This window comes from Bufo bufo, chromosome 8 (genome assembly GCF_905171765.1).
Source record: "Bufo bufo chromosome 8, aBufBuf1.1, whole genome shotgun sequence".
NCBI lineage: Eukaryota > Metazoa > Chordata > Amphibia > Anura > Bufonidae > Bufo > Bufo bufo.
Window position 1 is genome coordinate 96,775,756 of NC_053396.1, and position 144,179 is coordinate 96,919,934.

Consider the following 144,179-nt stretch of genomic DNA (forward strand, 5'->3'; position numbering starts at 1 on the left):
ATTATAGAGGGTGGTATAGTAGGTCGAGAATCGCTCCGCAACTTCCCTGGGGTCATAGTGAACCGTCTCATCTGCTCCCTTAACTGCCAAGTGGCCCGTTTGTTGGGGGCGATTCCTAAGTTGTCTGGCCAACAGCATGTGGGGCTTATTCCCCCATGCATAATACCGTTGTCGGGTGTATAAAATTAGTTTGTCAACCTTGCCCAGGGCTATCCTATGTAGGTGGGCTCTAACATCAACTATATGCTTTAGTGTGCGGAGGGTAGGATGGGCAGACATGATCTACTCCAGGTTACACAAACGGGATTTCAGGGACCGTACTGTAGCTATCAAATCCTTTATTAGTCTTGTGCCCAGGGCGATACAGTGCCCTCTCATTACCAACTTATGGGCCTCCCATAATGAACGTACACCACCCAACGATCCTTCATTAAGCTCAAAAAAGGTTTTTAGGTGACCTTGTAGTTCGTCCTGTAATAGTGGTCTCTTGAGGGTGTCATTAAGATGCCAATGACATTGGCGAGTGTGACAGGACCCGAGGTCTATTCCAACCATTACTGGGGCATGGTCGGACCATGTGATTTGACCCATATCAGCCCCCTTTAACACACGGAGAGTGGAGATGGTTCCAAAAAAGAAATCAATTTGTGTGTGGCTACCATGCGGGGCAGAGTAAAAGGAGAAGGACCTATCAGTAGGGTGATTAAGTCGTATAAGGAGTATCGCCGGATTAATTTGCGAAAGTCCCTAGTTAATCGCTGTTGTGTTGAGTGTAGGGGTCTGCCTGGAAAAGCCAGCCTGTCCATAGAGTCAGAGAAAATAGTGTTAAACTCCCCTCCCAGTAGGACCAATGAATCGGGAAATCCGAAAACCTTGTGGAAAATGATTCTGGGACGTGTTCGGGGCATACAAATTACAAAGCGTGATTGACTGACCTGCACGTTTCTCTCTCAGAATGATATAGCGCCCCTGTGGATCTAATATTGAAGATTCAATTCTGATGGGGAAGTGGGCTGATCTGAGAATGGAGACTACCGCCTTCCAGCAAGAATGGGTGGCCGAATATGCAGTGGAATATAGGTGAGATGCAAAGCGAAAGGAGGGGTTTTCATCAACGAACGTGGACCTTTATTTTTAAGCGCAGTAAAAAATCCAAAAAAAGATACATCATGAAACACACAGCATCTACAGTATGCGTTTCAGATGACAGAAATACGATCCTTAATCAAGACCACGCTTTGTTCATTCCTGCAGGCTTATGTAACAGTGTTTGTCCAATAGAATCGCTCTGAACAGGTCACATGCAGGAATGATGTATACATACAGAACACCTGTTTAAATGTTACACATCAGAAGAATAAAATCCATAGAAAACAGCTTTACATCAATATTACAATGGTAGATCGTATCTCCGGTTCAGGGCAAAAGGAGCGTAATTATCTGGCTGGAACATCCAAAAGGATTCCCAGCTGAGTACTTTTGTGCTGCAATCCGCTTCTCTATTTGGAGGACTAACCCGCTCCAGGCCTTTAACCAGTTTCTTGCGTTTTCATTTTTTCTTCCCTCTCTTCTCGGAGTCATATTTATTAATTCTTTTCTGTTCACATAGGCGTATGAGGGCTTGTTTTTGTCGGACAAGTTGTACTTTCTAATGCCAACATTTAATATTGCAAAGGATGTAGTGGTAAGCGGGAAAAAAAATTCCAAATGGAGTTTTTTTTAATAGTGTTCACTAAATCGGTAAAACAGACTTGTGCTGTTTATTCTCCAGGTCAGTACGAATCCAGGGATACCACATATGTATGGTTTTTCTTGTGTTTTAATAATGAAAAAAAAATTTTTTTATAGTTATGTCTACTGAGCTGTGTGGGGGCTAATTTTTTGCGGAACGATCTGTAGTTTTTATGGATACTATTTTGGAGTGTGTGTTACTTTTTGATCACATCATATTAAATTTTTGGAGGTAAGAAGCAATGAAAGTAGAATTTTTTTTTGTGACTTACCGGTAAAAATCCTTTTCTCGCTGAGTTAATTGGGGGACACAGAAGACCATGGGAATAGCTGCTGCCACTAGTAGGCGACACTAAGCTAAAGTGTTAGCTCCTCCTCTCAGCTATACCCCTCCTGGAGACACCGAGCTAATCCGTTTGTAAGAAAGCAGTAGGGCCAGCCAGGAGAAGCCAACAGAAAACAATAGGAAAAAAGAGAGAGCTGGAGATGGGTCAGAACCTAGAACAGGTGGGACCCATCAGGAAGATCCAGCAATGTACTTACTGGGTGGGAGCTGTGTCCCCCAATGAAGTCAGCAAGAAAAGGACAGGTGGATAGAGACAAAAAAAACCTTACCTAAAGTGTAAATAATCATGGCAGGAGAGGAGAGAAGCTGCCTGAAACTCCATGAACTACTGTCTGGACTGGCAGACCTAACAGGAAGCTGAAGAAAAAAAAAAAAAAAACATCTGAAAACATGAACACTGTGTAAACTTGTCAGAGACTACCTCCATAACGAAACAACTCTGGGTAAATGAAAAAATGTGATTATTAGAGGAATGCATAAAATGGTCACAGTAACCAGAAATGGTATAAATACTGCTCCAGGAAGGGATTATGGAGGCCAGGGGCGGATTGACCATAGACTTTACATGGAAATTTCTCATTGGGCCGATGCCCAGGGGGCCATCTGTGCCCTCCTCACGGCCGGCCAGTGGAAGTTTTTGGGGATATATTTTGTGATGGACTGTGGTATTTGGCTGTGTTGGGGTGGTGTAATGTACCACAATATGGTATTGCTGGCCCCACCTACTTCTGTTGGCCCCACCTTCCATGAATTTGGACCAGACTACAAAACGAGGTCCCTTTTAGTATTTTTTCCAGGGCCACTTTAAGTTCCCAGTCCACCCCTGGTGGAGGCCAATCGCCACGAAAGTCCCAGAAAGAAGCTGGTGATAGAAAAAATATATCACCAGCGCAGGCACAGGAAAAGGGGCAATATAAGAACCCAATGACTATGGAATCTAACAAAGCAGACAGAAACAGTATCTGGGGGAAGTGAAACTACTCGTCTTTTGGAAGGGGGCAAGTAGAGAGAGTGTTGCTCCTCAGTAGCAGTGAAAACGACAGTACAACTGCTCTACCTGTTGAGGGGAGCAACGTAGACGACTTACACAAGCGAACTGAGTACGCGAGTACCCAATCTCCCAAATGAGTTGACACTGATGCCGTTACTGCGGTAGTGGTAGCGGAAATGCCCCACTTGGGAAGGAAAAAAAGTGCCATGGAAATGGGTTGGTTATGCCAGGGAAAGAAAAACATACTAGGGCACCACAGAAGTGAGCAGCCCCATTATCTACAGCATGCCATGCTATTGGCAGATGACTAGTGCCATAAGGAATGAGTGTACCTGTCAGCTACAGCACCAAGTGCAGCAAAAATATGACACCTGTTGGATCTACCACACCCAATGCTAGCCCAACATGAGTACAGTACCACCTGTGGGAGAAAGAAAAAAGTAAAAACAATCACACCACCTAGGAACTGCAAGAAGGTTCCACCCAAAGAAGGGGGAATGCGCAGTATGTACCACATGAAATGCCAGGGCCGATATTCTACATGGAGGAAGGTGATGAGGTAGAAACCACAGATCCAGTGCCAATGCGTCATGTGTGTAAGGAAGAACGCGGTTACTGTAACCATCTGTAGGGTGAAAGCAAATACCCCACCCACGGAGGGGTCATACAGTAGTAGACACAGAACAGGAGTAGCCACAGAGTCTATGGCTAGTACAAATACTTCCTCAGAAAAGCAGGCCATACAATAACCACAGCCTCTAGGGCCAGTGTAGAGACTCCACCTGAGAAGAAGGCCAAACAGCATACAGCAGTAGCCACCATTAATAGTGCCAGCGCAATACTCCACCTCAGAAGGAAGAAAGCTGGTAACCAGTGCAGAGGGTCCAACCTATTCAAGGTGCCAATGACAATGAACAACATTGTAATGCTGTTTCCTCACAGGTTATGTTGTAGGGCGACATGAGGAAAGAGATGCAACAGTAGACAGTATCCAGTGGTAGTGCCTACATGCCACCTGTTAAGGGGGATAAGGCAATTGTAGTTACCATCTCTAGCAAATATTGCATCCATAGAACGGGAGGCAATGTGACAGGGAATAAGTGAGTAGTAGTCACAGTAGGCAATGTTAATGCAATTACTCCACCTGTAAAATGGAGGTAATGTGAGAGAATATACAAGTTTCCAGTGGTAGTGAAAATGTACTCCACCGGTTGAAGGGGAGTATGCAACAGAATGTACAGTATCCAGTGATTGCGCATTAACTCCACCTGAATGTACAGTATGCAGTGGTGGTGCAATTAGTCTGCCTATGGAAGGAGGGTAGTGCAACAGGATGTACAGTATCCAGTGGTGGTGCAATTACTCCGCCTATGGAATGGGGTTCAGCCAGTATGGTCCTTGTTAGGCTACTTTCACACTAGAGTTTTTTGCGGATCCGTTACAATAATACAACCGCATGCATCCGTCATGAACGGATCTGGTTGTATTATGTCTTCTATAGCCATGACGGATCCGTCTTGAACACCATTGAAAGTCAATGGTGGACGGATCAGTTTTCTATTGTGCCAGAGAAAACTGATCCATCCGTCCCCATTGACTTACATTGTGTGCCAGTTTGGCTCCGCATTCCAGGACGGACAGAAAAATGCTGCAGGCAGCGTTTTGGTGTCCGCCGGCAAAGCGGAATGGTGACTGATTGGAGGCAAACTGAGGCATTCTGAGCGGATCCTTTTCCATTCAGAATGCATCAGGGCAAATCTGATCCATTTTGGACCGCTTGTGAGAGCCCTGAATGGATCTCACAAATGGGAAGCCAAAGCGCTAGTCTGAAAGTAGCCTTAGCAGGCATGGTAATGATAGGGAATACGGGTGGTGGGAACTGTAATATTTTTTTTATTTTTATTAGTTACAAAATAATTCCAAAATTAATCCTGTCACCCCTAAGCCCCAATTCCATAATGAACTATGTCAAGCAATAATATGACCATATATGCAACCTCAAGCCCCAGCCATATTAAGTGGAGAAGCAATGAAAGACATGGGGTTGGGAGCGAAGCACAGCGGGCCACTGGAGGAGGAGAAAGTATGGGCGCAAAAAATCTAGCACTCAAAAGACACAGTTTCTACCCCCAAACAGTCCAGAAGGTGCGGCTTAGGAGGCCTTAAAGCCAGGGACTTACGTAGAAGCGGGCCGACTGGAACGGTCTTGCTGGGAAGGAGCGGGAGTTCCATCAGAGAACTGATGAGGGGCGTAACAATGCCCTGAAGAGAAAGGCAGCAGCTGCCCCAAGAGGTATGCAATCTCTGGAAACGCACCGACAGGTCCAGGACAAAGGTGATTTGGCGCCACAAGCTAGGAAGGAAAACTTTTTTTTAAAAAAACCTTTCTTCCTATGTACACTGGAGAACACAGGAGAAGGGGGCCAGGATACAAGGGGAAATTAATATACTTACCTGACGGTTTCTGCCCATGCTGACTGTCACCTTCATCAGTGCACTGCCCCTTGGGGAGGGCACCTACAGCGCTAACGGGGGAACTGCCCGAAGTGGCGGTTAAGGTGACACGATTGCTAGCAGGTAACTGCGGATTTGAGATCTGCCGTTTCTCCCTGCTTTCCACAGGTGGGGAACAAGCAGCAGGCTCATGTGTGGGAAAACAGGTGGTTAGAGAACGCCTGTGGCCCAAACCTGAAAAAAGATCTTTGGCAGACCTGCAGAAAAAGTGTCTGCCTTCTATAAATACTAAGCTAAAACCAATTAGCTCAGTGTATGCAGGATGGGTATAGCTAAGAGGAGAAGCTAACACTTTATCTTAGTCGCCTCCTAGCGGCAGCAGCTATACCAATGGTCTTCTGTGGCCCCCAATGAAACGATTGAGAAAAAAATGGCAAATCGGCCATTTTTATATTTTTTTCAGTTACTCCATTCACCACATGGGGTAAATATTTTATATTTTAATAGTAGGGGCATTTTTGGACACTGTGATGACCATCTGGTTTAGATTCTGAGGTGTTTATGTATTTATTTTTTTATTCTAGGGAAAGGGGGGTGTTTCACGGTACTTTCACATTTGCGTTAGAGGATTCCGGCAGGCAGTTCCGTCGCCGGAACTGCCTGCCGGATCCAGAAATCCGTTTGCAAACGGATAGCATTTGTTTCCGAATCCTTCTGACAAATGCATTAAAATACCGGACCAGTCTCTCCGGTGTCATCTGGAAAAACGGAGCCAGTATTTATTTTTTTCACAGATTTAAAGGTCTGCGCTTGTGCCAGCAAGTGTTCTGGAATTTTGGCTGGACTGAACTGAAGACATCCTGATGCATAAGGATCGGAATGCTTTCCATTCAGAATGCATTAGGATAAAACTGAAGTGTTTTTTTCCACTATTGAGCCCCTGTGACGGAACTCAATACCGGAAAACTTTAACGCTAGTGTGAAGGTACCCTTAATTTATATACATTTTAATATTTCTAGGCATTTAAAAAAAAATACTTTTTTGTAGTCCTACTAGGAGGCTACAATATGCAGATTTCTTACAGCTTAGGGTCCATTCACACGTCCGCAGAATGGGTGCGCATCCGTTACGCAAATTGCGGAACGGGTGCGGACCCATTTATTCTCTATGGGGCAGGAATGGATGCGGACAGACCACAGTGTGCTGTCTGCATCCGCATTTCCGGAGCGCGCCTCCGATCTTCCGATCTGCGGCTACAGAAAAAAATAGAACATGTCCTATTCTTGTCTGCAATTGCGGATAAGAATAGGCAGTTCTATGGGGGTGCCGGCCGGGTGTATTGCGGATCCGCAATACACTACAGACAAGTGAATGGACCCTTATACTGTATTTCCATAGAACTACAGTAAAAGCTCCAATTGCTGTTATCCTATGTTGGCCTGCCACCTGCTGACCAACTTAGAAACTGCAGTTCTAATACACTGAGACTCAGCATATTAGAATCATTGACCAGCTTTCAAGATCGCTAGCCGCGCGCTTCTGGGTTTTTAACCATTTAGATGCTGTGGTCCTTAAAGAGGACCTTTCATGTACTTATTTTATTTTTTCCCCCCAAGTACCTTTACTTGTGGGGTACACTTTGCTGATGCTGACATCATTGTTGTTTTTTTTCCCCAAATACCCCGCTGTAGTTTTCACGGCCAGTATGTAAATACTGAGCATCGGTACAGGGTGGTTGAAGTCACCAGGGTCTCTCAGTGGGCGTCTCCTACCTGGTTGTGCCGTGGTTCAATCGCAGCAGAGCGCGAAAAAAAACCCAGCTCATCTTCTCCATGGATGTGACGCGCCGCTGCAATTGGACCACGGCACAGCCAGGGAGAAGGAGATGACCACAGAAACCATAGTCTCTCCTCCTCCTTGTACCGATGCTCAGTATTATTATACTGGGCGCGAAAACTGCAGGGGGCACAGCGGGGCGTATTTGAAAAAAATAACAACAATGATGGCAGCATCAGTGACTCATACCACGCAAATAAAAGTACTTAAAGAGTAACAAAACTTTTACTCAAGTTTTTTTTTTTTTTAAATGTCCCAAAAGCCCTAAAAATATATTTTCTAATATACTTCATTCATTGATTTTGAATTTTTACTAGAGATAGTCCCCCTCTAAAGAGCAGATTTCCTTTGCGCTTTAAATACACTATTCTCCACATCGCTGACTTGTCAGCGGTGTACGGAGTACAGACTCTGTACTTTATTAATAGGGCCATAGAGAACGGAGTACGGGTAGGAGCATACATTGCTGCTCCTGCCTGTGCCCCATGAGGCTTACTAAATGCTGGAACAGGTACCCTGTAACAATGTGCTATGCCAGGATTAGCGGAGCGGGCTACTGTCTGTGCCTGCTTTGCTAATCTAAAAGTCACAAGCCGGAGTGCCGCTGGACAGTCGACACTTATCAGAAGCTGGATTTATCTCCTTGTTTTATGGATATCATTTTGCTGCATCCTAAGGCTGGGTTCACATCATGTTTTTGCCATCCGTTATACAAAAAAAACGTATACATTAACGTATGCCTCAGAAGGATGCCATACAGTGCTATCCATTCACCATAGACTTCTATTGTAAAAAAAAACTTATATGGTTTTTAACAGAATCTGCAGGATAGAAAAGTGTGATGTGCTACGCTTTTGTATCCCTTTATTTCCCCCCAACATAAACATTAAATGAATGGCAAAAACGTGATATGAACCCACCCTAAGCACTTCCATGCCCCTGTCAGTGTTTATACATAGGTGAGCGCTGCACTTTGTGCTTCCTTAGAATTTATAATGTATAATGACATTAAAATCTCCTACTGACCTAAAGGTGGCTAGACATCCGATAAACAAAAGTTGAAAAAGTCAAACTTTTACCCTTCATTATCAGAAATTAGTCATTCTTTTGTGCAAATTACATCATTTCTACAGAATGTGTTTTGTTAGATTTTTGTCCTGTAGCACTGTGCATATACTGAATATGCAGCTGAACAGGAAGACTCAGGACACATCCAGTTGGGAGTTCAGCGGAAGAGCCTGCAGCAATCTAAGGGCAGCAGCCTGACGGAGAGGTAAGTACCGAGGAAACAATATTTCATCCACAGGCGAGAACACTGGTATTTTCTAAAAAGGGCAGGAGAATTCCTATTAATCTTTACAATAGTGTGTGTGTGTGTGTGTGTGTGTGTGTGTGTGTGTGTGTGTGTGTGTGTGTGTGTGAATTTCTGTTTAATAAACTAATGCAAAGTCAATTAGTTACTGTTTTTTGTTGAATTGTATCATCTTTATATACTGTTTAAATGAAGCTCAGGATAAATTCACACGTTAAATTAAAAAAACAAATAAAACTTTATACTTTTTCACATGACTGTATAAAAAGGCATATGCACCACAAGGTCCATAAGCTTCTCAAGTTCAAGGAACAGCCAAGAATAGCTTTAACCAACGTATTTGGAGTATAATCTATTGATAATTTATTGGCTTGTGATTTTTTTTATTTTTTTTAGTTTGCGCATCGAAAAAAAACAAAATGGAAATCTGGTAATTAGGACAAAATCACTTGAATTATGTGTGTTTAGGTGGTGTTACAGCTGTTTGGAAGGTATTAAACTACTATGGTAGTAGTAGTATGTACAAAAAATCCCAATGGTATGTGCACATATACTTTAAGACAAAATACTGCATAGGGTGTCCAATTTCATCATCAAGGCTACTAAAATCCAAAACCGCAAGCACGCACCACCTGCTGGAAAAATCTATGTAGGCCAAATGAATACCACTCAATATTTTCTCTTATTAGCTACTTACAGTAACAGGGAAAGAGCAAGGAAGTATTTGTAACCATGTTCATACATGTGCCTGAGATCAGGTTGCCATATAAATAGGTTAGAAAATGACAATTTTTATCATTTCATTATCAAAATAATAAAAATTTGTTTGAAAGGTAAAAGGTCCACAAGACTTAAAAGCCCTTGCTCTCAACTTTAGGGGCACCATTTGACATTCTGGTTCCCCATGCCTTATTATACAAGAGTCCAGGTTTACTAAATTCATGTGCCATGACACCTAGTCATTGTCTTTCTTCTTCATGGCAGTCCAATAACACTTTATTCAGTTTCAGATGCCTGTCTTCTGTCTCAGGAGGGAACCAAAGCACAGCGATCACCCATAGGCTTGAGCCGTATATATCAGAAACGCCCAAACGGATTGGAAGCTTGCTGTGGTTGTGTGTCTGGAAAGAGAAGAAGAATATTAGCTACTCTGCTCCAGCGGGCGGCTGCACAGGGAGGAGAGCACAAAGTGCTGCACACATAATTCTGAGAGATTTTACTGTTGCAGAGTACCCAAGTAAGCATGAATTATTTATGAAACAGCAAGGTATACAGGGATAAGATGAGGTTAAATTTAACATGCACTCATACAGGGAATACTCACTGGATAACTGCTGTTGTAGTTGTCGTACAAGAGCTGCTGTCTGTTGCTGCTGCTGAGTTTGTTGCAGACCCTGTCGTTGAAACTAAAAGCAGAATATTTAAGATATACATGAAATCCAAATATAACAGGAAAACAAAAAAACTTGATGTGGAATATAGCAAGTGAAGAAATTTGTGTGGGACCCATGGGTGGATAGCAACACGTAGATGAGCCCCACTGAACAGGGCTAATCCGCTGTCAGATGCATGTAATCTCAAAATGCAGATTTCACAGCAAATCAAAATTTGATGTTTTTAGTCTTTTAAAAAAGTGAAAGAAAAAAAAAATTATACATGTGTCTATTGCAAATGAGAGTTGACCATTTTACCATAGGTTGCTGTGGTGCCAGTGTCTGCATGCCAAGTCCTGGGGGCTGTCCTTGTGCCTGGGCCTGTGGAACTGCTGCTACCTGCTGAGGTGGTGGCTGTGGCTGAGGTGGAGCTTGGGGCTGAGGAGGAGCCTGAGCCTGTTGTTGCTGTTGCTGTTGTTGTTGTTGTTGTTGCTGCTGCTGTTGTTGCTGTTGCTGCTGCTGTTGTTGCTGCTGCTGCTAATAAAAGTTATGAGAACCTGTAAGAAACCTGAACATACTGAATTCTTTGCACAACACACTTAGGCCTCATGCACACAGCCGTTGCGTGCATTGGGCACCGTAATTTGCAGTCCCCAATGCACAGGTACCATCCGTGCGGCTGCCGCAGATTGATCCTTGAATGGGTCCGTGATCCGTCTGCACCACAAAAAAAACCAAAACAGAACAAGTTCTATTTGCAGAGGCACGGAGAGAAACCCAATGGAAGAACTCTGTAATGCTTCCATTGGGTTCCGTGCCTCCGTTACGCATCGCATCTTCACTTTACTGTTTGCGGGCTGCAATACGGGCCGATCGTCTGCATGAGGCCTTAGACTGTTCCTCCTCCTCAATACTTTTTATGAACTTACTCTTAATATTTGTTGCTGCCTCAGATACTGCTGCTGTTGTTGCTGGTCTGGTAACATCTGAGTGGGCCGTATTGTACCTTGTACATTCTGTGCAGTCATATGACCCATTCCAGTCATCATGCCAGCCTGCTGCATTTGTTGGTGTGGGAATCTGATTAGAGATGAAAACATTTAAAACATCACAAAAAAAAAAAAAAAGCAAATTTTTTTTTTATATAAAATTATGTTTTAAGAAGTTTGTGTACCTCGGTCCTGTTTGGGGATTATGATTGTAACCAGTTGCCTGCTGATGGACATAACCACTTGGTCTCTGTGGCATCTGTCTCACAGAGTCAAGGAGTGTCCCACCAGAAGGTGGAAGAGTACTAGGATATGACTGTGTATTGTAGCCTGATGGCACCAAACCACCAGATTGTGATTGAGGATGCTGCTGCTGCATGGGCACATGGGTAGTGTATGTTGTATAACCCTAAAGAGAGAGGAAAAAAAAAAAAAAAAAAGAGGTGTAAAGTCATGCAGCCAACAGAAAACGGGTAATAAGATTTTTGTATAACTTACCAGTAAAATCTCTTTCTCGCTCTTCCTTGGGGGACACAGGAAACCTTGGGTAGGCTCTACTCCCTAGGAGGCGTGACACTAAGTGAAAACTGTTAAGCCCCTCGTCCAGCAGCTATACCCTCAGCCTGGAGAGAGAGACTACCAGTTGCATGTCCAAGTAGTGAAAAAAAGGCAATGACCAACCATGTAAAACCAAACAAGTCAACTACTCGACCGGGGCAACCAAACCGTAACAGTAAACCAGAACAATGGGTGGGTGCTGTGTCCCCCAAGGAAGAGCGAGAAAGAGATTTTACTGGTAAGTTATACAGAAATCTTGTTTTCTCGCCCAGTTCCTTGGGGGACACAGGAAATCTTGGGACGTTCGAGAGCAGTCGAAGAGGGGAGGGACTACAGCCAAAGGCGAAACCACCAGAGGTATCAAGAAACCGCCGCCTGCAAGACCAGGCGGCCCAAAGCAGCATCTGCCGATGCATAGGTGTTCACCCTGTAGAACTTGGTAAATGTGTGCAAGGAAGACCAGGTGGCCGCCTTGCACAGTTGTTCAGCCGAAGCCCGATGCCTCTGAGCCCAAGAGGCACCGACCGCTCTGGTAGAATGAGTGGTAACACCAAAAGGCGTCTCCTTGCCCTTGGCGAAGTAAGCCTCGGCAATAGCCATCTTGATGAAGCGGGCAATAGACACCCTGGACACCGCCAACCCCTTGCGCGGACCTTCCGGAACCACAAAGAGAGTCAGTGCGCCGAAAAGGTCCGGTGACCTCCAGGTAAATCTTCAGGGCCCTAACGACATCCAGGCGGTGAAGCTCCCGTTCTCGAGGGCGAGAAGGAGACGGACAAAGGGAAGGGAGGACGATGTCCTCATTGAGATGAAAGGCGGAGACCACCTTCGGGAGGAAGGAAGGGACCGGACGGAGAACAGCCTTATCCTGGTGGAAGACCAAAAGGGGCTCAGTACAAGAAAGCGCCGCCAATTCAGACACCCGTCGTAGAGACGTGATGGCCACAAGGAACATGACATTGCAGGACAAAAGGGGAAGAGAGACCTTCCGTAACGGCTCGAAGGGGGAGGATTGGAGCGCCGAGAGCACAACATTAAGGACCCAGGGTGGAATGGGTGAGCGATACGGAGGAACAGACAGGTTCGAGAGGGGGCAAAGGACGTTGGATGGAAAGCGCCGAGACCTGACCCTTTAACGAGCTGAGACCCAGACCCAGGTCCAGGCCAGACTGTAAAAAGGACAGGACCGTGGGGAGGGAAAAACGAACCGCCAAGTCCGGTAATAAATCCTGGACGAGGCCGGCTTCGGTGCGCGGATCATGGTGCGAACCACATACGCCGAAAAACCCAGTCGCGTCAAAACTGCGGTCTCAACAGCCACGCCGTTAAACGTAGCGACCTTAAATGCTGGTGGAAGATCGGCCCTTGAGAGAGAAGGTCTTCTCTTAGAGGCAGCGGCCAAGTCGTGTCTCCCAGAAGCAGCATCAGGTCGGCATACCGAGGCCAATCTGGGGCTATCAGGATCGTAGGCATGCCCTCTGTCTCGATTTTTCGGAGAACTCGAGGCAGAAGGGGGAGGGGCGGAAACACATACAGGAGGGAAAATTCCGTCCAAGGAAGAACGAGAGCGTCGGCGCCGTACGCCCTCGGGTCCTTGGACCTGGACAGGAAGGTGGGGAGCTTGTGGTTGAACCTGGAGGCCATGAGATCCACATCCGGATGACCCCAACGAAGGCAAATGGACTCGAACACGTCGGGGTGCAGAGACCACTCACCCGGGTTGATCGTGGTTCGGCTGAGGAAGTCGGCCGCCCAGTTTTCCACCCCCGGGATGTAAATTGCCGACAGGGCCAGAACATGAGTTTCCGCCCAGCGGAGGATGTGAGACACTTCCCGCATAGCCGCTGCACTGCGAGTGCCCCCTTGATGATTTATGTACGCCACGGCTGTGGCGTTGTCCGATTGGACACGGACGGGATGGCCCCTTAGCAGGGGAGTCCAGTGCTGGAGCGATAGGAGAATCGCCCTCAGCTCCAGGATGTTTATTGGCAGCTTGGACTCCGATGGGAACCAAGTGCCCTGGACGGACCGGGGAGGAAACACCCCTCCCCAACCCTGCAGACTGGCGTCGGTGGCGACCACCTACCAGATCATCGGCAAAAAGGAATTTCTCTTGGAGAGGGGTCCGTAACCACCAGAGGGAGGAGGTCCGAACATGGGGAGGTAGGGGGAAGGGCCGGTCCAGACTCTCTGGGGACTTGTCCCAGGCAGACAGGATTGCCGTCTGGAAGATGCGGGAGTGATAATGCGCGAACGGAATCGCTTCGAAGCAGGACACCATCTGTCCCAATACCCGCATGCTGGACCGGAAGGACGAACTGCGGTGGAGAAGGAGGGTCCAAACCGAACGGTGAAGGGTCAGACGCTTTTCTGGCGGGAGACGAACCTCCGCCACTTCTGTATCCAACAGCATCCCCAGGAAGACTTGGGAAGGTTGATAATCCAACCGAACCGCTCCAGGGTTTGCAGCGTGAGGTCCACGCTGGTGGACGTCTGGGAAAAGGAGGGTGCCTTGATGAGCAGGTCGTCCAAGTAAGGAAGCAGAAAAACACCCCTGAGGCGGAGCAAGGCCAGGACAGGGGCTAGGATCTTGGTGAACACCCGTGGAGCCGTCGCCAGGCCAAAGGGGAGGGTAGAGGTCGTTCCCCACCGCAAAGCGAAGGAAACGCTGGTGACACCGAGCGATCGGGACGTGGAGGTAAGCATCCTGGATGTCGATAGATGACATAAACTCCCCTTTCTCCAGAGAAGCCACCACGGATCGGAGGGACTCCATCCTGAACCGGCGAATACGGAGAAACCGGTCTAACCGTTTGAGGTCCAAGATCGGTCTCACCGAGCCTTCCTTTTTGGGGACCACAAAAAGGTTCGAGTAGAACCCCTTGAATCTGTCCCTTGGAGGAAGGAAGCAGGGCTGTGGAGTCGGTAGATAAATGTTCCGACTCAGACTCCTCAGTTTTATGTACTTCCGACTCCGAGACTCCGACTCCTCTGTATTAATATGCGAATGTATTTTATACATTCCTTGAGGGAAAGAAACGCAACCTACCACAGGACTACTGGCTGGGAAGCTGCTTTCTCCTTTGTGTGCTTATCTGCTGCTGAAGATAGGGCAGTGGGAGGATCGAGGAAGGGGCATTTATTCTAAAACATGATTTTCCTAGGAGAATCCCATAGTCATGTTTAAAGTTTAAGCTAACAATCGGAGTTTACAAGTTTTTATAGCCTTAGCTAAATGACAGCAGTTTTTCCAATGGTTTACAGCTTCAGTCTTGAACTATTGGCTATCCATTCCCTTCACTTATACAAGTGTCTCACTCTCTAGTCCTGCAAAAAACATATTTATTTAATCCCTTATCAGTGAGAGGCTAGGTTACACATGGACGCTGCGTTCCCTGTAAAAGCAGAACACAACACTATGGAAAGTATAAGTATTGCAGCTCCTAATTGTGCGTTGCGTGCCATATAGTGAAGCACATGAAAAGCATGCTTCTTCACGGTCACTTAACGTGTTCGTTTTGCGGTTACGTGAGGCACTGCATGCATTGGTCTTTATTCTTACAGTAGAGAAGTCATTAATTATAACTTTTTGTGAATTGGGACATTTAAACTTGCTTTTTTTTTATATTCCAATCTAAATTTAGTAGGAGTCGGTGCATTGTTTGCCGACTCAGACTCCAGGTACCCAAAATTTCCCCCGACTCCGACTCCTTGACTCCGACTCCACAGCCCTGGAAGGAAGTAATCATTCCCTTGTCCAGAAGGGTGCGAATGGCTTCGGAAAAGGCGGCCGCACACTGGGGGTCCCTCGGGACACGGGACCGAAAGAAACGATTCGGAGGGAGGGACGCGAATTCGATTTTGTATCCGGATGACATAATCTTGAGTGCCCAGGCGTCAGAGACGTGTGCCTGCCAGATGTCCCTGAAAAGGAGGAGGTGGCCCCCCACGCGGGTGGGTGGGGGCGCACCTTCAGGCGGAGGGCTGCTTGGCCGAGGAGGGACGAGCAGATTGGGACTTACGCCAGGAGGGTTGAGTCTGAAAAAAGGGCTTTTAACGTCTATCCTGGGAGGGATTAAAGGAAGGACGGGTCGCGGGTCGAGGGCCGGAGGACCTGCGGGAGGACCTAAAACGAGAGAAATCAGGACGGCCTCGAGTGGCGCCCTTGGTCCTGGGCTGGGGAAGATGGGTGCTCTTTCCCCCCGTGGCTTCAGAAATGATCTCGTCCAAGCGGGCCCCGAATAAACGGGAACCCGCGAAGGGAAGTCCAGCAAGAGACCGTTTGGAAGCGACATCCGCCGTCCAAACTTTTAGCCAAAGTTCTCTCCTGACTGAGACAGCCAGAGCAGAGGAACGGGCAATGAGGGCACCCGCATCAAGTGAGGCCTCACAAATGAATTTCCCTGCCTGAACAACGAGCTGGGCTAAAGAACGGAGGTCCTGAAGGGAGACGTCTGAATCAAGTTCCTGGTCGAGCTGGGAAGCCCATTCCGAGACCACCTTCCCGGCCCAGGCGGAAGCAAAGACCGGTCTGAGGGCTGAACTGGAGGCAGCAAATATGGCTTTTGTAAGGGATTCCATGCGACGGTCTTCAGTGCACTGAAGAGAGGAACCGTCCGCCACAGGAATAGCCGTGCTTTTAGACAGGCGGGCCACGGGAGGGTTGACCTTAGGTGGAGACCCCCAAGTGGAGATGCAATCCGCTGGGAAGGGATAACAGATATCCAACTTCTTAGGGGGGGGGGGGTAAAACGGGCATCGGGGCGAGTCCAAGCCTTAGAGACCACCGAAGAGTGGCGTGGAGGGGGAAAACCATGGACGCCTGTTTGGGGCGGAAAAAGGACACACCGGCCTTGTCAGTGCTGGGAGGGTCGTCGTGAATTTTAAAGGTGTCGCGAATATTGGTAATGAGATGGCCCACAGCAGAGGCTAGCTCGGACAGCAATGCCGAGTCCATGTCCCAATCCGAATCCACCAATTCTCCATCAGAGTGCATGTCCTGTGAGGAGGGACCCGACTGAGTCCGCACCCGCGGAGGAGATAGGGACGCATCCGAGGAAGACGCGCACTCCGCCCTGGAGCGCTTCTGGAGGTGTCGGGCCCTGGAGGCATCACTGGGAGCGAGGGACCCAGACGGGTCGGCAGAAGTAACGGACCCAGAGGATACGACAGGGGGTGTAGCAGACTGCGTGGCAGGCTGTGTGTCTACAAGGCGGCCCACAACATGAGTGAGGCTTTCCACGGCCTGGGACAGGGATCTTGCCCAATCAGGTGGATCCAAGGAAACAGGGGGCAGCACAGCCAGTGGCGGACCCTGTATGCAGGGGGCAGCAGCAGTGGCAATAGAGATCAAACAACGTCACGGCAACAGAGGAGCAGAGGCAGCAGCGGTGGCCAGGCTCTTGAGGTGAATTGGAAGGCGGGAATGAGAGGGGAGCTGGAAGCGAAGCCCCGCCCCCGCCGATGCTCCGTTCGCGCGCGCAATTCAAATATAGAGACGGTAAGAAGGGGGAGGGGCGGTCTGCGGCGCTGTAAATGAGAGGAAGCGACTCCATATCACACAGTTGAATGCCGAGCCACCCTCCACAATTAGTATACGGCCACCGCAGAGTAAGGGAGAACCTTTCCACCCCCGCAGGAGAGAGCGAACGCCGCGATTCCCTGCGTGCGGACGTCGCGATGCCGGCCGGCAGTGAAAGTGTGACGGCTGCTTGTTGCTGCGGCAGGCCTTGCCTGCCTGCGATCGTAGCCTGGATGCCCCTGCTGCGGCTGAATGAAGGCACTCAGCCTGTAGTAGGGTGCCTGATGTTGTCCCAGGGTCTGCTCTTGCGGTGAATTGGAGTAGGTTGTCCAAGTGACTGCCACAGCATAGGCTAGACAGGTGAGGAGGCCTTGGGGGGGGGGGGGGGGGGGGGGGGGGGGTGAACAGAGAGCAGAAGTGGGGGGGGGGGGGGGGGAGGCTGGAACAGCCACTCTCACCATCCTGAAGTCTTCACCCTCTGTCCATTCCAGCAGGGTCGTCCCTTCAGCTACTGGCACCGCAGTGGCAGGAAGCTGGAGAGGGGCTTGACGTGTGGGTGACCCTTACACTGGTGGGATGCAGGGGAGCTGGGCTGCCCTGGTCCTCCTTGTCTTCTGTGGGGGAGGCAGCAGTGCGGATGACTGGCACTGGCGCAGCTCGACCCCGGGAGAAACAGAGAGGTCCAGGCGTCTCTGTTGTCCCTGTGAATAGTAAAATAAAAAATAAAAAATGAAGGGAAAAAACAGCCCTACGAAGCAGGGAGTGTCTCTTGCCTCCTTGGACACTAAGCAAAAACTGGCAGTCTCTCTCTCCAGGCTGAGGGTATAGCTGTGGAGGAGGGGCTTAACAGTTTTCACTTAGTGTCACGCCTCCTAGGGAGTAGAGCTATACCCAAGGTCTTCTGTGTCCCCCAAGGAAGAGCGAGAAATCTATATTAGGGCTTCTCATAACATGTTAATTGGCACATTCTTTCTTGTAGGATGTTTTTTTCCACAAAGAGTAATGATAACAAAGATAACGAAGCAATTTTCAAGAGATTAAAAAAAAAAAATCCTATTCCTCTATAACAGAAAAAGTATATACAGCGTGCAGTCCTACAGGCAACATTTTCTGAGCATGATCAGCTGTACCAGTAGGACCATCATGATCCTGAGAACGGATGTGTGCTGAACACATACTTACTGTCTTCTCTATGTGTGTTTTTTGTACAGTTCAATAAACTGTTAAGAAAAAAATCTCTTGAATATCAATTATTTCATCTCAAAAGTATCTATACTGTTTAATACTGCGATATGACTTGGGAAGAGAAGGACAGAAAAAGAGCCCAGTCTTGCTGCTTCCTTTGAATGGGCTGCCTCAAGTCTGGCCTCCTGCTCTTTTGTAGCCACTCTCACAATTGTAAAGGGTATTAAATAAAATTATGGATGGCAGAATTCTACATTATGAACCATGTATACCTGGGAGGATTGCATAGATCCATATGGGGGAGTTGGTGTCATTTGTCGAACAGGTTGAGTCATCATACCCTGCGTCTGCTGAGGGAGAGAACACCAAGATATAAATACAGTGGCAGACTTTTTTAAATTTTACACACCCTGAAAAATCACTCACCAATTTTGCCTGAAGGTGTTGCCTTAGTAATTGACCCTGGGGAATAGGAGGCTGCTGTCTGTACATGATAGGCTTGTATGGATCCATCATTCCTCCTACAACTGGTGGAACACCACCTCCATAAGGAGGTCGAGCCTGAACTACCTTTACCATATTCATGCGAGGTGGACGGTATGTGTCCAGACGTGGACCACCTGTTTCAAGAGGTCAGAACATTGGAGAGAAATTGATGAAAGCAGACTGTATGCCAGCTACAATCTTAAAAAGGCATCTGTCAGCAAATTTGTACCTATGAAACTGGCTGACCTGTGCGCTTGGCAGCGGAAGGCATCTGTGTTGGTCTCATATTCCTATGTGCCCGCATTGCCGAGAAAAATTATGTTTTAGCACATGCAAGTGAGCGTCTAGGAGCAACGGGGGTGTTGCCTTTAGACCTAGAGACTCTGTCTGCACTTTGGTTGAGAGGGCCAGGCAGTGTAAACGTGATCGCGTCTGGCCCTGTCAAAGTGGAGAGGATATGGCAGTTGCTGAGAGAGCAGAGCCTCTAGGAGTAAAGGCAATGCTCCTGTTGCACATTTGCATATATAAAAACTTCATTTTTCCTCAGTAATGCGAGCATGTATGAACAAAGGAACAACACAGATGTCTGCAGCTGCCAAGTGCACAGGCCATAGTTCAGCCAGTTTCATAGGTACAAATCTGCTAAAAGATGACCTTTAAAGGCTATGTACACCTTTGGAGTCATTTTTTTTTTATGATTGCACGTTATTGATTTTTGGCTAATAATCATTTTTTCAATTGGCCTTTATTAAAACTATTGAGCTGTTCTGCCACAAAGGGTTAACTGTTTTTCTAGCTGTGTGACTGGTACTTTCACTTTGTGCCAGTCATCTACAGGGAGTGCAGAATTATTAGGCAAGTTGTATTTTTGAGGATTAAATTTTATTATTGAACAACAACCATGTTCTCAATGAACCCAAAAAACTCATTAATATCAAAGCTGAATATTTTTGGAAGTAGTTTTTAGATTGTTTTTAGTTTTAGCTATTTTAGGGGGATATCTGTGTGTGCAGGTGACTATTACTGTGCATAATTATTAGGCAACTTAACAAAAAACTAATATATACCCATTTCAATTATTTATTTTTACTAGTGAAACCAATATAACATCTCAACATTCAGAAATATACATTTCTGACATTCAAAAACAAAACAAAAACAAATCAGTGACCAATATAGCCACCTTTCTTTGCAAGGACACTCAAAAGCCTGCTATCCATGGATTCAGTCAGTGTTTTGATCTGTTCACCATCAACATTGCGTGCAGCAGCAACCACAGCCTCCCAGACACTGTTCAGAGAGGTGTACTGTTTTCCCTCCTTGTAAATCTCACATTTGATGATGGACCACAGGTTCTCAATGGGGTTCAGATCAGGTGAACAAGGAGGCCATGTCATTAGATTTTCTTCTTTTATACCTTTTCTTGCCAGCCACACTGTGGAGTACTTGGACGCGTGTGATGGAGCATTGTCCTGCATGAAAATCATGTTTTTCTTGAAGGATGCAGACTTCTTCCTGTACCACTGCTTGAAGAAGGTGTCTTCCAGAAACTGGCAGTAGGACTGGGAGTTGAGCTTGACTCCATCCTCAACCCGAAAAGGCCCCACAAGCTCATCTTTGATGATACCAGCCCAAACCAGTACTCCACCTCCACCTTGCTGGCGTCCGAGTCGGACTGGAGCTCTCTGCCCTTTACCAATCCAGCCACGGGCCCATCCATCTGGCCCATCAAGACTCACTCTCATTTCATCAGTCCATAAAACCTTAGAAAAATCAGTCTTGAGATATTTCTTGGCCCAGTCTTGACGTTTCAGCTTGTGTGTCTTGTTCAGTGGTGGTCGTCTTTCAGCCTTTCTTACCTTGGCCATGTCTCTGAGTATTGCACACCTTGTGCTTTTGGGCACTCCAGTGATGTTGCAGCTCTGAAATATGGCCAAACTGGTGGCAAGTGGCATCTTGGCAGCTGCACGCTTGACTTTTCTCAGTTCATGGGCAGTTATTTTGCGCCTTGGTTTTTCCACACGCTTCTTGCGACCCTGTTGACTATTTTGAATGAAACGCTTGATTGTTCGATGATCACGCTTCAGAAGCTTTGCAATTTTAAGAGTGCTGCATCCCTCTGCAAGATATCTCACTATTTTTGACTTTTCTGAGCCTGTCAAGTCCTTCTTTTGACCCATTTTGCCAAAGGAAAGGAAGTTGCCTAATAATTATGCACACCTAATATAGGGTGTTGATGTCATTAGACCACACCCCTTCTCATTACAGAGATGCACATCACCTAATATGCTTAATTGGTAGTAGGCTTTCGAGCCTATACAGCTTGGAGTAAGACAACATGCATAAAGAGGATGATGTGGTCAAAATACTCATTTGCCTAATAATTCTGCACGCAGTGTAATAAACCTGATCTCTAAACTACAGAGAGGTCATAAACACTTATTTAAGGCTACTTTCACACTTGCGGCAGAGTGATCCTGCAAGCAGTTCCATCGCCGGAACTGCCTGCCAGATCCGGCAAAACGTATGCCAACTAACGGAATGCTCTCCATTCAGTATGCATGGGGATAAAACTGATCAGTTCTTTTCTGGTATAGATCCCCTAGGACGGAACTATGCCGGAACAGAAAAACGCTAGTGTGAAAGTACCCCAAGCCACATTCTTATCAGTAAGATAAAAACTGAGCTATAATGAGTGTTTATAATGTCAGAGAGCAGGGTTAAGGAGCCTGTCTGTTCCTGGTCTGACGGAAAAGACAGAAAATCCAAAGGGTGCTACAAGAGCATGTCAGCTTCTGTACAGAAAAAAGGACACCATACTTTTAATAAAGACCAATTTCATATAAATTTTTAGCTCTAAATCGGTACAAATGCGATTATAAATAAAATTGTCCCCAAAGGTGTACATAGCCTTTAAACTGTGCCAATACTGTGCTAAGAGGACTAGTTTTAGAAAATGTTTTTTTGGAACTTGTGTATCATTGCACCTATATAAAACCACATATATACTTAGTCATGGTACAGTGAGTGTTCCAGCGCAACCATTGACTGTACCCCACAACAGTGTAGGCACTGTAAAATTATGGAATGAATAGGGCTAATCTTTAAAACTCACCAGGAGGTAAGGGTTGATTCTGAGCGTACACTGTCTGCGCTCCATAAGGCAATCGAGACATGGACCCCCCTCCTTGGGAGTGCAGAAGGTCAGTCGAAACTCCCATTGGATAAGGCATTGAGCGTCCTCCACCAATCCCATATTCCTGAATAAAACACACAAATAATTATTTTATTCTGCAAATATTTACAGGGCGTTTCAACTCCATTTCAAACATACAAGAATCTGATACCTACTGCTCGTCTGTAATAAGAAATACAGTATGATAGTTGCATATTTTCAATGACATATGGTCTATACCTCTCCTTTGTTTGCTGGTTGACGAGTCTTCTTGTTTTTCTTGCCTGGTTTCTTTCTCTCATCACCGGTACCTGGGCAAGTTCCTCCACTCTTATCTACTTTGAGTGGCTCACTCAGCTTCTTATCGGGCTCACTACTTGTTGGGGTTGGTGGCTCCTCATCTTCAGGAGGAAGAGACAATGGCTCCAAATAGTAAGTGCGTGGCTTAGGCTTTAAGTGTGTGTGGTACAGAAGTAATCTCTGTTGCTCCTCCAACCTTGAGACTCGTCTGTCTACACGCACAGTACCAAACCATCCCCAGGAAAGAGGAGCAGATTGTTTCAGACCTTCAAAAAGATCCCAAGGGGAAATTTTCTGCTTAGTAGAGACTTGAAGTCCCTGTGAATGGAGTTCAAAAAGAAAAAGTTACAGTAAAGAATTATGTACAGAAAATAATTGAAAATGAAATTAGTCGATTTCACTTTTTTACAGCTCTGTGCAAGTTTACAGATGAAATGTTTGAAACTCTGCAGGTATATGGCATATGTAGGTTTCAAGTCTTTGCAAACTTTTCATATAGGTTAAATAAAGGTCTTCCATGTCTTTAGGTTGCTGTGTACTTCTAAAAGCACCTAAGAAACCATTTGTGATTATAAGGCAATCCTTATCATAATGATCTTTTGACCTAAATCACTGCTGTTATTTTTAATATTTACAGTAGTCCTAGTGGTAGTTCTGCCTCTCTTTCCCAAATTCTTAGCTAATTAACATAATACATATTTATAGTGGCAGCTGCAGGCAGCCAGCATTTTATCATCTGACCTTTAAAGCTATGCAGAAAAAAATAAGTAATTTGATGCCCTTTAACAAATGGCTCTGACGTTTTTAATATATGCTAGGAAATTAAACAGCACAGAATTTTTAGTATAAAGAATGTACACTTTATATCATTACATAAAGTATAACGTAGAGTCACTGGTTTTGTTTTACTGTCATGTAAACCTGTGCGCCTAGGTCTTACATTCCAAAGAAAACATTCACCTACAGAAAAGTCTTCCCTACTAAGATAACTGACGTTGTAAGGAATGACAAAGACTTCATATGTTACCTCCTCCAGGCTTTAAAGGGGTTATCCAATATCATAAACTGCCCCCCCATGTGCCGAGCCCCTCAAAGGGAATCTACTTACCCCGCTCCCCTCCTGGTCCCCGCACCGCTGCGTCTCCCTGTACACAGATGAAAACATCCGGTGTGTGTGGGAGGGGGGCGCCAATGGAAGGAGGGGAAGAGCCTCCCTAGATACGTGGGTGAGGCTAGGGAGGCTCTGCCATTAGCTGCTCCCCACCCCTCGACACCGAATGTTTTAATTGAAAAACAAACTGAAATCTTTTAGGTGGAGGGAAGAAAACAAAATAAACTAAAATAATGTGGTTTCATAAGTGTGCACACCCTCTTATAACGGGATGTAGCTGTGTTCAGAATTAAGCAATCACATTAAAAATCATGTTAAATAGGAGTCAGCATACACCTGCCATCATTTAAAGTGCCTCTGATTAACCCCAAAAAGTTCAGCTGCTCTAGTTGGTCTTTCCTGAAATTTTCCTTTTAGTCACATCCCACAGCAAAAGCCATGGTCCACAGAGAGCTTCCAAAACATCAGAGGGATCTCATTTTCAAAGGTATCAGTCAGGAGAAGGGTACAAAAGAATTTCCAAAGCATTAGATATACCATGGAACACAGTGAAGACAGTCATCATCAAGTGGAGAAAATATGGCACAACAGTGACATTACCAAGAACTGGACGTCCCTCCAAAATTGATGAAAAGACGAGAAGAAAACTGGTCTGGGAGGCTACCAAGAGGCCTACAGCAACATTAAAGGAGCTGCAGGAATATCTGGCAAGTACTGGCTGTGTGGTACATGTGACAACAATCTCCCGTATTCTTCATATATCTGGGCTATGGGGTAGAGTGGCAAGACGAAAGCCTTTTCTTATGAAGAAAAACATCCAAGCCAGGCTACATTTTGCAAAAACACATCTGAAGTCTCCCAAAAGCATGTGGGATAAGGTGTTATGGTCTGATGAAACCAAGGTTGAACTTTTTGGCCATAATTCCAAAAGATATGTTTGGCGAAAAAACAACACTGCACATCATTAAAAGAACACCATACCCACAGTGAAGCATGGTGGTGGCAGCATCATGCTTCGGGGCTGTTTTTCTTCAGCTGGAACTGGGGCCTTAGTTAAGCTAGAGGGAATTATGAACAGTTCCAAATACCAGTCAATATTGGCACAAAACCTTCAGGCTTCTGCTAGAAAGCACAGAACATGAAGAGGAGCTTCATCTTTCAGCATGACAACAACCCAAAGCATACATCCAAATCAACAAAGGATTAGCTTCACCAGAAGAAGATTAACGTTTTGGAATGGCCAAGACCTGAATCCGATTGAAAATCTTTGGTGTGATCTGAAGAGGGCTGTGCACGGGAGATGCCCTTGCAATCTGACCGATTTGGAGTGTTTTTGCCAAGAAGAGTGGGCAAATCTTGCCAAGTCAAAATGTGCCATGCTAAAACGCTCATACCCAAAAAGACTGAGTGCTGTAATCAAATCAAAAGGTGCTTCAACAAAGTATTAGTTTAAGGATGTGCACACTTATGCAACAATATTATTTTATTTTTATATTGTTTCTTCCCTCTACCTAAAAGATTTCAGTTTGTTTTTCAATTGTGTTGTACAGTTTATAGGTCACATTAAAGGTGGAAAAAGTTCTGAAATGATTTATCTTTGTCTCATTTATTTACATCACAAAACCTGACATTTTAACAGGGGTGTGTAGACTTTTTATATCCACTTTATATCCATGCCTCTCTCTCAAAACCATGTAGCTGTAGCCAGCTTAGATCTACAGTTGCACAAAAAATGTGAACCATTTTAGATTTCTGTATTGATTACTAAGGAAATGTGATCTGATTGTCTATAATTGTGATTTATGTGTGATAACACACACAATTGTCCTGATCATGTCTTTTTGAGCACATTGGGTAAAGATCCACAGTGCAAAGAGGAAAAGTACGTGAACATTTGCAGGTTAATGACTTCTCCAAGAGCTAATTAGCAAAAGGTTTTTCAATAAAGAAGATGAGATTAAGTTTCACAGATGCTTTGCTTATTAAAGGCACACAAAGCCTGGTTACTCACAAATATTTTCTTCTCAAGAAAGATTAGTTAGTGTGTATTACGTTCACTCAATTTGCTAACTAAAAAACATGAACAGTACAACTGATTGTGTATTTTAGTTAGGCTACGTTCACATCACCGTTCAGCCTTTCCGTTCTCCTTCTTCGTCTAGGAGCAGGAGAACGGAAAGGACGGAAAAGGCACATAACTGACGCCAAACTGAGTCAAACGGAGCCCTTAGGACCCCATAGATTATAATGGGGTCCGTTATGTTTCCGCTCAGAAGATGATTTTTAAGCGGAGACAAAAGTCCTGCATGCTCCTAGACGGAGCAGGAGAACGGAAAGCCAGAACGGTGATGTGAACGTAGCCTTATACTGTTTTTGTCTAGAATTGTGACTTGGATAACAATCAAATCACATTTTATTAGTAAACAATGCAGAAATCCAAGTAATTCCAAAAGATCCCCTTTTTCTTGCAACCGTATTTGCTGTTCTGCTGTAAGGAAGGCCTATTTCACATGTCAGAGACTCAGACGTGTGCCGTTTTCTCCATGAACACCACATATTCCCTTTGATTTTAATGTGTTTATGGGTCAGTGGAAAAACCACAGTAACATGCACTATTTAGAACCAAATATGCCAACTGAAGTCTATGGGTCTGTGAAAACCACTGACAACACAGATGGCATCCATGTTCTGCCAGTAGTTTTCACGGGTCATTGGTAGGAGACGCTCTGGAAACTAATTTTCAGCTTAGCAGTTTTTGTGGAATACGGATGACACACAGAAGGCTAAAAACAGACACAAGGACCAAACACAGATCCTTCAAGGACATATTCATAAATGAAACACTGACCATCTTGACATCCATGACAGATGTCATGGATGTATGAAAGAGGCCCAGTAAGGAAAAATCTTGTTGAAAGTGTTTGCCCGCTGTATATTTTTCGTCAAATGGCAAGGAATGCTTTAATCCTCACAAGTCCAACTGCTGCAACCAAACACCATCCTCAGTATGTATGGAACTAGTCTTGAAGCTAGTGATTGGCTGCAGTGGTCACCTATTTAGATGGCATGCGATCAGCTGCATGAAAGTATACAGAGACCGAATAAGTGATAAATACTTTCTAGGGATAAGCCTTGCCAATCTATTCAACTCTGATTAAAGGAGGACAAAATCCATATGCATCCGGTGCCGGCTGTATAATACAGCAGACACCCAACTGCAATGACCTGGATATGAGAGAAAAGCGATCCCAGTCATTTAAAGGGGTTATCCCATCTTAGACAATGGGGGCATATCGCTAGGACAGCCACTACCTTGTCCTGAGGAAGGAACACTTGGCCAAGGCGAGTGTCGAGGACCATGCCTAGGAATTCCATCCCCACCAGCCAGCCGAACTGGGACAGCACGGACAGGGTGATGTGGAGGCTGGACAGGTTGTCCTCCCGGGATGGGGCCTTCACCAGAAGATCGTCCAGGTATGGTATTACTGCAACTACCCTGGCACGGAGAAGTGCGACGAGGGGAGCCAATAGCTTGGTAAAGACCCTCGGGGCAGACGCCAGGCCGAAGGGCAATGGCACGAATTGAAAATGAAGAGAACCTACCGTGAAGCGAAGGTACCTCTGATGAGACAGAGCTATTGGGACATGCAGATAAGCATCTCGGATGTTGATGGGCAACAGAAACTCGCCCACCTCGAGGGAAGAAATCACCGACCTGAGGGACTCCATGCGAAAGTGGCAGACATGGACGAAATAATAGAGCGCCTTCAGATCCAAAATGGGGCGAAGAGAACTGTCCTTCTTGGGAACAGTGAAGAAGTTTGAGTAAAACCCCTGAAAACGTTCCGAGGTCAGGACAGGAACAATCACTCCGTGCGTATGAAGGGAATGAATGGCCTGAAAAAAAGCAGCCACCCGGGAGGGGGACCTGGGCGGCAACGACTGGAAGACCCGACCTGAGGGAAGGGCGGCGAATTCTATCTTGTATCCGGAGGAAACTACCTCCAGAACCCAGGCATCGTCCATGCTCGCGCTCCATTGATCCTGAAAAGAGAGCAAACAACCCCCGACTCGAGCGGGGGAAACCAGTCATGCAGATAACAGCATTGCAAACTGGGGTTTGGAAGGTTTAGGGCGGGCGTGCCAGGAGGGTTTGGCCTTGAAGGAAGGACGGTTCTGGGGCAGGAGGGAACTTTTCCCACCTGTGGCCTCAGAAATCAGCTCCTCCAAACGTTTCCCAAAAAGCCTGCCACCCAGGAAGGGGAGAGATATAAGAGCCTTTTTGGGGGTGGCATCAGCTGCCCAGGCACAAAGCCAAACCGTGCAGCGGATGGCCACAGAGTGAGCGGCCGCCCTGTTAGAGCGGCGTGATGATTCCAGGGATACCGGGATGCCTGGAGAAGATGAGGGGCAATGAGATGGGGCTCCCCCTGAGTAGAATCCAGGGGTAAGAACCGGACAAGCTGTTTGGCCCATGCACATGCTTCTGTCACCCAAGATGCAGCAAAGGCGGGATGGATAGCGGAACCTGCTGCTACAAATGCAGACTTGGACAGGGAGTCTATCTTCTTGTCCAACAGATCGGCCAAAGGAAGGGTGGTAGCCTTAGCAAGTCGGGCCACCTGTGGATCTAACTGAGGAGGGACAGACCACATAGTAATAAACGTCCGAACTCTTGGCAGACTGAAGACGCCTATCCGTGTGAAGCCACTCCTTGGCCAGGAGTGCGTCCATGTCCGCATGGTTAGGCAAAACCAAAGCTGGGCGCCTACAACGGCGGAATGATACGGATTCCTGAGCCGAGGAGGAGGGGTCTTTCTGCACGTGGAGAGCTTCCCTAACTTCCCTGACGATATCCTGCAGACAGGGCTGTGCTCTGCTCAGATTCGGAATCAGAGTCAGAAGTGTCCCCCAAGGCGGCGGAATGTGCGGCAGGGGAGGATTCGTCACCAGCCTCAGACCTGTCCTGGGAGTGACCCGAGGGGCGGGACATGGTTATGACAACCTGAAGTTGCTTGCGGGACCTGGTGTCTGAACGTGAGCGTGCCCCTTCCGCGTAGGAGCCCCTGGGAGGGGCAGAGGCGGACACAATTTGGGCAGGCAAGCGGTCCCGCGACTCAACCATTGATTGGGAGAGTCGGGCAAGGTTCCCTATGGCTTGGGACAGGAAAGAAGCCCATTCAGGAGGAACCGACACAGAAGGGGTGGTCAAGGCATCCTGAGAGGGTCTGGCGGCAAGGCAATGCACAAACAGGTTCAGGCTGACCGCATGGCAACTTTTTATTACAATGGACGCGCATATAATAAGTGGCGACCCCGAGGGGATGGGAGTCTTCTCTGGAAGAGGACATGAGGGCTGAGTGGGAGCCTGAAAAAAAGAAAAGCAGCCAGACAGAGGCTGTCCTACCAGACCTCAGGTGCTGTGTCCCTAAAGAAGTGCTGCAGCAGCCGCAGAAGCATACAGGAAGGCTGCAGAAGAGATCCTGGCAAGATGAAGGCCCCTTTGTTTTTTGAAGCAGGAGATAAGTGCAAACTCTGCCCACAGTGCAAAAGCCCACGTTGGACAGGGATAGGAGGTGAGGAGACCCCTCCCAAGAGCCGAGAGAAGCAGGGAGAGGCCAAGAAAAAAGATCGGGAAGTGACCGGAAAAAAAGTGCGCCAACGGCGGGACCCCTTCGGAAAAGGAAAAACAGGTGTGGGGGGTCTCCTGAGGAGAAGCGACGCTCAGGGAGTGGAAAATATTGGGCAAAAGGGGCACCTGGGGCCCGAGGACAGGGCAGGAAAGATGCGACCTAGTCCCAGGCAGAAGCCGGGGGCTAAAGTAGAAGGGAAGGCCAGGGAGAGGCATAGGAGGCCAGGGAGGAAGGTAACCCAAGAGAGGAAAGAAAAAAGGGGCCCCCCCCACAAGTGTGGAGAATTCTCCCCCCCCTCCAAAGAACAGAACAGGTTTAAACAAGGGGAACCTCCTCAGGCCCCCCGATAAAGTACCCACCCCTTGGCCAAAAGAGGGGAACTAACCCTAAACCCCATGGGACAGGGATGCAGGGGAGAATACTCATCGTCCGGTGTCTTCAGGCACCGCAGGGTCACCCCTTCGGCAAACTCGCACACATGTGGGATTGCTGGCATGCCACTGCGGATGCAGTAATGGGGGACTGGGTGACCGGCGAGGTACTCAGAGTACGCATACGTAGGGGATGCAACTAAAGTGGATATCCACGATGGAGCCCCATCCTGCAGCAGGCAGAGACCTGCAGAAGAGAAAAATGAATAAAATAAAAAACAAAAAGCAGCAAAAAACAGAGCAGGTCATGTCTGCCTCCTACGGACACTAGACTAAAACTGGTTAGTTTAGGGTCTGTGCAGAGGGTATAGCGCATCTAGGTGGAGCCAACACTTTTTCTTTCTAGTGTCAGCCTCCTAGTGGCAGCTGGGCATATACCCATGGTGCTGTGTCCCCCAATGCCATTCACGAGAAAAAGTTCAATTTGCCATTTTTAGTCACCTTGCCCCTAAAAAATTGAATAAAAAGCAATCAAAAAGCTGTATGTACCCCAACATGGTACCAATAACTGCAGCTTGTCCTGCAAAAAAATAAGGATGTGTGAATGAAAATTTTTAAAAACTCTTATGGCTCTTGGAAGGTGAGGTGAGGAGGAAAAAAAAAAATACAACTGGATCGGTCATTAAGGGGTTAAGAATAGTTCCACATCAAAATAAAAATAAGGCAGTCAAAGTCTGTAAAAACATGAGACAATATGTAAGTTATACAACATCCACCTCATTTTTGTTTCCAGGTGTTTTTTTCACTGAATGTTTAGCAATATTATTCACCTCCTTCTTGAAGATAGAGTCAAAGCCAGCTATCTTGTTTCCTTTGGTGTCAATAAGAGATCCCTGAGGTTCACAAGTTATTACGTCCCGCGTCTGCTTTGGTAAAGGCAACAGCTGGCGTACTTTCTCCAAGCTCTCCGACTGACGGTCACCTAATTCTTTCTGCAGTAAGACAAAATAAAAAGTGAGATATGCGTAAGTTAGGGTACTTTCACATTAGCGGCAGGACGGATCCGACAGGCTGTTCACCCTGTCGGATCCGTCCTGCCGCTATTTCGTTGGACAGCCCCTCCGTCCCCATTGACTATAATGGGGACGGGGGCGGAGCTCCGGCTCAGCGCGGCAGTAGGCCGTCGGACTAAAAAGTCGGATACGCAGTACTTTTAGTCCGGCGGCCTCTCACCGCACACTGCCGTGCTGTGCCGGAGCTCCGCCCCCCTCCCCAATATAGTCAATGGGGACGGAACGGCGGTGCGACGAAATAGCGGCAGGACGGATCCGACAGGGTGAACAGCCTGTTGGATCCGTCCTACTGCTAGTGTGAAAGTAGCCTTAACCAAAAAGAAACTTGCACAGCAGCAAGTCATTAAGAACCTGCAAAGGAAGCAAAAAAAATAAAAAACACACACTTACCCGGAGCTTTTTCACTAAATTCATATATGCCCTTTTGTTCTCCTCCATGCTGCCTTGTGAGATACTGGACATATCAGCAGCCAAAGTTCCATTAATCAGCACACTCAACATATCCAGAACAGTGGTGAAGAGCTCACTGAAAAGTAAAGAGTTGTCAGAGCTACACAGTTAAAGAATTTTTTCACAGAAAATGGCAGAACAACTTCGAACTTAAAATTTTACAGTTAGACATACATTTTCAGAAATTTTTTGGGTTTTTTAGATGTGCACATTTATGGGTAAAAGTGAGTCAGTAATGTCGTATTTATGGCATAAAATGTCGATATGGCAAATAATTTTAATACTCTTTGGAGTAAAAGGCCATGGACACCTTCGGGGTAATTGTTTATGGTTGGATTTTACTCATTTTGAGCTAAAAAAAAAATATTTTTTTCCAATTGGTCTTAAAAAAAATTGGCAGTTTTTGTGATACATGTGGTTAAAAGATCAGTCTGTTTGCAAACTATCCCTTCTGAGTTCTGTCAGCTGACTGCTCATGTGAAACCTTATCTTTGTGATCTCATGATCTTATAAACACCCATTACAGCTAAATTCTTATCAAACTAATAAGAGTATGGCTTAAAGGGATTCTGTCATGAGATTTGAGGCCTATAACCTAAACATATGGGCAGGTCCGTACTAATAACCTGAATCCGAAACGGTCCTCATTAAATCTGCCTGTGGCTCTATTAGCACATAAAACAGGTTTTTATAACCTGTCATTGACCTACCTAAGGTGCCCAAGGGGACGTCGCTTCATACAGGGTGCCCGGCTGCAGCCATCTCCGTCTGGTGCCCAGTGCCGCCTTCCCACTAGAAATCGCCGCCCTCCCTTTCTATAGCGCCGCCTTCCTCACCTCAGCGCCGCCTCCCTCACTTCAGCACCACCTCCGAAATCGTCCGCTCCCTCAGCCAGATCCCGCGCGTGCGCACTAGGTATAAACTGATGCACCGGTGCGGACTCCTGGCAGCGGCCTCGTTGAGCGAAGTGCGCATGCGCCGCCCAGCACACATTGCTCAAACCTGCCTTGACCGCCCTATTGCAGCCATCCTCTCACAACCACACGGGATCTGGCTGAGGGAGCGGACGATTTCGGAGGCGGCGCTGAGGTGAGGAAGGCGGCTCTGTAGAAAGGGAGGGAGGCGATTTCTAGTGGGAAGGCGGGGCTGGGCACCAGACGGAGATGGCTGCAGCCAGGCACCCTGTATGAAGCGACGTCCCCTTGGGCACCTTAGGTAGGTCAATGACAGGTTATAAAAACCTGTTTTATGTGCTAATAGAGCCACAGGCACATTTAATAAGGACAGTTTCGGATTCAGGTTATTAGTAGGGACCTGGCCATATGTTTACGTTATAGGCCTCAAATGTCATGACATAATCCCTTTAAAGAGGACCTGTCATCACAAAATACAATGCAATCTGAAAGCACCACGTTACAAAGCAGAAGAAGCTGAGCAGACTGATTTGTAGGAAAAGATTCAGTAAAACCTGTAATTTATACATTTATATCTTTGCTTTTTCCACCTCCTGTGAAGAGCTATCGGTACAGGCAGGTGTTATCAGTGACTGACAGCTAACACCTTCTGCCTATACGGATTGCTTTTTCCCCCCTCCTGTGAACAGCTAAGAGTAAATGTATAAATTACAGGTTTTACTGAATGTTTTCCTACAAAAATATAGACCTCAATCTGCTCAGCTTCTTCTGCTCTATAACACGGTGCTTTCAGATTGCATTTTGTGGTGACCGGTCCCCCATTTAAGGCTTATGGAATGTGTAGGTGGAATTCGAGTCCTGCAGAGTTATGGAGTCTTCAAGACCAGCACTTACTGACTGGGAGCATGGCTGAAACCTAATCTCTTTACTGCTTGGTAGGCAACATGGAAAGATTGCAGAGGAAACCTAATGATCCTAGCTGCAATGGACCTTTATGAATCAAAATCTACTGTGGAAGAATTTGCCAAGGAACTTGTGGCAACTCCAGAGTCACATTGTGTGTGTGTAAAGAAGTAGAGAGCAAGAATGAGTTGCAATTTCATTAGGCACACAAGGTAATTACTTATTAGACTGCATGTCCACGGTGCCACTGCTTATGATATCCAGGAGGAGTACTGCCCACTCTGTTGTCTGTAGAGTGCTGCGTTGAACAGTATCAAACATTCCACCAACCTGAGAAGAAGAAAAAATCATAACAGTTGTAGGTTACATAATCATATACTGGCCTGGACCCTAATAGGGAAGACTACCGACCTGGTGGCCTTTGATAAACAGACACCCGCCTCCCGCTTGCCCACACACAAATCATTGCAATCACAGCACTGACAGCACTAACTACCAGATCCTCCAGATAGGTCATCAATTTCTGATCGGTGAGGGTCCGACACCTGGCACCACCAGCAATTAGATGTTTGAAGAGGCCACATAACTCTGGTGAGCGCTATGGCCTCCTCACAGCAGACTAAACACAGTGTGGTACATTGTATAGTGGCTGTGCTCGGCATTGCAGCCCAGGCCCATTCTCTTGAATGAGAGTGAGCTGTGCTTAGGCCATGAGACCAATGAACATGATGTTGCTGGCCTAAGAAGAGTGCAGCTCTTACTGCAGTACTGTGGTCCCTTTAAAAAAAAAAAAAAAAAGGGATTGGCGGGGTTGCTGGGAGTCGGAGGACTCCATGCTGAGCTCAAGCCATTAATACTAAACTCTCAGAAAACCCCCTTTAAAATGTTATGACATATCACCTATATAAGCTATAACATTATAAGACGGAAATAAGTCTTAAGGTCCTACCTGAGGAGATGACCCTCTTACTACGCTCTGCTATTATTCAAGTTATGCATACTTTTAAATGGAAACACTATCCATGTTTCATCAAACCAACACATGGTCAAAGAGTTACTCACCAAGTTCAGCCTGAGCTTCAATACATCATGGAGAAGCTGAGGAGTTTTACAGTCATCTTGATACTGATCATCTCTCCAGTTACTAACAATCTGAAAAAGATATCATTTAAAAATAAGAAGAATTCTGTATACTAATCAACTGCTTAAAGGAGTTATCCCATGTTTAATGTAAAAAATAAAAATCAGACATCATTTGTACATCACAGGTTCTTTCTAACAAAGCTAGAACCAGCCCTGCACCTTAGATGGATCCAAAGCTTTACCCCATTCATTGCTCCAACTGCTCTGCTAGATTTATTTCAAGAGGGCAGCTTGAGGGTGTGTGTACTTTCTTTGGGGGGTCATGTCCTTTCTCAGGAGGTGTGCCCTTTCTGCTGCAGCTCTCTCCTTGTAAGGGCTTATTCACACTACTAAGCCTACAAACTGAGGAACTGCAAAAAAAAGGTTACTGGACATGTGCTTGCTGCATCAAAGTGCAGACCCATTGACTTCAATCTTTCCATGCTCTGCATGTTGTGGCAAAGTATAGGACATGCCCTATCTTTTGCGGCTCAGCCGCACGGATGCAGAAGCAAACAAATGCCCTTTTATGTGTGGCAGCACAAGATAGGACATATTCTGTTCTTTGCTGCTACATGTGGAGAATGGACCCATTGAAGTTAATTAGACTGCATTGTGATGTGGCGTGCAGATCAGTGGTTTGCGGACCACAAAACACTAAGTCATATGAATAAGCCCAGTCGCAACGTCTAACAGTAGATAAGGCTGGTGGCTGTTGAATGATGGAACTGAGCATGTGTGACCACCTCAGTGACTTTACTGAGGTGGAAGAAGAAATAGGCAAAATAACAAACAGCAGGTGGTGCTATACAGATACATTTTATCAAATGGGTGGCAATACTACATTCATTAAATGCAATCACAAAAGTTTTTAGATCCAGGATCTTGTTTGAAAACGTGGAATATATTTTGTCAGATGACTCGAGTAATATACAACATCCTAACGGTACGTCCACATGGGATATATTTCACTACAGAATACCTGGGATGAATCCGCATGAGGTGCATGCAGACTGATGCAGTTTTGCTGTGGATTTCAAAGGGTGAAGTACTCAGATAAAACTTTCTGCAGAGTGTGGATGAGATTTAAACAAAAAATAATTCACTTTGCTGCTACTATAAACAATAAAGATATTCTCCACAGAAATCCACTGTGAAAAATCTGTTATGTATATGCCACATGTGGCATTACCCTTAGGGCTCATGCACACAAACGTATTTTTGGCCCGCATCAGATCCACATTTTTTGCGGGTCGGATGTGGACCCATTCACTTCAATGGGGAAGGGGGGGGGGGGTGTGTGCTGTTCGCATCCGTATGTCCGTTCTGCGGCCCTGCAAAAAAAATAAATAAAAAAGGACATGTCCTATTCTGGTCCTTTTTATGGACAAGGATAGGACAGTTCTATAGAAGGCAGGGCGTTCGGTAAAATGCGGAACACACACGGCCAGTATCTCTGTTTTGTGGATCTGCAATTTGCAGACCGCAAAAACGGCAACGGTCGTGTGCATGAGCCCTTAGACTAGAAGTTCCATATATGTAGATCAATGTTTCACAAACTGGGATCCATGTGCTGTAATGAGCATTGCCACAATCCCGGGATCAGTATTCCCGTAATGTGAAAACAACCAAACAGCAAAGAAAGTAACAAGTGAACAAAAGTATTTATGGAGTTTGGGGGATAAAGCAAATACCATGCTCAGTATACTCACATGGATAAGCTGTACCCACCATAGCAATATCCCAACAAATTAGAACAACACAGAAAATTTGAAGATTGAACAGTATGGGTAGACAGTTTTAGGGTACTTTCACACTAGCAGCAGGACGGATCCGACAGGCTGTTCACCCTGTCTGATCCGTCCTGACACTATTTTGCCGTGCCACCGCTCCATCCCCAATGACTATAATGGGGACGGAGCTCCGGCGCAGCACGGCAGTGCACGGCGAGAGGCGGTCGGACAAAAAAGTCAGTCGGCCTTTCCCCGTGCCGCGTCGGAGCTCCGCCCCCGTCCCCATTATAGACAATGGGGACGGAGCAGCGGTCCGGCGGCATGGCAAAATAGTGGCAGGACGGATCCGACAGGGTGAACAGCCTGTCGGATCTGTCCTGCCGCTAGTGTGAAAGTACCCTTAAAGGGTGGCCTACTAAACTAGTTTTGCTCATCAATAAAACACATTTTCTACTGCATGGTACCAGCTCTACTCTACTCAACTATGGTTTTAGAACCAGGTAGTTTGTTTTCCAGTGCATACACGACCACTGCTCCATTCAAATAGGAGAACGCGGGAAACAAGGTTCAATCACCATCAAAATGTAGAAAAGACTGCTTTATCATGATCACTTACCTGCTGCACCTGACTGTACAAAGAAGTCAAAAGTCCCTCCCTCTGTTCATCCTGCCCCTTTAAGCAGGTTAACACCAATGATAAAAATGGCTGCTGACTGAGTAGAGACATACTGGCAAGAAAGAATGGGAAAATGCAATATTGTAAAACCCAAGTAATAAACAGCTATCCTTAGCATCCACAATTGGGAAAAATCTACTGTGGACACCAGTGAAATAAAACTGAAATTAAATTGTCTACCTAAATACATATACTGTAACTATTGTGGGGGAGATCTTGGTTTGCTGCCAGCTTCATGCTGTATTATTCCATTTTTCACACAAACATTTTCATTTGCACTGACCTTTTCTGCTTTTGTCGGTCACGCTCCTTACGAGAAGATGATCCAAGATGCTGCCCTTTCTCCAGCTCCTCCCCAGCTGCTTTAAGTACATGACCTTGCACAGATGTTGGCAGCTTGGCAATAAGGGGCGCTACGAGCCAGACACCAGACCTCTCCAAAGCACTGAAACGAGAGCAGGCAGAAGACAGCAGCCAACAGTTACTAAACCTGCCAGGACAAGTGCAGGTTAGAAATATCACCCATCTGCACGTACCTGAGCACAGGCTTGGATTTAGCAGTGGGAGCTGCATTGCTGCTTGGGGCACTGCTAGGGGGTGCATTGTTGGCAGCGGTGGAAGTCTCTGCAGATTGCTGGAACACTTCAATTGTAGCTTTAGCAATATTTTCCAGGAGTGAATTCATTTCCTATAAAATGGTGAAATACACTAAATTCAGCAATAACTAGATGTACAGCACTGCTAAAAAGGTCAAATGTTGGCAATCCCTTAGAATATACAGTATTCAAATTACATCTGTGAACTACATTACAAAATAAAAAAAAAGGAAGATTTTATTTGCCATTGCACTAACCTATACCCATATGTTTGTATTAGGCTTCAATAATAAAAATGTATATTATAACAGATATAACGTGCCCCCACACACCAGATTTTAAATCCCTGAACACGCTGGGCGTCTACCTGATGCATTAGGCAGCGTGTCAATTCCATACAAGCAACACTAACCCATTCCCCCTTGTTTATTATATATACTTTAACCCTTTGGCTACCGGAGGTTTTTTCATTTTAGCGTTTTCATTTTTGTTCCCCATTTTCCGCGAGCCGTAACTTTTTAATTTTTTCGGTCACATAGCTGTATGAGGGCTTATTTTTTTACGGGACAAGTTGTACTTTTTAATGCCACCATTAATTATGGCATAAAATGTTGTGGGAAGCGGTAAAAAAATTCCAAATGGGGTGGAATTGGAAAAAAAAAACGCAATCCCTCCACCGTCTTACGGGTTTTGTTCCCACTGCGTTTTGTTTACGGCAAAACTGACCCATGCCCTTCATTCTCTGCGTCAGTACGATTACAACGATACCCCATATGTATAGGTTCTTTATGTCTAAATAGTGTAAAAATAAATGTAAACTTTGAGAATGTTTTTTATTTATATATCACCATATTCTGACCCCCATAATTTTTTTATACTTATGTCTACTGAGCCGTTTAGGGGCTCATTTTTTGCGGAACAAATCTGTACTTTTAATTGATACCATTTTGGAGTATGCGTGACTTTTTTTTATCACATTTTATAACTTTTTGGGGGTAAGAGAAGCAATGAAAAAATGGCAAATCGGCCATGTTGACCCTTTTTTCTGTTTTGACTTTCGCCGTATTAGAATTATAATTTTTTTCTATTTTAATAGTATAGGCATTTTCTTTTTTTGTTTATTCGTTTTATTGAACGAATAAAGTACACAAGGTATACAAAAGTACACACAGAATAGTATGCACAGCTAAACAGAAACAAGCTGTACTATGTCATGTCATGTTCACATTACAAATAAACAATGTTTATACCAAATGTTTGTATTGCCTTATTAGACAAAATCACAGTCGCCGAGATGTGGTAGCCAGAGAATTAGACAACTCCTGATGAGAGAACATTGATTGCGGTGAAGAACACCATCTTCCCCATATTTTAGTGAATTTGGAAGTACAACCCCTGTTCTTATATACTATATTCTCATATGGTATGACAGTATTCACCAATGTTTTCCATTGATTTAATGTAGGGCCCCTCTCCCCCATCCATCTAATTGCCACTGCTTTGCGGGCCAAAAATAAGGCCTCTCTCAAAAATATTTTAATATAATGATCACATGTTTCTTCATCTATAATGCCAAAGAGACATAATTTAGGAGTCATAGGTACTGTATGTCCCAGTATGGGCATTTTCAGTTGCAGTGATACCCATGATGTTTATATTTATTGTTATTTAGGTATTTATTTTGTAATTATACGGAAAGGAGGGTTATTTAAACTTTAATATATTTATTTTTTATATACTCAACATTTTTGTAAAAAAAATTGTGATCATTATGTGCCTCATATAGGAGCTTATTCATTTTTTTTTTTTTTTTTCATTTTTAATTTTGGTTTATCAGGAATTTATTAGCTTATTTTGCTCATTTCTTATCCTGGCCTGCCATCTGGTGGCCAAAATAATAATTGCAGTTTGAATACTGTTAGCCTACTCAGTAAGCTTACAGTATTCAGCGCAACTACCTGTGCACAGATTGGATACAGTTGGCATAGGTAGGAAGCAAGGTTTTTGCGCATTTAGGTGCCGTGATCTCACTTGATCACAGCATCTAAAAGCATTTAATTACCGCGATCGGCATTATTAGCCGCAGGCCTCTGCTGTATGAAACAGGAGAGCTCTGCCGGCAATGACGTCGGCTGCACGTGCGAGCGGGCGTCATGTTTACACGTACGGCGCTGGTAGCCTAAGGGTTAAGAAAAAGAATGATAAACATCCTACAGAATAACTAGGCATTTTATAAATTCCCTGAATAAAGTATATAAGGTCAGAATGAAATAACCTTAAAAAATTCCAAAGAATTCTAGGCATTGTACACATTAGTTTCACACAACGCCGGTAACGTATGAAAGTAAAAAGGCCTTAGATTTGTGTTTCCATGCTTGTTCAGATCTTTACTGCTCCCCCACCATCATTCACATGAGTTAAATGATGTACATTACATTAAAGTGCTAGAAATGCAAATTTTTAACCAGACTTTGGTACACAGCTTCACTTACATTATTAGATGTCTGTTTGATCATCAGCTGCAGCTCCAGGGCTGACTGACGCATCGTCCACTGATCCAGGCTCTATTGGGTAGAAATCATAGGAGATCAATAAGCTACAGAGTGAGGCAGAGTTGTGATGAGACAAAACAGAAGCAGTGACAGAGCCTTGTCCCCAGTACTTCAAAGGTAGAACAAGAAAGACAGGCAGTTCTCTAGTTAAAGGGGTTCTCCAGGATTTTCATATTGATGGCTTATCCTCAAAATAGGTTATCAATATAAGATCCTCAAGAGGTCCGACTTCCAGCACTCCCACCTATTACCTGCTTGAAGGAGCTTCCGTGAGTGCCAAAGCCTACCAGACAGAGCGCCGTCTATTTGATAGCAGCTGTGCCTGGTATTACAGCTCAGCTGCATTACTCGGAATTGGTCCGAGCTGCGCCTGGGCATGTGACCAATGAGCGCGACGTCACATGGCCTAGGAAGAGGCCACAGCTTCCTCATATCTGATTGGCAGGGGTGCCAGGAGGCCGATCCTCACCGATCAGATATTGATCACCTATCCTGAGGATAGACCATTACTATCAAAATCTCTGAAACCCCTTTAAAAGATCCATTTTTTTAAGCACTGAGTGAATAAATGGATCTTTCACTGGAGGGCTGCCCGTTTCTCTTACTGGATAGAACTGAAATGGCAGGATGCTACAATGGCACATATAATAGAGGAAACCTCACAGCAAAGAGCAAAGTGGGCCCACGATTATTGTAGCACATTTTACCACCAATGATGGAAGTGTTTGTCCCTTTCTATGACTCTTGGGCTAGTTTTCCCCAGCCTCCCCGATGCAGTTCCTCTAGATAACTAGAGAAGGGTGATCTGCAAAGGTACTCACCATCCTGTAGCAAAGAGGATATAACAAACTAGAAAGGGGACCTCTCTCGCCAAGGACCACATAGCAGAAACACTGACTACTATAGCATGCACATCCTTGGGAACTTGAAGCAGATACTAATTAAGTGAACACCTGAGGCCTCTTTCACACGAGCGTGACGGATTAGGTCCGGATGCGTTCAGGGAAACTCTCACTATTTTGCAGGCAAGTTTAGTCAGTTTTCTCGGCGATTGCATTCAGTTTTTTCAATGCGTTTTGATGCGTTTTTCACGCGCGTGATAAAACAAACTGAAGGTTTACAAACAACATCTCTTAGCAACCATCGGTGAAAAATGCATTGGATCCACACCTGCATGGAGATGCAATGCGTTTTTCACTGAAGCCCCATTCACTTCTATGGGGCCAGGGCTGCGTGAAAAACGCAGAATATAGAACATGCTGCGTTTTTCACGCAATGCAGAACTGATGCGTGAAAAAAAAACAAAAAAAAACTCATGTACACAGGCCCATTGAAAAGAATGGGTCAGGATTCAGTTTGGGTGCTATGCGTTCATGTCACGCATTAAACCCACGCGGAAAACTCGCTTGTGTGAAAGTTGTGGTATTTTTTTAAATTCCAAAATCAAATTACAGACCAGATTAAGGATACAGGAGTCCGAGACATAGGCATCATATGCCAGTGTAGGTATCTGCAACTAAAGAGGAGATAGATAGATAGATTCCTGTAAAATGCTTTTTTTTGCTGAGGGTATAGCTGCTGCCACTATGAATCGACGCTAAGCAAAAAGGGTTAACTGCTCCCACCAGCTATACCTGATGAGTTTGTAGGTAAGCAGTAGCCGGGAGAAGCTACCTGCACACATTGGGAATTACATGTCGTTTTTCTGCGCAGATACTTGCATAATACAGTACCAGCATATTAAATCAGACTAGATAAGTATCAGGTACACTTTGCTCTACATCCGTGTGGAAGTGGACTTGCTCTGCAGATGAGGAAATCTGCAGCATGTCAATTCTTTGAGTGGTTCTTTTGTGCAGATTTCACCCTTTTCAATGTAAAGATAGAATCTCCAAAAAAAAAAATGCAAGTAACACATGCGGTTTGTGTTTTGGAAATGCACAGGTGAGTCACAAAAATCCTCTCACTTGTGTCATTGGGGGACACAGGAGACAACGAAAAGCATAACCGAGCATCAGAACCCTGCAACCTGGAAAATCATCTGAGAATGGCGGAGTGTAGTGGTCTTACAACCCTGCAGAGCGGACAGAGAGAAGAGGTGGAAAACCTGCCTTACAGGAAAAATCCATACAGGAACCAGCCTCCTACAGACAGTAAGCTGAAACTGAAGCTCAGTGTCTGAAGGAAGGGTATAACTGCTCTCCTGAACATCATGTATAGGGCATTACTGTCCTAAATCTTAGACTTGGGTTCATCTAGTGTAACATGGTGTCTGGAAAAGTACTGCAGGGGAAATATCTCACCCAAAATGCTCAGATGGATGAGGTAAAATGAATCCAGGAAAGCTGGGTTGTTTCAGCAAAGTGTAGTTTGCGGAGGCACTTGTCTTTAAAGTGTTTTATGGGCTGGATTTTTAAGGAATAGCAGGTAGGTGTTGGTTGTGGGACTGAAAATTCCCTCCTCACCTCAGTACAATACTTTCCCCAGGCCTAGCCCAACGCAAACCCAGGGGAGAATAAATATAAGCCTAAAAAGGCTGGAAGCAGCGTGCCCTGTGTACAGCCTGACCCCGTTTCTATTGAAGGACCTAGGTGAGGTCATCTTCTGTACAGTCAGCGCCCAGACAGGCAGGTGTTTTGTTTTTTTCAAAGTGACCCCGTGCTGTTATAATGTTTTGCACAAAATAAATAGCGATTTGGACTTTTTAACGATTGGAGCCTGTGACGTCATCACCGACCCCATTTACAAGTACAGATCCTGACACTAGTAACAGGAACTATTTCCAGTGAACCCCTGTTAAATGCGGACATGACTGATCTCATGAGAAGTGGTTGAGAGACTGCCATTTTGCCCTATTAACTAACCTTTTTTGACAGCCCTTTTGCTGACTAAAGGCCTTTGTTCTTTACCCAGCATTTTATATCTGTGATGGGATTACGGTTCCCTCTCTAGTGTTTCTCACCCAATGCCGTGATTACTTTAGTAAAAACGACCAGACATTAGATGCAACTGTTCTCAAATAATTTTAGTGACTAACCATGATTTGCAAGAGGAAAGGACTTAAACGACCATTTCACCTGAAATACTACATTTCTCAGGGTCACAGCAGAACCAAAGCCTCACCGTGTAAGGCCTCATGCACACGACCGTGGTGTATTTTGCGGTACACAATTCGCGGATCCGCAAAACACGGATGGCGTCCATGCGCGTTTCCGCAAACTGCGGAACGGCATGGACAGCCTTCAATATAAATGCCTATTCTTGTCCGCAAAGCGCAGACAAGAACAGGACAGATTATATTTTTTTGCGGGGCCACGGAACAGAGCAACGGATGCAGACAGCACACAGAGTGCTGTCCGCATGTTTTGCGGCCCCATTGAAGTGAATGGGTCCGCATCCGAGCCGCCAAAACGGCGGCTCGGATGCGGACCCAAACAACGGCCGTGTGCATGAGGCCTGAAGAGCACACAGGTGTATTTTTCATCCATGCTGCTGCATGCAGCTTAAAAAAATATATTTTTTTTTTTATATTTATGTGCAGCCCATATAAAAAGAAAAGGCTGCAAGATGCTCCATCAGGTTCCATATTTTTCAGTGCTTCATGTCTGGACTACAATGTGACATACCAACCTAAATGGAAACCTAATGACTGCAATAAGATGTCAAATGCTCCTGCATGAAAATCACGTACACGTTAGAAAAAAAAATTACTTGAAATGGCATTTTGGAAAGCAATCAATTTGCTGTATGCTTTCAATTTCTAACCTGCCATGGAACTATTCTTCATTTTTTGCTTGTATCTTCTTAATATCTGACCTTACCTGTAAGATATGTTTGATGCGCTGTCTTTGAGGATTGTCCCCTTGCTCTGCATCACCTAGTCTGTGTGGATAACATATCAGCTGCATCAGACGTTGTGCCTGAGCACTGCTGAGAACAGGGTCCTGCAGGTCAATCGAGTCTTCACACAGGGAGCGAACACACCTCTCTCCCACCCATTCCTGGAAAATGGAGGAAGCGATGTTGAAAACTCCAAGGATAAGTAAATTTTCGTTCACATATCCGTTTGAGGCACAGAGCGGCCTGCTGGATCCTCTACTTCACCGCCGGATTGACTGCAATATGGTAAGGCAGTGATCTGGACGATTTCTGGCAAAAGTGCAGGGTTTCGGCAGGAAGAAAACCGTTGCACGCGATGAGATCCGCAGCCCACCGACTCCACAAATGGAGATGTGAACAAGCCTTAAAAATACACTGCATAAATCAAAAACCTAGAGAACTACTTTGATAAAACACAAGGGCTATTGGCTTTATTTCTAACATACAGTACATTTGCTGTATATGCTATGCTAACAATCATTCACCTGTTGGCAGATGCTGCGTAAAACATATTTGGCATACACATCCAAACTTGCGGTCTCTATAGATACAGACCGCACACCTGCCCGGTTCGATGTCAAATCTTCATCAGTAATATCTTCAGTAGCTGCAGGTAATGAAAAGCCAGAACCTTGCAGCTCTGCATCACCTGCAAAACACAACATTCAGTAAGCTTCATTGACAGGCCTCTCACACCAGAGAGTTCTCCAAACTGCTGCGAGGGGTGTTGTGAACAGACCGCACCCAGACTGAATATGGACCCATTCACTTCAATGGGCCTCTGCACATGAGCGCTGTTCATCACTGATCATCTCTGAGTTCAGGAAAAACTGCAACTTGGGAGTCGGACCCTCGCCAATCTGATATTGATGACCTATCCTGAGGATAGGGAATCAATATAAAAAAAGCAGACAACCCCTTTAATGCAGATTTACAATACTGACTGAACAGGCAATTATCAGGAAGGAATCTGCTCAGCTCCTCCTGTTCTATAACATGCTGCCTGCGGAAGGCACTGTATTTTGTAGTTACAGATCCGCTTTAAGCCTAAATTGGGAAAAATACTTCAAGAATCTTGAACTGTCCAAATTCACACTTACTTCAAAGGATGCAATATTTTCAAATAATGATAGTATTAGGCCTCATGCACATGGAGAGGCATTTTTGGATCCACAAAACATGGATGCTGGCAGATCTACATGTCCTGCCCTTTTGGAGCTGCCTATTCTTGTCCGCAAAACAGACAAAAATAGGACATGTTTTTGCGGGGCCGCAGAATGGACATGTTGATGCGGACATCACACGGTGTTCTGTCCGATTCTTTTGTGGCCCCATTGAAATGAATGGGTCTGCATCCAATCCCCAAAAAAAATGAGGATCGGATGCGGACCAAAACCACGTGTGCATGAGGCCTTATGATCAAGAGCTGCATGAAAAGACAACACCCACGTGTTAACCCAACCTATAATGTGAATAATATATAATCCTTAGAAATTAATTCAGAGTTACTACCATCCCCACTTTTCAAGACCTACTACAACATACTACAATTTGCAAGAAACAGGAAAAGGTTCAGTTAGCTCACTATAGTATGCGCGTACTATAATTGTAATGTACATGCTAACATCACAATAACACTACCCAAAAGTGAAAAAAGAGAGACAACCCACCCAGCATAAATATTGCCTTTAGCACAGCAAAAAGGGCTCCCGGTACTATGCGATTCTGAGATGCAGCTAGAAGATGGCGGTCACAAGAAGAACGAATTCCAAATGTTGCTTTATCTGAAATAAGAAATAAAGTCATATTTTCGCGTGTACTAACTCCTGAACTAAATAACCATTTAAAACTCTAAACTTACTGCTGTCTGGTTCATATGGATTCAGCTGAGGAGTTCTAAACAGATGAAGCAAAATACGGCAAGTGAGACGGGCTCCAGATTCAGAATCCTGTTCACTACATGCTGCAAAGGAAACGAGATCAGATGTTACATTAGCAAACAGAATGGACGACAGATGCAGTGGAAAGAAAACACATCTTTATCCAGTATGCTCATGAAATAAACGGAGGGCCAATATTTCATGAACAGTGAACAGTGTGAGCCATATCAAGAAAGTACAACCAAAGGTAAAGTAATTAAGGGGATGTGTAATCACACACAACACCTTTCATCAATTTCTCAATCTGCTGCTCTTTACACGCCCCACTCAAAGCACAATCACAAGTGTCCACAGGCAGAGTTCCTGCAGAACTGCGCGAGAATTCTATTTAATGTTTTTTTACAATTAATCACATACGGACAGTGCTAATCCTTTAAGCGCTGATGAACCCATAATGCCTCATTCACACATCAGTGTTACTTCAGCGATTGCGAGTCAAAAAACAAGATTTTTGTGAACTCACCTGTAAAATATTTTTCTCGCTTAGTTCATTGGGGGAACACAGGACGGTGGGTAAAGCTGCTGCTGCCACTAGGAGGTGACACTAGGCTGAAAAGTGTTAGCTCCTCCTCTGCAGACTATACCCCCTCCAGCCTGGAGAGAGCATATCAGTTTGTGCCCAAGCAGTAGCAGTAGGAGTAGGAGAAAAACATACATGAAAGGAACCATAACCCAACCAATGTCAGTAGGACCGAACAAGAACTGAGGACCCTACCAGCAAACCAACTGCCATCACCACGGGGCGGGAAGAACACACCCCTATGGAAACTGCATCGCGGAAGCTCAAGACACCGCTGATGCAAAAGTATGCACCTGGTAAAACTTGGTGAACATGTGCAAGGATGTCCACGTCGCTGCCTTGAACAGCTGTGAAGCTGAAGCTTGGTGGAAGCGAGCCCAAGACGCGCCCACTGCCCTGGTCGAGTGGACCGCGATACCGAGGAGCGGCACCTTGCCCCGGGAGCAGAATGCCACAGCAATTGCCAAACAGATCCACCTGGCAATCATCATCTTGGAGGCCGCCAAACCTTTGCGCGAACCTTCCGGAAAACTGAACAGAGTCCATACGGCGGAAAGTTCTCGAGACAGATAAGTAAATCCTGAGAGCTCTAACCACATCCAGCTGATGGAGAGCACGCTCCGTAGGATGCGAAGGAGAGGGGCAGATTGACGGAAGAATGATGTCCTCATTGACATGGAAGGCAGAGACTACCTTTGGCTGAAAAGAAGGTATAGGTCGGAGCACTGCCTTGTCTTGGTGCAGAATAAGGAAGGGTTCCTTACCGGAAAGACAAGATTTTTGTGAACTCACCTGTAAAATCTCTCTCTCACGTGGTTCATTGGGGGACACAGGACTGTGGGTATAGCTTTCTGCTGCCACTAGGTAGCTGAAAAGACTTAGCTCCTCCCCTGCCGGCTATATTTCCTCCAGCCTGGAGAGAGCATGTCAGTTTGTGCTCAAGCAGTAGGAGCAGTAGAAACATGTTCAAAGTAAAAGAAAACGCAACAAACGCAGGCGGAAGTGAACCCGCTAAACACCCGACTGGCAACCAAACATCACCACCAACAATAATAAATACTGGGTACCTGGCCCTAACCCTGGAAGCAGAACCAAAATCCCAGGCCACAGGATCCACCTCTGCTAAAGAGAGACGCTCCACGGAAACGGTAAATTGGCAGGCCGATGCCCCCAGAGCCGTAGAGGCTTGCGGGCAGACTGAGAAGCTGGTTGACAAACCACAGAGAAAAACGCCTGAATCAGGCACGCCCAACCGCAGGCCAAAGAACAAATACATTTGAGATAGGTAGAAGTAAAACCGATGTAAGAATCACTGGTAGTGAGGAGCTTCATCAGCGACCATATATTGACAGTGTGGCAACACTGCTTGACGGAAATTTCGACCAGACCAAGATGAGTGAGACTCCTGCCGGATGGAGTGCGATGACTACGTCCAACGTCCCACCCGTACCTGAGAAAAAAAACTGGTCACATAGGGGAAAAAAAAATAGTGATGGGATTCCAGAGCAGTGGCAGGCCTGGCTACTGGCCAGGTAGACAGAAGGGAGAGACAAGCAACATTCAGCTGGAGGAGTACGAAGAAATAAAAAAGGTGCTCCGTTCCAGGAACTAAAAACGTCTTTCAGCGGTGGTAAGGCGTGACAGCACCCCCGCTCTGCCTGGCGTGGTGAGTCTCGTAGTCTACCCACAGAATAGGCAGTGAAAAAGTATGACCACCATCGGATTGACATGACAGTCATTACTCATGTCGTAAGAGAGTTAATTGTAGATACAGGTAGCACACCAAGGACCAATGGGAAGAATTTACCTGTAGAAAGAGGGATGTGGTAGGCGTCGCAGCCCACCAGCCGGGACCAGAACCAATATCCTGTGCCAATGCAGATGAGGGGAAAATAGTAACGTAGGAGCCACCAAGGCTTGCGGGGTTGCCTTGAACCCTGAGCCAGAGAAGGAAAAAGGATGGAAGGAGAAAAAAGCCCATTCCCCATCTGAGACTGGCACTATACAGAAGAAGCCACAGGATGATAGGAGGAGTTTGGCACCACCACTAAGGAGGAAACCATGCAAGGGGAGCCACAAGTCTATGGCTAGCACCATATTCCAGCTGAGGAGAGGGACAAACGGCAGAGGCCACCGAATGCGGCGCTAGAAGAATCTGCCACTGACGTAGGAGCTGTGGAGGAGGAACGATAGTATGTCGTGACAACGCAAAGACCCCTCGTACCGTAGTAGCCACAGCATGCCCCGTCAGGCAAAACTGAGGGGGAGGCCTGAGGACTTGCAGTAGAAGTCATAGAACCATACCGCCCCAGTTAAGTAGAGCTAACCTAAAACACTCCACCAGGCAAGGGCGCCGAACAAGAGCAACCGCCAAAGCTAACGTCAGGGAAGAACCCCTACCTGAGGGGAAGGACGCCCAACTGCAACAACTACGACCCCTAGCACCAGCGTAAAAGCTGCACCTGCTGAGGAGAACACACTGTAGTAGCTAAACCAGAGTGCCAGCATAACCATTTTCCCAGATTAGGGGGAGTGGAGCTAGAGAATACAGAGTCAGTGCAACCCTCGACTCGCTGGAGCAGAATCACAATATTATGTGCAATGGCATACGCACTCCATATTGTTGAGGACAAATACCATGACCGACTGGAACGGTGGAGGCCCATGGAGATGTGGGTCTCTAGGACACTTAAGTGTTGCCGGGTAACCCCCTGAGAGGACAGAGGGTGACATATTCATGCTCCAAACCAGCATCGGTAAGAAAAGAGGATACAACGGGGAAATAGCCATGGTATCCACTGGCGACACCCATATACCACTAGGTGAAGAGTACAGGGCACCAAAGAAGCTAAGGCATCTAGAGCCATGGCGTAGTTGATTTGCAGCATCCCAAGAAGCTTAGTTATCCCCCAGTTAGCGATCACTAACGAAAGGGTAATTTAACAGTAAGCATGGAGATGTCAATGTGACTGAAGAAATAACCTCCAGTGGTAGTGCAATACTCCGCTTAAGGAAGGGGGTAGCGCGACAGTCAGAACCGTATCCAATGGTATTGGAAGTACCCCACCAATGAAGTTTGGCAATTCCTACGTCGAGCACTGCCTCAGTGGTAGTGCAACCACTCCGCCACAAAGGGGGAAAAAATGCATACGGCAGGAACTGTATCCCGAGGAAGTGCAAGCACAGCACCTAAGGAAAGGGGTGATGCATTTGGCAGGAACTGAGTCCAATGGCAGATAAATTACATCGCTTATGGACGGGGATAATGCATATGGAGAGTCCTGTACCCGGTGAGAGTGCAATTACTCCACCTAAAGACCTGGCACATGCGTCTCCACCCAGCGCAGGATCTTGGCTGACTCCACCATCACTGCTTGACTGCCGTTTCCTCCTTGATGATTGATATAAGCCACTGCCGTGGCGCTGTCTGACTGCACCCGGATCGACCGACCCTTCAGGAGAGGGGCCCAATGTAGAAGGGACAGATGAATGGCCCGGAGTTCCAGTATGTTGATGGGCAGTTTGGACTCCGACTGAGACCATACACCTTGGACTGGTCGGGACAGGAAGGCACCACCACAACCTTGGAGAATGGCGACGTTGGTGATGACCGTCCATGAGATCGGGAGAAAAGATTAACCCGACTCCAAGGTTGGGCTCAAAAGAAGAGAGAAATTTACCTCGGTCCAGTGAAGCAATCACGGAGAGAAGGGATTCTATTCTGAAATGCTAAACCTGGAGGAACTGGTTAAGCAACTTGAGGTCCAGAACCGGGCGAACTGACCCTTCTTTATTGGGGACGACAAACAGGTTTAAATAAAACCCAGAGAATTGCTCCATCCGAGGAGATCCCCCTCCGTGCAAGGAGGAATTGAATTGCCTGGAAAAAGGCGACAGCCTGACCTGGATCCCTGGGTGGTTGGGAGAGAAAGAAACGTGTGGAGGATGGGACGCAAACTCGATCTTTTAACCAGAGGATACCATTTTGAGCGCCCACACTTCCTGAAAAAGGAGTAGGCGACCCCCCACCTGAAAGGGTGGAGGCGCGTCTTCATGCGGAGGACTGCTTGCCGGTCGAGGGACGGGAAGGCTGTGCCCGCAGGCGCCAGGCTGGTTGAGGCCTGAAGAATGGCTTCTTCCGCTGGTCCTGCGCGGAGGATCTGGGAGGGGCACCTGCTGCCGGACACGCACCAGAGAAGCGTCAAAACGAATGGGCCCGGGCACTTGTCTGCTTAGCATGAAACGTGCTCCTGGATTTGCCCTGTGGGAGGTGGGTACTTTTACCGCCGTAGCCTCGGCGATAATTCCATTTAGCCGGGCCCCAAATAAACGGGAGTCGGCAAAAGGAAGGCTGGTAAGGGAACGCTTTGACGAAGAGTCCGCTGCCCAAACCTTAAGCCAGAGTCGCGCCTCAAGGTTACCGCGAGAGCAGATGAGCGGGCAAGAAGTGCACCTGTGTCCAAAAAACCCTCACTGAGGTATTTTTCCCCCTGTGGTATCTGCAGAGCCAAGGACTGGAGCTCAGTTAGCGGGAGGTCCGCCGCCAAGTCTTGGTTTAACTGGAGTGCCCACTCCGAGACAGAGGCAGAAACTAAGCTGTCCACCATGGAAGCAACCTTGAAAAATTGTTCCGGATCCATATCCGAATCTGAGTCACCAATCTCCCCATCGGACAGAACTTCCCCTGGGAGGGAGGATGCGTTCGAGCGTGACCCATGTGGGGGAGGAGATGCTGAGGCGTCAGAGGAGGAATGACGTCCTGCTCTGGGCAGTTTGTGCGAAGGTCTGCCCCTAAGGCACTTTCCAGAAGAGGGCACGGACTGCACCGGTGGAGATTTATCAACCAATCCACCCATGAGAGTCACGGGCCCAGTCCAGTTCCACCCGGTCAGGGCAGTCATGCGGCTGTGTAGGCTCTGGGGGGGGGGGGGGGGGGGGGGGGGGCAGACGGAGTCCGGCTGGCCGCGAGGGAACTTAATTTTGCATTTCACACATGCATAATAAGTGCAGATGTTGGAATGCAGGGGTCACTAGTGGGTAGAACATGGCAGCCCACTACTGTTCTCAAGGCTGGAGAGGGAAGGGACTGTCCTACCAGCATGCAGGGGACCCCAGGCCCAGTGGTCCCTGAAGAATCGTGCTGCCGGCTGAAGCAGAGTCCACTCGGATAGCTGCGGTCCTGCTGGGTCCTCTGAGCCGTGGCGGGAAGCTTAGCCCCGCCCCCTTGTGTCACTGTGGGAGGCGCCCATTGCGGCCTACACTTCCCAGAAGCTGGAGGCCAAAATTTGTGGCACGCGGCCCGGAGGCCGAAATCCGGGTAGGCCCGAAATGAAGCCGGGGCCTAAAGCGAAAGGTAACAGGGGAAACAGACATGGTATCCCAGTGTCCCTACCCCAGAATTAACAAGTAGAAGCCGTCTACCCTAACCAGGTGGCCAAGAGAGAGGTGGGGGGGAATGCGGAGAATACTCACCCAATCCCGACTACTCACCCCATCTTCATCCTCTACTCTTCACCCCTCCTCAGAGTACCAGCAGGGTCACCTCTTCAGCAGCTGGCACCAGAAGTGGCAGGAGACTGGAATGGCGGGGGAGGGGGGGGGGGGGGGGGGGTCTCGCCAGATCCAGGTGACCCTTTGGCTGGCGGAAAGCAGGGGAGCTGGGCTGCCCTGGTCCACTTTTGCTTCTTGGGGGGAGGTCGAGCGGTGAGGGAATCAGACACCGGTCTAGCTCACGGGGTAGACAGAGGGGCTAGGCGCTTCTGTTTCCCCCTACCTAAAAAGGGAAAAAGATAAAACAAAAAAGAAAAAAAAAAAATAACAAAAAGGAAGCTGCCCTCCTACGAGACTAAGCTAAAAACTGATATGCTCTCTCCAGGCTGGAGGGGGTATAGCTAGAAGAGGAGGAGCTAACACTTTTCAGCCTAGTGTCGCCATCTAGTGGCAGCAGCAGCTATACCCACGGTCCTGTGTCCCCCAATGATGCGAGCGAGAAACAGGAGCGGCTCACAACACGGGATAGATGCAGATCTTTCCCTTATATCTTACCTCTGTGGAGGCTCCAATGCTAGGTTTGTCTCACAATCATGTGTGAATAAGGTTTAAGGCTGGCTTTCCCTGCAGCAGTCGTGATGCAATATCTGTGTGGGCCGCAGTGGTCCCGAGGATATGTCGTGATTGGGGTGCAGTTTGTGGCTGCTACATGGAAATCTAACCCGCTTACTTTACAGCAACATAAATATATGACAGCTTGAAGTTTTTATTGGTACTTTGGTACTCTTTTGGACCACATAATTTAACAAGTAACTAAACCTTTGAAAACATGATGGTGCAGAAGTACTGCTCAGAGCACTCTGAAACTTCAGCTTTGATCAGCCCTGCTCTGCTTTTCAAACATGGAGTACAGATCCCATATGCTTTCTATGGATCTATGAGAGTAAAAGGGGCAAAGTGCTCTGAAAAGAACTTCTGCACCTTCATGTTTTTGATAAAGGTGTATACACAAAAACGTGCTCTCATGGGCTGCACATGCTATAAAAAAAAAATATATATAACACTTATACTGCCCTCACAGACCCACGCCACTGCTGCTCCGATGCTGCTGGGTCCCTACTGTGCTCCACTTTCTGCTCCTGCCTCAACACAGCAGGAAATAGCTGTGCATGCCAGTCCGCTAATGACTGGCTGCAGTAATCACCCACCTCAGCCAATGATCAGTACAGCACAGTGGCAATCCAAGCCATTTCCTGCTGTGTCCAGACAGGAGAAGAAAGTGGAGCACATCAGGACCCCGATACAGTCAGAACAGCAGTGAGGTAAGGAGAAAATAAATTCTGGAAATTTTTACAAAATGAGCAGCCCATGGGAACCATTTTTTTTTGCGTACCACTTTCATTTTAATCCTTTTTTTTTTTTATGGGGGTGGGGGGGGGGGGGGGCAATAAAAAAAAAATAATATCTAAAAAAAAAGTTTTTTAATGTGCAGAAAAAAAAATCTTACATTTGGGTCGTTACAATTTTGACAGAACAATATGTATTTGTATTTGTCGACAGAAAAATTGACCATATTTTTTTGGACTACAAGACGCACTTTTTATTTTTTGCTAAAAAATAAAAATAAAATCTTGCTAAAAAGTGCCTTCATCTTACAGTCCAGCAGTGCCAGACCTCTCCGACTACTTACTTAATGATCCGGCAGAGAGCACGTATTGAGATTGGCTGGATCAGCGAGAGTGGTGTGTGTCTGCAAACTTCTCTCTTACTGTCGGACACTGGTCTGTGTGATCAGGACAGACACGAAAGGAGGCATAGCGATCATGAGGAGGACTGTGAGAAAGGTCGCTGGGCTGCAGGGAAGGAGATGAAAGCTCTAACTGCAGCTTAAGGACCTTTGATGATTTCATGAGTGGGAGGAGTCCTACCAAGAAACTATATAAATTGTGTACAGAATTGTGATTTTCTTAATTAGATATAGAAGAGTGTGAGAGCTGTGTATGAAGTAAAGCTGTACACATGTATACGTATATATGTCAGCTGTGCATGCAGTGTGTGTGTGTGTGTGTGTGTGTGTGTGTGTGTATAATGTGTGTGCTGCAGAGCTGTGTGTATAGTATGCTTATCTATACCGCAACTGACGGTGGCTCCGCTGACCCGAACTCACTGCATTATAGCTATGTGATGCAGTGAGATCCTATCTGACCGTGGGTCTATGGCACTGTACTCAAATTATCATGCGAGTACAGTACAACAGACCCATGGTAAGATAGGAACTCGCTGCATCATACATCACTATGACGCAGTGAGTGTGTGTCAGAGGAGCCACTATCAGTCTGGGAGGTGTGGCCGACACGCTGACTGTTTCTCGGATTGCACAAGGTCATGAGTGTGGCCTTACCGCGAGTGGTTTTGTCCAAACTATTAAAATATTAAACGTCGTAAAAGAAAAAATATATAATACCCGTGTAACCTCGTCCCCCCAAAAAGAAGGATAGGACTGTTCTATTATGGGGCGGACGTTCCATAAAATGGGAATGGTGTTTTTTGAGAAACCAAATCAAAATTTTGGTATCGTGACACCCCTAATATGTAATGATGGCTCATTACTGTGACCTGTCTCTCATTTTCTCCAAGTTTTTCTTTTAAATTATAAATTATATATATTTTCAATTTGGCGACTAAAAATGTAATTTGGCTCCTACATTTTTCAGTTCAGGAGCCAATGGCTCGTGTTTATTTTTTTAGTCTGGGGTACTGAGGAACAATAAAGGTAAAAGAAATACATTAAGAAATTACAGCGACCATCATAAATTATTATTTTAAAGGACATTGATGCAAACAAGAAAACCCATTTAAAGAGGACCGCAGCGGAGAGCGTCACAGCCAGGGAGAATGAGAGTTTTCTTTCTTCCCTGGCTGTGACGCTCTCCGCTGCAATTGGGCAGCTCACAGCCAGGGAGAAGGAGAAGCCCTGTGAGAAACACGCCCGTCCCACCTCCCTGTACAGATGGTATGGATTTAAATACCAGGCGGGAAACCAATACGGGGAGCACAGCGGGGGAACGGAGCGGCCCTCAGTAAAAAAAATAATAATAAATAATAAATGACATCTCATCAATATGCCCTACCCTGTCAGCTATTTATATGGTAATGTCAGGACCAGTGAAAGGTCCTCTTCTAACAGCTGGCCTCATATTTTTCTGTTCCAGTCTAAGTTACTTTACAGCCATAAACATACCTATGTTCTAGAAACTGCTAGGGCTTCCAGAGTTTAAATCTCCACCAATAATTCTGTAAGGGAATATCACTAGGGTATGCCATTGCATTAATTGAGTATTCCCATCAATTAACATGTTGAAAAACTGCAGTAATCGGGAGAAAACCATAGAACACGTCAATAAAAATATTTTTTTTAAAAGGCAAAAAAAAAATTGAAAGTATGTGCATAAATAAGTCCATTTTAAAATAATGTATAATTTGCATAAACAAAAGTATAATGCCAATATTGATAATTGGAGTGGCTTAGTAAAGGGTATATGGACACCTGGTTACGAGTGCACAGAAGATAGGGGAACCCAAGGTATCGCTTATGTATTGTCAAAACTAATGGCTCTCTAGTAACCAAGTAGTTACGTTAGAAATACTGATGTAAATGGTTCATGATAGACTGCTGTATGAGAGTTCTTCCTTACACACTGAATTGGACTGTATAGCTGCTTAGCGGTACTTCATCAGTGATATTGAGTCAACAGTAGTGTGACCACGAGGGCCCAGCGTCACATTTATTCGCAAATTCTTTTACTATTTGTATTGCATATGTTTTATAATCCCGACTGCATATTTTTTAAGGTGTATTTCAGAGTGTACAGGGGCCAAATGTCTTTAAAGAAAACCTTTCATGGGTCCAGACATTATGAAATAATTAGCAGGTTATGTAGGGCATAGAGCAGGGATCTGCTGTGCCCTCCTGATATGCCAACGAATACCATCGGTACAGGGAGGAGGAGACGGCCCTGTTTTTCAATAGGCGTCTCCTTCTCCATGGCTGTGAGCTGTCCAATCACAGCGGAGAGCGTCACAGCCAGGGAGAGAGAAAAAAAAATGTGAGACAGGTGAGGTCAGGAATGCAGACAAGACAGCACTCCACAGTTTATTACTTATGAAACCCGCCATTCCCTGGCCAAACAGTAGCCAGGGTTTGATCAGGAAAGCGTTAAAAAGGCAAGCCTCATAGGTAGTAAACTATGGAGTGCTGTCTTCCAGGTATGTGTGTAGTTTGTCCTGTCTGCATTCCTGACCTTGTCCCTCACATCCCTCATCTGCAGCCTCTGTAATGTGTACGAGTGCTGTATGGGAGGCGTTGCATAGAAGATGTATCACACTGTAAGCAGACACAGTGGGATACGTGGTAGCTTTCCGGTGAGGGTACGTGGGAGTTCTCGCAATATATACCTCGGACATGCAGTTCCAAACGTGATGTGAACAGCCCCTAATAAATCCTGTTGGTGTTGAGGACCGCTGTATCTGATTTCTACATTCTAGGCAACTCCATTATTTCCTGGACTAACCTCTATAAATGAGGCCCATAATGACAAGAACTACAAATCTTGACTCACCTGCTGTAAGAAGGGATGGGATGGCCGCACAACGGATGAGATCCTCAAGTGGAAAACACTGGCGAGCGACAAGAATTGCAACAAATGTCGCAAGCGAATCATGGAAAGACAAATCACTGACCTACAATCATTGGAAAGGAGACATTAAAAGGAAATGTTGAACTCTTGCGTTGTATAGGAAGGTAATTTTAAATCATGGTTATCACTTAATTTTGTTCACTTTAAACCCCCTTAAAGACTGGGCCTATCTTCATTTTTGCATTTTTACCCCTTACATTCCACTTGCCATAACTTTTGCAGGACAAGATGCATTTTTAAATGCTGCCATTTAATTTACCATGTCTTGTAAAAATGGTTTCTAGGGGTAAAATAGAAAAAAAAAAAAAATATAAAAACAATTCCACCACGGTTTTGGGGGATTTGACATCACAGCGTTCAATGTGCACCAAAAATGAGTTGACATCCTTAATTCTGCAGAAAAAGTTCAATGAGCAAAAATGGGATCACTTTTAACCTCTTAGTATAGTATACGATACAACGAGCTTCCTAATTCATACTCCTAAACCACAGGTAGTTCACCTTCATATTTCTTTTACCGAGTATTGCCAAACTGCTAAATGTTCAATAAACGTATACACCATGAGGGACACATCACTCCATCCTCCTCCTCTACATGCGAAGTTCCAGGAAACACACCCCCTTACTCAGGCATCATGCGGAGGGGTCCCTCATGGTGTATAAGTTTATTCAACATTTTGCAATTTGGCAATACTCAATAAAAGAAATATGAAGGTGAACTACCTGTGTTTCGGGAGTATGATTTAAGAAGCTCATTCTATCGTATGCTGTACCAAGAGGTTAAAAGTGATCCCATGTTTGCCTATTGAACTTTTTCTGTGGTTCCGGTGGGAGTGGTAAAGCTACCTATGCAGAGTGGGCGATTATACAGGTGGCAATTTTTGACTGAATTTGTCCTTATTCTGCAGCTCCATGAGATTACTGTGATACCAAACTTGTATCGTTTTTGTTTAATTACTTAAAAAAAAAAAAAAAAAAAACCTTTGGGGGGAAAAAAATTCTTAATTTTCTTTGCACTGCCATAACTTTTTTATATTTCAGTCTAGAGAGCTGGATGAGGGCTTGTTTTTTGCATAACAAACTGTAATTTTTAATGGCATCATTTTTGTGATATGTACTACTTTTGATTAGGGATCGACAGATTAATTTTTTAGAGCCAATACCGATACTCTGTGAACTTTCAGGCCGATAGCCGATAATTTATACCGATATTCTGTGCATTTTTATTTTTGAAAAAACAAAAATCCTACACAAATCTGCTGAAAAACATGTTTATTGTCAACGTGTAGCCTTTTTTTGTATATCTATTTTTCATTTATACTTAATATTTTGGTGTTTGTTTTTTAACTTTTTTTTTCCTTTTTTTTTTTTTACTAACTTTTAGCCCCCTTAGGGGCTTAGAGCCCTTGTCCTATTCACCCTGATAGAGCTCTATCAGGGTGAATAGGACTTCACACTCTCCCTGCTGCCCTGTGCTTTGTGCACACAACAGCAGGGAGCTGACCATGGTAGCCAGGGCTTTAGTAGCATCCTGGCTGCCATGGTAACCGATCGGAGCCCCAGGCTTACACGGCTGGGGCTTCGATCAGAAGCTGCCACTGCACCACCAATGAGGAGGGGAGAGGGGACCCTGTGGCCACTGCCACCAGTGACTAATACTGGGTGGCGCACTGCGCCACCAATGTCTTTAATACTGGGGTTGGGGGGGGGGCACACTGCGCCACCAATGAAGATAACTCTCTCATTAATTCATATATAGGAGGCAGGTGCTGGCTGCAGAATCATATAGCAGCACCCGACCTCCATGAGCGGTAGCTGCGATCCACGGCAGATAACCCCTCAGGTGTGGCACCTGAGGGGTTAACTACCGCAGATCGCAGCTACTTGTTATAGAGGTCGGATGAAGCCATGCGATTCTGCAGCCAGCTCCCGCCTCCTGTTGAATTTGAATGAATGAGTTAGTTAACATCATTAGCGGCGCAGTGACCACAGCCCCTCCCCTCCCCTCCCCTCCTCTTGTCCTCTCTCCTCTCACTGGCAGCAGCGGCAGCACAGGGGGGAGGAAGACACTGCTTCCTTCTCCCCTGTGCTGCTGGGGGAACACTGATCGCGCTGAGAGCAGCGCGATCTTTGATCCCAATTCGTTATCGGCATATCGGCAAAATAGATGCCGATACCAATAACTTTCAAAATCCTGAATATCGGCCGATAATATTGGTAAAACCGATATTCGGTCGATCCCTACTTTTGATCACTGTAATTAAAAAATTTTTGGGGTGACAAGGTGACTTTTGCGTCTCAGCCTGAAAGAACGTTAAAAGTGAAAATAATAAAGATTTCTTTAGAATCAATAGAACAAAGGGGGTATAGAGAATTGATATAAAATCAGGCATACAGAAGATCAGAGATGTGGAGAAGGATTGGTAATTGACCATCCACCACTGTGATAGCAAGCAACAGGCTATTATTCAGGCTAACACTCAGTATATTGTAGCACTGATATAGGTGTAGTCTATAGCAACCAGGCTAAAATACCGCTACACAAATGGCAGGGACTCACATGTGCAGACCTAGTCCTATGTGCGTCTATCCCTATGCTACTTGTATTGAGCCATAGAGTGGAATGTCCGCAGAGTCTGAACAGCTGATATGCGTCTGAGTGCACCCTTAGACGCTGCCCTGCCTAGTGAGCGATATGTAACACATCAGATATCAGCCGATAATATCGGTAAAACCGATAATCAGTCAATCCCTACTTTTGATCACTAATATTGGCAGAGACAAGGTGACAAAAAAAAAAATATATGGCGAATCGGGTGTTTTTCATTTTCTTCTGTTACGGAGTTCACCCCACAGAAAATGTAGAATATCTGAATAGTTCAGACATTTTTGGATGCAGCAATACCCAATATTAGGGATCGACCGATATTGATTTTTTAGGGCCGATACCGATAATTTGTCAACTTTCAGGCCGATAGCCGATAATTTATACCGATATTCTGGGTATTTTTATTTTTGAGGAAAAAAAAAAATTTCCTACACAAATCTGCTGAAAATTTATGTTTATTGTTAACGTGTATTATTTTATTTTTTTTGTAAATCTTTTTCATTTATACTTAATATTTTTGTGTTTTTTTATTTTACTAACTTTTAGCCCCCTTAGGGACTAGAACCCTTGTCCCATTCACCCTGATAGATCTCTATCAGAGTGAATAGGATCTCGCACTCTCCCTGCTGCCCTGTGCTCTGTGCACACAGCAGCATGGAGCTGACTATGGCAGCCAGGGCTTCAATAGCGTCCTGGCTGCCATGGTAACCGATCGGAGCCCCAGGCTTACACTGCTGGGGCTCCGATCGGAGGAGCAGGGGAGAGGGGATCCTGTGGCCACTGCCACCAATGATTAGAATTGGGGGGGGGGGGGGGGGCGCACTGCGCCACCAATGTTTTTACTAATGGGATGGGGGTGGGGGGCGCACTGCGCCACCAATGACTAATACTAGGGGGCTTGAGGGGGGGGGGCGCACTGCGCCACCAATGATTAATACTAGGGGGCTTGAGGGGGGGGGGGGGGGGCGCACTGTGCCACCAATGAAGATACCTCTCTGTCACATACAGGAGGCGGGAGCTGGCTGCAGAATCACATAGCCGGCTCCCGACCTCTATGAGCGGTAGCTGCGATCCGCGGCACCTAAGAGGTTAACTACCGCGGACCGCAGCTGCCGTTCATAGAGGTCGGGAGCCGGCTATGTGATTCTGCAGCCAGCTCCCGCCTCCTGTATTTGAATTAATGAAAGACTCATCTTCATTGGTGGCGCAGCGGCCACAGCCCCTCCCCTCCTCTTGTCTTCCGTCCTGTCATTGGAGGCAGCGGCAGCAGCATCACAGGGGGAGGAGACACTGCTTCCTTCTCCCCTGTGCTGCGGAGGGAACACAGAACGCGCTGAGAGCAGCGCGTTCTGTGTTCCCAATACGTTATCGGTATATCGGCAAAATAGATGCCGATACCGATAACGTTCAAAATCCTCAATATCGGCCAAACCGATAATCGGTCGATCCCTACCCAATAGTTTATTTTTTTATTGTTTATATATTTTTAGATGTAAAATTGGGAAAGTGGGGTGATTTAATATTTTAATGTTTTAGTACTTTTTTGCTAACTTTTTATTTAATAACTATTAGCCCCATTAGGGGGCTAGAACCTGGGATCCTATACACCCTAACAGAGATTCTATTAGAGTGAATGGAATTTTGACACACTCCCTGCTGAGCTGTGCCTCGTGCATAGTTCAGCAGGGAGCTTACCATGGGCAGCCCTGGAAAGCTTCAGAAGCATCTGGGCTGCCATGGTAATATGATTTCACTGCAGGGGCTCTGATTGGAAGGCAGCATCCCTCTGTCTGACTCCACAGATGCAGCGATCGGTGTTGAATGTGGCATTTGAGGGGTTAATTGACTATGTTCAGCACGATCGCCATTCCCAGTCATCGTGGTTGGGTGCCTACTAGGGATCGACTGATATTGATTTTTTAGGGCCGATCCCGATACTTTGTGAACTTTCAGGCCGATAGCCGATAATTTATACCGATATTCTGGGAATTTTCATTTTTGAGAAAAAAATAAAATTTCCTACACAAATCTGCTGAAAATTAATATGTTTATTGTTAACGTGTATTATTATATTTTTTTTTTTTGTGAATCTTTTTCATTTATACTTAATATTTTTGTGTTTTTTTTTTACTAACTTTTAGCCCCCTTAGGGACTAGAACCCTTGTTCGGAGGAGGAGGAGAGAGGGGATCCTGTGGCCACTGCCACCAATGATTAATACTGGGTGGGGGGGAAGGGGGCACTGCGCCACCAATGTTTTTACGATTGGGATGGGGTGGGGGGACGCACTGCGCCACCAATGATTAATACTGGGGGGCTTGGGGGGGGGGGGGGGCGCACTGCGCCACTAATGTTTTTACTATTGGGATGGGGGGGGCGCACTGCGCCACCAATGATTAATACTGGGGGGCTTGGGGGGGGGGGGGGGGCACACTGCGCCGCCAATGTTTTTACTATTGGGATGGGGGTGGGGGGGCGCACTGCGCCACCAATGTTTTTACTATTGGGATGGGGGTCGCACTGCGCCACCAATGATTAATACTGGGGGGCTTGGGGGGGGGGGGGGGGGCGCACTGCGCCACCAATGAAGATAAGTCTCTCAATCATTCATATACAGGAGGCGGGAGCTGGCTGCAGAATCACATAGCCGGCTCCCGACCTCTATGAGCGGTAGCTGCGATCCACGGCACCAAAGGGGTTAACTACCGCGGACCGCAGCTAGTACCGCTCATAGAGGTCGGGAGCCGGCTATGTGATTCTGCAGCCAGCTCCCGCCTCCTGTATATGAATTAATGAAAGACTTATCTTCATTGGTGGCGCAGTGGCCACAGCCCCTCCCCTCCTCTTATCTTCTCTCCTCTCATTGGCGGCAGCGGCAGCAGCATCACAGGGGGAGACACTGCTTCCTTCTCCCCTGTGCTGCTGAGGGAACACAGAGAGCGCTGAGAGCAGCGCGTTCTGTGTTCCCAATACGTTATCGGCAAAATAGATGTCGATACAGATAACGGTCAAAATCCTCAATATCGGCCGATAATATCGGTAGAACCTATAATCGGTCGATCCCTACTGTATGATACAGTGGAGCGGACTCACCGCAGCAACCCACTCTATACAACTGCAGGTGCATAATGCCATACATGTACAGCATAATGCTTTAAGAGGCTAATTCCTGCTCATTCTGGGCTTTGAGAGCACAATTGGCGGTCCTACTAAGTGACTGATAACCTTCCCTGTATGACTGTGCACAGAGACATCTGTCAATCACTGACAGGACTGCCCACATGACTCCTAAGCCCAGAGTAGAATTAATATTAATAAATTACAAGATAATGACGCTTTTCCCACAAAGCTACAAATTAGTCCTTTTCGAACCCCCCCCCCCCCCCCCTCCTTTCCCCTCTATAATCTGCTGCCCTCAGATCGGACTGATATAGACAGATTTCCTTTAATAACCGGTAAGCATAAAACAGCATACAAGCCACTTTCAATGACCGAAAATACACAGATATCGAAACACATTTCTGTAGGACTTACATCTACATTACACAGCAAGTCATTGAAGCCACAGGTGCCATTATTCGAAGAGCAGCAGAGAGCTTTCAGGACCCCCAGCCACTCAGAGCTCAGATCTTTGCAGGATCCAGTCAACTCAGCACACAGAATAGCAATGTCATTTATTCTGCATAAGAAAAACATAAAATAATTGGTTCATCTCGGTTGGGTTAATAGGATTTTAATTAAGTCCCTATTGTCAAAACCCACAAATATATGCCAGAATATCTTTACCCGTCAGTGTCATGGTCTCCTGCACACACATGTACAAGTGCATTGCACACAAAACTGTAGCGATTGGTAGGAGAATCTCTCAGTAGCTTTCCCAGCATGGCAAAGTTATAATTATGTTCTGTTGGATTAGAGATAGTATCCAGCATAAACTCCTGTTCCCACAACATGTTTGAGTCCGATGGATCCACTATACAGTATATAGTGTTCTTTACTTTGGAGCAGAAATCACTATATTCAAAAGAAAAACATTTTTTTTTAATTGTAGTCAAAGGTTAAAAACAGTGTACCGCATATACAGACAAAAGCAAAAGTGGCAAGTTGTAAAACAAGAATAAGGCACAGAGCAGAGAAGCAGACACGTAGACCAGGACAACTATATCCTTAGGGTATTGGCCAGAAAGTGAGGATGCAGTGCTCAGCTGCAGCAGCCAACGGGCACACAATTTTACTGCAAAATTGCACTGGCATTGACTGCCAAGCGGACACTGCTTTGACATGTGCAGCCAGCCACTATCTAGCCGTGCCCAAACCTTTGGGCAGCCTCTAGCACAATACAATTTTATTTATTTATTTGTTCTGTAACTGGTTCTGCCATACTAGCCCTAGATACATGGGGAATGTAGCCTCCTGACATGCTGGTCTGGGTCTGCCAAGACTGAGCAGCTCATGCAGATCCCTGGCAATCACATAATCACTGACTGGAGCAGGAAGAGGCATGGAGGGGACACTAAGGCCCCTGTCACACGAGCAAGTTTTCTGCACGGGTGCAATGCGTGACAAGAACGCATAGCACCCGCACTGAATCCTGACCAATTCATTTCAATAAGGTCAGTGTTTTTTTCACGCATCAGTTCTGCGTTGCGTGAAAAACGAAGCATGTTCTATATTCTGCGTTTTTCACGCAGACCTCGCCCCATAGAAGTAAATGGGGCTTCAGTGAAAAACGGTTTGTAAACCTTCCGTTTTTTATCACGCGCGTGAAAAACGCATCAAAACGCATTGTACCCACGCGGAAAAAACTGAACAACTGAACGCAATCGCAGACAAAACTGACTGAACTTGCTTGCAAAATGGTGCAAGTTTCACTGAACGCATCCGGAGCCAATCCTCCTGCTGGTGCCGTTGGGGAGGCGTATGGAAAAAACACATTTAGTTCCATGTGACACGACTAGTTTAAGGAGCAGCCTTCTAGATGGAAATTGGGTAGAAAGACTGTCCAAGACGTCCTAGAAAGAGAGACCTACGTGGCTACATACATATATTGTGCCCAGGCTGATGAGTGAAACAGAGGTAGGCAGTAACGATCAAGCATGTTACCTAGTAAAGGAAAATACTCTGTAATCACATAATTACAAAAAACTGACACTCCCTACTGAGTGCAAGCATGCAACTGACATCCAGGTCAGAAACTTGGCTCAGGTCTGCTTAGCTTCCCACTTTAGACAAGGAAAGCCACCAGCATGGTACAGAGAGACGCGCTATGTAATGAGCTAAAACGGTAGGCTGGTGAGTAAAAGGGTTGTCCACACAAGAAACTATGTAATTCACAGGTTAGATAAGCAGTGATAGAGACACTGCCTAGTGGTAGTCCTATTACCCCACACATATAAAGTTCAATATGTGCAGTGATGACAAATGCAGCACAGTCAGGTCCATAAATATTGGGACATCGACACAATTCTAACATTTTTGGCTCTATACACCACCACAAAGGATTTGAAATGAAACAAACAAGATGTGCTTTACCTGCAGACTGTCAGCTTTAATTTGAGGGTATTTACATCCAAATCAGGTGAACGGTGTAGGAATTACAACAGTTTGCATATGTGCCTCCCACGTGTTAAGGGACCAAAAGTAATGGGACAGAATAATCATCATAACTCAAACTTTCACTTTTTAATACTTGGTTGCATATCCTTTGCAGTCAATTACAGCCTGAAGTCTGGAACGCACAGACATCACCAGACTCTGGGTTTCATCCCTGGTGATGCTCTGTCAGGCCTCTACTGCAACTGTCTTCAGTTCCTGCTTGTTCTTGGGGCATTTTCCCTTCAGTTTTGTCTTCAGCAAGTGAAATGCATGCTCAATCGGATTCAGGTCAGGTGATTGACTTGGCCATTGCATAACATTCCACTTCTTTCCCTTAAAAAACTCTTTGGTTGCTTTTGCAGTATGCTTTGGGTCATTGTCCATCTGCACTGTGAAGCGCCGTCCAATGGAGTTCTGAAGCATTTGGCTGAATATGAGCAGATAATATTGCCCGAAACAGAATTCATCCTGCTGCTTTTGTCAGAAGTCACATCATCAATAAATACAAGAGAACCAATTCCATTGGCAGCCATACATGCCCACGCCATGACACTACCACCATCATGCTTCACTAATGAGGTGGTATGCTTAGGATCATGAGCAGTTCCTTTCCTTCTCCATACTCTTCTCATAACTCTGGTACAAGTTGATCTTGATCTCATCTGTCCATAGGATGTTGTTCCAGAACTGTGAAGGCTTTTTTAGATGTCGTTTGGCAAACTCTAATCTGGCCTTCCTGTTTTTGAGGCTCACCAATGGTTTACATCTTGTGGTGAACCCTGTGTATTCAATCTGGTGAAGTCTTCTCTTGATTGTTGGCTTTGACACACATACACCTACCTCCCGGAGTGTTCTTGATCTGGCCAACTGTTGTGAAGGGTGATTTGTTAACCAGGGAAAGAATTCTTCGGTCATCCACCACAGTTGTTTTCCGTTTCTTTTGGTGTTCCAAACAGTTGTTTTGGCCATGCCTAATGTTTTTGCTATCTCTCTGATGGGTTTGTTGTGTTTTTTCAGCCTAATGATGGCTTGCTTCACTGATGGTGACAGCTCTTTGGATCTCATCTTGAGAGTTGACAGCAACAGATTTCAAATGCAAATAGCACACTTGAAATTAACTCTGGACCTTTTATCTGCTCATTGTAATTGGGATAATGAGGGAATAACACACACCTGGCCATGGAACAGCTGAGAAGCCAATTGTCCCATTACTTTTGGTCCCTTAATAAGTGGGAAGCACATATGCAAACTGTTGTAATTCCTACACAGTTCACCTGATTTGGATGTAAATACCCTCAAATTAAAGCTGACAGTCGTCTGCAGTTAAAGCACATCTTGTTTGTTTCATTTCAAATCCATTGTGGTGGTGTATAGAGCCAAAAATGTTACAATTGTGTCAATGTCCCAATATTTATGGACATGACTGTACTGTACAGTGACTGGCAATCAACTACGTCTAGGTAAGGGGGTACACCTGTCAGATGCAAAGTGGTAGTGCACATTTTTAACCGATAGGGCCTCTAAACTGCACAACAGTAAGCTATAGGACTATAGCTCCTCCATAACGGGGGTTACTAGGTAGGCCTAACAGATACAGCCAGGGCTTTTTTTCTGGCGGAACGCCCCGGAACGGCGTTCCACCACTTATTTTCCCCCGACCTCCTTTAGTTACTGGGCCCAGCCGGCCCGGTGCTTAGCAGTGGCGTCGCCAGGGGGGAGCCAGAGGGGGCCACAGCCCCCCCCCACATCACGCTGTGCCCCCCCCCCCCCCACATCACGCTGTGCTCCCCCCCCCCCCCCCCCCAAGTGAGCCGCCGCCGCCCACAGGGAGATGAGCGCTTCCATTGCGCTCATCTCCATAGTAATCTGCCTTTGCTGCGGCGGTGCAGGGGAGGGAGAGGCGTGTCCCTTCCCCTTCCTCTGATAGGCTGCCGGCCTAGTGCCTGCAGCCTATCAGAGGCCGGCGTAGGCGGCGCGATGACTTCATCGCGCCGCCTGAGCAATAGAGCGCGGGAAACAGGCCGGAAGAGGCCTGCATCGCATCGCTGACACTGAGGTAAGTATAAGTTTTTTTTTGTTTTTACAATAGTGTTACTGGCACATTGGGGGGCTTATTACAATACTGGCACATGATTGGGGGGGGGGGGGGGGCGGGGGGGCTTATTACAATACTGGCACGTGATGGGTGGGGGGGCTTAATACTGGCACGAGATGGGGGGGCTCTTGTTACTGGCACGAGATGGGGGGGCTCTTGTTACTGGCACGTGATGGGGGGGCTTATTACAAGACTGGCACGTGATGGGGGGGGGCTTATTACAATACTGGCACGTGATGGGGGGGGCTCTTGTTACTGGCACGAGATGGGGGGGCTCTTGTTACTGGCACGAGATGGGGGGGCTCTTGTTACTGGCACGAGATGGGGGGGCTTATTACAATACTGGCACGAGATGGGGGGGCTCTTGTTACTGGCACGAGATGGGGGGCTCTTGTTACTGGCACGAGATGGGGGGCTCTTGTTACTGGCACGAGAGGGGGGGCTCTTGTTACTGGCACGAGATGGGGGGCTCTTGTTACTGGCACGAGATGGGGGGCTCTTGTTACTGGCACGAGATGGGGGGCTCTTGTTACTGGCACGAGATGGGGGGCTCTTGTTACTGGCACGAGATGGGGGGCTCTTGTTACTGGCACGAGATGGGGGGCTCTTGTTACTGGCACGAGATGGGGGGCTCTTGTTACTGGCACGAGATGGGGGGCTCTTGTTACTGGCACGAGATGGGGGGCTCTTGTTACTGGCACGAGATGGGGGGCTCTTGTTACTGGCACGAGATGGGGGGCTCTTGTTACTGGCACGAGATGGGGGGCTCTTGTTACTGGCACGAGATGGGGGGGCTCTTGTTACTGGCAGTGGCACGTGATTGAGGGCACTTATTACTGGCACATTATTGGTGGGCACTATAGGGGCATCTACTGAGGTCACAAAGAAGGGGTATTTTATATGGGGGGCTCTGTACAGTAGCATTTTATACTGGGACACATGGTGGGTACTATGGGAAAGGGGGGAGAGGAGTACTATGGAGTCATCTACGGGGGGCACTAAGAAGGGGCATTTTATACTTGCAAATTATGGGGGACACTGAGGGCATCTACTGGGGCACGCTATATGGGGCATTTTATACTGGCACATTATGGGGGACATTAGCTCAACTGGGGGCATAAGGGAATATTTTTTGCATTGTCACATTAAGGGGGCATTATGGTGGGCTTTATTACTCCCCCATGGTATGACCCCCTAGTAGCAGCACCAGCCTCTCCCTGCTCTGTGACCCCTCAGCCCCTTCTCCAAATCTTAATTATGAAATCTCTCTCATTAGGATAAAACACAACATCAGCTCCGCCGAGCCCCCGGCCAAAGTGTTGAAGTGGTGTCCGAGATCCCCAAGGGCCAAGCCAAGTAACAGTAAGTTTTCATGTGAAATATGTTTATGTTATAGACATATAGCATACACTGTGCCACACAATATACAGTATACCGCTACACTGTGCCACACAGTATACCGCTACACTGTGCCACACAGTATACCTCTACACTGTGCCACACAGTATACCTCTACACTGTGCCACACAGTATACCTCTACACTGTGCCACACAGTATACAGTATACCTCTACACTGTGCCACACAGTATACAGTATACCTCTACACTGTGCCACACAGTATACAGTATACCTCTACACTGTGCCACACAGTATACAGTATACCTCTACACTGTGCCACACAGTATACAGTATACCTCTACACTGTGCCACACAGTATACAGTATTGTGTGGCACAGTGTATCCCTGTTCTCTAAAGGAGCGGTTTTAGGGGGCGGTCCTAGGGGTGGGTAGGGGCATGGTTAGGGGAGGGGGGGTGGGGTGGTGAGTTCCACCACCTTTTCTCTGAGAAAAAAAAAGCCCTGGATACAGCATATAGCCACAATATAATAATTCCGACAACGGAAAAGCAAGCATCTGCGAAAACGTCAGCCACGCAGGTTTGTCAGATAGAGCATCTAGCAATAGTGCAATGGCTCGGTCAGAGGAAAGGAGAAGTGCATCCCCCAGGTAAACCAATGAGTTATGATGTCTTGTCAGATACAACATTTGGAGGTAGTGGGAATACTCAACCTATTAAAGGGTGTAATGTGGCTACCTGGTGCATGACAGGACTACGTAGATCTGTCATATACAGCATCTACTGATAGCACAATTATTCCACGAAATGAAGGGAGCAAAGTGATTGCTCAGTAAAACCGTAATTGGGCAGGTTTGTCTGATACAGAATCTAGTGATGAGAGTAATGTGTCTGTCTGGAGCACCTCAGAACGGCCGTCTACTGTCCAGCACCACAGACAGGGAGAGATAGCATGCCTGGGGAATACAAGCTGCAGCGCAATTACTTCCCGTGTGGAGGGTGGTCACGCAGCTGTCTGGTGCACAAGTAAGGCCGAGTTCACACTTCAGTTATTTGATCAGTTACTACTATGAGCCAAAACGAGGTAAGGTATAAGAGTAACCTGAAAACCCACCTTTTCAAGAAAGCCTACCACTTACAAAAGCATGCTGCCACCACACCACCACACAAGCAGCCTATACCCTCACCTACTGTGTTCTCCCCGTCCCTTGTAGATTGTAAGCTCTTGCGGGCAGGGTCCTCTACCCCTCTGTACCAATCTGTTAATAGTCTGTATATTGTATTTTTATATTTGTGTAACCCTGGATGTACAGCGCCATGGAACTGATGGCACTTTCAAATAAATAATAAGGGGAATATTTGAAGTCAGTTTTGGAGTATTGTTGAGTCTGTGTTGGAGTATTTTATGTCACATTTATCAAATGTTGCTTGCTAAGTTTTTCTTGTCCTTAAGGTCCATTTCAGATGAGGGAGTCTCACGCATCAGACTCTCATTGTGAGTATACAGCGGCCCCTGTCCTGCCCTCCCAGCACTGATGGGGTTGCATAGCATTATATGGATTTATGATGCAATGTAACCCTTAGAGGTCTGGAATGTGTTATATAACACTGACAGCATTAGGTCAGTGTTCTCCAATACATTCCAGACCTCTAAGGGTTACATAGCATCATAAATCCATATAATGCTATGCGGGTTAAAATGCTAAATACATGCAATCTGTACCACTTACCTGAACAGTTCTCCGTACTTGCTTTTGAGGTGACTGCAAGACATGTACAAGTCATACAAATAAGCTAGAATACAACGTTCAGCAGACGAACCATCTGACCGGTTCATGCCATGTTTCACCACTCCACACAGACTGGAAAGAAAGAAAGAGTCATGTTACTGTGGTACCTTACTAATGGGGGTCGTATGCATTGCTCCCCTTATCAGCTGATCACAAGGTGCCCTGCCGCTCAAAACCCAACAATCATATTCTGACCCCCATAATTTGTTATATTTAAGTCTACGGAGCCGAGTGATGAATCATTTTTGTGGGGCACTGTACTTTTCAGTGATATCATTTTGGGGTATGCATGACTTTCTGATCATTTTTTATTCATTTGTTTGGAGAGTTAAAGTGACAAAAAAGGCATACTGGCCATATGAGTTTTTTTCCATTATGATGTTGAACACATGGGATAAATATTTTTATATTTTAATAGTACAGGCATTTTTGCATGTGGCAATGCTTATGCCATTTCTTTTTAACCCTTAGGATACCCGAGGTTTTTTCATTTTTGCGTTTTCATTTTTCTTCCCTATGAACCATAACTTTTTTATTTTTCCGTTCACATAGCTGTATGAGGGCTTATTTTTTTCGGGACAAGTTGTACTTTCTAATAAAAAAAAAATAAAACTCAAAATGGGGTAGAATTCGAAAAAAAAAACGCAATTCCTCCACTGTTTTATAGGTTTTGTTCCCACGGCTTTCTGTCTGCAGCAAAACAGACCCATGCCCTTTATTCTCTGGGTCAGTACGATTACAACTATACTACATATGTATAGGTTCATTATGTCTAAGTAGTGTAAAAATAAACTTAGACATTTTTTTTTTTTCCAATACAGTGAAAAAAGGAAAAAGGTCAAAATGGCCAATATTAAATGTTTTCATTGCTTCTCTTACCCAATTTTTTTTTTATAAAATGGGATCTAAAAGTCACACACACACACACACTCCGAAATGGTATCGATAAAAACTACAGATTGTCCCACAAAAAATAAGCCCCCACACATCTGAATAGATATAACTAGGAATGAGCGAATTGGCTTCGGATGAAACATCCGAAGTCGATTCGCATAAAGCTTCACTTGAATACTGTACAGAGCGAGCGCTCTGTACAGTATTAGAATGTATTGGCTCCGATGAGCCGAAGTTATTACTTCGTGAAGTCTCGCGAGACTTCGGGTAATAACTGCAAAAATGTATATCTACTGTTAAAAACCTTTTCCCAAACTCGGGTTCAGTTCCAAGTGGTACCTTGGAACCGATCCAGAGTTCCGGAAAAAGTTTTTAACAGTAGATATACATTTTTTAAGTTATTACCTGAAGTCTCGTGAGACTTCGCGAAGTAATATCTTCGGCTCATTGGAGCCAATACATTCTTATACTGTCCGAAGCGCTCACTCCGTACAGTATTCAAGTGAAGTTTTTTTGCGAATCGACTTCTAATGTTTCATCTGAAGTCAATTCGATCATCCCTAGATATAACTATAAAAAAAAAAAAAAGTTATGGGGGTCAGAATATGGTGATACAAAAAAAAAAATGTTAAAAAATTTTTAAGATTTAATAGGACGGGTGCCATGTTTGCACATGTACGGCGCCGGTAGCAAAGGGGTTAAATTGCTTATTTTACTTCTGGCGATGGAAAAGATTAAGGCTACTTTCACACTAGCGTTCGGGTGTCCGCTCGTGCGCACCGTTTGAAGGGGCTCACGAGCGGCCCCGAACGCATCCGTCTGGCCCCAATGCATTCTCAGTGGAGGCGGATCCACTGAGAATGCATCCGCCTGCCAGCGCTCAGCCTCCGCTCCGCTCCGCTCAGTGAGCGGACACCTGAACGCTGCTTGCAGCGTTCGGGTGTCCGCCTGGCCGCGCGGAGGCGAGCGGATCCGTCCAGACTTACAATGTAAGTCAATGGGGACGGATCCGCTTGAAGATGACACAATATGGCTCAATCTTCAAGCGGATCCGTTCCCCATTGACTTTCAATGTAAAGTCTGAACGGATCCGCTCAGGCTACTTTCAGACTTAGAAAATTTTTTACGTTTTAATGCAGACGCATCCGTTCTGAACGGATGCGAACGTCTGCATTATCGGAGCGGATCCGTCTGATGAAACATCAGACGGATCGGCTCCGAACGCTAATGTGAAAGTAGCCTTAGACCTTTTTATTTTTATTTTATTATATTTTTTAAAACCTTTACTTTTTTTTATATGTTTAAGTCACTTAGACTATAAAAAGCAATAATCAGATTGCCATTTGTATTTTTTTTATGGATTTTTAACAATTACCAAATACACAATTCAGTATATTTCATTGCAGTGCTGCCACCTGCAGGTCCGTATTGGAATATACCAGAGCCTCATGCAGGCTCTGGATAATCACTACAAAGTAACAGCTTCCCCAATCCCAGCCAGGGCAAGCCATTACTGGTGCGGGAACATGCCGATCGTAGACATTAACCCTGGGTGTCTGCTTTACGAAACAGCAGGACCTCTGACTATGGCGCTCACTCAGCTCCGGAGTGGGCACCATCTTTAAAGAAGGGGGTTTAAGAATGATGCAGAAGTTTATAATTACAGGTGCCAATTTTGGGGCTTTTTTTGCTGCAATTTATGCATAATCAGTAAAAGCCATAAATCCAAGGCCTTTTGGGCATCTGGCAACAATTTCCCCATATAATTGAGTTATTTAACAATTCCGATCCACTCATTTTGCTCTCACCCTTCGAACACCTGTGCGGTCTGCTCCTGGTTGAGAATCAGGCAGGTGTTATAATGTCTCAGGACAGCTACAATGCACAAACACAGTCCCATCGTGTAACTACCAACAAGGTCGGAGGACTTAAGCAGGAGTTCTGCTTCAACAACACTCAGCTCATTTAGCAACTGCAGGGTGACAGGAAAGACAGAAACCGAATTAAACAGATTTTAACAAGAAAAAAAAAGTATAGAGAAAAAGAGGGTAAAAAAATAATGCAAACCTGAATGGCAAAGTCAATGAGGCCACTGATATTAAGGGAATATTCCATCAGGTCAAAGATAAACTGAACATGTTGCACCAGAGGAAGGTGATAAGATAAGCCCAATGCAAAGCTTGTAATCTGTTCCAGAACATTTCGAGAGACCTGTAAGAGAAGAGTTAAAGCTTCACTTGAAGTATTTATTAGGCCATATTTGCTGGTTTTAGAAACCCTATTGAGGTGTGGGAAAAGAAATCCACATTGTAATGCAAAGAGTGAAATCTGAAGTCCGCAATAAACCTTCCTGTTAGGGCTCGTTCACACAAACGTTTTTTTTGCGTTCCGTATACGGGCCGTTTATTGTGTTCCGTATACGGAACCATTCATTTCAATGGGTCCGCAAAAAAAACGGAATGTACTCCGTGAGCATTCCGTTTCCGTATGTCCGCAATTCCGTTCCGCTAGAATTTGAGTCTTGTCCTATTCTTGTCCGCAAATCACGGTCACTGGCTCCATTCAAGTCAACGGGGCCGCAAAAAAAAAACGGAACACATACAGAAATGCATCCGTAGGTCTTCCGTATCCATTCAGTTTTTTGCGGAACCATCTATTGAAAAATGTTATGCCCAGCCCAATTTTTTCTATTTAATTACTGTATACTGTAGGCCTATACGGAAAAACGGAACGGAAAAACGGAACAGAAACGGAAACACAACGGAAACAAAAAACGGAACAACAGATCTGGAAAAAACGGCCCGCAAAACACTGAAAAAGCCATACGGTCGTGTGAAAGAGGCCTTACATGCAGATTCTGCTCCAGATTTTCAGGCTATTTCTTGAACATTGTCCTTACATCTTGACTAGCCTTCAGAAAAACGACAGGTCCAGAGAACATTAGGATATGGACCATAGATTGTAGCAAAAGGCAAGTAACGCTATGTAAGCTATGAATTGGCTATATCTGCCAGATAGCGGACAGCTTTATATTACATAAGCCACATTGGCCACTGGACATGGTTACGTGGTAGAGAGCAAATACATGACTACAATAAGGCAGGGTGACATTTCTACAGGGCAAAGTCACCAACAAAAAAATAATTTCCAGAGTAAAAACCTGTCATATGCTCTTTGCGCCCCCCCAGTACCTGATGGTCCCCTTCTTATGGACTATTGTAGTGTCATTTATGTAAACAAAGGGGGTGGAGAGCTAGCCGCACAAATCATGCACTCCATGCCCCTAAACTGGCCTCTTTGGCTTGATTGACAGAGGTGGGAACGTCAGCACAGAATCTCGCACATGTGCCGTTATCCACCATTGCGCTCTGTTATTCTTCAACCCTCTGGAGCCAGCGCAAGTTCACCAGGTTTTAAAGGGGTATTCCAGTTACCATAAATATAACTTGTGTTTTAGACTGATTCATCATCAGTAATTACCTAATATAATGTAAATGTCACATATTTACTGTTCAGTAGTTATAGAAGTGCAAGTGCTGCCCACTGTGTTTCCTCATAAATTACCATGGCATCGACCTGTAGTTCTGAGCCTTTGTTAGGTCGAGCATGCTCAGTGCGTTGCTATCGATTCTCTAGCTAAGGGCTCATGCACACGATTGTATTTTCTTTCCGTGTCTGTTCCATTTTTTTGCGGACTGTATGCGGAACCATTCACTTCAATGGGTCCGCAAAAAAAAAAATAATTTACTCCGTGTATCCGTTCCGCAAAAAAATAGAACATCTCCTATTATTGTCCGCATTATGGACAAGGATAGTACTGTTCTATGAAGGGCCAGCTGTTCTGCAAAATACGGTATGCACACGGACATCATCCGTATTTTTTGCAGATCAGTTTTGAAGGTGCCCAATGGGACGTCGCTTCATAAAGGGTGCCCGGCTGCACCCATCTCCGTCTGGGGCCCAGCGCCGCCTTCCCAGTTGAAATCGCCGCCTTCCTCACCTCAGCCCCGCCTCCGCAATCGTCCCGTCCCTCAGGTTATGCCTAGTGCGCACGCGCGGGATCTGGCAGAGGGACCAGACTATTGCGGAGGCGGGGCTGAGGTGAGGAAGGCGGGGCTGAGGTGAGGAAGGCGGCGATTTCAACTAGGAAGGCGGCGCTGGGCACCAGACGGAGATGGCTGCAGCCGGGCACCCTGTATGAAGCGACGTCCCCTTGGGCACCTTAGGTAGGTGAATGACAGGTTATAAAAACCAGTTTTATGTGCTAATAGAGCCACAGGCAGATTTAAAGGGGTTCTGCATTTTTATTTAACTAATGATCTATCCTCTGGATAGATCATCAGCTTCTGATCGGCGGGGGTCCGACACCCAGGACCCCCGCCGATCAGCTGTTTGAGAAGGCAGCGCCGCGGCCTTCTCACTGTTTACCGCCGGGCCACTGACGTCATGACTAGTATCAACTAGCGTGGAGCTTAGCCGCGTGGAGCTTAGAATGGCGCTTAGCCGCGCCCACGCTAGTTGATACTAGTCGTGACATCAGTGGGCCGGCGGTAAACAGTGAGAAGGCCGCGGCGCTGCTGGAGCGCCGCTGCCTTCTCAAACAGCTGATCGGCGGGGGGCCCGGGTGTTGGACCCCCGCCGATCAGAAGCTGATGATCTATCCAGAGGATAGATCATCAGTTAAATGAAAGTGCAAAACCCCTTTAATAAGGACAGTTTCGGATTCAGGTTATTAGTACGGACCTGGCCATATGTTTAGGTTATAGGCCTCAAATGTCATGACAGAATCCCTTTAATGCAGTTTTTCAAAAATTAAGTTACTTTACCGAAATACCCCTTTAATAAAGGAGTAAGGGGATACAGAGTAGCTGCACATGTGCAGGATTTTGTACAGGCCCTTACTGATTTTCCCACCACACCACTGGGTCAGTCAAGCTAAAGGAGCAGGAAGAGCTTATCACCCCCAATTACATATAAAATGAATGACATAACGATGGGCCATAAGAAGGGTACTACTGGAGAAAGAATGAAGAGCTCCATCAGGTACTTGGGGCTGTTTGAGGGGCAAAGAGCATGTGACAAGTTCCCTAAAGGAGATGTGCAAGATCAGGAAAACATGACTGCTTTTTTGTAGAAACCTTACCTGTCCATGGGTTGTGTCTGGTATTGCAGCTCAGCTCCTTTGAACTGAATGGAGTGTGGCCACAATGTCACACACATGTGGAGCATTGCTTTAATAACAAACAGGCAGCCAGGTTTTTATAATTCTGCATAATCCCTTTAAATGTTGAAAATGCAAAACAATCTTAACTCTCCCAAACCCCCCGGGAACTCCCTATCTGCCCACCAATCTCTATCTTGAGTGGGTTACCTGAGCTGTAACTTGATGCTGGTCAAAATGCGAGAGCTGCTGAAACCTGTGGAAAATTTCTTCTGCTGTGGGAAAAGCTTCAGGTTTTACCCTGCGCCTACGCGGTCCTTCATTCGATCCTAAGAGAGAATATTTAAAGTCATTGTTCATCAATCTGTGTACAGTATTTCACAAATGACTGAACCGTGAATATACAACTAGTAGCACTAACCCGTCTCTGCCGTGCTTTTCCTGTTTAGCACCTTAAGAATGTCTCTAGTGATCTTCTTGATTACATGGCGAGCATCATCTCTTTGCCTGCCCACACCGAACAGAACAACTAGCCGCTGGTTGCACTCATGGCTACAAGATTCTTCCTAAAAGGACAGAACGCTCAAGGATGAAATACAGGTAATCTCAGCAGGAGGAAAAAAAACTGTGTCAAGACTCAAGACTGACCTGTGGGATAGGGAAATGAGTTGCATACTGAATGTGACGTGGTTGATCATAAAGAGAAGCCAGTAGGCCATCGCCACTCGAAGTCTTCACTGGGCAACGACCTTCACTTTCTCCCTCATCAGGGCCCGGGCTACGTCCTTCGCAACGCATGGCAGGTGAGAACATCTAAGACATTAAGCAAGAGTTTTTTTTTTAAAGCAGAGCAAAAATAAGCAGAACTCACCAATTTCTAAGCAGCTTTATGGCCAACAACGTCCATAAAAACATTGTGGATGCGGGTACAGCACAGGTCACAGGCAATAGCCATTTCATAAGTACTGTGCTTACTCAGGCGTCAAGTGGCGACATCGGTACACGTGCGTATTTACGCTCTAAACCGGCGTCATCACCATAGTAACTAAAGACAACTGAAAAACATCACAATCACGGTAGATCTAATTTATATAAACACTGCTAGATCATTCTTATCGCATTAGTCCTAATGTTCTAGGAAGCTTTCTTTTGTAGGAGAATACGATTCCTGTCGCCACCACGCACAGGAGTCTGAATCTACCTCTATCCCAGCACATGACAATACATTACTGTTGCCATAATGCATCGCTCGTACATGTTCAATTAGCCTAGGTGATCCTACACCTGTCTCAATAGACTTCCTATGCTCCCTGAATCTTATATACAAATATCTTATTGTTTTCCCTATATTAAATCTGCCATATGGGCAAAAAATTACATATACCACAAAATGTTTTACAAGAGATGAACCTGTCTCACAACATGCTGTACTCTACCAATATTCAAATATTTGGTTTTACAAATAAACTTTCAAGCTGGACAATGACCACAACTGAGATTTGAGGGATGCACTTCTCCAATCGATTATTAGTCTCCTCAACTACGAACTAAAAATTCATTCTAAAACTAATAATGGGACCTTTTTCTTACCCTTCAAAATCTCATCCTGTGCTAACATATGCCAATCACAAGAGCCATCGGGGTATATTTAAACGTGAATACTGCTCAATTATCCTTATCCCTAGAGGAATTATTTCTTTCCTTGGGAACTAGTTCATGTCACCCTCTGCTGAGTGCTTTCTTCTAAGTAGTAATTAATGTTGTTTTTCTGGGTAGCCTCTCTGGAGGAAGCATCTCTTCAACTCCTTAGACTGTTTGCTGAATTTTTCTTCATCACTAACTATCTTTCTTAGAGTCCATGCACACGACCGTAAGTGTTTTGTGGATCCGCAAAACACAGACACCGGCAATGTGCATTCCTCAATTTGCGGACCGCACATCGCCGGCACTATAATAGAAAATGCCTAATCTTGTTCGCAATTGCGGACAAGAATAGGACATGTTCTATTTTTTTGCGGAAACGGAAGCACGGATGTGGAAGTACAGATCCGCGTATGCGGACAGCACATTCCGACCCCTATTGAAAATGAATGGGTCTGCACCTGTTCCGCAAAATTGCGGAACAGATGCGGACCCATTTTGCGGACGTGTGAATGGACCCTAAGGTGCACAAACTGACCATATGGGACCTCCATCTTGCAAGAGTTTACTAACACAAGTGATTCCTGGAAACCTTAAAGAGGACCTTTCATGTAAATGTTCTAGTTTAAATACCTTTCCATGCGGGGTACCCCCGCTGATGCTGACACCCTGGTATTTTTTTAAATACCACTCGTATGCACCACTGTGCTCCCCTGCAGTTTTTACGCTCAGCTTGTTAATCCTGAGCATCAGTACAGGGAGGAGCAGACGCCAGGGTTTCTCAATAGACGTCTCCTTCTCCCTGGCTGTGCCACGATCCAATCACAGTGGAGAGAGTCACACGCAGGGAGAAAAAAAACTGCTCACCTTCTCCCTGACTGACGCTCTCCGCTGTGATTGGACCGTGGCACAGCCAGGGAGAAGGAGACGTCTATTGAGAAACCCTGGCGTCTGCTCCTCCCTGTACTGATGCTCAGGATTAACATACTGAGCGTAAAAACTGCAGGTGGGCATAGCGGGGCGTACGAGTGGTATTTAAAAAATAATAATTCAATTTAAAAAAAAACAGGGTGTCAGCATCAGCGGGGGTACCCTGCATGGAAAGGTATTTAACTAGAAAATTTCCATGAAAGGTCCTCTTTAATATGTTGTTTCTCAAAAAAAAAAAAAAAGCTGGTCATACCCATGAGCTACCCAAACAGCCATCTCTCACATCCACACCCAGCTCCACCACATATACTCGCTTTTTGTAAATGAAGGGAGTGGATAAACTGCTGCAAGGCATAAATAGCAGAAATGTAAGGGGAAAGTTGGGCTTCCCAATACACACGGGTGATCCTGCAGAAATAACCCTAGTTGGTCAATTTTTACCCCATGTGTATGTTCCCAGCACATTTAAACAAACGTAGCTCTATCAAATACCATGTGGCCATTTAGAAGGCTGTGCCTTTGCAACAGAAATATGGTGTTGTGTATATTACAGGGGTGCTGCCTAACAAAAGGTAGGCGAGGGGCTGGACATTAAACTTACCTGAAAATCACCTTTCTCCATATCATCAAATAAAGCACCTGAACTGTGGTCAATATCCATGGTTTCTGAAAGTGTTGTGTCCTAAAATATATACATTGAAGGAGTTGCTGACATTCACAAGTTTTCCAGACAGAAAAAGTATCATTAAGGGTCCCTAAATACATAATTCCATAACCCCAGGAAATTAATAGTGTATAAAGTGATCGAAAAATCCAGCAAAGGAGGCAATATGGACAATCACAATACTTTATCAAGTGCAGTTTTAACTTTCTCTGCATAATAAATGCCATTTGCTGAAATGAGACAATCTCTTTAAGGTGATTTTAGAATAATTATTATGTCACTATATGCTCATCCCAATTCTGCAAAGATAAATCATTTCAGAACTTTTTCCATCTTTAATGTGACCTATAAACTGTACCACTCAATTGAAAAAAAACGGAAATCTTTTAGGTGGAGGGAAGAAAACCAAACAAACAAAACAAAAAAAAAATAAAATAATGTGGTTGCATAAGTGTGCACACCCTCTTATAACTGGGGATGTAGCTGTGTTCAGAATTAAGCAATCACATTCAAGATCATGTTAAATAGGAGTCAGCATACACCTGCCATCATTTAAAGTGCCTCTGATTAACCCCAAATAAAGTTCAGCTGCTCTAGTTGGTCTTTCCTGAAATTTTCTTAGTCACATCCCACAGCAAAAGCCATGGTCCACAGAGAACTTCCAAAGCATCAGAGGGATCTCATTGTTAAAAGGTATCGGTCAGGAGAAGGGTTCAAAAGAATTTCCAAGGCATTAGATATACCATGGAACACAGTGTAGACCGTCATCATCAAGTGGAGAAAATAAGGCACAACAGTGACATTACCAAGAACTGGACGTCCCTCCAAAATTGACGAAAAGATGAGAAGAAAACTGGTCTGGGAGGCTACAAAGAGGCCTACAGCAACATTAAAGGGCTTCTGTCACCCCACTAAACATTTTTTTTTTTTTTTGTTACTTATAATGCGATTTATCCATACATACTGTAATTAATCATTTTCGTTCAGCAGATTCTGTTAAAAACTTACTTTTAAAATATGCAAATTACCTTGCTACCAGCAAGTAGGGCGGCTACTTGCTGGTAGCAGCCGCATCCTCCTATCCTAAAGACGCCCCCTCCGCATGCTGATTGACAGGGCCAGCGGACGGGATCCTTCTCTGCTGGCCCTGTTTGCATTCAAAATCTGGCGCCTGCGCCGTACCTGTCTTCAGTCGGCGCAGGCGCACTGAGAAGAGGACGCTCGCTCGGTCGCTCCTTCCTCAATGCGCCTGCGCTGGATGTAGATGTGACTTCATCGGCGCAGGCGTATTGAGGATGGAGCGGCCGAGCGAGCGTCCGCCTCTCAGTGTGCCTGCGCTGACTGAATACCGTTACGGTGCAGGCGCGAGATCTTGATAGCAGACAGGGCCAGCCAGAGGACGATCCCATCCGCTGGCCCTGTCAATCAACATGCGGAGGGGGCGTCATTATGATAGGAGGATGCGGCTGCTACCAGCAAGTAGCCGCCCTACTTGCTGGTAGCAAGGTGATTTGCATATTTTAAAAGTACATTTTAACAGAATCTGCTGAACGAAAATAATTACAGTATGTATGCATAAATCGCATTATAAGTAACCAAAAAAAATATTAAAAAAACTGTTTAGTGTGTTGACAGAAGACCTTTAAAGGAGCTACAGGAATATCTGGCAAGTACTGGCTGTGTGGTACATGTGACCACAATCTCCCATATTCTTCATATGTCTGGGCTATGGGGTAGAGTGGCAAGATGAAAGCCTTTTCTTACGAAGAAAAACATCCAAGCCAGGCTACATTTTGCAAAAACACATCTGAAGTCTCCCAAAAGCATGTGGGAAAAGGTGTTATGGTCTGATGAAACCAAGGTTGAACTTTTTGGCCATAATTCCAAAAGATATGTTTGGCTCAAAAACAACACTGCACATCACCAAAAGAACAACATACCCACAGTGAAACATGGTGGTGGCAGCATCATGCCAAGGGGCTGTTTTTCTTCAGCTGGAACTGGGGCATTAGTTAACCAGTCAATATTGGTACAAAACCTTCAGGCTTCTGCTAGAAAGCTGAACATGAAGAGGAGCTTCATCTTTCAGCATGACAACGACCCAAAGCATACATCCAAATCAACAAAGGAATGGCATCACCAGAAGAAGATTAAAGTTTTGGAATGGCCCAGCCAGAGCCCAGACCTGAATCCGATTGAAAATCTGTGGGGTGATCTGAAGAGGGCTGTGCACAGGAGATGCCCTCGCAATCTGACCGATTTGGAGTGTTTTTGCAAAGAAGAGTGGGCAAATCTTGCCAAGTCAAAATGTGCCATGCTGATAGACTCATACCCAAAAAGACTGAGTGCTGTAATAAAATCAAAAGGTGCTTCAACAAACTATTAGTTTACGGGTGTGCACACTTATGTAACCATATTTTATTTTTATATTTTTTCTTCCCTCTACCTAAAAGATTTCAGTTTGTTTTTCAATTGAGTTGTACAGTTTATAGGTCACAATAAAGGTGGAAAAAGTTCTGAAATTATTTATCTTCATTTTTTTTTACATTACAGAAACCTGACATTTTAACAGGGGTGTGTAGACTTTTTATATCCACTGTAATAAAATATATATATATATATATGGGATGTCCCGATACCATTTTTTTAAGACTGAGTACGAGTACCGATACTTTTATTTAAGTACTCACCGATACCAATTACCGATACTAATTTTAACAATAAAATACACACACATGTATTTTCTGACCACTGACCAACCAAAAGGCCCAAAAACAGAACTATAACATTCCAAGGAGACATTATACTGTATGGGGGCAGCCACAAGGAGATGTTATACTGTATGGGGGCAGCCACAAGGAGACGTTACACTGTATGGGGGCAGCCACAAGGAGACGTTATACTGTATGGGGGCAGCTACAAGGAGACGTTACACTGTATGGGGGCAGCCACAAGGAGACGTTATACTGTATGGGACGGCCACAAGGAGACGTTATATACTGTATGGGGGGCAGCCACAAGGAGACGTTATACTGTATGGGGGGCAGCCACAAGGAGACGTTATACTGTATGGGACGGCCACAAGGAGACGTTATACTGTATGGGACGGCCACAAGGAGACGTTATACTGTATGGGACGGCCACAAGGAGACGTTATACTGTATGGGGCAGCCACAAGGAGACGTTATACTGTATGGGGGGCAGCCACAAGGAGACGTTATACTGTATGGGGGGCAGCCACAAGGAGACGTTATACTGTATGGGGGGCAGCCACAAGGAGACGTTATACTGTATGGGGGGCAGCCACAAGGAGACGTTATACTGTATGGGGGGCAGCCACAAGGAGACGTTATACTGTATGGGGGGCAGCCACAAGGAGACGTTATACTGTATGGGACGGCCACAAGGAGACGTTATACTGTATGGGACGGCAACAAGGAGACGTTATACTGTATGGGGGGCAGCCACAAGGAGACGTTATACTGTATGGGGGGCAGCCACAAGGAGACGTTACACTGTATGGGACGGCCACAAGGAGACGCTACTGTAAGGAGTCAGGACAACAATTTTTGAAGCCCCCCTCCTCAGTATAATAGTCTTGTGGCCATCATACAGTAATGTATATTTCTTCTTGCCCTAATGCCTGCTTTTAGAGATCAATGTGCAGCTTGCAGGCAGGAAGGGAAGGACCAGGGCCATAGAAGACAGACACTATCACCTTTGGAGGGACTCGCTCCTGGCAAACACAGCTCTGCTGCAGTGAATGCAGTGGAGCAGACTGTAATGTAATTATAGTTATTGCAGGGACTCAGAGAATCGTCTGAGAGTTTATTAGTTAAAAGAATCGAATGAGTCACCGAGTCCGTGCCAGACTTCCTGCTCTGCTACATGCACCCTGTACACACACAGCTCCACTACATGCTATACTAATAATGCCCCCCCTTCCCCCGGACGGACTTACAGGGAGCCGCAGAGCAGGAAGCCTGGCGGCAGGGACTCGATGACACGGTCTGTGACTCATTAGATTCTTTTAACTAATAAACTGTCAGACGATTCTCTGAGTCCCTGCACTACGCTCCCTGTGCTGTGAGTCTCTGATTGGTTGGAGGGCGGGGAGGGGCGGGGCAGAGCTAGCTTCCACTGTCGGCTCCTATTACACAGTGCCTGCTGCTGCCCTCTGAAGCTGTTAGCTGTGCGAGGTGCAGGGGCCGGCTGCGGACTGACACGGACACATAGAAGCGGCGCACAGGTATCGGCAGTGGTATCGGGGACATTTGCACGAGTACATGTACTCGTGCAAATGCCCGGTATCTGTCCCGATACTGGTATCGGGACATCCATAATAGATATATATATACACACACACACACACACAAAGTGGCAGCACCGTCCCTAGTGTAGAAAAAAGGGTGCAGCTGGCCCAATATGGATATAAGCCAATTCAAATAGATTTAAAAAAAAATGTAAAAACGGGCAGCACTCCAGAAAGTAAAAAATACTAAAATACTTTATTTACCCAAAAAGGACACTTTCTTGAGTGCTGCCCGTTTTTGCTTTTTTTTTTAAATCTTTTTGGATTGGCTTATATCCATATTGGGCCAGCTGCACCCTTTTTTCTACACTAGGGACGGTGCTGCCACTGTGTGTGTGTGTGTATGTATATATGTATATGTGTGTGTATGTATATATGTATATGTGTGTGTATGTATATATGTGTGTGTATGTATATATGTATATGTGTGTGTATGTATATATGTATATGTGTGTGTATGTATATGTATGTATATGTGTGTGTGTGTGTGTGTGTGTGTGTATGTATATGTGTGTGTATGTATATGTGTGTGTATGTATATGTGTGTGTATGTATATGTGTGTGTATGTATATGTGTGTGTATGTATATGTGTGTGTATGTATATGTGTGTATATGTGTATGTATATATGTGTGTGTGTGTGTATGTATGTATATGTGTGTGTGTGTGTGTATATGTGTGTGTGTATGTATATGTGTGTGTATGTATATGTATATGTGTGTGTATGTATATGTATATGTGTGTGTATGTATATGTATATGTGTGTGTATGTATATGTATATGTGTGTGTATGTATATGTATATATATATATATATATATATATATATATATATATATATATATATATATATATATATATATATCTCTCTATCTATCTCTATCTATCTCTATATCTATATCTCACACACACACACACAATTACCTACATACACACACACACACACACACACACACACACACACATACACAGTCCTGATCAAAAGTTTGAGACCACTTGAAAAATGGCAAAAAAAAATCATATTTAGCATGGCTGGATCTTAACAAGGTTCCAAGTAGAGCTTCAACATGCAACAAGAAGAAATGGGAGTGAGACAAAACATTTTTTGAGCATTCAATTTAATGAAAACAACAAATAAACTGAAACAGGCTGTTTTTCAGCTGATCAAAAGTTTAGGACCACACCTCCCAAAAAACCTAAACCCCCCCAAAACAGAAATCCAACTTCCAAACATGAACTCAGTAATGAGTAGCTCCGCCGTTATTGTTCATCACTTCAAAAATTAGTTTCGGCATGCTTGATGCAAGCGTTTCCATGAGGTGAGTGGGAACATTTCTCCAAGTGGTGAAGACGGCCGCACAAAGGCCATCTACTGTCTGGAACTGTTGTCCATTTTTGTAAACTTCCCTTGCCATCCATCCCCAAAGGTTCTCAATTGGATTTAGATCAGGGGAACACAAAGGATGGGCCAAAAGAGTGATGTTATTCTCCTGGAAGAAGTCCCTTGTCCTGCGGGCATTGTGTACTGTAGCGTTGTCCTGTTGAAAAACCCAGTCGTTACCACACAGACGAGGGCCCTCAGTCATGAGGAACGTTCTCTGCAACATCTGGACATAGCCAGCGGCCGTTTGACGCCCCTGCACTTCCTGAAGCTCCATTGTTCCACTGAAGGAAAAAGCACCCCAGACCATTATGGCGCCCCCTCCACTGTGGCGCGTAGAAAACATCTCAGGTGGGATCTGCTTGTCATGCCAGTAACGTTGGAAACCATCGGGACCATCAAGGTAAAAAAAAAATTCTCAGAGAATAAGGCCCCTTTCACACGGGCGAGTAATCCGCGCGGGTACAATGTGTGAGTTGAACGCATTGCACCCACACTGAATATTGACCCTTTCATTTTTATGGGGCTGTGCACATGAGCGGTGATTTTCACGCATCACTTGTGCGTTGCGCGAAAATCGCAGCATGCTCCTCTTTGTGCGTTTTTTCACGTAACGCAGGCCTCATAGAAATAAATGGGGTTGCGTGAAAATCGCAAGCATCCGCAAGCAAGTGCGGATGCGGTGCGATTTTCACGCACGGTTGCTAGGTGACGATCGGGATAGGGACCCGATCATTATTATTTTCCCTTATAACATGGTTAGAAGGGAAAATATTAGCATTCTGAATACAGAATGCATAGCAAAATAGGGCTGGAGGGGTTAAAAAAAATATATTTTTTTTTTAACTCACCTTAATCCACTTGTTCACGCAGCCGGCATCTCTTCTGTCTTCATCTGTGAGCAAAAGGACCTTTGATGATGTCACTACGCTAATCACATGATCCATCACCATGGTGATGGACCATGTGATGAACGCAGTGACGTCATCAAAGGTCCTATTGCTCACAAATGAAGACAGAAGAGATGTTGGCTGCGCGAACAAGTGGATTAAGGAGAGTTAAAAAAAATATTTATTTTTTTTAACCCCTCCAGCCCTATTTTGCTATGCATTCTGTATTCAGAATGCTAATATTTTCCCTTCTAACCATGTTATAAGGGGAAATAATACAATCTACACTACAACTAACCCAAACCTGAACTTCTGTGAAGAAGTTCGGGTCTGGGTACCACGGTCGGTTTTTTATCACGCGCGTGCAAAACACATTGCACCCGCGCGATAAAAACTTAACATCGGAACGCAATCACAGTCAAAACTGACTGCAATTGTGTACCTACTCACGCGGGTTTGCCGCAATGCACTGGGACGCATCCGGACACGCTCGTCTGCAAGGGGCCTAAAACTTTCTTCCACCTTTGAATGTCCCATGTTTGGTGCTCTCTTGCAAGTCCAAACGAGCAGTTCTGTGGCGTTCAAGGAGACGAGGTCTTTGAAGATGTTTTTTGTTTTTGAAGCCCTTCAGTCTCAGATGCCGTCTGATGGTTATGGGGCTGCAGTCAGCACCAGTAAGGGCCTTAATTTGGGTCGAGGATCGTCCAGTGTCTTGACGGACAGCCAATTGGATCCTCCGGCTCAGTGCTGATGAAGTTTTTTTGGATCTTCCACTTGACTTATTTGTTCCATAAACCTCAGGATCATTCAAGAAATTCCAAATGACTGTCCTACTGCGTCCCACCTCAACAGCGATGGCGCGCTGTGAGAGACCCTGCTAATGCAGTTCAACAACTCGACCATGTTGAAAAAGGGAGAGTTTTTTTTGCCTTTGCCATCACAACGTGTGACTACCTGACAGAAAATGACAATGAATCCACATCTTTGCACAGATTTGGCCTTTTAAAGGCATGTGGTCCTAAACTTTTGATCAGCTGAAAAACAGCCTGTTTCAGTTTATTCGTTGTTTTCAATTAATTGAATGCTCAAAAAATGTTTTGTCTCACTCTCATTTCTTCTTGTTGCATGTTGAAGCTCTACTTGGAACCTTGTTAAGATCCAACAATTTAAACTTTTGATCAGGACTGTTATATATATATATATATATACACACACACATATATACACATATACACACACACACACACATTTTACTTTATAAGGAGTGTCCAGGATTTTGATGGCCTATTCTCAATATAGGACAACAATATCATATCGGCAGGAGTCCAACACCCCTACAGATCCGCTATCTTGTGTTAGCAACAACACCGGAACTACATAGCTCCATTGTGTTGTGGATCGATCTGGTAACAGCAGCATTGTACCCAATGAAGTAAATGGGAACAGCAGTGCAGTTATCACCTCTCTTTAATACACAAAGGAGGGAGCTGTGTAGTTCCAGCACCGTAGCTACAACAAAACAGCTGATCAGAGAGGATGCAGGGTGTGGGACCTTCTCTGATCTGATACTGATGGCCTATACTAAGGACAGGCCATTAATATCAAAATCCGGGACAACCTTTTTGAAAACGAACACAAAACAATATATTTAAAATAAATAGTCTTCCATTCGTCATTCCTATTACAAACCTCCAGTTTAATACTATTGTTTGTCTCTCCCTCTTTGCGATCAGCATCATCTGTCGTGTCTTCATACGGTGAACGAGCTCGAGGTGCATGAGGGTCCAGTCCCAAGTCCCCTCTAGATATCAGAGTGCACATATACATATTGTGGGAAAATACATCATGCCGGATAAGCTCACAAAATAGCAACACTAGATTAAAGAATTCCACTCTTTCTCCCTCATTTGTAGGGTCAGCTATGAAAAAAACAAACAAAAAAAAACACATTAAAAATAAGGGAGAGAAAAACTGTACATCATACAGTGGTAAATTCACTCTGATGTGGATAACATTGTGACATCAAGTGGGGGGATATGTACCAGAAACAGTACAAAAGTAGGATACCTTCTTGGTGCAAACACGACTTCAATGGATGTTTTAAAAAAAAAACTTTTTTTATTAGGTAATAAGCAACAACGCGTTTCGGGGTAAAAATACTCCTTCCTCAAGTCTGTGGGGTCCGTACTGATGCAGAGAGAGTGTAGATTTTTTCACATGTGGATAATCCAAACTGTGGGATCCAAACAGCTGCAGGCAGCGCGGCCCTTCACGTGTGTGACAGAGCGCACGTTCAAGACACAGCGCACTTTCAAGGTTCGAGTTCTCACACACACACACGTGAAGGGCCGCGCTGCCTGCAGCTGTTTGGATCCCACAATTTGGATTATCCACATGTGAGAAGCTACACTCTTTGCATCAGCACAGACCCCACAGACTTGAGAAAGGAGTATTTTTACTCCGAAACGCGTTGTCACTTATTACCTATAAAAAAAAAAAAAGGAGTTTTTTAAAACATCCATTGAAGTCGTGTTTGCGCCAAGAAGGTATCCTACTTTTGTACTGTTTCTGGTACATATCCGCCCACTGAATCTCACATCACTCCTCTGGAGAACCGGCCACTCCACTTACAAGGATTGAGGGGTACCGGCAGGACCGACCTACCGCTATCACGAGTATTGTGCCTCTCCGTTTCTTGCCACACATATTGTGACATTAAGTAAGTCAATATCCCCTTCAAGGGCCCATGACATCAGAACACGTATCTAATCCATTCATTTTTATTAAGAGCTGGAGGCAAGCTGTTATATATATATATATATATATATACACACACACACACACACACACACACACACACACAGCTGAATTATACAAGAAAAGCTGTTTTAGCAAATATTTGTATTGAAATTTTATTAAATCTTTGTGCTATGCTATTCGTCTTGTATACAGAATGTGTCCCTACACATTTAGGCATGATCAGCACCGACTGACTGGACACTGTCAGAATGTAGGGACACACCCCATAGGCAAGGGGAAGGGTAACAAATCAGGTGTCAATTTATATATTTCTAGAAGGAATATTGAGGAACACACACACAACTGTGTTTAGGAAAGATGCTCCAGAACTCTTATTTTATGGAGAATACACGTATTTACTAAAGCCAACATGTCTGGAAGCCTAACATGTCCTCTTTAAAGGAATGCTAAACATTCATTTGATCCCACTCATCTCAAAACATTGAAAAATGTATATAAAGAAATCTTCTATAAGCTTCTCAGCAGGACCTCCGTCATGTCATTCCCCAATCTGACCACTCCTGCACTGTGCTGTGTCTGGCTGTAAAATAACTGGCCGTAGAAGGCCCTGTCTGAGCATACAAAAGATTGGCCAAAGCTCTGATCCCACAGCCAAACCTAGACCAAATGTTATTATACCCAATCAACATACAAATGAATATTGAGAAAAAAGGACCATTACATCATTGCTGGTTGATGATGGCTAAAAGAAAAAAAAATAAAAGAAAATAAAAATAGATAAAAATCAGACCTACACACACTGTCTGACCCTTGTTACAATGAACAGTCCTATGAAATAGGATTACATCTACAGAGCTCATACTCACTTAACACTGGGGCTTGTGTATCAAGAAACTGGAGGAGGACATCCTGGAAAACAGGGGGTGAACTAAGTGCAGACAGCGACCCCGAAGACACAGATCCCTTTTCATCAACCGCTTCAGAGTCACCACATCTCTGATGAAGAATAAAAGACAAAACTGCCATTAAAAAAAAGGGAATATCATGTCTGCATAGCACAGTGGAATATATTGACGCTATACAAGTAAAATAAATCAAACAAAAAAGTTTAGATAACTTAATGGTCACTACCCTTTTACAGAACTTTGCATAAATCAAAAGTACAAGCCACGCAATAAACTTTCCAATATAGCTTATAAGTGAGAAATGTCTAGTTCTCATGGTATCAGCCGTTTACCTCTCCCCACCCCCCATCCTGCCAATTGCTTTTCACTTGCGGCACCTGAGGGGTTAATTGATGTGGTTCAGCAGATCGCCGCTCCGCGTCAATGAGGCCGGGTGCTGGCTGTGTGATATGGCTGGCACCCGCCACCAAAATTTGTATTGAGGGGTTAATTATATTCACCATTATCTTCTCATTGGTGGCCAGCAGAAGCCGCGTCACAGTGGGGAGGGACTGCCTCCTTCTCCTGATAACAACATGATGCACGCTTAGGGCGGCGTGTGCCATGCTCTCTAACAGATACTAGGATGCGCAGTCTAGTATCGGAAAATAGCAAATCCCAGTATCTGATCGATCCAGGTTCAAAAGTATCGAATGGGTGTCAAAAATTCAATACCCGATGCAACCCTACTCTGCACAGAGGAAAGCTTCTAAAAATGCCAGATACAAGTGATACGATGGTCAGAAATAGTGTTATTCCTCATGTACACACACCGTACTATTGATTCATGAAAATTTTGTTGACAGGTTAGTGACGCTTAAATAAAAAAATGTAAATAATTTATAATGGATACCTCGGCTTCAATCTCCATCTGTCTCTTCTCGAGCAATTTAGCTACAACTAAGGCACGGTGATGTCCATAACGCTTGCAACTGACAGCCCACTCACATAGAAGTGCAACAACAGCATCATCATCCGGCGAGATCTACAAAACCAGAAACGCCAGCACACACATTACAGCCAGCAGCACACATTAACATTAACGAGTGCAGCAAAGTTTTCAGAATAGTCATGAACTGTTCAATCACCTCATGACCATCTTTTCCAAGACCTAGTCCAAAGATGCGATTATAGAGAGAATCCAAGTTGTTACTAAAGTCAGATTTCTCAAAACTATGGCTATCCAGAACCTCCAGTGTATGAAGAACACGTCCAATAGGAAATCCTAAAAAGAGATAATAGTTAATTCACACACAAAAAACACACGGAGTAGCTAAAGAACTACTGAAGATAAACAAGACCTGCTGTAGCTTCCTGACACTTATCAAATGACCACCGGACCTCTACTGCTCGTCCACGCTCCTTAATCTGTTGTTCCATTTCCCGAAGTTTTCGTCTAACCTACGTAAGACATACAACTATTAACAAGAATACTGTCAAGAACGCAAAAGATGCCCTAAAAGCAGCAGACAATGGGGCAGATTAATTAAAGGGGTTGGCCAATTTCTGGGTACTGTTGACCAATGTGGTTGTGAGATGACTATATGGCACTTATTGAAAGGCCTTTGTTGATATTCTGTGCCGTTTTCCATATTTCATAAATGCCCCCTTGTTAAAGTCTTGAGCTTTCCACACAGAGGTCCTGTCCATAACATGGCTGCTTATGCCTGGTCACATGACCCTCCAAATCACCTCCATGTGATGTCTCCTCTATTCAAACACACTGCACCTGCTCTAAACTTCCAGCAGAACAAGTACATTTGGCAGGCGCAGTGTTAGAATGGAGAAGACATCACACGGAAGTGATTTACCTGGTCACGTGACCCTCCATCAGCGGCCATTTTATGGAGAGGACCTCTGTGTGGAAAAGACTTTGTTAACAAGGGGGCATACCTTATGAAATATAGAAAATAGTACAGAATTTTGACAAAGTCTATATTAGTAAGTGCCATATAACACATTGGTCAGCAATAACCAGAAAGTTGCCAACCCCTTTAAGACTGGCACTTTATAACCAGTCTTACTGAAAAGGCCACAAATACAAGGAAGGCAGCACACATAGTTTGATGGCAGAAGTTATACAGAATTTAATCCAGTAAAGTATGCAGAGATGCCTTGAATTAAATTCTATATCACCTTTGCCTTTAAACCACACATGCTGCCTTTCTTCTTTTATTTGTGGATCACATATGTGGGGAACATGGACCAAATCCACTTATAGGTGTGCACCGATCGGGAATATATTTATACCTAGGAGTGCTTTCCAACCTTTAGTTTCTTAGGGTACTTTCACACTAGAGGTATTCTTTTCCGGTATTGAGTTTCGTCCTAGGGGCTCAATACTAGGGATCGACCGATTATCGGTTTTACCGATATTATCGGCCGATATTCAGGATTTTGACAGTTATCGGTATCTACATCTATTTTGCCGATATACCGATGGGGAACACAGAACGCGCTGCTCTCAGCGCTCTCCGTGTTCCCTTAGCAGCACAGGGGAGAAGGAAGCAGTGTCTCCCTCCCCCTGTGCTGCCGCCAATGACAGGAGAGAGGACAAGAGGAGGGGAGGGGCTGTGGCCGCTGCGCCACCAATGATGTTGACTTACTCATTCAAATTGAACAGGAAGCGGGAGCTGGCTGCAGAATCACATAGCCGGCTCCCGACCTCTATGAGCGGAGGCTGCGATCTGCGGTAGTTAACCCCTTAGGTGCCGCGGATCGCTGCTACCGCTCATAGAGGTCAGGAGCCGGCTATGCGATTCTGCAGCCAGCTCCCGCCTCCTGTATATGAATAAATGAGAGATTTATCTTCATTGGTGGCGCAGTGTGGCCCCACCAGTATTAATCATTGGTGGCGCAGTGCGCCCCCCACCCCCGTATTAAAAACATTGGTGGTGCAGTGCGCCCCCCACCCAAGCCCCCCCAGTTTTAATCATTGGTGGCAGTGGCCACAGGGTCCCCTCTCCCCTCCTCCTCCGATCGGAGCCCCAGCAGTGTAAGCCTGGGGCTCCGATCGGTTACCATGGCAGCCAGGATGCTATTGAAGCCCTGGCTGCAATGGTAAGCTCCATGCTGCTGTGTGCACAAAGCACAGAGCAGCAGGGACAGTGTGAGGTCCTATTCACCCTGATAGAGATCTATCAGGGTGAATAGGACAATGGTTCTAGTCCCTAAGGGGGTTAAATGTTAGTAAAAAATAAACACCAAAATATTAAGTATAAATAAAAAAGAAAGATTTACAAAAAAAAAAACAACACACAACACTACACATTAACAATAAAAATATTCATTTTCAGCAGATGTGTGTAGGATTTTTTTTTTTAAAAAAATGAAATTTCACAGAATATCGGTATAAATTATCGGCTATCGGCCTGAACGTTCACAAATTATCGGTATCGGTCCTAAAAAAAAAAATCAATATCGGTCGATCCCTACTCAATACCGGAAAAAAACTGATCAGTTTTATCCCCATGTATTCTGAATGGAGAGCAATCCGTTCAGGATGCATCAGTTCAGTTTTTTTTACTTTTCAGGACGGAGATAAATTCCGGAAAACTTGCCGGAATGCCGGATCCGGCATTATTTTACATTGAAATGCATTAATGCCAGATCCGGACCCAAGTGATCTGGAAAAACGGATCCGGTTTTGCGGTCTGCGCATGCACAAACCTTAAAAAATGTGAAAAAGATAAATACCGGAAACAGTTATTCCGGATGACAACAGGAGAGACGAATCCAGTATTGCAATGCATTTGTTAGATGGATCTGCATCAGTATACAAATGGTATCCGTTTGCATACAGATTGCCGGCGACTAAACTGCCTGCCGGAATCCAGCAACGCAAGTGTGAAAGTGCAAAATTAATTAGGATCTTTTATTGAATTTAGCACACTTTCTGGCAGTCCTTATACCATAAAGTCAAGTGTATACCACCAATGAGCTGGTGTAGATTTTAAACATACTTTAAGGGGTTCTCCGGGCTTTTAATATTGATGGCCTATCCTCAGGATAGGTCGTCAATATCAGACTGGCGGTGGTCCAACACCTGGAAACTCCACGGATCAATTGTATGAAGGATAGGCATGTGTAGTGTACAAGTGCCATCTTCCTTTTCTCTTCCTGCTGCTATGTCTATGGCAAAGCAGCAGTGAACAGGAAGAGAGATGGGAGATGGCAAGTGCACACTGCACGCGCCTTCCCTTCATACATCTGATCGGCGGGGGAGCCGGGTGTTGGACCCCCACCAATCTGATATTGATGACCTATACCGAGGATAGGTCATCAATATTAAAATACTACTAATAAGCAATATTCTTGTCAGTTTTCAGGCCCTATTTACCTGCTGTGTGAATGCAGAATTGCCACCTGGCATGGGCAGACTGGAAGGAGCAATAGGAAGGTGATCCAAAGGTGAACCAGTCTTAATTCGGTTGTCAGTCAAAGAGTAATGCCATACAAGAGCACTGGGACAACAGAGAACAATACTCTACAAAGACAAGTGAAAGAAACAAAGTAACGTTGTATTATATGATAAAGAAAGAGAAAACATAACCGTTATGTTCAGGGTGAGAGAAATCGAAGTCAGATAACAGTACCTGCAGCATGCAGCTCAACCCAAACACAAGAGGCCGATGTTGTGAGCACTGCAGGAGATCACTGAATGGGGAAGATGAAGCAGATCCTGAGGGTGGAGGGGGTGCAGGTGCAGGAGGCAGAGCATTACCAGCCTGTGCTGTAATGAGGTGCCCTGTATGGCCCCCACTACTTTCCAACAGCTGTGCTAAGCGCCGTGTGCAGAAATAGGCTAGTCGCCGTGATAGGTAAGCAGACTGGACTAAAGAACCTGAATACTGCAGAGACAAAAAAAACTGTAAGTGGAATGCAACTGGTGTCTAACAGAAAAGTCACTGTACTATTACACTCACACGGAGGAGGAGAGGAAGCAGCAGCTTTAAGAGTTCATCTTCTCCAGGACGGATCTTCTCGAAACATTCCAAGACCCAAGTCAAGAACTCATGTCGATCCAACATCCCATCCTTTAATGTTACACAAATATACATATTATCTACATGCATGGGCTGCTTGTACGTAGAGTCATGCACACCAAGGGCACACTGGGACAAATTTACTAATGTAACTGCATCTAGACTGGCATAAGCCAGTGTGATGGACCTGGCGCATCTTTAGACTGCCTGGTCTACGTTTACACTGTCTAACTATAGGAGAGGATTAATAAATTTGCCCCATTGTGTTTAGTCTGCAATCCCCCATATTTTCAGTGCACTACTTCAAGACAGAATTCTTACCTGGAACATAAACATGGCTAGTTTCTCATTATATTCCCACTGTTTTAAGGCTAGCTCAACCTCTGGAGGCATAGGTCCAGATAAGGTCCCAGTGCCACCATTTACTTGCCGGTAATACTCTGCAACCTTTTGTAGCTGCTCCCATAGATAGCGTGTGATGATCTGTGTCCACTCTGCAAAAAAGGAGGACGTCAGCAACAGAACATACCGATCCTCTACCAATAAAAGTAAATCAGAAGCAGCATTTTACCAACGAATGGATCCATGACATGTCTCTTTTTCACTTTGGTTTCTGTAATGGCAGCATAATATGCACAGGTCATCTTAATAAGCCAAGCTGCCCGCATAACTGGCACAGAATAACGTGCCAGAAACCCAAAAACCTCTTCCTTCTTTCCAAAAATGGGAACCTGTTAGGCACAAAAACAGAAGCAATTGAGCACGTATGCAGATTAACATTTTGTAGAACCCAGTATGTTTACCAGATCATAGCATAATCCTTTTATGTTTCACACAAATAAAGAATGTCCACCAGCATGAGCTGCAATACTGACTTTCTTAGCCAGGTGTGTGAGAGGTTTGGTTCCTGCGAGATCTGTGAACCAGTTGTTAATGGAGCTCTGGGAGCGAGCAGTGACCAGCCAGAAGTTGTCCTTCTGGTTAACTTGAGGCTTTCTTCTTCCAGTGTCTGGTAGGGTGTTGCAACGTAGTTTCTCAGCCATGATGTTGGAGAAATTGGAGCTAATCTAAAAGAAAGAAACGGTCAATGTAGCAATAAAAGAAAGGAAAAAAAAAAACAGAGAAACGAATAAAAGCAATAAATGCTCAGTCGCACAGATGAGATACCTTGGCTGGGTTAAAGTTAACATTCTTAGCACTGCCATGTTCGTCTCCTGATACAGCTGGCTGGTTATTGAATCCTTGCTTTACATTTAGTGCTGTAAGCTCATCCTGGAGAAACACAAATGACAGACACCGAATAAGAGCAGGTCACAAGCCATTGGGATCAATCATGAACTGCAACATTTCCTCCTACAACTCTTACTAACTCCATCACTTCACGAGGCACAGTGATGGAGATTGACTGTCTACACACTTAGGAGATTGAGAATTTTTTTATCATAGACTAGAAAGGGTTGTCCAAAAGGAGCAGCTCATCCTGGCACAGAACATGTAGTACCATACCGTGCTAAAGAGGGACGTTACTAGAAGCCAATACAGGTGTTCTACCAGAGAGATGTCCATGTGGTCCATAGATCAGCAGTGCCTGAGGTATTGTATGTGGAGTCTGGTTTCAAGTGACATTGCTGCAGGAAAGACCACTGAATCTTTAAAATATAGTATCCTGAGGCCATTGTAAGATGAGGGACCTCTGTACTTTCATGGCACATCCAATGGATATTTATTGTACTTCCCTTAGATAGCGCCAACATATTCCGCAGTGCTTTACAGACATCACTCATTGTCCCCAGTGGAGCTCACAATCAGTATGTATTTGTAATGTGGAAGGAAACAGGAACAACCTACATGATGTCGTCCTAGGTTCGATTTCAATCTAGAATGCCAGTTCTAACCACTGAGGCACAGTGCTGCCCAATATATGCCACACGTCTAGGGCTTAGTGGTCCCCCTTCTTGGGCCTCCACTTCTTTCACCTGGTTAGGCAGTTGGTAGCATAGAGAGGGGACCTCATCTTAAAGACATTTATGGCATGTGCTCCATAAATGTCTATGGTGGGCATTTCTGGATTTTACTACTGATAGACCATCAATATCTGATTGTCTGGGTTTCCATATATTACATCCCCGCAGACGCTGGAGCTCTTGCGGAACAGCTCATTGGAAGAGAAGTGAGGTGTCGGACAACCGTGAGCCAAGTAAAATCCTGGACATCCCCTTTAAAGAAACAATAAGTAAGAAATAGAACCAGACTGAGTGTGCAGTATTAGTTCTGTGTGTACTAGTCACTACTGCCGTGCATCCGATAACAGTATTTATCTAAGGCTGCTTTCTCATTAGCGCTATTATTTCCATTCTTCTGTTCTGTTATAGGAGAAAAAGAATGAAAGTCCTGCATGTAGTGTAGGAACTGAGCCTCCAACACAGATGTGAATGTAGCCTTACCTGTAAGTGATAAGGAGTCTAAGGCTACTTTCACACTGGCGTTTTGCCTTTCCGTTTGTGAGATCTGTTCAGGGCTCTCACAAGCGGTCCAAAACGGATCAGTTTCGCCCTTAATGCATTCTGAATGGTTAAGGATCCGCTCAGAATGCATCAGTTTGCCTCCGTTCCGTCTCCACTTCTCTTTGGAGGCGGACACCAAAACGCTGCAAGCTGCGTCTTGGTGTCCGTCTGATGAAACTGAGCCAAACCGATCCGTCCTGACACACAATGTAAGTCAATAGGGACGGATCCGTTTTCACTGACACAATAGAAAACGGATCCGTCCCCCATTGACTTTCAATGGTGTTCAAGACAGATCCGTTTTGGCAAGCAATGTTAAAGATAATACAAACGGATCTGTTCTGAATGGATACATGCGGTTGTATTATCTGAACGGATCCGTCTGTGCAGATCCATGACGGATCCGCACCAAACATGACTGTGAAAGTAGCCTAACCAGGAAGGGGATAACAGAGGTTCTTTAATCCAACATCTGAGATAAGTTCACGTTAAAAGCCTAAAACTGCACTACTGTCCTGATTTCTGTCAGGGTATTATGGAGACTTAGTGAAAGGGCAGATCATTAAGGCGGATTAACAAGTGACATTTTACCTCACACACAAAACCACCACCAATCTACAAAATCTTACGGATTTGGGTGCTGGATTGTTGCGGACTTGCATCAGATGTGACCCTTCAAACTGTGAAATTCTCAGTAAGTCTAAATGTTGCTGTTCTGCAATGAAGCCATTGCAGAAGCCACCCCGATCTTACTAGATGCAGCAGACGCTACTGACTGTGGCATTTAAAGAGGTTTTCCAGGATTTTCAGACGGGGGCACATCATTGGAGCTATTCCCATCTGAATACTTATGGCATACCAAAGGATATGTCATCAATGCCTGATAGATACAGGTCCCCAATCTGTAGTGATCTCTCATCACTAGGAACGGACAGGTGGCTGCACACGCTCTCCATTCACTTCTATGGGAATAGCTGAGAAAGCCAGCTGGGCTACTTTAGGAAATCCTGTAGACATGAAAGGAGATCCTGTGGATATGACATAAATGTCCAGATAAGAATCCTCTAACTGAATGGTGCCATTACAGAGATCCCCTGATGTCTCCTAGATGGATGGGTCAGCAGTATCTAAGTCTCAGAAAACCCTTTTAAGCTAAAATGAAAACAGTGAAAAACAGAATTTATTGAAAAGGATAAACTAAAATCTTGCATTGACAAATATTTGAAGCCTTTACTCAAGACTTAGGCAGTGATCACAGCCTCCAGTCTTCTTGGGTATGATGCCACAAGGTTTGTATACCTGGATTTGGGGATTTTCTGCAGATCCTCCCAGGCTCTGTCAGGTTGGATGAGGACTGTCTGTGGACAGCCATTTTCAGGTCTCTCCAGAGAAATTCGACTGCGTTCAACTCAGGGCTCTGTGCCACTCAAGGACATTTACAGATTTGTCCCTAAGCCACTCCTGTGTTGTCTGCTTAAGGTCATTGTCTTACTGGAAGGTGAACCTTCAGCCCAGTCTGAGGTCCAGACCACTCTGCATAACGTTCTCATTTAAAATATCTCTGTACACTGCTCCATTCAGCTTTCTCCCAGCCACTACAATACACTCCCACTGCAGGATTGCTGCCACCACCATGCTTCACTGTAGGGATGGTACTGGGCAGGTGATGGGCAGTTCCTGGTTTCCTCCAGACATGACACTTAGAATTAACGCCAAAGAGTTCCATCTTGGTTCTACCAGGGCACAGAATCCGGTTTCCCAGTCTGAGAGGCCTTTAGGTGATTTTTTTTTTTTTTTTTTGTAAGCTAGGCTTGCTTTTAGTCGAGTGCTGCAGAAATGGTTGACCTTCTTGAAGTTTCTTCCATCTACACACAGGATCTTTGGAGCTCAGCCAGAGTGACCATTGGGTTCTTGGTCACCTCTATTACCAAGGCCATTCTCCCCTGATTACTTAGTTTGGTGGGGCAACCAACTCTAAGTTGAGTCCTGGTTGTCCTACAATTTTTCCATTTTAGAATTATGGAGACCACACTGCTCTTGGGAACTTTAAGTGCAGAAGAATTCTTTTTTTTACCCTTTTCCAGATCTGTGCCTCCACACAATCCTGACTGTAGCGCTCATGGACAGTTCTTCATGGCTTGGGTAGTCAGATGTGAGACCTTATATAGACAGGACTGTGTCTTTCTAAAAATCATGTCCAAGTTACGACAGGTGGACTCCAAATCAAGGTGTAGAAGCATCTCAAAGATGATCCAGAGAAATGGGAGGCCTCAAGGGCTAAACTTCAACTGTCATAGCAAAGTGTCTGAATACTTCTGTCCATGTGAAATTTTAGTTCTCTCTTTTCAAGAAATTAGTAAACATTTCTAAAATGTTGTATTCACTTTCTCATTATGGGGTACTGTGTAGAATAACCGGGAAAACTAGAATTTTTAACACACAATTCCAGCGTGGTGCCATTTAGAGATGAGCGAATTTCATATTTTGAAATTCGTTGACACTTTGGTGGTAAAAAGTGAATTGCGTTATGGATTCTGTTACCACAGACCATAACGTAATTCTATGATGGAATGCATAACGGAAACAGGACGGAACCGTTTTGCAGCCCATAGACTTCTATTATGACGGAATGAATAGCAGAATGCTTCTAAAGGCATTCCGTCATCGAATTGCGTTATGGTCCGTGGTAACAGAATCCATAACGCAATTCACCTATTACCACCAATTGAAGTGCGAACAAATTTCATAAGCAGACATTCGCTCATCTCTAATGCTGTTATAGCATGACACAGTCACAAGTCAGATCCTTAGCTATTTCATGTGCTCAGTACAGGAAATACGGCCTGTGTGTCCTCATGTCCAGGAGCGATGGTGGATCCTTTGACCTGAGCTGACCATCATTCCGATTTATAATACAGTCAGATCCTATCTATCATGCGAGTAGGGTTGTTGCGGGTATCGAAATTTCGATACCCAATCGATACTTTTGTCCCGGTATCGATACGATACCGGGATTTCCGTTTTTTCGATACTGGGCTGCGCTTCTGCGCAGTCTAGTATCTCTGAACATGAGCGCGCTGCTATCGGCGCGCTCATGTTCTCTCTCAGCAGCATGGGGAGAAGGAAGCTGTCCTCCCTCCCCCTGTGCTGCTGCCGCTGCCACCAATGAGAAGAGAGGGGCGGAGGAGGGGCGGCAATGAGAAGAGAGGGGCGGAGGAGGGGCGGCAATGAGAAGAGAGGGGGCGGAGGAGGGGCGGGCGCACTGCGCCACCAATGATAGGATTACTATCGGAGCGATGGGAGGAGACATCAGCTTCACTAGTGGGCGTTCCTTTTCCCTGCGCTGCGATTGGACAGCGCTACAGCCAGGGAGAAGGAACGCCCACTAGTGAAGCTGATGTCTCCTCCCATCGCTCCGATAGTAATCAGCAGCATGTGGAGCAGGAGAGGAGACAGTAATGGGGCACTGCGGGCGAACGGAGCGGCGCCCAGGACTAAATGGTGAGTGCTGAGACATCGCTGGGCGCCGCTCTGTGTGGCCTAATAGTGAAAGTCTGGACTCATATACAGTAGTCAGTCTTTAACACATACAGGAGGCGGGTGCCGGCAGCAGAATCGCATTGCCGGCACCCTGCCCCTGACAGGGAGCTGCGATCAGCGGCAGTTAACTGCCGCTGATCTGCTAGTACCCGCCTCCTGTATAAAGGGGTAAAATCATTGGTGGTGCAGTGTGCCCCCCCCCCCCTCAATCCCCCCATCCCATTAAAATCATTGGTGGCACAGTGCGCCGGCCCCTCTCAACCCTCCAGTATTAAAATCATTGGTGGCAGTGGCCACAGGGACCTCTCCACTCCCCCTCATTGGTGGTGCAGTGGCAGCTTCTGATCGGAGCCCCAGCTGTGTAAGCCTGGGGCTCCGATCGGTTACCATGGCAGCCAGGACGCTACAGAAGCCCTGGTTGCCATGGTAACATCCCTGATGCTGTGTGCACAAAGCACAGAGCAGCAGGGACAGTGTGGAGTCCTATTCACCCTGATAGAGATCTATCAGGGTGAATAGGAAAAGGGATGAAAGATCCCAGGTTCTAGCCCCTAAGGGGGGAAATAGTTATTAAATAAAAAGTGAAAAAAAAAAAACACTAAAATATGAAGTATAAATCACCCCCTTTCCCAATTTCACATATAAAATATATAAATAAACATATTACATCGCCACGTCAGAAAAGTCCAAACTATTAAAATATAAAAAAAAAAATCTAGGTGGTGAATGCCGGAACAGAAAAAATAAAATAAAAACTGCACGATTCGCCATTTTTAAAAATGAGGAATGCACGTGGCTTTTTTTGTTTATTTTTTTCGCGTGGTATCGAATGGTATCGAGTATCGCAATACTTTTTCATGGTATCGAAACCGAATCAAAAATTTGGTATCGCAACAACTCTACATGCGAGTACAGTAAAATAGATCAGCGATCAGATAGGAACTAACTATAGGAAATCACTATGATGCAGTCAGTTCAGGAGTTAAGTCTGCAAGGCTGAGAACGGTCGTGTGAATAAGCCCTAAGGCAAGGGCTACACTGGTCACACGCGGCCAGGATAGCTGAGTAGCGGGGATCCCAACACGGCTGGGTTTCTTGTGACTGCTGCGGCGATCCCATTAATTTCTATGGGATCTCCGCTACTCAGCGATCCTGGCCGCGACCAGCGTCACCATGTATCCCTTGCCTAATGGTCCTTTTACATGAGCAGATGTTTCAGGCAATCATCGGGAATGAAACCAACATCCAAAAACTGTCTAATTAGCATAAATGAGGACTGTATTTACATCCTGCAACCACATCCGTTGTATGACGACAACCAATTGTACCACAGACTTTGAATGAAGAAGCAGCGTGCATGCTAGACTGCTGCTCCATTCCAATGAGATAGGACGCCCATCTCTATGACTGGTGACAGAGGTCCGAACTAGAGATGAGTGAAGTGAGCGTCAGATGTTACATCCGAAGTTGCTTCGATCAAAACTATAGATTAAGGCCTCATGCACACGACCCACAAGGATTCGCAAAAAATACGGATGACGTCCGTGTGCATTCCGTATTTTGCCGAACAGAACAGCCCTATCCTTGTCCGTTAGGCTACTTTCACACTGGCGTTCGGGGCTCCGCTTGTGAGCTCCGTTTGAAGGGGCTCACAAGCGGCCCCGAACGCATCCGTACTGCCCTAATGCATTCTGAGTGGACGCGGATCCGCTCAGAATGCATCAGTCTGGCAGCGTTCAGCCTCCGCTCCGCTCAGCGAGCGGACACCTGAACGCAGCTTGCAGCGTTCGGGTGTCCGCCTGGCCGTGCGGAGGCAAGCGGATCCGTCCAGACTTACAATGTAAGTCAATGGGGACGGATCCGTTTGAAGATGACACAATATGGCTCAATCTTCAAACGGATCCGTCTCCCATTGACTTTCAATGTAAAGTCTGGACGGATCCGTCTGAACAACTTTCACACTTAGAATTTTTTCTAAGCTATAATGCAGACGGATCCGTTCTGAACGGATCCAAACGTCTGCATTATAGGAGCGGATCCGTCTGTGCAGACAGCAGACGGATCCGCTCTGAACGCAAGTGTGAAAGTAGCCTAATACGGACAATAATAGTATATGTTCTATTTTTTGACGGAATGGAAATACGGACTTACGGAAAAGGAATGCACACGGAGTACCTTCCGTTTTTTTGCAGACCCTTTGAAATGAATGGTTCCACATACGGTCCGCAAAAAACAGAACGGACATGGAAAGAAAATAAGTTTGTGTGCATGAGGCCTAATACTGTACGGAGATCCAGTAGAATGTATGGGCTCCGATGAGCCGAAGTCAGTTATTCGTGAAGTTGATTTTTACATTGGAAAACCACTTTAAAACTTGGAACCGAACTCTGCTTCGGTTCCGACTAGAACCTCGGAACCCCACCAATAATATCTGGATGGCTTATCCTAGCAATGGATACAGAGGACTGGCACCCCTCCTGACAAGCAGAGGTCGCGCTACATTTTTTCTGGAAGAGTAAAAATACTCTTCTTACCATTTTTGAGGAGTATTTTCAGCCGATGAGTACGAAAGTGACAGTAATTCGAATAGTTAATAAGAAGGCCTGCATAACATTAAGGGGTTGCTATTTATGCAGGGAAACCATTACCAGTATCTAGAACTGTCTACCATGCATAAATAGCAAAGTTAGACAATTTTAAATTTAGCTGAGGACACTGTTGCACCGAGGGGTCGGCACCACTGAGGACACTGTTGCACCGAGGGGTCGGCACCACTGAGGACACTGTTGCACCGAGGGGTCGGCACCACTGAGGATACTGTTGCTGTGATTTTATGAGGTTTAAAGGGTTTGTCCTAAGAATTATATTTATCACCTGTGACCTCTCCTGATTTGTCTGTTTTGGTATCTACTTGCACCCCCCCCATGTAATAACAATCCTGGAGCATCTATTCTTATGACTTTATGTTGCACCATTCCTCTGTTATTCCTGTTATTAGCTATGAACAACTTGCTAACAGTTTGCAGTGAAGGTCCAGATGGGGGTGTCACTGCACAGCCTGACATTCAATCAGTGCTGCCAACTGGTAACCCCCCGCTGGACCTTTATTGCAGACTACTAGCAATTTGTTCATAAGTTCAAGTAGGAACAATAGAGGAACGGTACAATATAGAGTCACAAGAATTGATTCCCCAGAATTGTTATTGCATTGGAAATGCAAGTCGTTACTAAAAACAGACATGTCCCCTTCAAGTACATGATCGCTGGGGGCCCCACCTTGGTTACGTTCTAGTGTTCTCTGGGTCAAGTTTGGGTATGGATGGGTAAATAGTGTTGATCTTGGGACAATCCCTTTAATTTTTGCTGCTGTTTCTGTGCCACTGGTCACTCGGGTTTGCCATCCATCACGTGGCCATTGCTGCGTAGATGAGCTCTCAGGTGGGTATGTCGGTGCCACCGGGGCTGTTGGTAGACTCTGAAGAGACCTGAGGCACTGGCAGAGCAGGACACAGGCACAATGGAAGGTGGTGCATTCAGGTGCCAAGGCCACAAGCGAAAGACCCGGGCACATGCCTCTGGTGCCAGGTGCTCGCACCACCACAGTCACATGTTGTGGATCTGGATGATGTCATCATGCAGTGATAACCAGCAGGCTCGCCTGTAGATCTAGGGTGCAGCAACCTTTGGCACTCCAGCTGCTGTGAAACTACAACACCCAGCATGCACACTTGCTCAGTTGTTCTTGTAACTCCCAAAGAAGTGAAAGGAGGATACTGGGAGTTGTAGTTTCAGCACAGCTGGAGTGCCGGAGGTTGCTGATCCCTGATCTAGAGGCTGTCCTTTTGTGTTGTGCTTGATCTTGCTATAAAGGGGAGTTTGTCTTCCATGACCAGGTTGCCCTATCTCATGCCACAAAATTGCCACCACCGCTGTGGTTATTGGATTATACAGTTTTACAGCGAAGACTTCATGCGCTTGGCAGAGGGACTGTATGTCCTGGAGGCTGTAAATGGCCACATGCCGTCCTTGTAGCACCACGTGCCGCCACATTACAGAAGAAATCCTTATAGCAGCGTCTGATGGAACATGCTGCAATGAATTATCCTTGATGGACTCATAGGAAAGCTGACAGGTGACAGAGGTCTACGGGTGACAGGTCTGTCCGTTATGGAGGTCTCCTGTTGGCGTGTCCAGCGCTGGGACCCCCGCTGACTTCTATAAGCTGGAGTCTGGAGCGCTCAGCCACTTTTCCTCACTGCTGAGCGCGGGAGTGAAGACGTCCCCTGGACTCAGCAGGGAGGAGAGACCGTGCTTCAGACTCCTCATTATAGAGAAAAACAAGGCGCTCAGATCCAGGACCCCCTCTAAATATCACAGCAAGGCCACTTACCCCGCCAGTGAGGATCGTGCGCCATAAGCTCAAACTGACCAATAACAAAGCTCCTTACTGTTACTGGTTGTATCATCACTCACTGCACTGATGAATGGCCAAGACGTATCGGTACACCAGGGAGTAAGATGGCCTGAACAGGCGTCTGTGGCGCTTGTACAGGCGTCATTGCCACCTCTGCTGACAAGCCTGTTGTAGTAACTACTTGCACTCCCCAAGAAACAATCCTGGAGCTGTCTCTATGACGGTCGGTTCTTGCCATTAGCAGTCTATGAATGAACTGGGCGTTACCACTGAAAGCGGGGTGCCCCTGCACCGTCTGACTGTCCAATCAGTGCTGGCGATCTGGCGCTGGGCAGGGACACACTCCTAACAGGTAACACCCAGCTGGCAATTCCGTGCTAAACTTTTTTTAGTAGCAATAACTGAGGAACAGCACAAGAGGTCTCCAGAATCATTATTACATGGGGAATACAAGTTGACACTTCAGTTACTGGGAACCACAGCACCCAGAACAGGAGCTGATCTCTGCGGAGGCTTCACCGCCCAATAACCAAAGTGTGAACTGCGCCTAAGACAGACGTGTCAGCTGCGAGGGCTGGGGCCTCAGAATTAGGAGCCGTGTCCAATTACCAGCACCCCGACAGCACAGGGGTGTCCCCCGTGCGCCTTCTGCAGATGACAGAACGTGTCCTGGAAGCGAGAATAGTCCGGAGTGGACATGTATTCTACGGGCTGAAATCCGGACGCAGTGGTGTGAACGAGGCCCTGGGTTATCCAGAAAGGAGGACAGTGACAGCACTCGCCATGGTTTATGGGCTGCAGTCACTGGCAGCACCACTCACAGAGGGCAGCCATGATGCCAGCGACCGCCGGGGCCCCTGGGAAACAATGCCCGGGAGGACCGCCAGAGGGAAGAAAAGGGAGCACTGGTCATTTTGACAGTTTCTAATGTTCACCCAGGTTTTGACCGTTTCCTCCCCAGATGGAAAACCCCTTTAAATTCACTCCACAGGGAGAAAAATGGGGACACCACAAGCCCCGCCCCCGTGCTTCTACCAATGGCAGAGATGGAGCTCCTGCACTGCCCTCCGCTGGGGGCCCCTCTCCCCATTGTCCCTGCACCTGATGTGGCAGCCGCACCCTCGCCCCCAGCAGCACTCCCCCGTACCCCTCACAGCGCCCCTCGGAGGCTCAGCTCCCTCAGCATCCCCATCAGCCTGCACAGCCTCCCCGCCCTACTCGCCTCCTTCTGCTTGGCGTCCTGCGGGTACACGTCCGGCGGTCCGAGCCGTGGTCTTTTCAGCGGCCGGTGTTCATAGCTTAGTATACCGAAGGCCGCCATCTTCCTTCCCTTCTAGGAGGCGCGTATGAGATGACGTATGGGGGAAAGGTAATGCCGAAATTCCATGCGCAAGGACCTTCTGACGTCACCGGGTCACGTGACATTCGCGAGTCACGTGGCTATGAACCAGATGCCGATTTATGCTGGAGGACGGTTTGTGCCTTGAATGGAGTTGTTTCTGACAGGTCCTGCCTTCAGGAACTGTACTCTAGACAGGTAACTGTGAGATCCCCAGAGGTAGGATCTACTGCAGTATGTCCGCACTGGACAGATCACTAGAGGTAGGATCTACTGCAGGAACTGTACTCTAGACAGATCACTGGTGAGATCCCCAGAGGTAGGATCTACTGCAGTATGTCCGCACTGGACAGATCACTAGAGGTAGGATCTACTGCAGGAACTGTACTCTAGACAGGTAACTGTGAGATCCCCAGAGGTAGGATCTACTGCAGTATGTCCGCACTGGACAGATCACTAGAGGTAGGATCTACTGCAGGAACTGTACTCTAGACAGATCACTGGTGAGATCCCCAGAGGTAGGATCTACTGCAGTATGTCCTCACTGGACAGATCACTAGAGGTAGGATCTACTGCAGGAACTGTACTCTAGACAGGTAACTGCTGAGATCCCCAGAAGTAGGATCTACTGCAGTATGTCCGCACTGGACAGGTCACCAGAGATAGGATCTACTGCAGGAACCCCACTATAGACAGGTCACTGGTGAGATCACTAGAGGTAGGATCTACTGCAGCAAGGCCACTCTACAGTCGTGGCCAAAAGTTTTGAGAATGACACAAATACTAGTTTTCACAAAGTTTGCTGCTAAACTGCTTTTAGATCTTTGTTTCCGTTGTTTCTGTGATGTAGTGAAATATAATTACACGCACTTCATACGTTTCAAAGGCTTTTTATCGACAATTACATGACATTTATGCAAAGAGTCAGTATTTGCAGTGTTGGCCCTTCTTTTTCAGGACCTCTGCAATTCGACTGGGCATGCTCTCAATCAACTTCTGGGCCAATTCCTGACTGATAGCAACCCATTCTTTCATAATCGCTTCTTGGAGTTTGTCAGAATTAGTGGGTTTTTGTTTGTCCACCCGCCTCTTGAGGATTGACCACAAGTTCTCAATGGGATTAAGATCTGGGGAGTTTCCAGGCCATGGACCCAAAATGTCAACGTTTTGGTCCCCGAGCCACTTAGTTATCACTTTTGCCTTATGGCACGGTGCTACATCGTGCTGGAAAATGCATTGTTCTTCACCAAACTGTTGTTGGATTGTTGGAAGAAGTTGCTGTTGGCGGATTACAATAGGGACGTTTGGGTCGGCAGCCCCGGGCCCAGCACCGCTGGGGGGCCCAACGCCGACCCGAACGCCCACATACTGCGGCGGAGCACGGGAGCGCATAGCTCCCTGTCCCGTTGCTGATCACCGCCATAGGCTTCAGGCCTAGTAGGCCTGAGGCCTATGCGGTAGTGAAATCCTGGCGCAGGCGTGCGTGATGACGTCATTGTGCGCCTGTGCCGGGACGCAGCACTGTGACGTGTGCATGCCTGCCTCATCCCGCCATCCTCTGTGAGCAAGCGCCTGGCCCTGGACATAGGTGAGTATTTTAGCTTTTCATTTTTTTTTCCTTTTTTAATTTCATGTGCCTACTTTGGGGGACATGTGGGGGACACACACACAGAAGGACATATTAGGGAAGAAACATTGAGTACATGGGGGGGAATGTGGGGGCCAAATTATTATGAGAGGGAATATCATGTGGGGACAAATTACTATGTGGGGCAAATTATTATGGGAGGGACTACTATGTGGGGGCAAATTACTATATGGGGCAGTGTGAGGGCAAATTACTATGTGGGGGGCAAATTATTATGGGAGGGACTACTATGTGGGGGCAAATTACTATATGGGGCAGTGTGGGGGCAAATTACTATGTGGGGGCAAATTATTATGGGAGGGACTATGTGGGGGCAAATTACCATATGGGGCTGCTGTGGGGCCAAATTATTATGGGAGGGACTACTATGTGAGGGCAAATTACTATGTGGGGGAAAATGATTATGGGAGGGACTACTATGTGGGGGCAAATTACTATGTGGGGGCAGTGTGGGGGAAACTATTGTGTGGGGGCAGTGTGGGGGAAATTTCTATGTGGGGACAGTGTGGGGTAATTGCTATGTGGGGACAGTGTGGGGTAATTGCTATGTGGGGACAGTGTGGGGTAATTGCTATGTGGGGACAGTGTGGGGAAATTGCTATGTGGGGACAAATTACTATGTGGGGGAAAATTACTATGTGGGGGCAGTGTGGGGAAATTTCTATGTGGGGGCAGTGTGGGGAAATTGCTATGTGGGGACAGTGTGGGGAAATTGCTATGTGGGGACAGTGTGGGGAAATTGCCATGTGAGGGCAAATTACTGTGTGGGGGCAAATTACTATGTGGGGGCAGTGTGGGGGAAAATTACTATGTGGGGGCAGTGTGGGGGAAATTACTGTGTGGGGGAAATTACTATGTGGAGCAGTGTGGTGGAAATTACTATGTAGGGGCAGTGTGGTGGAAATTACTATGTTGGGGAAATTACTATGGGGGGATTACTATATGGGGCAGTGTGGTGGAAATTACTATATGGGGGTGTTGCTATTGGGGAGGCACTGTAGGGGCAATTCTACTATTTTTGGGGACACTATACAGGGATTATTGCCTGGAGCACAATAGAGGGTGGTATTATTACTCAGGGCACTCTAGGGGACATTATAGCTGCTGTGGACACTATAGGGACATTTGGGGTAATTTATCAAACTGGTGTAAAGCAGAACTGGCTTAGTTGCCCATAGCAGCCAATCAGATTCCACTTTTCATATTTGACCAGTTTGATAAATGACTCCAATTATGTCTATTAGGGTCACTATTTTTTCAGCAGTATAGTACCTTGGATATTGGGGAGCAAAACGGGCACAGTATTGGGAGTGGCAGCAGGATGACACTGTGGGGACACCAGGATGAGGAGGTTAATGGAAAAATTTAGAAATCTAACGTGTCTGTGTTACAAACTGTAGAGACGAGATGTGGCTGAAAGAATTTGCCATGGTGGTCTGGGTCGAATGGAGGAGAAGAGGAAAGAAGTCTACATGACAGGAGATGTCACTGGATGTAAGAGGCATGTGGTGCTGTATTCTCCTCCATGTCTTTTTTATTATAATTATATGTATTTTAAATTTGGCGACCAAATTTTTCAGTTTAGGACCCAATTTGGGGTATTTTTTAGTCTGAAGATGTCATATGGCCTAGGAAGAGACTGTGGCGCTCATGAAGCACCGCAGCCTCTTCATACAAAAAAAAAACTAAACTAAAATGGAGGGGGAGGGGGGCCCAAGTTGGGTAGACAGCCCGGGGCCTATCATGCACTTAATCCGCCCCTGCTTGGCACTACCACATAGCTGCTTCTGACTTCACTTACTAATCTGTGATGTGTAGTCTCAACTGAACTGAATCACTTCACTAGCAACCACTACAACTCCCCCCACACTAGGCCCGACTAAGGTATTTATATAGACTAAGTGCTACCAGCCTAGTGGTGGGATGTATAAAACACACCTAACCAGCCTATGAACAGGGATACAACAGGTGATGTAATGGAGAATGACATGCAACACAGTAATGCAGTTTTACAGTAATTTTGCAGTTCCCACTTGTCCTGAGTGGGACGCTGCACATTAATTATCAGTAGCGCCATCACTGTATGCAGTCATTCTGTGCTGTGAAATCTCTGTGTGCATGAACTTTATACTGTGACTGTAGGGTCAGACTGGGGTGTCTAGGACCCACTAGTAGATCTGATTCTCAGGATCACCCTACAGCTATAATGAAATTCAAAAAAAATAAAAATAAAAAAAAAGCCCTGAGAACCTCTTTATAGGGGTTGTGCAAGATTTTTTTGGCAAATCCCACCACTAGGCCGGATCTGTAAAGAGAAGCTTACTTACCTGCTTCCCGGTCCTGGCTTCGCACTCCTTCTCCTCTCGGCCTGTGACGTTCCACTGGACTCCCTCACTGAAAACAACAGGTGTAACGTCGCCTGCAGTCAATCACTAGCAGCGGTGGTGACCGGCTCCATACATCATGACAAATGGTGACATGCTGCATGTATATTCCCGTCCTCTTGGCACCTGTGCCCTCTTGGTTAAATGTACAGTATGACAACGCTCTTCCATCTGCAGAAGAGGACCCAAAAATATTGCCATGCCGAAGGGCTCCAAAGATTCTGCCTTTAGAGATAATTTGACTGGTACTTGCAGTGATTGCGTCATTGGACATTGACTAAAATATGAAAAATATCTAGACCGAGATCAGTGGAGCCCCCATATTGGAAATCCCATCCTGTGCTCTGCCTGGATCAGTGACTTCTATGGGGTTATCTGTGTTACTGTTTATAATAGGAAATTGCTGAGATTCCCAAAAAGTGGAGACTGAAGGCAGGAAGGATCCAGACAATAATTAGTGAACAGAAATTGTTTTATTTTTAGTGAAGAAACATAATATAACAAATGATATGTTGTTTAGTATTAGTAATGGCCTCATTGTCCTGCTGTATATTGGGCTCCTGTGTCTTCACCATCAGTTCTAGTGGATAAGAGTATTAAGATCCTCAATGGACGGAGCTGTATACAGACATCGGGGGACAATGGGTTCAGAGATTGTTGCTTTCAAGTTGTGTCATGTGTTAGCGCTCTCAGATTTGGGTCTTGGATGTAGCAGGATGGAGAAATGATACGCAGGCTTATCTACCCCAGAGGCAGCGGCGTTCACATCCAGGGTCTCATCACTCCGCAGTTCTGTTCTCCAGGACATCAGAAGGCTCTGACTGTGGTGAGATGTACGGTTAGTGGCTTCAGAGCTTCTTAGATAATTGTGGACCTGTGGACAGAGGAGCAGGTTACATGGAGGAGACATAGAGGGGATTTATCACACACTGTACTCCAGAATTCTGCTTTCAAAAAGTCGCAAAAAGGGCTATTGCAACTTTATGGGCTGACGTGTAAAAAAACATGTGAGTTTTTGCATTTTTACACCACTCCCTCCAGTTTTGAAAACTAGACGGAAAGTGTCAGATAGGTTAATGAGTTTCATTCCAGATTTATCACTGCACTTTTTATTTATTTTTAGGTCACAAAAAAGTCACAGTAGAGGTCACCATCCCTCTTCCTTAGCTTTGAGGCCTAGACTCTGGTTTATTTCCTTCTGTGTGTGTTGTCCCCTCCCCATTACGTGTGACAGCGCTTATACAAAATCGTAGTAATGTATTACCGGTTTTAAGCTTCTGGGATAATCACAAGATTGCACATAGATCCCTATAACTGTGTCTCTGAACATCACTATAAGAGGAGATAGTTTTATATCTTGTCAATGAGACATAAATGTGTGGTCGCTGGAGGTCTGGAGAACATCAATGGATACTCAGAGCGATGGGTTTGTTTCCGTATGTCCCATTCATAGCAATAAAGGGTAAAATCAAACATGGGGCCATTCTTCCCAATGAAAGTGGAGACTAGGTAGGACCTCTTTTGTGTTTGGAATTATTGGGGTCTCAATGGTCATGACTGAATTTCATGACACGCATAACTGACAACCTGTAATGATATATCAGGAGAAGGCCGATTTAACATAAATCAAAATGATGCCCCACGCAATTGGCAAGTATTGTATCTGCATATTACATTTATAAAATAAACTCATAAGATTCTTTGTTGCCAGTTATGTCAGGAGTTCATTTAGGAGACTAAAATTGGTATATTGTATGAGTGAAAAAAACAAAAACACACCTGCTGTGGCTGTCTTAGTTCCTCTCTTTCCCAGCCACCTCCAGTTTCAGCCTAACTGGAATAGTGGGATGCCAACTCCCTGCACATCCCCGCTGTCGGTCAATCAATGATCTCAGCGGTCATATGCTGTCCCTGCGCACTGTTCACTGTTGGAACATCACACTTCTGGCCAGGCTGGGACCAGAAATGGCAAGGATGGAAACTAGCTGCAAGAACTGGGAAGACCAAAACAGGTGAGTGTTTTTTTTTTTTTTTTTTACTCACCATGCTCTGCTATCCTCATTTTATTCTGCGGGCCCAGGCAACCCTTTTATGACATACAGTAGGAAGATGTCTGGACAAAGAGAGCAACATGGGATTTCCCAAGAATGCAACAAGAACTATAACTGTATATAGTGAGACACTTAAACCCTTCCTAAATTCTTCATATCTTATCAATTGGCTCCGCTGTATGTAGGCTACGATACAGGATACTGTAGGCTTTGTCTCTTCTCCACAGGTACATATGTCCATTAAACACTGATGACTTATTCTTAGGGCAGTACGTAATATTTCTCCTCCATGTAATTAGTTGGTAAATTTCTTCAACTGGAGCTTTAAGGCTGGTAAGTCTTTAGGTGGTACATACTTAGCCAGCATTGCATCCAGTCTGGGGTGTTCAGCTAGCATGCCCAGGATATTTCTGCCATACATCCTGACTTGTGGGCATTTATCCTGCACAGCTTTGGCTACAGCTGGTATTGTCCTATCTGTGATGCCCTTTCTTCCAGACAGAAAAAACTCTGGTCCCATTCTATCCACTAGACCCGAAAGATGTTTCACTGTGGTGGATCTCACCGTGGTGTTCTTGTGGCAGAGTCCTCCTTCTGTCAGGGCTGTGAGAGCGCGGCCAGGGCTGACATTCTCCACCATTGATGTTAGAGAGCTGTTCACTGCCTCCCGGATAAAGGAGCTGGAATCCCCGGCCTTGTGTAATAAGATGCTGACAGTCTGCTGGAGGTTGTAGTCCATGTGTGTCTTTACTGTAGAGAACATTGTGCCCAGACATTTGATAGCTGCAAGTGACACGGCCGATCTTAGGTTGGTCACTTCCCTTATTACAGCGGTCCTCAGTTCTCGTATGGATGGAAGAGCATCTTCAGTATGGCAGGATATCAGGGAGACGATGGTATCGATCCCTTGGATCTTTTTTTCCCAGTCCTCTTTCCCCAGCAGGCTCAGGGCCTCAGCTGCCGCCTTATTGGGCTGAGACAGTTCCTTTAGGTGTTTGTTAGGGGTAGCTTTCTGGGTTTTTATTGCATGATTACTCGATGATGTTTTCATAGGTGGTAATGGTGATGTCTTTGTCTTGGGTGCAGGAGGTTCATCATGCTGGTCCCTTGGATGTAGCTGGGAATTCATATACTGCACCGTATTCACAGATGTTATTTTTGGCAACGGTCTTGATGGATATGCCTGGCAAGAATTCTCCTCGTAGATCTTTTTCTTGAGGGAGTCGGGGGTCTTTGTCGCTGCTGCCAAATATTTAGCTACTTGGTCAAGGTCTTTAGTGACTTCTTTTGTGGTGGCTCCTTTTGGCCATCTAGGTGATTCCAATGTCATAGGAATATTCCATCCTGATGTTCTTCCATAGTCACTAGATGATGGGTGTCTCTCAGGGTTTCTCAGTTGAGTATTACTGGTCAGTCTGGTCAGTACTCTCTGAGCCGCCATTTCCCTGTGTTCAGTGTAGTTGTCACCTAGGCGGTATTTAGATGGTAATGGCTTTGTGCCATTCCGGTTGGAAAATATTTCTAAGAGGTCAAACTCTGAGCTAGATGTTTCCGAGCTATAGTCAAATGAGTCTGACTCCCACATCTTCCAAAATCCAAAAATGTTATCTAAAACACTCGATGTGCTCGTCAATATCACTGCTGCTCCCTAGAAAGAAAGTCAAGCAATCTACAGAACACTGAGTGAGCCAGGTTCTAATCCAATCTTCTCACAATGCCGCGGTTATGACATCAGCACCGCGAGTAGAATGTTCAACTTAAAGGGCCACTGACCCCAAAATAGAGAAATATATTTAATATGGTTCACACAGAAATGCACATAACTCTGTGTGTTGGCTTAAAATGCTTCAGTTTGTGACTTTGTCTTTAATTATGGTTAAACTTACAATTTATTTGCACGAAGGTTATTGATACCTGTTATCAACCATTTCAGAAAGACAGAGTTCAAAATATCTAATCATCTTAATTTCCACCATCTCCAATGTTATAATTACTTTACTATTAAATACTTTGACATCACTGTTTGCATTGGTCCTGGCATGTATCTCTATGTAGTAGGCAAAGACACATGAAACACATTTGAGTCAAAAATAAGCTTTTCATGTTCTACACTCATTTCTTGCAGAAGATGGTCATTTGCTGGTCACTTTCCCTCACAGCACACAGGAGATGGTCTTATATAATTCTACACATTGCCAGCACTATAGTTCGGTGCAGCACTACAGCATACATGCTTGACAGTCGTTACAGAGCATGAAAGTCAAGCAATGATAGTATATTGGATAGAGGATAACAGTGAGGAACAGGTGTTTCAGCGCTCGTATAGGGGCCTCCGGGGCTTGGGATGTTACTGCCTGTGTGTGTGGCATCAGTCTGAAGGAGTTGGCGGTTGGGTGGGTGCTGTCTTTCAATGGAACCAGGATATTTCATTTTACAGAAGATGACAAATCAGTATGGCAGAAGACAAACACAATGCAAGGAACGTTGTACTGAAGTAATAACAGTGAAGAGCATGAAAGTCGCTGCACTGCTTAGTAGGGGCCCCCCTGCCCCACCAGGTTTCTTAGTATGCTTGCACAAAACAATCCCAGGCATCGCAGAATAAAAAGTGAGACTCTCCAGAATGCTGAAGAATTTAAAAACTACTACTATGTGGGGGCAAATTACTATATGGGGCAGTGTGGGGGCAAATTATTATGGGAGGGACTACTATGTGGGGGCAAATTATTATGGGAGGGACTACTATGTGGGGGCAAATTATTATGGGACTACTATGTGGGGGCAAATTATTATGGGAGGGACTACTATGTGGGGGCAAAATACTATATGGGGCAGTGTGGGGGAAACTATTGTGTGGGGGCAGTGTGGGAGAAATTACTATGTGGGGACAGTGTGGGGTAATTGCTATGTGGGGACAAATTACTGTGTGGGGGCAGTGTGGGGGAAATTGCTATGTGGGGACAGTGTAGGGTAATTTCTATGTAGGGACAGTGTGGGGTAATTTCTATGTGGGGACAGTGTGGGGAAATTGCTATGTGGGGACAAATTACTATGTGGGGGCAGTGTGGGGGCAAATTATGTGGGGGCAGTGTGGGGAAAACTATTGTGTGGGGGCAGTGTGGGGGAAATTGCTATGTGGGGACAGTGTGGGGTAATTTCTATGTGGGGACAGTGTGGGGAAATTGCTATGTGGGGCAAATTATTATAGGAGGGACTACTATGTGGGGGCAAAATACTATATGGGGCAGTGTGAGGGAAACTATTGTGTGGGGGAGTGTGGGGGCAGTGTGGGGGAAATTACTATGTGGGGGCAGTGTGGTGGAAATAACTATGTAGGAGAAATTACTTTGTGGGGGCAAACTACTATATGGGGGCAGTTTGGGGGAAATTACTGTGTGGGGGAAAATTACTATGGGGGATTACTATATGGGGCAGTGTGGTGGAAATTACTATATGGGGGTGTTGCTATTGGGGAGGCACTGTAGGGGAAATTCTATTATTTTTGGGGACACTATACAGGGATTATTGCCTGGAGCACAATAGAGGGTGGTATTATTACTCGGGGCACTCTAGGGGATATTATAGCTGCTGTGGACACTATAGGGACATTTGGGGTAATTTATCCAACTGGTGTAAAGTAGAACTGGCTTAGTTGCCCATAGCAGCCAATCAGATTCCACCTTTCATTTTTGACAGCTCTTTTGGAAATCCAGTTCTACTTTACACCAGTTTGATAAATGACACCAATTATGTCTATTAGGGTCACTATTTTTTCAGCAGTATAGTAACTAGGGCATTGGGGAGCAAAACGGGCACAGTATTGGGAGTGGCAGCAGGATGACACTGTGGGGACACCAGGATGAGGAGGTTGATGGAAAAACTGAGAAATCTAACATGTCTGTGTTACAAACTGTAGAGACGAGATTTGGCTGAAAGAATTTGCCATGGTGGTCTGGGTCAAAAGGAGAAGAGGAAAGAAGTCTACATGACAGGAGATGTCACTGGATGTAAGAGGCATGTGGTGCTGTATTCTCCTCCATGTCTTTTTTATTATAATTATATGTATTTTAAATTTTGCAACCAAATTTTTCAGTTTAGGACCCAATTTGGGGTATTTTTTTTAGTCTGAAGATGTCATATGGCCTAGGAAGAGACTGTGGCGCTCATAAAGCACCGCAGCCTCTTCATACAAAAAAAACCTAAACTAAAATGGAGGGAGGGGCCCAAGTTGGGTAGACAGCCCCAGGCCTATCATCCACTTAATCCGCCCCTGGCTGTTGGAGGGTGTTTTGGTACCATTCTTTATTCATGGCTGTGTTTTTGGGCAAAATTGTGAGTGAGCCCACTCCCTTGGATGAGAAGCAACCCCACACATGAATGGTTTCAGGAAGCTTTACTGTTGGCATGACACAGGACTGATGGTAGCGCTCACCTTTTCTTCTCCGGACAAGCCTTTTTCCAGATGCCCCAAACAATCGGAAAGAGGCTTTATCGGAGAATATGACTTTGCCCCAGTCCTCAGCAGTCCATTCCCCATACTTTCTGCAGAAGATCAATCTGTCCCTGATGTTTTTTTTTTTTAGAGAAGTGGCTTCTTTGCTGCCCTTCTTGACACCAGGCCATCTTCCAAAAGTCTTCGCCTCACTGTGCATGCAGATGCGCTCACACCTGCCTGCTGCCATTCCTGAGCAAGCTCTGCACTGGTGGCACTCCGATCCTGCAGCTGAATCCTCTTTAGGAGACGATCCTGGCGCTTGCTGGACTTTCTTGGACACCCTGAAGCCTTCTTAACAAGAATTGAACCTCTTTCCTTGAAGTTCTTGATGATCCTATAAATTGTTGATTTATAGGATTATCAATTTTTATGCAACGCAATGATTTTGCAACGCATCATTTTTATGCAACGCAATGATGGCTGCACGCGTTTCTTTGCAGGTCACCATGGTTAACAATGGAAGAACAATGATTTCAAGCATCACCCTCCTTTTAACATGTCAAGTCTGCCATTTTAACCCAATCAGCCTGACATAATGATCTCCAGCCTTGTGCTCGTCAACATTCTCACCTGAGTTAACAAGACGATTACTGAAATGATCTCAGCAGGTCCTTTAATGACAGCAATGAAATGCAGTGGAAAGTTTTTTTTGGGATTAAGTTAATTTTCATGGCAAAGAAGGACTATGCAATTCATCTGAACACTCTTCATAACATTCTGCAGTATATGCAAATTGCTATTATAAAAACTTAAGCAGCAACTTTTCCAATTTCCAATATTTATGTAATTCTCAAAACTTTTGGCCATGACTGTAGACAGGTGTCACTTTCCAGAGGAGCGGGCAGACCTTCGGAACGTCATGCAAACAGAACAAAGGCAGATACAGACCGCGGACCAACAAAATACTTTATTACACATGTAATAAAGGAACACGACAGTAATGATATGCAGGTTAGACAATAGTGGTAGAACTACCACAGAACCAAGTGCACCAGCAGACCAGCGGCAAAACCCAGAGGGCGAAGAGCCAGTGAGCCCCGTTCTTCACAGAGCCCCTGGTGGTGGGGATGAACTGGGCCGAGGGATCACTGGTCGCACCTCCAGGATGGTCCCAGTGCACTTGGCCACCACCTGCAAATAACTACACTGGTGAAAGCACCAGTGGGACAGATAACCGAAGGATTGGAACCCAAACACAGGACATGGATCAGACACAAACGGGAACCAGCACACAAGTAGATACCTGGACCCCATGCGGAACAGAAGCATGGCAGTCACAGGCAGAGCTGCACAAAGACTAGATGTCCTCCCTCCAGAGAACCCAGGAGCCCACTCACGAATGCAGGACATACACAGGACAGGAACAGAAGCAGTAAGGCCCTGCAAGCAAGACATGGAACAGACAGGATCAGAATCAGTTTTGTATAGAACCAACAGGATACATACACGGAACAGGTACAGAAGATCAGACAAGGATATAACATCAACAACACCATCAATGACACCGAACAGGTACAGAAGATCAGGAAAGGCATGGACAAGGATACAACAACTCTTTACCAGCCTCTGGGTCAGCAGCAAGGGGATATACCCAGCAAGGCAAGAGAGAACTTACCACAAGCCCCTCATCTCACAGATAGAAATAGCTGCATAACGAGGGCACCTGATAAGTTACACCCAGGAACAGACCACGGAATGTTAACCCCACCAGAAGCAGGAGTAACCAGAAGCACAGCACATACAGTCACAAGTGACAGTTCACACCAGACACAGAATGCTGCAACCCAAACAACAACCAGCATACACAGGATAATCTGTATCCAGTACGAGGTTACAGGCAGCCAGCCTACATAACAACGAGTGACAGAACCGCACTGATGATACAAACACAAAAGCATCCATACTCAGACCCTGGCTGCAGCCAGCACTCATCGCAGAACCAGCATACATGGGAACACCCACAGCCAGTACACAAAGCGCATGCAGCCAGCCTGCACGGCACCAGTGACTGGAACCACAGAAGTATGGACATGGGGAGACACAAACACAGCAAACACCACAGCCAGCATGCAGCCCCAAGCAACCAGCATACACAGGTGTCAGCCTGCAGCCAGTATGCGAGAGAGCATGCAGCCAGTCTACACGGCCATAACTGTCACAGTGAACCACACTGTGACAACAGGTCACTGGTGAGCTCACTAGAAGTATGATCTACTGCAGCATCTCCACTATAGAAAGGTCACTGGTGAGATCACCAAAGGTGGGATTTACTGAAGTATCTCCACTCTAGACAGGTCACTGGTGAGTTCACTGGAGGTAGGCTCTACTGCAGTAACTCTACTCTAGACAGGTCACTAGTGAGATCACCAGAGGTAGGATCTACTGCAGCAGCCCCACTATAGACAGATCACTGGTGCGTTCACAAGAGGTAGGATCTACCAGCAGTAACCCCACTATAGATAAGTCACTGGTGAGTTCTCTAGAGGTAGGAACTACTGCAGTAACCCCACTATAGACAGGTCACTGGTGAGATCACTAGAGGTAGGATCTACAGGCAGTAACTCCACTATAGACAGGTCACTGGTGGGTTCTCTAGAGGTAGGATCTACTGCTGTAACCCCACTATAGACCGGTCACTGGTGAGATCACTAGAGGTAGGATCTACAGGCAGTAACTCCACTATAGACAGGTCACTGGTGGGTTCTCTAGAGGTAGGATCTACTGCTGTAACCCCACTATAGACAGGTCACTGGTGAGATGACCAGAGGTAGGATCTACTGCAGCAACCCCACTATAGACAGATCACTGGTGGGTTCTCTAGAGGTAGGATCTACTGCAGTATCCCCACTATAGACAGGTCACTGGTGGGTTGTCTAGAGGTAGGATCTACTGCAGTAAATCCACTATAGACAGGTCACTGGTGAGTTCTATAGAGGTAGGATCTACTGCAGCAACCCCACTACAGACAGGTCACTGGTGAGTTCTCTAGGAGGTAGAATCTACTGCAGCATCTCCACTCCAGACAGGTCACTGTGAGTTCTCTAGAGGTAGGATCTACAAGCAATAACTCCACTCTAGACCGGTTAATGGTGAGATCACTAAGGGTATTAGCTACTGCAGTAACTCCACTCTAGACAGGTCACCAGTGAGATGACCAGAGGTAGGATCTACTGCAGCAACCCCACTCTAGACAGGTCATTGGTAAGTTCTCTACAGGCAGAATTCTACTGCAGTAATCCCACAATAGACAGGTCACTGGTGAGTTCACTAGATGTAGGATCTACCAGCAGTAACCCCACTATAGATAGGTCACTGGTGACTTCTCTAGAGGTAGGATCTACTGCAGCAACTCTACTATAGACAGGTCACTGGTGAGATCACTAGAGGTAGGATCTATGGACAGTAACTCCACTATAGACAAGTCACTAGTGGGTTATCTAGTGGTAGGATCTACTGCAGCAACCCCACTATAGACAGGTCACTGGTGAGATCACTAGAGGTAGAATCTACTGCAGTAACTCCACTATAGACAGGTCACTGGTGGGTTCTCTAGAGCTAGGATCTACTTCAGTAACCCCACTATAGACAGGTCACAGGTGGGTTCTCTAGAGGTAGGAACTACTGCAGCAACCCCACTATAGACAGGTCACTGGTGAGATCACCAGAGGTAGGATCTACTGCAGCAACCCCACTATAGACAGATCACTGGTGGGATTTCTAGAGGTAGGATCTACTACAGTAACCCCACTATAGACAGGTCACTGGTGAGTTCACTAGAGGTAGGATCTACTGCTGCAACTCTACTCTAGACAAGTCACTTGTGAGATCACCAGATGTAGGATCTACTGCAGCAACCCCAATATAGACAGATCACTGGTGGGTTCTCTAGGGATAGGATCTACTACAGTAACCCCACTCTAGACAGGTCACTGGTGAGTTCACTAGAGGTAGGATTTACCAGTAGCAACTCCATTCTTGGTCACTAGTGAGTAGACTAGAATGTAGTTGCTGGAGTGAGGACATGTTTGGAGCAACTCCATTCTAGACACTTTATTGTTGAACTGACTAGAATTGAGTTGCTTGCAGGAGCTACTCATTGAAACGCAATTCTAGTGGTCCCCCTACAGAAGAGGATGGAGGACCTTGGAGCAATATGGCTACAGAGCAGTTTACTAAAAGGCATAGAGTAAAATAATGCTGCCCTTACATTTTACACATTTTGTAAGGGATCGCTCTCTCGGGGGGTCTCAATCACAGATTTCTCACAGACAACCGGATTGAAGTCCAAATGATGCTTTATTTTCTAGTACTTTAGCACAATTCAGCAACCAAAATAACTCCTGCCCGTCTAGGCACTACCTAATACATAATTCATTCCCTGACTCACCTCTAAAGAACACAGTTCACACACGTGATCAGATGCGGCTTTCTCAGTAAAAACAGTCCAGCAGCCTCCAGGGTGTGACTACAACAACATCAGTACCTTTGGAGGATTGTGGCCCAGAAGTCCGCCTGACTCTGGCCGTGTGACCCTCTCTCCGCAGGTGTTGCTAGGCCTTTCCTTCCCCCTGACTAACACACAAAGGGTTGGTTTTATGCCTCCTTGATTAGAGCAGGCCTCACCTGCGATCAGCTCAGATGAGATGGAATACCTGTGCTGGAAGGGTGTGTACTGGCAGATCCCACTACCAAACCTATCCGCCAATCCAAGTAAATTCCAGCCCAGAAGAAAATGTATACAAAACTGTCTGAGCAAACTATACTTTGCTGAGACCACTGCAGCTTTCCAGATTTTAGTTATCTCACCCAGCTGAGGTATCTGGGTGGGATACACATGCCTTCCCGCCAGGGCCGGCGCCACCAGTAATGCGACTTAGGCAGTCACCTAGGACGCCATTTAGCAGGGGGCGCCCGTTGCGGTGTGGTGTAAAAAAAAAAAAAGTTGGTTATAAGTTCGGCTGGCAGCGCCCCTCATGCTGCGCCTCCTGAGCGGCTGATCGCTTGCGGCTCCTCTAAAGAATCTCCGGCCGCCGGCTCAGTGCTGCGCAGCCTGTCTGCTCAGTGCTGTTAATGTAGCGTGGCCGAGCTCTGTTCGGTCCGCGGTACAGGAGCTTTTGTTTCCTGTACCCGGCCGAACTGAAAGGAAGTGCTCACTTAGTGTGCACTTCCTTTCAGTCCGGCCGGGTACAGGAAACAAATGCTCCTGTACCGCGGACCGAACAGAGATCGGCCTCGCTACACTAGAGGTGACGGGGGGGGGGGGGGGGGATAGAAATGAGAGTGACAAGTGGGGGGAATGGAAATGAGAGTGTTAGAATGGAAATGAGAGTGACAAGGGGGAAAATGGAAATGAGAGTGACAAGGGGGGGGGGAATGAAAGTGACAAGGGAGGGGGGGAGAGAGTGACAAGGGGGGGAATGAGAGTGACAAGGGGGGGAATGGAAATGAGTGACAAGGGAGGGAGGGGGGTAGAATGAGAGTGACAAGTGGGGGAGGAAATGAGAGTGACAAGGGAGGGAGGATGGAAATGAGAGTGACAAGGGGGGGAGGAAATGAGAGTGACAAGGGAGGGGGGGGGGAGATTGACAAGGGAGTCCCCAAAGCCAGACTGCAGCCAGAGACCAGATCATCTTATTGTCCTGGTGGTAAGTAGACAATGCAATATGTTTATTATGTAATTGTTTAGTTATTAATACTACATTGGAAACTAATTGACCTCACATTTAGGGTCCATTCACACATCCGTGTGTGTTTTGCGGATCCACAAAACACGGACAGCGGCAATGTGCGTTCCGCATTTTGCAGACCGCACATTGCCGACACTAAGAGAATATGCCTATTCTTGTCCACTATTGTGGACAAGAATAGGACATGTTCTATTTTTTTCAGGATCGGAATTGCGGATCCGGGGCCGCACGTCATGTATGGGTCTGCAATTCCGTTCCGCAAAAAGAGACAGCTACAAGAAGCTGGATTAACCGTAAGGGAAGCATAGCAGTTCAGTTAATTTAAAAGCTGAGAAAGGGCTGGAACATATGTGATGTCTGATAGGGGGAGGGGGGGGGGGCGGCAATTTTTATCTTGCCTTGGGCGGCAAAAATCCTTGCACCGGCCCTGCTTCCCGCACTGTCCACATTACCACAATATATACACCGCTTGACAAAAAAAAGCCCCACCCTGTTAGGCATCTTTCTATATTACACTGAACAAAAATATAAACGCAACACTTTCGGTTTTGCTCCCATTTTGCATGAGCTGAACTCAAAGATCTGAAACATTTTCTACATACACAAAAGACCCATTACTCTCAAATATTGTTCACAAATCTGTCTAAATCTGTGTTAGTGAACACTTCTCCTTTGCTGAGATAATCCATCCTAGGTGCGGCATATCAAGGTGCTGATTAGACAGCATGAATATTGCACAGGTGTGTCTTAGACTGCCCACAATAAAAGCATACTCTGAAATGTGCAAGGGGGGGGGGGGGGGGGGGGGATGTCAGAAAACCAGTCAGTATCTGACACAGTCCAACACATCTCCGTCACATAGAGTTGATCAGGTTGTTGAGTGTGGCATGTTGGCTCACTCCTTTTCAATAGCTGTGCGAAGTTGCAGAATATTGGCAGGAACTAGAACACGCTGTCGTATACGCCGATCCAGGGCATCCCAAACATGCTCAATGGGTGACATGTCCGGTGAGTATGCTGGCCATGCAAGAACTGGGATGTTTTCAGCTTCCAGGAATTGTGTACAGATCCTTGCAATATGGGGCCGTACATTATCATGCTGCAAAATTAGGTGATGGTCATGGATGAATGGCACAACAATGGGCCTCAGGATCTCGTCGCGGTATCTCTGTGCATTCCAAATGCCATCAGTAAAATGCACCTGTGTTCGTTGTCCATAACATGCGCCTGCCCATACCATAACCCCACGCCACCATGGGCCACTCTATCCACAACGTTGACATCAGCAAACCGCTCACACACACGACGCCACACACTGTCTGCCATCTGCCCTGAACAGTGAAAACTGGGAGTCATCCGTGAACAGAACGCCTCTCCAACGTGCCAGACACCATTGAATGTGAGCATTTGCCCACTCTAGTCGGTTACGATGATGAACTGCAGTCAGGTCCAGACCCCGATGAGGACAACGAGCATGCAGATGAGCTTCCTTCAGACGGTTTCTGACAGTTTGTTCAGAAATTCTTTGGTTTTGGAAACCGATTGTTGCTACAGCTGTCCGGGTGGCTGGTCTCAGACGATCATGGAGGTGAACATGCTGGATGTGGAGGTCCTGGGCTAGTGTGGTTACACGTGGTCTGCACTTGTGAGGTCGGTTGGATGTACTGCCAAATTCTCTGAAACACCTTTGGAGACGGCTTATGGTAGAGAAATAAACATTCATTGCACGGGCAACAGCTCTGGTAGACATTCCTGCAGTCAGCATGCCAACTGCACGCTCCCTCAAACGTTGCAACATCTGCACATTTCAGAGTGGCCTTTTATTGCGGGCAGTCTAGGCACACCTGTGCAATATTCATGCTGTCTAATCAGCACCTTGATATGCCACACCTGTTAGGTGGGATGGATTATTTCAGCAAAGGAAAAGTGTTCACCAACACAGATTTGTGAACAATATTTGAGAGTAATGGGTCTTTTGTGTATATAGAAAATGTTTCAGATCTTTGAGTTCAGCTCATGCAAAATGGGAACAAAACCAAAAGTGCTGCGTTTATATTTTTGTTCAGTGTAGTTACCTTGTCTTTGACGGATTTTGCCTGATCTGCCTGCCTAAACCTGCCAACATCATCCGATGAACAAGCCAAAACACTTGTTCATTGGGTGAAAAAGTCGTTCATGCAGACACCTTAGTCATTATTTCTGTCTAAACAGCACTCTGTTGCCCAGAAAGAGTGCAGCTGATGGCAGGTGATCGCTGCTTGTAAATTCAGCAGGCAGTTGATTGCTCGATCACTGCATGTAAATACAGCATAGCTGTGTACAAAAGGTTTATCCTGAAGTGCACAACTCAGCAGTTATAGTGGCAGATACAGACAGTATACCCCTGTGTTGTCCGTTCTGCGGCCCTGCAAAACAATAGAACATGTCCTATTCTTATCTGTTTTATGGACAAGGATAGGGCAGTTCTATAGAGTGCAGGACGTTCTGTTCCACAAAATGCAGAACACACACGGCAGGTATCCGTGTTTTGTAGATACGCAATTTTCTGCCAGCAAAAACATCAACGGCCGTGTGCATAAGCCCTTATGGTGAATGGACAAGGAATCAAAAGGGGGCTAAAAGTTATCCAAAAAGTAAAAAAATAAAAATAAATATATATATATATATATATATATATATATATATATATATATGTTGAAATCACCCCCCTTTCCCAATTTTACATATAAAAATAAACAGGTATCTCCGCATCTAAAAATGTCTGAACTATTAAAATATACAAATATTTTCCGGCACATTGTAACGAAAAATAAAAACACGGGTTCGACATTTTTTGGTCACCTTATCCCCCTAAAAAATTAAATGTGAACAGTGATCAAAAAGTTGTATGTACCTCAAAAAGCAATTAAAGCTATAGTTTGTTCTGCAAAAAACAAGCCTTCATGCACAGAAAATGTTTTTTTCAAAGGTTTTTTTTTTTTTAAAGTAGTAAAAAAAAAAAAATTATAGAAATTTGGTATTACCGTAATCAATACGCAGAATAAGGATATCTAGTCATTTTTAGTGCACAATGAATACCAAAATATCCAAACCCAGAACACCTTGCCAGAATTGTGAGACGTCATTGAAAGAAGTCATCTTGGTGGTTTGGTGAAAATGGAGATGAGGAAAGAGAACGTCTGCATCAGAGGAGACCCCTGGATGTAAGGTGTATAGTGCTGTATTCTCCACTATGATAAGACTGAATGACCAATATAGGGATTTGCTCTGGTAGGCAGGGTAAGCGGACGCAATACAGAGGCAAGACCACGGTTGAAAAGCAAAAGTTCTGTGTTTATTCACACAAAAAGGCAGAAAAGAAAATATAAACAAAGTCACCGTGGTTTAAATCCTGGTGTTCCATTCACAACTTGCTGCAGGTACCGCAATAGAAGGTCAAGTCCTGGTGTTCACTTCACACCATGTTGCGGTACTGCATAAAGAGTCCCAGTCCTGGATGTCATTCCCTTGTCCTCCCAGACAGGTCGCAGGCATGCACCCAGCTACAAGCCTCACACACAGACACAGCCTCAGATCCCAATACAGAGATTCCACAGCTCCACTATCACTTGGAGGATCATTCCACCACCAGCTGAGCTGCTGGCTGGCTTTTTAAACCCCAGCCCAAAACCTGGCCTGGACTTGGGGAACAGCCACCCACCCTGCTCTTTGGCTGCTCCCAATAAGAACCGGTCCAGATCGGCTTTTCAGCCACACTAAGAAAAAAACTGTGTCAGCGAGCACTAGCTGCCGCTGACACACAAAATAACCGGTTCCTATCTCACCGAGGCCAGGAACCTCGGTGACACATACCTTCCGTCAATGACGGACCCTTGCGCCTTCCTACACCAAGCAGGATACTGAAGATAGGGTTGGCTGCTTGCTGTGGCCCATGTCTCACCTTCTCATCCCCCTCCTACATAACTTGATTAGAGAGACAATTTGAGGGGAGCAGTATGTGGCAGCTGGCATTGGCCACCACAGAGGGGCAACTTCTGAGGAGATATTTTGTGCTGGTGGGACAGTGTATTGAGCTGCACCGTGGTATTTGGTTCTGCTCTGGCAGTATTTTGTGCTATTCTGTGGGATTGAGATTTGCTGGAGCAGTATTTTGTGCTGCACTCTGGTATTTGGTTCTGCTGGGCACTATGGTATTGCGGGCCTGCCTACTACCTCAGTCAATTTGGACCTTCCTACAACATGGGGTCCCTTTTGGTGTTTTTTCAGGGCCACTTTAAATTACCAGTCCACCCCTGTAGACATACGACGCTCTCAACATTTTGCCCAAATCACAGACTTTGAGAGGGGCATGATGTGCATCAGACTGAGAGAAGCAGGATAGTCATTTTGATGAATTGTCTGCCATGTAGACCATTCTGACCTGGCTGTTAGGAGGCATTGGAAGCAGTGGTTACATGAGAGCACATATACATGCCAAATGTGCTGGCCCAGACTGACCACCAGTAGAGAGGATCGTTTTATCTGCTAACAAGCATAAGCAGCTCCTACAGTTTCGTTGTTCACCATCTTGACACAGGTGGCGCCTTCAGTACACATCCCTGACCATTTCCATGCGCTTAGCAGAATGAAATTTGGTGTCACGGCACCATCACCTGTTCTGCCATTGACAGACAGCCATTGTCACCTTTGCTTGCAGTGGTGTGATGAATGAGAAATCTTGACTGCTAAAGACTGGAACAGTGTTTTCTTTAGCGACAAATCCAGGTTCTGTTTGGGATCCAATGATGTTTGGGTTTCAGTATGGATGCCTCGTGGTGAGCTCTTTAATCCTGTCTTTGCTGTGGAACGACACACTCTCCCAACTGCTGGTGTAATGACCTCTAGTGATGTGAGGGACACTAACAGCTCAGCGATACACAGTGCCTTGAAAAAGTATTCATACCCTTCTAACTAGCGCACATTTTTTCCTGTTACACCCAGATACGTAAATGTATTTTATTATTTTATGTGTGAAAAGAAAATGATACATGGTTTTCAAAAACTTTAATAAATCTAATAAAGTCTTTTGGGGTATGTCTCTTCCAGCTTTGCACATCTAGAGGCTGAAATTTTTGCCCATTCTTTTTTGCAAAGTGGTTCAAGCTCAGTCAGATTGGATGGAGAGAGTTTGTGAACAGCAATTTTCAAGTCTTGCCACGGATTCTAGACTTTGACTGGGCCATTGTCATGCCCTGCTCGGACGGTGTGCGGAGGTCTGTCAGATTGGCAGCACGTGTCTAACCTTTTGTTTGTTTTGGAATCATGCTGGATCCGCCTTCCTTCAGGTGCTCTGGGTGGGGTCATTGGCTTAAATTGCCTTCTATCCCAGAGGGCCGTGCGGGTTATAGAATTCAGTCTGGCCTTGGATTCAAGGAAGGATTGTCTGTTCCAGCTCAGATAAGTTTGGTTTCTGTTTGTGTTGTTTGCGGTCTAGGGTATTTGAGTGTCTTCTGCCCCTTCTCCCCTTTCACCATCTCAGGGATTCTAGGGTGTTTGCAGTCCAGGCACGAGGACACATCATTCCTACCATCAAGGTCTGAATGTGGGCTTAGCAGCATAGGGAGAGAAGTCAGGAATGTGCTAGGAGGTTACCTTTCCCCAGCATCTAGCCTAGACACTTGTGTATTTGGTTGTCTGTGTATCTGAGATCCTGTCCGCCATGACAGCCATTCCAACAAATTAATATGCTTTGATCTAAACCAGGGATGCCCAACCTGCGGCCCTCCAGCTGTTGCAAAACTACAACTCCCAGCATTTTTGGACAGCCTACAGCTACCATCCTACAAAGGGGCATGGTGGGAGTTGTAGTTTTGCAACAGCTGGAGAGCCGCAGGTTGAGCATCACTGATCTAAACCATTCCATTATAGCTCTGGCTGTATGTTGATGGTCATTGTGTGGCAGGTGAACCTCTGCCCCAGTCTCAAGTCTTTTGCAGCCTCTACCAGGTTTTCCTCCAGGATTGCCGTGTATTTATCTCCATCTTTCCATCAACTCTGACCAGCTTCCCTGTCCCTGCTATAGAAAAGCATCCCCACAGCATGATGCTGCCACCATGTTTCTTTTCACTTCCCACATACTTTTTGTTTGTCTATCACATAAAATCCCAATAAAAATACATTTAAGTTTGTGGGTGTAATGTGGAAAAGTTCAAAGGGTATGAATACTTTCGCAAGGCACTGTATAGATTCATTCCAGTTTCTGAGTTCTGTAAATAGCTTTACTCATTGCTCTGTAGTCTTTTGTTCCCTCCTTTTGGGACTGATTTGACTAGAATGGAGTCAGGGACAGGATAAAAATCTTAGTGCCGGCAATTTGCAGTCCGCAAAATGCGGAACGCACATTGCCGCTGTCCGTGTTTTGTGGATCCGCAAAACAAACACGGATGTGTGAATGGACCCTAAATGTGAGGTAAATTAGTTTCCAATGTAGTATTAATAACATATTGCATTGTCTACTTACCACCAGGACAATAGGATGATCTGGTCTGTGGCTGCAGTCTGGCTCTTGGTCTGGCTCTGGGGACTCCCTTGTCACTCTCCTCCCCCCCCCTCCCTTGTCACTCTCTTCTCCCCCCTCCCTCCCTTGTCACTCTCTTCTCCCCCCCTCCCTCCCTTGTCACTCTCTTCTCCCCCCCTCCCTCCCTTGTCACTCTCTTCTCCCCCCCTCCCTCCCTTGTCACTCTCTTCTCCCCCCCTCCCTCCCTTGTCACTCTCTTCTCCCCCCCTCCCTCCCTTGTCACTCTCTTCTCCCCCCCTCCCTCCCTTGTCACTCTCTTCTCCCCCCCTCCCTCCCTTGTCACTCTCTTCTCCCCCCCTCCCTCCCTTGTCCCTCTCTTCTCCCCCCCTCCCTCCCTTGTCACTCTCTTCTCCCCCCCTCCCTCCCTTGTCACTCTCTTCTCCCCCCCTCCCTCCCTTGTCACTCTCTTCTCCCCCCCCTCCCTCCCTTGTCACTCTCTTCTCCCCCCTCCCTCCCTTGTCACTCTCTTCTCCCCCCCCTCCCTTGTCACTCTCTTCTCCCCCCCCCCCCTTGTCACTCTCTTCTCCCCCCTCCCTTGTCACTCTCTTCTCCCCCCTCCCTTGTCACTCTCTTCTCCCCCCCTCCCTTGTCACTCTCATTCTACCCCCCTCCCTTGTCACTCTCATTCTACCCCCCCCCCTTGTCACTCTCATTCTACCCCCCCCCCCTTGTCACTCTCATTCTACCCCCCCCTTGTCACTCTCATTCTACCCCCCCCTTGTCACTCTCATTCTACCCCCCCCCTTGTCACTCTCATCATTCCCCCCCCTCCCTTGTCACTCTCATCATTCCCCCCCCACTCCCTTGTCACTCTCATCATTCCCCCCCACTCCCTTGTCACTCATCATCCCCCCCCCCCACTCCCATGTCACTCTCTTCTCCCCCCCTCCCTCCCTTGTCACTCTCTTCTCCCCCCTCCCTCCCTTGTCACTCTCTTCTCCCCCCCTCCCTCCCTTGTCACTCTCTTCTCCCCCCCCCTCCCTTGTCACTCTCTTCTCCCCCCTCCCTTGTCACTCTCTTCTCCCCCCTCCCTTGTCACTCTCTTCTCCCCCCCTCCCTTGTCACTCTCATTCTACCCCCCTCCCTTGTCACTCTCATTCTACCCCCCCCTTGTCACTCTCATTCTACCCCCCCCCCCCTTGTCACTCTCATTCTACCCCCCCCCTTGTCACTCTCATTCTACCCCCCCTCCCTTGTCACTCTCATCATTCCCCCCCCTCCCTTGTCACTCTCATCATTCCCCCCCCCACTCCCTTGTCACTCTCATCATTCCCCCCCCCCTCCCTTGTCACTCTCTTCTCCCCCCTCCCTTGTCACTCTCTTCTCCCCCCTCCCTTGTCACTCTCTTCTCCCCCCCTCCCTTGTCACTCTCTTCTCCCCCCTCCCTTGTCACTCTCTTCTCCCCCCTCCCTTGTCACTCTCTTCTCCCCCCCTCCCTTGTCACTCTCATTCTACCCCCCTCCCTTGTCACTCTCATTCTACCCCCCCCTTGTCACTCTCATTCTACCCCCCCCCCCTTGTCACTCTCATTCTACCCCCCCCTTGTCACTCTCATTCTACCCCCCCCTTGTCACTCTCATCATTCCCCCCCCTCCCTTGTCACTCTCATCATTCCCCCCCCTCCCTTGTCACTCTCATCATTCCCCCCCCCACTCCCTTGTCACTCTCATCATTCCCCCCCACTCCCTTGTCACTCATCATCCCCCCCCCCCCACTCCCTTGTCACTCATCATTCCCCCCCACTCTCTTGTCACTCATCATTCCCCCCCCTCTCCCTTGTCACTCTCATCATTCCCCCCCCCACTCCCTTGTCACTCTCATCATTCCCCCCCACACTCCCTTGTCACTCTCCTCATTCCTCCCCACACTCCCTTGTCACTCTCATCATTCCTCCCCACACTCCCTTGTCACTCTCATCATTCCCCCCCACACTCCCTTGTCACTCTCATCATTCCCACCCACACTCCCTTGTCACTCTCATCATTCCCACCCACACTCCCTTGTCACTCTCATCATTCCCCCCCACACTCCCTTGTCACTCTCATCATTCCTCCCCACACTCCCTTGTCACTCTCATCATTCCCCCCCACACTCCCTTGTCACTCTCATCATTCCTCCCCACACTCCCTTGTCACTCTCATCATTCCCACCCACACTCCCTTGTCACTCTCATCATTCCCACCCACACTCCCTTGTCACTCTCATCATTCCCCCCCACACTCCCTTGTCACTCATCATTCCCCCCCCCTCCCTTGTCACTCATCATCATATCTCCCCCCCCCCCCCCCGCCTCTAATGTAGCGTGGCCGAGCTCTGTTCGGTCTGCGGTACACGAGCATTTGTTTCCTGTACCCGGCCGGACTGAAAGTAAGTGCACACTAAGTGAGCACTTCCTATCAGTCCGGCCGGGTACAGGAAACAAAAGCTCCTGTACCGCGGACCGAACAGAGCTCGGCCATGCTACATTAACAACAGCACAGAGCAGACACAGCATGACAGCAGGCGCAGGCAGGCTGCGCAGCACTGAACCGGCGGCCGGAGATTCTTTAGAGCGGCAATCGCTCAGGAGGCGCAGCATGAGGGGCGTCGCCGGCCGAACTTATATAACCAACTTTTTATTTATTTTTTTACACCGCAACGGGCGCCCCCTGCTAAATGGCGCCCTAGGCGACTGCCTAAGTCGCCTTACTGGTGGCGCCGGCCCTGAATGGAGTTGCTGTTGAGAGGTTCATGGTTTCTGGACAGACTGTAGTTGTTATAGGGAGGTCCTCCAGACAGCTATAATGAGTCCCTTCCAGACAGCTACTTTGTCACTAGTGGAGCTAGACTCCTATGGGTTCCAGTGAGTGCAAACTTTGGACTGGGGGCCCCCAGCAATTTTTTTTTAAACTAAGCGATGCCTCTAACTCCTCCCAATGTCTATCTATATGCACCCAGTCCCCTTGGTGCCTCCACACAATGGTTATGCCCCCACACTGGAGAATGCTGCCTTAAAAGGTTTTCTGGGAAGAAAATGAAAATGCTTAAATATTACTTTATTATAAATATATTCCCAAATATCGCCGAACATGCAAATATATGGAGATATTCGCACCCGCCATATTCTTTTACATTGTGAAGAACTTTGACCCATGACACATCCATTAGGTGGTACAGAACAGCCAATTGAAAAGTTTCAGCACATGGACACACCCCCTACCTTATAAATAGACCCGATCTGGCCACCATTTTACATTCAGTCTTTTGTCAGTGTAGGGAGAGGTTACTGTGTGGAGCAGGGACAGGCTGTTAGGGACAAAAACGCTATCAAATAGGTCCACAAAAGTCAGTTTAAGGACTGGTATAGGTGTGATATTGATAGATGTACAGTAATGTAAAAGTAATGTAATACACTTATAATATACTTTCTAACATAGAAAGCATATTATAGTGGATTTGTATTGTGCAGCAGTGGTGAGCGGTTTTGCTGTGTTACCGCAGCTACACAGAGTGACAAACGCAATTAGAAAAAATTATTATTGTGATATACCAGTTGCCCCCCCCAAAAAACTGATAGAAGCGGGGTGTGATATACCAATAATATACTTTCTATATAGTGCATTTGGGTAGTGCATCATTTGTTTGCGGTTTTGCTGCGTTCCTTCTGCTACACACAGTGACAAACGGTATTGGAAAAAATAATTATAACTGATGTGATATACCATTTGCCCCCCAAAAAAACTGATAGAAGCGGGGTGTTATATACCAATAATATACTTTCTATATAGTGCATTTGGGTACTGCAGCATTTGTTTGCTGTTTTGCTGCGTTCCCTCTGCTAAACACAGTGACAAACGGTATTGGAAAAAATAATTATAACTGGTGTGCGCATGCGCGAAAATTATATTGCTGATATTTCGCATTTAAAAAAATAATTAATGGAGATCGCAAATTCGAATAATACATCTGGTATGTCACTGTCCATGTTGTGGGACTATTTGTGCACTTCTAGTAATTATTTCTTGGCTGCAAATATGACCTGAAGGTTTTTCAGGTTCGCCTGCCATTAAAATAAATGGGACCCGCCGCGAACATTTGATCGCGATCGCGTTCGTGAACCGTCCCGGCAGATGTTCGTCCATCACTACTGGGAGCAATCAGTGAAAATAAAATGGCTGCCGTCCTATTAGTACCCACAAAACCTGTCCTAATCACACAGGACAAATTACTTCACAACACTGAGGTAAAGAGCTGCCTCATCCTCCGCTCTGCTCTGCTTGTCAGGAATTATGATCCTGAATACAGATGATAAGATCTTCAGCTGAATCTCTGTAGGAATGGAGTTAATGAGAAGACATGAAGTATAGAGAGTACACACAGACTGTGGTAATGCATACCTCCCAACATTAGAAAATTGTAAAGAGGGACAATATGTGGTGTGCTATGCACGACGCAGCAATTTTTTTCCATACTAGGCCACACCTCTAACATAATTATACACACCCAATCCCTTTAATGGCGCTACATAGTAATTATTCCCCCTTTGTGCCAGCACTCAGTAGTAATGGCCACACTGTGCCCCTTTCACAGTAGTCATGCCCACACGTGCCCCCTTCACAGTAGTTATACCCATATGTGCCTCTTCTCAGTAGATAGATCATCAGTTTTAAATTGGTTGTGTCACTTAAGCAAATGGCATTTATCATGTAGAGAAAGTTAATATAAGCCCCTTACTAATGTATGGTTATTATCCATATTGCCTCCTTTGCTGGCTGGATTCATTTTTCCATCACATTATACACTGCTCGTTTCCATGGTTATGACCACCCTGCAATCCATCAGTGATGGCCATGCTTGCACACAATAGAAAAAGGCACCAACCTATGTGAGCTCCCATGGTCCCGGCCACCAGAGAGACTGCGCTTTTTCCTATAGTGTGCAAGCATGGCCATCGCTGCTGGATTACAGGGTGGTTGTAACCATGGAAACAAGCAGTGTATAATGTGATAGAAAAATTTATCCAACCAGCAAAGTAGGCAATATGGATAATCACAATACATTAGTAAGTGTCTTGTATTAACCTTCTCTACATGATAAATGCCACTTGCTTAGATAAGACAACCCCTTTAAAATCGCCAAGATGTACAGTAGTTATGCCCAGATATAAAAAAAAAAACACTAAAAGGGGGTCATTTATCAAACTAGTGTAAAGTAGAACTGGCTTAGTTGCTTATAGCAACCAATCAGATTCAACCTTTAATTTTGGACAACTCCTTTGGAAAATGAAAGAAAGAATATGATTGGTTGCTATGGGCAACGCTTCTACTTTACACCTGTTTGATAAAATGACCCCGGCGCTCCCGGGCAGTAGCTGTTGTGTAGGAGAGAAGAGACTCATTCCCAGTCGTCCCTGCTCCTCCTACACAGTCCAACAGCGCGATGTGTGACAGATATGGTGCTGCTGTGGAGAGGAATGGCGAAGCAGGGAGTGGGCGTCTTCCCCGCCCAACTGGCGTACACGGCGCAAAACTGGCCTTGCGATAAAATATTGTCACACGGCCGGACAGAAAAGGGGACTTGCGACACTTTTTACTTCTAAAAGTGTTGCAAGTCCCTTAGTAAGTGTGCCCCACTATGTAGACCAGTTTAGTTTAGAATGTGAATCTGTCTTAGGGTACATTCACACTAGCGTTTTTCTTTTCCGGCGCTGAGTTCCGTCCTAGGGGCTTAATACCGGAACTGATATGTTTTATCCCCATGCGTTCTGAATGGAGAAAAATCCATTCAGGATGCCTTCTGTTCAGTCACTGAACGGCGTTTTGGATGGAGGAAATACCGCAGCATGCTGCAGTATTATCTTCGTCAAAAATTCCGGATCAGATGCCGGATCCGGCATTAATTTACATTGAAATGTATTAGTGCTGGATCCGGCATTAAAAATACCGCAATGCTGGGACCGTCTGTAAAAATGTGAAAAAATATATATAACGGATCCGTTTCTCCGGATCCGTCTACAAATGCTGTCCGTTTGCATGCAGATTGCCGAATCCGGCAGGCAGTTCCGGCGACGGAACTGCTTGACGGATCACTCTGCCGCAAGTGTGAAAGTAGCCTTAGGGCTCATGCACACGACCGTATGCCCTCCGAGACCTACGGTCCGTGAGCAGGCCATATGTCCCGGAGCGGCATACATCGAGCGCACAGCATCATAGGTTACTATGACGCTGTGCGCATCGGGCCACCCATGGGGCTTTTGTCCCGCACTCATCATATGAGTGCGGGACAATAGTCCCGGGGGCGGCCTGATGCGCACAGTATCATAGTAACCTATGATGCCGTGCACACGATGTATGCCGCTCCGGGACATATGGACCGTATATCTCGGAGGGCATATGGTTGTCTGAATGAGCCCTTACTCAGCTCCAAGATGGACATTAGGGCATCAGAAGGTTAAATCACTGGGCTATGATGCAGTTAATTTGGCTGCTCAGCACCTGCTGCCATTGATCTACATAACAGTTTCCACACCCTTTTTCACAACTTGCTCTGGTCAATGGCTTCCTTGCGGCTCCCACGGCTTTGCTGTCCAGAGAGAGATGCTGGTACTGACCTGGTGCTTGGAGCGGAGCTCTATCATGCAGTATGTGGCGGCAGTGCTCTTTTGGGACTCATAGGTTTGGCCATTTGTTATAGCTGCAGTAATCGGAGAAAGAGCCAGGCAACAAGGATGGGTTGGCGAGTTCTTCTGGCCAGTGCCTTGGTCACTACAGGTGTGGCTGGGAAGTATCTTCTAATAAACTTCAGTGGCTGGCATATGTAGACAGAATCATGCACGTGGCCGTGCTATGGTTGACTATTCCACATAAGAGAGCTTCCATAGGATGTGGTTTCTTCTGTGCCTCTACATGTCTCTGATCTCAGTTGTATATTGCGGTATACTTTGATGTATTGTTTTTAGGGAAGAATAGCTCCTGGATAAATGGCACCTGATGGAGCCTGCGCTGCTCTGAACTAGGGAGCCATACATCCTCCAGGCAATGTAAGGGGCCTAGTGCTGGAACTCCACCAGTGTATACTGCAACTTCACAAGTGATTTTATGGGGGTTGCTTACAAAAGTCGGCTTTTTACACCTGTCTTTGTTAACCCCTTTGCGCTGCTGGCTGATGTGCATAATTTATGATGAGGAGTCCTCCTCACCATAAATGAGGTGAACCTCTGGCAGTCAGTGCGCCAGGTGTAAAAACTACTCCAGCCCCTGACTGGAGTAGTTTTTTGCCAACATTTACGCCTTTTTCCAGATGTAAGGCCTCTTTTACATGAGCGTGACGGATTAGGTCCGGATGCGTTCAGGGTGCATTCAGTGAAACTCGCACCATTTTGCAAGCAAGTTCAGTCAGTTTTGTCTGCGATTGCGTTCTGTTTTTTCAGTGTGGCTGCAATGAGTTTTTCATCCGTGTGATAAAAAACTGAAGGTTTAGAAACAACATCTCTTAGCAACCATCAGTGAAAACCGCATTGCATCTGCACTTCCGGATGCAATTCGTTTTTCACTGAAGCCCCATTCACTTCTATGGGGCCAGGGCTGCGTGAAAAACGCAGAATATAGAACATGCTGCATTTTTCACGCAACACAGAACGGATTTGTGAAAACAACACTCATGTACACAGACCCATTGAAATGAATGGGTCAGGATTCAATGCGGGTGCTATGCGTTCTCTTCACGCATCGCACCCACACAGAAAACTCGCTCGTGTGAAAGAGGCCTAAATGTTGGTAAATTTATCACAGCTGATTTCCCCCAGTCCCCCGCCACCCCCTCGGCACTCCCAAGTGTTGACCGTGGCACAAAAACGTTTGTAAATGACCCAGATGGCCTTGGAGGGCTAAAAAAACTTTAGTGAGGTATTTGGGCATATTTAGTAGGGTCGGCCTTTTACGCCAGTCTTAGTTTCCCCCTCTGCGCTGCTGCTAGATAAGTGTAATTTATGACGAGGCATGCACCTCATCATAAATTAGGCGCATCTGTGGACCGGGCTGGTGTAGTTTAATGCAAACGCTTGCATCCGTTCAGAACGGATCCGTCTGCATAACTGGTTTTTACAGATCGGATTTTTCACTTCGTGAAAACTCAGATCCGACAGTATATTCTAACACAGAGGCGTTCCCATGGTGATGGGGACACTTCAAGTTAGAATATACTAAAAGAACTGTGTATATGACTGCCCCCTGCTGCTTGGCAGCACCCGATCTCTTACAGGGGGCTGTGATCCGCACAATTATTGTGCGAATTATAGCCCCCTGTAAGAGATCAGGTGCTGCCAGGCAGGAGGGACCTCCTCCCTCCCCTGTATTAAATGTAACCAGTGCGGCCCCCCTCCCTCTATCGTCATTGGTGGCCAGTGCGGCCCTCCCTCCCTCCCCTGTATTAAATGTGACCAGTGCGCCCCCCTCCCTCTATATTCATTGGTGGCCAGTGCGGATTCCCAGTATTAAATGTGACCAGTGCGGCCTCCCCTCTTCCCCCCCCCCCCCCTTAATTAAAATCACCTCCCCCGCATCATTGGTGGCAGCGGAGAGTTCCGATCGGAGTCCCAGTTTAATCGCTGGGGCTCCGATCGGTTACCATGGCAGCCAAGACGCTATTGCAGTCTTGGCTGCCATGGTTACTTAGCAATAAATAGAAGCATTATACTTGGGCTACTTTCACACTTGCGTTTGGAGCGGATCCGTCTGGTGTCTGCACAGACGGATCCGCTCCTATATACATGTACGCTTGTTTCCAGGTGTAAATGTAAGCAAATTTGCCGGGGTGCTTGCCCTGCCCTTGTCACACACAATTGGCTTACAAGGCACAAAACCGGCCGTGCGCTAAAATTGTGTTGCACAGCCGGACAGAAAAGGGGACATGTGACATTTTTAGACATAAAGTGTCACAAGTCCATTAGTAAATGTGCCCCATTGTGTTTTCACATTTGCCTGATATTGCATGGTCACATGTGGCATCATATAGCCGAATAGAAATACATGGTGCAGCGCTGTGATAATCGCCCACAACTAGGGATGAGCAAACTTGTGTTTAAAGTTTGGTGTACAAGGTTCGGGTTATCTAAGAATTCTATTATGGGTTCCGCTATCACCGACCATATAAGTTATGGTCCGTGGTAGCGGAATCCATAACGGAATTCTTAGATAACCCGAACCTTGTACACCAAACTTGATACACAAAGTTCGCTCAACTCAGATGCCCTGGCCTTAGGCTCTTTCACATGGCTGTATCTTAGTTAGTATTTAGCATCAGTATTTGTAGGCCAATAGCAGTAGTGGATCCAAACTACAGAACAAATGCAAATGTCTGTTAGGGCTACTTGCACACATTGCGAATTTGTATGCAGAAAGTCTGTATGAAATCTGCACCAAAACCACACAAAAAAACAACAAGCCTGCGGACATGCAGCATTATAATGCCATGTGGTCCTGTCAGAGAAGCAGAGTTCAGAATGGGAAATCACACCTCCACATGCAGCCTGCTTCCCGCAGTGAACTCGCTCATGTAAGACTGGCCTTAAAAGGGGTTTCTCGCCCATATTCATTGGGGACACAGGAACCGTGGGTATAGCTATGTCCTCTAGGAGGCGTAGACACTAGTAAAAGCTGTTAGCTCCTCCCCTGGCAGCTATACCCCCTCCAGCCTGGAGAGAGAGCTTCAGTTTTTTCTAGTGTCAATAGGCGGCAAGACCTCCCTTCTCTGGAGGGTAGGTTAAGATTTTTTATTTTAATTTCCCTTTTTTCCAGGTGGGAAACGGGGTCGCCTAGCCTCCCTGTTCTCCCGGGGGAGCATGCCAGCGTTGGTCCGCCACGCTGCCTCCTCCACCACAAAAAGACAAGGTGGACCAGGGCAGCCTCGCTCCCCTGCATCCCGCCAGCAGAAGGGTCACCCGCCCAAGTCCCTCTTCCAGCTTCCTGCCACTACGGCGCCTTGCGCTGAGACACAGGCATTGGGTCGGGAGTGGGCAGATGGGCAGAGCCTATCGGCGTTCGGACGGCGGGCGCATTGAAACGCAACTCCGGGTACAAGTTACGGCAGGCGGCGATTCTTCTCTTCCGCATATGATTGGGCGGCAGCCTGTATTCTAGTGCTGCCCTTACACAAGGGTTATTACGGTAATGCGGGGGTTAACGGGCGGCGCGCGCATCGAGCTGCTCTGAGAGGGGATGTAGGACCTGAGGGGGCGGGGCCTTCTCTTCCCGCCACAGCACTCAGGCAGATCTCTCCGGACATTCTCGAACGGCGCCTCCTGGTTCTGGGAGGAACTGTTGCTCCTCTCCTCCGGTCACTGTCTCCCTCCAGCCTCAGGGTATCTCCTGGATCCATCATGTCTGATCCCTCTGGGGCTCTTCCACGGAAAATAGCTGTCCATTATGCCTGCGCTATATGTCAGGCAAAGTTCCCTTGCGAGCAACAGGATCCTGTCTGCACTTCTTGTCAGACGCCCAGGCAGGCCCCCCCCCCCCCCCCCCCCCCCTTCAGCCCATACCGCTGCTCCCCCTCTGGCATCTGAGTTACCCGATTGGGCCAGAACGCTCTCTCAGGCGGTGGAAAACCTTGCTCAAATCTCCCAATCCACCCTATCTATAGTGGGTCGCTTAGTTGAGAATCCGCCACCAGCGCAGGCTGCACCTCCTTCAGATGCACCCTCCAGAGCTTCTTGCTCGGGCGACCACCCTAGGTCACTTCCCCCCGGTGATTCCGTCAGCGCACGGCATTCACAAAAGTGTCCCAGGGTAGACCACGTTTCTTCCTCTGACGCATCTCTCTCTCCACCCCGTGTACGGTCTCACTCAGTCTTTTCTTCTCCTGGGGACGTGCCGTCCGAAGGTGAGGTTGAAAATTCGTATTTGGATACGGAGCAGCCTTCTAAGTTGGCCTACACCGTTGATAGCCTCATTGCTGCCATCCGCGACACCTTCCGGGTTCAGGACGATCTCCCCCCCCCCCCCCCCCCCATCCCACTGACCAACAGGGGGTATCCTTCTTCCATCCAAGACAGGCCTTAAAGGTGTTTCTTCGCCATAATCAGAATGGGCTCTAAAAGTATCTAACCCCCTTCATCTGCACCCAGAGGACCTTCCTGAATGGCCTGGGGCTACATCTGATGCTGTCAACCTGACAAACGCTGCACTGCCTCAGGCTAATGCGTGTCCACTGCTGGACATGTCTTCTTTGACAGGAATGTGCTGTGTGCCCGACCTCGCTGCAGTGATTTGTACTGACGGCATTACGAGTTCAACAAATTATCTACCCAGCATGTTCTGTCAGTGTTAGAGAGCTGAGCTCGTCTGTGCAGGTCTGAATATGTAACACACACACAGTAGCAGTTCCGTCTGATGAAAGCACTGGAAGTGACAGGATGGCAAGTGCAGTACAGTGCGGGTCTACAAAGGAAGTGGAGTTTGTTCTGTGATGAACTTCATTACATAGGATGAAAAGAAGCCTAAAGAAATCCATGGAAGGATGATTGCTGTATATGGGTTTGTGTGGGTTTCCTCCGGGTTCTCCGGTTTCCTCCCACACTCCAAAGACATACTTACAGTGCATCGAGGCCCGAAGGGTAAGACTGCGTGTACACAAGACTATACATCATCATCATCATCATAATGATTTTTCGGCTGTGGTTTACAAGGCTTGGGATCACCCAGACATGCGTTTTTTCCGCCCCCAAAAAACTGGACATCCTATATCCCTTTCCAGCGGATTGTTTCCACGTGGGCATCCCCTCTTAAGGTGGACCTACCAGTGGCACGGCTCGCCAAAAATACGGCTATTCCTATAGCCGATGGATCCTCCCTTCAGTCAGCTGAAGATCGTCGGATGGAATCCTTGACTAAATCCCTCTTTGCTGCTACAGGGTCAGCCCTTAGGCCCGTGTTCGCCTCCGCCTGGGTGGCGTAGGCGATCTCTGAGTGGGGTAACCAGCTGGACCAGGACTTGGTATCCGAGGTCCCTGCTCAGGATCTCCGATCCTTGGCGCAGTTGCTCATCCAGGCGGGGAAGTTCCTCTGCGAGGCGTCCCTGGACGCTGGCGCCCTCATCGCGCACTCTTCGGCGCTTGCGGTCACCTTACGCCGCGAGCTTTGGCTGAAGGTGTGGGCAGCAGACGTGACTTCCAAGCGTTCTTTAGTCGGACTTCCCTTTGACGGCGCCTGTTCTCGACTGGACGAAATTATTTCTGAGGCCACGGGTGGCAAGAGCACCCATCTTCCACAGCCTAGAGTCAAGCAGGCCTTTCACGTTAGGGGATCCTCACGTGGCAGGCCCTTTCGTCGATTCGCTAGTTACTGCCCCGCGATGAGCTCTTCCGCTAGGGGAGGCGGGTTTACTTCTCAATATCAACGCAATAAACCGTCCTTTCGGGCACAGCCCTCCTGGTGTCCCAGGCCTCAGGCCGCTCAGCCTCCTGCAGCTAAGCAGTCCTCAGCCTGAAGGTGCGCCCCCGCCCAACAGGGTGGGGGGCCACCTCCTCCTCTTCCAGGACATCTGGCGGGCCCACGTCTCCGACGCTTGGGCACTCGAGATTGTATCCTCGGGATACGTGATCGAGTTCCGGTCTCTTCCCCCAGACAGGTTTCTTTTATTCCAGTCTTCCACAGGACCCCGAGCGGGCGGCCGCCTTCTCCCAAGCCATTCAGTCCCTTCTGGATCGGGGAGTCATCTCTCCTGTTTCCCCAGCAGAAAGGTTCAAAGGGTTCTATTCAAACCTTTTTGTGGTCCCCAAAAAGGAGGGCTCGGTGCGCCCAATCCTGGACCTCAAACTACTAAACCAGTTCCTCCGTCTCCAGCGGTTTCGGATGGAATCCCTTCGTTCCATAATTGCTTCTCTGGAGCAGGGGGAATTCATTTCGGCCGTAGATATCCAGGACGCATACCTCCACGTTCCCATCGTGCGGCGTAACCAGCGCTTCCTGAGGTTTGCGATAGGAGACTATCATTACCAGTTTGTCGCCCTACCACGCTGGAAGCCCTTGCTCACTTCGGGTGGTTGTTCAACCTGCAGAAGTCATCTCTGACCCCCTCAGACAATTGCTCTTTCTGGGTATGCTTCTGGACACGGTTGCGGCACAGATTCGCCTTCCTCCGGACAAGCGACTGGCCTTACACCGCTCCGTGAGGGTTCTTATCGACTGCAGACTTCCGTCCATTCGACTCTGCATGAGGACGTTAGGGAAGATGGTTACCTGTTTCAAGGCTATTCCCTTTGCCCAGTTCCGCTCTCGTACGTTCCAGAGAGCAATCCTGTCCTCCTGGGACAAATCTTCAGAGAGCCTGGACTATCCCATCCGCCTCTCTCCTCAGGTAAGGTCGTCCATTTGTTGGTGGCTGTCGGTTCCAGTTCTGGGAAGGTCTTTCCTTCCGATCTCCTGGACGGTTGTTACCACCGACGCCAGTCTGCTGGGTTAGGGAACAGTATTCCCTCCCAGGACAGTCCAAGGCACATGGTCTCGGTCGGAGTCCAAGCTCCCGATCAATGTCCTGGAGCTCAGGGCGATTCTTCTATCCCTCCAACACTGGACCCACCTCCTGAGCGTTCGCCCCGTCAGTCTAGTCGGACAACGCCATGGCGGTGGCGTACATCAACCATCAGTGGGGGAACACGCAGCCTCGCGGTGATGCAGGAATCTGCCAAAATCTTACAGTGGGCGGAGGCCCATGTACCGGCAATTTCAGCAATCTACATCCCGGGTGTGGAGAACTGGACGGCGGACTTCCTCAGCAGGACCAGATTCAGGCGAGTGGTCCCTCCACCCGGAGGTATTCGAGGTGATCTGTCTACATTGGTCGCCCCAACGTGGACTTGATGGCCTCAAGGCTCAATCTGAAACTTCCCACCTTCCTCTACCGTGCAAGGGATCTGGAAGCTTGCGGCATGGACGCCCTGATCTCCCCTTGGCAGGGGTTCCCCCTCCTGCCCAGGTTTCTACGGAAAATCAGGATGGAGTGCATTCCGACGATCCTCGTCGCCCCAGATTGGCCCCGTTGCGCGTGGTATGCCGACCTCGTTCTCCTTCTGGGAGACATTCCTTGGTTACTGCCACTCAGACTACCTGCTTTCGCAGGGACCTGTCTTCCATCAGCATTTAAGGTCAACATTTGACGGTGTGGCCTTTGAAACCGCCATTCTAAAGCGAACAGGTTTTTTGGCGGATGTTATCCGCACTATGATTCAGGCTAGGAAGCCTGCTTCGTCCAGGATCTATTATAGGACCTGGAGGTCCTTCCTGGGTTTCTGTGAAAGTCGAAACATTCCTCCTCCTTCGTTTTTTTTTTTTCTCTCCCCACGGTCCTGTCCAATCAGGGTTGGACATTTTGGTCTGGCCCTTAGCCCTTTGAAGGGTCAGGTCTCGGCGCTTTCCATCCTTTTCCAGAGCCCTCTGGCCCCCCTCGGGCCGATAAGAACTTTTCAGGGAGTGGCACATGCGGTTCCTCCGTACCGTCCTCCTTTACTGCCTTGGGATCTGAATTTAGTCCTCTTAGCGCTCCAGGCTTCCCCCTTTGAGCCCCTGCGGGAGATTTCTCTCCGACTCCGGTCCTGGAAGGTGGTTTTCCTTGTAGCTATCAGACCGGGTGTCTGAGTTGGCTGCGCTCTTTTGTAGAGAACCCTTCTTGGTTCTTCATAAGGATAAGTTGGTTCTCCAGTCCGTTCATTCCTTTCTTCTGAAGGTGGTCACCGACTTGCATATCAACGAGGAAATTGTCCTTCCCTCACTGTGTCCCTCTCCTTCACACTCGAAGGAAAAGGAGTTGCACCATTTGGATGTTGTCAAAGCTCTGAAGATCTATTTAGCAGCCTCTGCTCCCTTCCGCTGTATGGACTCCCTTTTTGTCCTTCCTGAAGGTCCTGACAAGGGATTGGCGGCCTCCAAGGTGGCAATCGCACGTTGGATTCGGGCTGCAATTGGGGAGGCTTACCGCGCTCGGAAGGGTTCCGCCCTTAGGTGTCACGGCTCACTCCACCAGAGCAGTGGGAGCATCTTGGGCTCGGAGGAATCTCGATTCGGCTGCTCAGTTGTGTAAGGCGGCTACTTGGTATACATTCACAAAATTTTACCAGGTGCATACTTATGCATTGGCGGACGCTGCATTAGGCCGCATGGTCTTGCAGGCGGCAGTTTCTTAGATGCCTGCAGGGACGCTTGCTTCCATGGGTCTGTTTTTTTTTTCCTCCCTGTTTACTGCTTTTGGACGTCCCACGGTTCCTGTGTCCCCAAATAAATATGGGCGAGAAAATTTTTGTATAACATACCAGTAAAATCTTTCTCGCTCTTCATTGGGGGACACCGCACCCACCCAGTATTGTTGTTCAACCACAGTTGTGGCTCTTGCTGGTTAGAATCCTGTTGGGTTTTTGGCATGGTTGGTGTTCCACGGTTTTTCTTGGGTTTTCTTGCTTCTCCAACTGCTTGTACACAAACTGAAGCTCTCTCTCCAGGCTGGAGGGGGGTATAGCTGCCAGGGGAGGAGCTAACCGCTTTATCTAGTGTCAACGCCTCCTAGAGGACATGGCTATACCCACGGTTCCTGTGTCCCCCAATGAAGAGCGAGAAAGAGATTTTACTGGTAAATTATACAAAAATCTCCTTTTTTCAGGTCTCCCATATTAA

General features: G+C 46.3%; 1 protein-coding gene across 4 annotated transcripts; it reads right to left on the reverse strand.

Moving 5' to 3' along the window:
* Window positions 1-9,073: 9,073 nt before the first annotated feature.
* MED12 (mediator complex subunit 12) lies at window positions 9,074-105,729 on the reverse strand. 4 transcript variants are annotated; one of them, XM_040442341.1, is made up of 44 exons: window positions 105,604-105,729; window positions 95,091-95,195; window positions 94,799-94,990; window positions 94,495-94,654; window positions 94,245-94,417; window positions 93,864-93,974; window positions 93,534-93,788; window positions 93,278-93,424; window positions 90,240-90,339; window positions 90,027-90,163; window positions 89,792-89,923; window positions 88,861-88,990; window positions 86,924-87,153; window positions 78,591-78,671; window positions 76,067-76,231; window positions 75,840-75,984; window positions 75,629-75,747; window positions 72,325-72,468; window positions 72,066-72,229; window positions 69,304-69,435; window positions 62,312-62,539; window positions 62,060-62,204; window positions 55,841-55,961; window positions 45,133-45,234; window positions 44,942-45,055; window positions 43,757-43,920; window positions 43,214-43,393; window positions 39,333-39,404; window positions 36,781-36,932; window positions 36,528-36,689; window positions 36,185-36,296; window positions 33,776-33,865; window positions 32,934-33,043; window positions 30,837-30,972; window positions 30,204-30,365; window positions 22,199-22,576; window positions 21,899-22,043; window positions 18,724-18,917; window positions 18,570-18,644; window positions 11,219-11,442; window positions 10,974-11,124; window positions 10,363-10,581; window positions 9,996-10,077; window positions 9,074-9,792 (listed from the first exon to the last, which is right to left on the reverse strand). In XM_040442341.1, the coding sequence occupies exons 1-44, from the start codon at window positions 105,700-105,702 to the stop codon at window positions 9,749-9,751; spliced, it is 6,483 nt and encodes a 2,160-aa protein (XP_040298275.1). In that variant the 5' UTR covers window positions 105,703-105,729; the 3' UTR covers window positions 9,074-9,748. The 4 variants fall into 4 exon arrangements, with proteins under 4 accessions (XP_040298275.1, XP_040298276.1, XP_040298274.1 ...); XM_040442342.1 differs by having other exon boundaries at window positions 10,363-10,575; window positions 18,570-18,647; XM_040442340.1 differs by having other exon boundaries at window positions 10,363-10,578; window positions 18,570-18,647.
* Between the last annotated feature and the right edge of the window lie 38,450 nt (window positions 105,730-144,179).

Bases quoted from the DNA above. Each gene is read 5' to 3' on its own strand.
- MED12 (XM_040442339.1), bottom strand. From the start codon at position 105,702: ATGGCGGCCTTCGGTATACTAAGCTATGAACACCGGCCGCTGAAAAGA. The intron at 30,366-30,836 runs GTAAGTGTGTGT...GTCTTACTGCAG, and splicing joins ATTTAGTGAAAAAGCTCCGG to AAAGAATTAGGTGACCGTCA. The intron at 10,078-10,362 runs GTAAAATGGTCA...TTCTGCTTTTAG, and splicing joins TGGCACCACAGCAACCTATG to TTTCAACGACAGGGTCTGCA.